The sequence below is a fragment of the Molothrus ater genome, chromosome 20 (assembly GCF_012460135.2).
Source record: "Molothrus ater isolate BHLD 08-10-18 breed brown headed cowbird chromosome 20, BPBGC_Mater_1.1, whole genome shotgun sequence".
NCBI classification, from domain to species: Eukaryota; Metazoa; Chordata; class Aves; order Passeriformes; family Icteridae; genus Molothrus; species Molothrus ater.
The window spans coordinates 65,961-207,205 of NC_050497.2; the positions used below are offsets into that span (position 1 = coordinate 65,961).

The 141,245-nt window shown below is 46.0% G+C and overlaps 5 protein-coding genes and 1 long non-coding RNA gene across 10 annotated transcripts; 3 read left to right on the forward strand and 3 right to left on the reverse strand.

Annotated features, from left to right (window-relative positions):
- Positions 1-6,602: 6,602 nt before the first annotated feature.
- On the reverse strand, positions 6,603-22,185 carry LOC118693568 (uncharacterized). Of its 2 annotated transcripts, none has more exons than XR_004981269.2 (2): positions 22,123-22,185; positions 6,603-14,104 (listed from the first exon to the last, which is right to left on the reverse strand). It is a non-coding gene; the product is annotated as an uncharacterized LOC118693568 (long non-coding RNA). The 2 variants fall into 2 exon arrangements; XR_004981268.2 differs by having other exon boundaries at positions 22,118-22,173.
- Positions 22,186-22,296: 111 nt separating this feature from the next.
- Positions 22,297-47,440, forward strand: LOC118693567 (ficolin-2-like). Of its 2 annotated transcripts, XM_036394241.2 has the most exons (9): positions 22,297-22,456; positions 36,316-36,429; positions 37,166-37,219; positions 39,080-39,115; positions 40,475-40,510; positions 42,322-42,449; positions 42,849-42,978; positions 43,513-43,647; positions 44,515-47,440. In XM_036394241.2, the coding sequence occupies exons 1-9, from the start codon at positions 22,375-22,377 to the stop codon at positions 44,760-44,762; spliced, it is 963 nt and encodes a 320-aa protein (XP_036250134.1). In that variant the 5' UTR covers positions 22,297-22,374; the 3' UTR covers positions 44,763-47,440. The 2 variants fall into 2 exon arrangements, with proteins under 2 accessions (XP_036250134.1, XP_036250133.1); XM_036394240.2 differs by lacking the exon at positions 22,297-22,456 and having other exon boundaries at positions 36,006-36,429.
- A 1,352-nt stretch (positions 47,441-48,792) lies between these two features.
- Positions 48,793-77,007, forward strand: DPP7 (dipeptidyl peptidase 7). 3 transcript variants are annotated; one of them, XM_036394237.2, is made up of 13 exons: positions 48,793-49,137; positions 49,835-49,948; positions 53,986-54,125; positions 54,843-55,006; positions 61,104-61,239; positions 64,570-64,651; positions 70,294-70,460; positions 71,605-71,665; positions 73,475-73,593; positions 73,677-73,833; positions 74,149-74,213; positions 75,047-75,117; positions 76,195-77,007. In XM_036394237.2, exons 1-13 carry the CDS (start codon positions 49,125-49,127, stop codon positions 76,334-76,336), a joined length of 1,431 nt encoding a protein of 476 aa, XP_036250130.1. In that variant the 5' UTR covers positions 48,793-49,124; the 3' UTR covers positions 76,337-77,007. The 3 variants fall into 3 exon arrangements, with proteins under 3 accessions (XP_036250130.1, XP_036250131.1, XP_036250129.1); XM_036394238.2 differs by lacking the exon at positions 48,793-49,137 and adding an exon at positions 49,392-49,525 and having other exon boundaries at positions 74,085-74,213; positions 76,195-76,308; XM_036394236.2 differs by lacking the exon at positions 48,793-49,137 and adding an exon at positions 49,393-49,525.
- On the reverse strand, positions 76,965-99,546 carry MAN1B1 (mannosidase alpha class 1B member 1). The gene is made up of 13 exons (XM_036394233.2): positions 99,369-99,546; positions 97,057-97,165; positions 95,833-95,969; positions 94,706-94,866; positions 92,595-92,704; positions 91,098-91,283; positions 88,927-89,075; positions 88,136-88,324; positions 87,104-87,294; positions 85,403-85,523; positions 83,556-83,753; positions 83,122-83,253; positions 76,965-82,340 (listed from the first exon to the last, which is right to left on the reverse strand). Exons 1-13 carry the CDS (start codon positions 99,498-99,500, stop codon positions 82,137-82,139), a joined length of 2,019 nt encoding a protein of 672 aa, XP_036250126.1. The 5' UTR covers positions 99,501-99,546; the 3' UTR covers positions 76,965-82,136.
- Positions 99,547-101,569: 2,023 nt separating this feature from the next.
- UAP1L1 (UDP-N-acetylglucosamine pyrophosphorylase 1 like 1) lies at positions 101,570-118,778 on the reverse strand. Its single transcript, XM_036394234.1, has 9 exons — positions 118,460-118,778; positions 112,222-112,426; positions 110,421-110,596; positions 109,197-109,369; positions 108,187-108,380; positions 107,223-107,363; positions 105,495-105,680; positions 104,665-104,731; positions 101,570-103,769 (listed from the first exon to the last, which is right to left on the reverse strand). The coding sequence occupies exons 1-9, from the start codon at positions 118,734-118,736 to the stop codon at positions 103,683-103,685; spliced, it is 1,506 nt and encodes a 501-aa protein (XP_036250127.1). The 5' UTR covers positions 118,737-118,778; the 3' UTR covers positions 101,570-103,682.
- An 8,019-nt stretch (positions 118,779-126,797) lies between these two features.
- SAPCD2 (suppressor APC domain containing 2) lies at positions 126,798-138,709 on the forward strand. Its single transcript, XM_036394239.1, is given in 7 exon segments — positions 126,798-126,881; positions 126,884-127,313; positions 131,816-131,949; positions 135,049-135,195; positions 135,313-135,411; positions 135,915-136,028; positions 136,913-138,709. Coding segments are annotated over 7 exon segments (1,137 nt in total). The 3' UTR covers positions 137,042-138,709.
- The last annotated feature ends 2,536 nt before the right edge of the window (positions 138,710-141,245 follow it).

Below are 141,245 nucleotides of genomic sequence, written 5' to 3' on the forward strand. Positions count from 1 at the left end.
CCCAAATAATGAGGATAAAGTGCATTTTCATTTTTTCTTTAGAAAGTGAGCAAAAAGGGGATGTTTTAATGAAAAATAAGAAGATTCTAAAAGGCTATTGGATTAAAACAAATTATTTTAAAAGGACACTTTTTGGTTAAAACCAATAAATATGAGGCTGAGAGGCTGTTGGGGAAGACACAAAATTAGGGGAAAAGGGAATTTTCAGGAAAAAAAACACCCCAGGCATTCAGAATTTCCTTTACTTATTTCAAGCAAATAAGTCCAAATTCAAAAAATTTGGGAATTTTGTGTGCAAAATGGGGATGTTGCTTACCACAGAAGGGAAGGAGGAGCCACCAGGACCAACCTGTGCTACTCCTGTGAAAAACACCCAAAAATACTAAAAATTGCTATTTCATGGGAAAAATCCCTGTGAGGCCAGAGATGTCTCCAGAACCCTTAAATTACCCCCAAAATGCCTTTTTTTTCCCAATGGAATCCCTTGGGGCTTATTTTGGCCCCTGTTGCCACCAAATCCACCCAAAAACCTTCCAAACACTATGAATTTTGCCTCAAATCCAACAAAATTGGGTAAAAATGCTTATTTTTCCCTCAAAATTTCCTGAAGTTTGGGTCAAAATGGAGGTAAACAAATGAGCCAATCCTCCCTCCCCCTGATATCCCCCCTCCAAGGCCCCGCATGCTGCTGGCTGCATTTGCTGAGGGCTCCCAGGTGCCTCTGGATGGGGCTCCTCTGGAGCTGCTGTGGGGCTGCGGCGCTGCTGCCGGGCAGCTTGGCCGGGCTGGGGCAGCCCCTGAGGGGCTGGGGCGCTGGCAAGCCCTGAGCAATGGGGCTGGCAGAGGCCACAAGCAGCCCCCTGGCAGCCGCCTTCTTCCTGCCAGAGTTGACTTGCAAGAGGGATCCTGGGCACTCTGGAACTAACAGCATCAGTGTTGTTGGAAAGCCAAACGCAGGGAAATCTCAGACCTTTGGTCTTGTCAGCAAAGCTTAGAATTAAACACAGCATTTGATCGGACACCTTGGAAAGGGCTTCCAAACTTAGGTGCTAGAAGCCACCATGCGGATTTCTAGTTTATTAGAGCAGAGACACGGGGAGGAAAGTTGAAGTGGTGGAAGGTTGAGAGTTTTAGGGCTGAAGATCTAGAAAAAATCAAAGTAGTTACAATGGTAAACAAGAAGCTTAGGATGCAGTGCTGTAGGTTTGTGTGTCCTAACATGATTGGCTAAGGAAGCTCACACTGTAGCGCGAGTCCAGAAGAGGAAATATTGAAGGATTGGCTCCAAAACATCAATATCCTTGTTGGCAGTGTCTTCTTGGCCAAGAAATCCTTCAAAGCTCTTGTAACTACAAGTCTTGCGGCCTTGTGAGCCATGCAGTGGAGATGTGAGCCAAACTCACCCTTCCTGGCTATGTAGAAGAGAAGAAAAAGCAATGGCATCATCTAAAAACCTCAGAGGTCCGCTCTCTAGCTCGTTCCAAACTCCTTCAAGTCCCCCAAAGTGGCATTTAGCTACAAATAGATGACAAGGACTCTTAGTGCTGGCTCTTTGACTCCAGAGCAGCTGCTTTAGGATCTTTCCCATTGGCCTGTGTAGTTGTGTGCCAGAAATGTATCATTTGAAGAAACTTTCCCAACTGACTTGGAGGTTTGTTTGAAGGGTGTTTGAGGAGAAAGGCTCCCAGCAGAGGTCTGGGCTTTGGCCTAGCTGTGTCCCCTGCTGATTGTGAAGTGTGCCATCAGCTGCAGGGCTTTCTGGGCTGAAAATATCATCAAGTCACTTGGACTCGCTCTTTGTGGCCTCTAAGAGCTGGACCGAATTTTGGGGCAAATTTGGAGACCTCATCTACGGGTGGATGGACCAGCTAGGATTTTCCCAATTGCTGGGAATGGTTCTCCAGGTCCCTGGTGTAAAATGGGGCTCCCCAGCAACTGCGGATCTGCAAGATGATAAACAATTGTCTTGCTTTGAAGAGAGAGGTGTCTGCTAATGAAGGCAGAAGGCTTCTCTGAAATGGAAAATGTAAATCCTCTCCCTTCAAATGATTCTAATTTAGAAATTCAAATGCTCTCAGGGAAAGATATGGGGATAGGACTGAGCCCGCAGAGCCGGGCAGCACTTGCTGATGCTCTGAGCCCTTCCTAAAGATCCTGTGCGGGCTGTCTTAGACACCTGGGGCCAGGGATTCCTTCCAAGCTGGGCCACTTTGCCTGGGTTGGGGGCGGCCCCAGGGCAGAAGGCAGTGTGTGCAAGGGCCCTGGTGGCACGCTGCAGCACAGTCACTGTGCCATGGAACGGAACCCGGTGACCAAGGCCCCTTTGTGACACGTGGGAAATAGAAGCTTGCCCGGCTGCTGGGAGCACGCAACGGGGCAGAACGGGACAGAGCGGTGCCGTGAGGAGCCCCCGCACAGCGCACTCGTTCCTGTCCGACCCACAGCCTTTCCGAGGCGTTATTCCTGCAGCTGAGCTCGAGGCCAGACCACGGGACTTGGTGACCCGTGGCCTTCCCGAGGCTTCTCTTCTGCAGGTGCTCTCGAGGGCAGAGCGTGGGACTTGGTGCCCCAGAGGCATCTCCCATCCCTGCCACCAGTGCCCTCGAGGCCCGAGCACAATCCTTGACAGGAATCTCCTGTCCTTGTGGCAGGAGCCCTCGAGACCAGAGTGCAGGACTTGCTGTCCTGTAGCCTTCCCAAGGCTTCTGTCTTGAAGGTGCCTTCCAGGCACAACTGCAGGACTTGCTGACTTGGAGCTTTTCCGAGGCATCTCTCCTGCAAGTAGCCACAAATCCAGTCACTAACATGGAGCAGAGAGCCCTGAGAGCGCCCAAGGTGGCCTGGGGGGAAGAGGAGCAAGAAGGCCCTGCAGCTGCCCCAGCACAGGAAACCAAAGAGGTGGTGCCATTTGAGCTGCCGCAGGAGGGTGAGTGGCAGAGCTGGGCCACAGGCTTGGTGCCTGCGGCCAGCTTGGCGCCATCCCATCCCATCGCATCCCATCGCATCCCATCGCATCCCATCGCATCCCATCCCCTGGGCCATGCCCATGGACAGGATGGAAGAGGGGCCGGGCAGACATCCCGCAGGGGCTGTGCTCCATCCCCTGGGGCATCCCGGGGCTCTCCCTGCCTGGGGAGCGCAGGGCTGGGCCGTGTTCTCTGGCCTCTCCCCTCAGCTCTGGCTGCGCTCGCTCTTTGCCAGGTGCAGCCCTGGAGCGCACACAAGAGCAGGAGCCCGCCCGTGGCCTCTTCCGCAGAACAGTGCAGGTACCTGCAGCCATCCCCACCTGGGCTGGGCCTGCTGGCACCACGCTTGGAGCATTCCCTGCAACATCCTGGCTTCTTGCCCTTCTCCTACAGCTGGTTTGCAAATTCATCAAGAAAATCAACGTGTCTGTGCTGGTAGCTGGCCAAAGGAGGTAGGAAGAGTAATCATCATCCACAACAGTAGGTCTAAGGAAATTTCCACAGAAAATTACCTGCCTTATTACTTGTTCATGTGTTGGGTTGAATGTTCTGAATCTGTTTCCATTTTTCCCATCCCTCGAATGTTCTATTTCACAGATTTCGAGCCCCTCAAACATCAGTCCTGCCAGAACATCCCGCCATGTGCTGTCATAGGGGATCTGCTGATGCCCACTGACTCTTACCAATCTAGTGCTTGTCACTGTTGCAGATCAAGAACTTCTGAATAATTTTGATTAATGCTCTTAGAGTGGTTGAAAACAAGGAAAGAATGACTAGACATTTGTATGATCGAATCCCCTGATGGAATAAAAATAGAAGCATAATAAATGTATTCATTGTCATAAGAAGGGAGATGAAGGGTCCAAAAGATTATTTGCATACTTGCTGTTCTAAATCCCTTGTTATCTGGCAAATTGCAAAAGATGCCAGGCTTTCCCCAAAATGCAAATCAGATTAAAATGTGAAGCCTTACATTTTGCTGGATATAAAACTTCATCATCCATTTTTAAATCTTAGAGATTGTGACTTATTTCCTATTAACACCCCAAGGTTTAGAGCTGCAATTCAGAGAGAAAAGAAAGCTGTTTTGAATTCATTCTATTCAATCATCTTGTCTGCACTCTCTCCTCTTGCTTTTCACTTCTAAAACTCTGTATGAAAGGCACAGAGTTCTGGATTAATTCTTTTCAACAGTTTCCCTGGTAATTCTTCTTTTAAGGCAAACCTGTAAAAATCCACACTTTCTTACCCCACCACTTCTAAAATTCTATTGAGAAGCAAAAGAAACTCCATCGAACAACTAAATCTCTGCTCCCATTTGCAGAAAAAATCCCCATGCCATTAACTGCTTTCTTAACATATTCTTTATCTTGTATTAATATGGCAACCTTTTCTTGCTTTTATAGATTAGAACCAAATTCTTAAAGCTATAAGGAAACACAGGTTTACTGTAGCTGATTCTGAGATACAGAAGTCCAGCAAGGAGTTCAGACCTCAAAAGAAGAGTCTGTACAACAAGATTCAGCACAACGTTGAGACATATTAGCTATTTTTCAAGAAAAACCACCAAAATGAACTTTTTTAGACTTCTGTTCTATCATGGGTGCCTGCTTCCAGAACCTGACCCAAGTTGCTGGAAACTAGCTGCAATATTACTGTAAACAATGCTGTGAATGTAGGACATTGTAATTCTTCTCTTCCATTGAAAACCACAAGTGGAGTCGCGTCATTGTCTTCAAAGTTCTGTATTTCCTTGCAAACTGGTAAAAAAAAGATAAATAAAGTGTTCTGTTCATACAGTTTAAATCTAATAATGTTCAAAATGGAAAAAAAATCCATTCAGATATGGTCTGCAATAATACAGCAGAGAGAAGATGAACCAGTCTGGCCTACAAAATAAAGTGAAGCAGAATTTGGGAATTTGGAACACCTTACAATGTAATATTTAAAGAAAAAAAAAGAAATAAAATGTAACCTACCCAAACTCAATCAGTCATGTACAGACAAAGAACTAATTACTACTATAATTTCTTTCATTCTCAGACAAGAAATTAAATTATTCTCTCAAATGCACAGAAGATTGTGGGGAAAGACAGCAGCCTTCTTCTTTACAACATATTCTTTAGAACTCCAGGAGACAAATCATTAGAGCTATGAGGATCTTTCTCTCTATAAAACTCCCAGAGCCAATATTATATTCCTTTAGAGATCCTCACCGCCCTGGGCGACTGGTGGATAGTCTACAGCTCCAGTACATCAGCCAGACGCTCTGCCTTATTTTGCATGGCTACTGCAGCAAGGACATCATCTCTACTGGCTTTCTATCCAAAATATATGCAAACACAACAAAGAATATACCCAACACACTGAGCACAGCTTATGGCCTTCAAAACAAAAATCTCACCATGGCAATACTGGATCTTCTGATCCAAACCACCAGGAAACATTTCTTTAGAGGCGAAAAAAGCTCCTGTTGATTGTACAAAACATAGTGATGTAAACCAGAGTTGCATGACCCAATATTTCTATTGAACTGGAACTATTTTGATCAATATTATGCATCCATTTATTTTCAGTGCATTTGGTAAAAAATGTAAAGTATCATTTAAAAAGAATTATTGGACTCGTACTAAGTACTATGGATTAGTTAAGGTGTTAGTTTTGCATGGCTTGGTTTTTGGTGGGGAGGGAAGAAGCCAGCCACAGAAGTGAATCTTTTGTGAAAAGCTCCTAGAAGCTTCCTCCATGCCTGGCAAAGTGAATCCCTGCTTGGCACTAAGAACAGACATGCTGCTAAGCCAATTAGACAAGCTGGTAGCCCCTCGGTGATATATTTAAGAAGGAAATTAAAACTATAGCCAGTTAACTCTTAAGTTTGCAAATTTTTCGGTTGGCACCTCTTCTGGTTTGAAAGCAAACCAGCAAGAGGCGCTGTCGCTGTTGCAGTGTGTGTTTTTGATTGTAATGCAGTTCTAGTAGTCAGTTTTATAATACTTCCTGTTTTGTGCTGTTGTAGCATATTTTATTATTAATGGATTGTTCCTTTCCCCCCGTGGTGTTAGTTTTTGCCCTAGTTGTCCATCTCCCCAAAGACCTGCCCTTTTGTTCCCTGTTCCTCCTCCCACTGAATGTCAATCCCTCCCCAAGCCTGCCCCTTTCTCTAGAAACTTCCCTATCAATTTTATATCCTTTAAAACCCCATTGGTTTAAGTTATTCTCCTCCCCTGTAGTCCCCTATTGGTTTAAACATTGTATTCCCCGCTTTGTGGTCCACCCCCAGTTTCTTCCAGTGTGTTAAAGATTGTATCCTCCTCTGGGCCCTCTCCCCATTTCTAAGTTGATGTGTGCATTTGAGTCAGTGTCTTTCTGTCCCTTTTCTGTCCCTGTCCAGTGTCTTTCTGTCCCATACCCTTGGAGTATGTTTCCAAACTCCTTTGGAAAACATACAGAAGACCTCTCCCTGTTCCTTGTCCCTGCCCTCGGCGCAGTCCTATCCCCAATGCAGTCCACCTGTGCCATAGAGCAGCTGTGCCCTACAGCTGCACCCTGGATTCGACAGCTTTCTGAGGGCAGCCCACTCTGGCTGTTGGTGTCAGGAGCTAGTCGGTCTGAAGAAATCCAGCATGGCAGCAAGACTCCAAGTCAGAAATACAATTTATTAGGAAAAGGGGAAAAACCAAATACATGCAATAATACAAAAGAAAAACCACTGACAGAATACGACCTGTCACCCTGCTAGTTAGGGTGGTGGCAGCAGTCTGGATTAAGTGGTCTTGTTGAAGTGGTGATCCTGTAGAAACCATCTGGTAGCTCTTGTCCTCTGGAAAACCAGTGGGTAAGGGTGGCCATTCCTCTGGGAATCCAGCGGAAAGACTGCTTGTGGTGTCCCAAAACCCAGACTATATCCAGCTGAGGATGCTTAGCTTCTCCCCCCGGGGCAGAGCATCTTGCAATGGGCTGAAATCATTCTGAGTCATGCAGTGGGTCCTTGATTACCCGTTGAACCGAAATGACTGGAGGGAGTCATCTCTGAATCATGTGGCAAGACATGGATGGCCCCATTAACAGGAGACAAGGAAAAAAAAATGCCCCTCCTGGTTTCAGCAGCTCTTGAGGATGGGAACAGAATACATTTTTATATTGTAACCTAGGACAATACAGGATGAATGCTTTTGCATTTGCAGGAAGTTTGTATGGATTTGAAAAGCATCCTTATAGCAGAGGCGCAAAAGTATTCTCATACCCTTTTTAATCATCTTCAAACCAAGCAATTCTCACAATAACATAGTGCATTAATGACTTGCAAGTGAGTTGAAGAAACACGGCAAAGATAAGTAGTGTTCAACTGCAGAGAATTGTTTAGGGACACCATACCTTTATATGCCTTTATATTTTAAATCAGGAAGCATGGATGGACCGTTTTTTTCCCCTTAGTTGATTTCAGAACCAGCGGTCCCTTGCGGGAGGGTGTTTGGATTCAAGATGACACTGGCAACTAAGAGCATGGCTACACAGAAGGTGCTACTTTTAGACCAGAACATTCAACTACTTACAGGCAGATAGGAAAACAGCTGACTAGTGACAGCTCTGACTGGAAGAGTCTGTGGCTTACCCCATGGGAACAATAGTAAGACATTTCAATTTTAAAAAAACATTCATTTCAGGGGACCAAGCTTCAGTAAAAATAAAAGGTCAAGTAAAGACATCCTAGTGCTCTTCTTATCAGAAGCATTTTCCTCCATATGAGAGTATTTAGGAAAGGACAGTCCATTCATAAGGAAAGGTGTGCCAGTTAGAAAACCTGTAGAACAACACAAGACAAACTTACACAATATACATCCTCAAACGCAAAATGAAGAAATAATCATTTTAATCTTCCATGGAATTAATCACATTTTATTAGTTCTTTTCATTTCAGCTGCTAAAAAGTTATTTTTTAAGACTGAATTTTATGAATTCAGCAAAGCTATCTTTTTGAATGTCTGCATACCCCTATAAAACACGGAGGTGACAAAGAGAACAGCAGTGAAAGGAAACCTGGTCCATCTCCCCCTCCTTGAAGCTTTAGGCCAGTGAGTGATTAGAATTTAGTCACTTCATTTGAGGTAAATAGCTTTACCAAGAGAGAATATTTTCCAGCCTTTATCTTTCCTTTTGGAGCTGATCCACTTTGTACTCATAAATTCTTGACTCAGTTGGTGAGAAACAATGGGATTACAGCCATGGATGCTGAAGTGCACTGATGGGAAATGAAGTTTTCATCTTCAGGTCCTTGCTTCAGTAAATCTTCCAAATTCATCAGAAAGAAAGTTCCCAGACCAGTAATCCCCACTCAAATGACCTAATTCAAATAGTCTGTAGGCATAAGAGGCATCAAGCAGGTGCTGTCATCTGTTAGGGGAATGCCCAGCCAGTACATTATTCGCTAGCTAGGCGGCAACAATTTTGGAATAATTTAATTTTTTGTATTGCAAGTGAATGGTCAATACATTTTATTAGTGGATACGGGTAAAAGAATGTCTTCTGCATCCTCTCAGAGGGGAAGCTTCCCTAGATCTAAAGCTGCTCAGCTCCACGATAGGATGCTTTGTCTGAAAAGGGAACTCTAGTCTTTGTCCTTCTTTGTCCTTTTGGATTGCTTCCATAGTTTTTCACTCACTCTTCAGGTACCTGTTAATATGCTCTGTTATCCCATGCAAACTTTTATGGGCATAGTCACTGAATTGGTACGTATTCCATGAAGTCCACAGGCCCTGTTGAGATGCAGCCGCAGGTCTCAAGGGTGTTAGCAGATGTTATTCTGAGGCCACTCCTAATCATGTTTGATGGATTACAGAGACTGAGGAAAGTGCCTAAACACTGGATGAAAGCAAATGTCACCCATCTTCAAAAAAGGCAGCTAGGAGGACTTGGAAAAGTACAAGCCAGTCAGCCATTTATATCCCCAGGAAGTTGATGGAGCAGCTATTGCTGGAAAGCGTTGTCAGGCACATGAAGGAGGACAAAATAACATAGTCAGCATGGATTTACCAGGGGAACTTCATGCTTGACAACTTTTTAAACTCCTCTGATGAATCAACTTGCCTGGTAGGTGAAGGGAATATTGTCTGCCTGGGCTTCAGGGAGGTTTTTGACATTTCTCTAGGTGGCAGCACACATACATCCCAGAAGGAATAGTGCAAAGAGGAGGGAACCAGTGTCTTTTCAGTGATGCTCAGTGAAAAGACAAGAGGCAGTGGGCACACACTGAAATACAGGAGATTGCCTCTGAACATCACAAAATGATTTTTTACTGTGAGGGTGACTGAACCATGGCACAGACTGCCCAGAAAGATTGTGGAGCCTGGATCTTTGAAGACATTAAAAGTTATTAAGATATAATCCTGGGCAGGAGGCTCTAGGTATCCTGGTTTAAGCAGGGGTGTTGGGCCTGGTGAGCCCCACTGACCCCTTCCACTCTCATTCATTCTGTGCGAGTGAATTCTCTTAGAGATGCATTTCAAGCACTGGCATGACAAGGTTCTGTGCAGAGAGAGATCCAAATGGACATGGGCTCTAAGTTCCTTAAGTAGTGTTCAAGAAGAACAAAAACTCTGGGATAAGTTTCTCTTCCATAACTGAATCCCTTTCATGGGAAAATTCCCCAGCTATAGAAAGATCTTCTGATATGCATGCTTAAGACTGACACTGGCTGAGCAAATTTCTCCCTATGTGTGTCTAAGACCAGTTAGGATCTTCATCAAAAGTGTTGTCAACATAGTCACAGAAGGTATATTGTTAAGAAGAACTTACATCAGAATGGCAAATATTGGTCCACAAAATGTATTAATGTATGGGAATTATCTCCTTGGGTTCAAAATAAATTTAAAAAAAAAAAGTTGGTCTTTATTTATCAATTTCATTGCAATATTGATAAGGTAAGAAAAACACCTAAGTCCTTTACTTTCTTAACTCTAACAAAGATTTTAAAAATTCCTTGTAAAAAATGTATCATAATTATCAGACTATGAAATAATTTTAGTTGGGAAAGGGTGTCCAGCAATTGAAAACCTTGCCTGGACTGTCTGAGAATCTGGACTTCTGAAGGGAGAAAAGCAACAATACCAATTGTCACGTCCACAGTGCATCGTCAACAGTATAGAAACACTCGAGATGTTTTGATTCCCATCCACAAAATGATCCGAGAGCTGGAGAGCCAAGGGGTGGTCAGCAAAACCCACTAACCCTTCAACAGCCCCATTTGGCCTGTGCGTAAATATGAAGAAGAATGGAGATTGACTGTGGACTGTGGACTGTGCATTGAATGGAGATTGACTGTGTACTCTGCATTGAATGAAGTGACTCCACCACTGAGCGCTGCCATGCCAGACATATTAGAACTCCAGTATGAGCTTTAGTCCAAGGCAGCGAAGTGGTACACCGCTATTGATATTGTCAATGCATTTTTCTCCATTCCTCTGGCAGCAGAATGCAGGCCTCAGTTTGCTTTCACCTGGAGGGGAGTGCAGTATACCTGGAACCGACTGCCCCAGGGGTGGAAGCACAGTCCTACCATCTGCCATGGACTGATCCAGACTGCACTGGAAAAGGGTGAGGCTCCAGAACACCTACAGTATATTGATGAAATCATTGTGTGGGGGAACACAGCTTTGGAAGTGTTTGAAAAAGGAAAGAAAATCATCCAAATCTTCCTGGGAGCTGGTTTCACCATTAAAAAGAGCAAAGTAAAGGGACCAGCTCGTGAGATTCAGATCCTAGGAGTGAAGTGGCAAGATAGACAGTGTCAGATTCCTACAGATGTTATCAAGAAGACCACAGCTATGTCTCTGCCAACCAATAAGACGGAGACACAAGCTTTCCTAGGTGCCATAGGTTTTTGGAGAATGCACATTCCTGAGTACAGTCAGATCGTGAGCCCTCTTTACCTGGTCACCCATAAGAAGAAGACTTTCCACTGGGGCCCTGAGCAGCAACAAGCCTTTATCCAGATCAAGCAGGAGATTGCTCATACCGTAGCCCTTGGCTCAGTCAGGACAGGACCAGAGGTGATGAACATGCTCTACTCTGCAGCCAGGAACCATGGTTTGTCCTGGAGCCTTTGGCAGAAGGTGCCTGGGGAGACTCAGGGTCAACCATTAGGATTTTGGAGTCGAAGCTACAGAGGCTCTGAAGCCAACTACACTCCAACAGAGAAAGAAATCTTGGCTGCCTATGAAGGAGTCAAAGCCACCTCAGATGTGATTGATACAGAAGCACAACTCCTCCTGACACCCCGACTACCAGTACTGGGGTGGATGTTCAAAGGCAAGGTTCCTTCCACCCACCATGCCACCCGTGCTACATGGAGCAAGTGGATTGCTCTTATCACACAGCATGCCCGTATAGGTAAACTGAATAGCCCTGGGATTTTGGAGGTAATTACAAATTGGTCCGAAGGTGAAAATTTTGGTGTCACAGATGAAGAACATGAACCAGTGACACAGGCTGAAGAAGCGCCTCCATATAACCAACTGCCACCATAGGAAACACACTACACTCTTTTCACTGATGGTTCTTGTCGCATGGTAGGGATGAATCAGAAGTGGAAAGCAGCCATATGGAGCCCCACATGGCAGGTGGCAGAGGCCACTGAAGGACAAGGTGGATCAAGCCAACTTGCTGAACTCAAAGCTGTTCAACTGGCCCTGGACATTGCAGAAAAAGAGAACTGGCCAAAGCTCTACCTCTACACTGATTCATGGATGGCACCAATGCACTGTGGGGATGACTGGAGAGGTGAAAAGAGTCCAACTGGCAGCATAGAGGAAAACCAATTTGGGCTGCTGATGAGTGGAAAGACATTGCTACCGGGGTAGGGAAGGTGCCTGTGAAGGTCTGCCATGTAGATGCCCATGTCCCCAAGACTAGAGCCAATGAGAAGCACCAAAACAATGAGCAGGTAGACCAGGCAGCAAAGATAGGGCTGTCCAAGATAGACCTAGATTGGGAACACAAGGGAGAGTTATTCCTAGCTCAATGGGCCCATGATGCCTCAGGCCATCAGGGCAGGGATGCCACCTAGAAGTGGGCATGAGAGCAAGGGGTGGATTTAACCATAGACAGTATTTCACAGGTTATCCACGACTGTGAGACGTGTGCTGCCATCAAGCAGGCCAAGGGAGTGAAGCCCCTATGGTATGGTGGGCGGCGGTCCAAGTACAAGTATGGGGAGGCCTGGCAGATTGACGAGACTACACTGCCTCAGACACGCCAAGGCAAGTGCTATGTGTTGAGCAGGGTAGAAGCCACCACAGGATGGTTGGAAACCTACCCTGTGTCTCATGCTACTGCCTGTAACACCATCGTGGGCATTGAAAAGCAGGTCCTTTGGAGATATGGTACCCCTGAGAGGATTGAGTCAGTCAACGGGACTGATTTCAAGAACAGCCTTATCAACACCTGGGCTAGGGAGCATGGCATTGAGTGCGTGTACCATATCCCCTACCATGCACCAGCTGCAGGCAAAGTGGAGACGTACAATGGACTGTTAAAAACCACATTGAAAGCATTAGGTGGGGGATCTTTCAAAAACTGGGAGCAGCATCTGGCAAAAGCCACCTGGTTAGTTAACACCTGAGGCTCTACTAACCGAGTGGGCCCTGCCCAATCTGATCCTTTGCACAGAGTAGATGGAGACAAAGTCCCAGTGGTGCATGTCAGAGGTTTGTCTTAGGGAAGACAGTTTGGATTAATTCTGCCTCGAGTACAGACAAACCCATTTGTGGGATTGTTTTTGCTCAGGGACCAGGTTGCACATGGTGGGTAACGCAAAAAGATGGAAGAACACAATATGTACCTCAGGGAGATCTGATTGTTGGGTGAGACCTATGTGTAAATATCACTGTTTGCTGAATGTTATGACCATTATCTGTGTATAGCTGTATATTGGATGTATAATGTATGTGTTTGTAGAGTTAGAATTTATATTAGTTTTAGTAGTAAGCTGACAATATGGGTATAAGGGGTGCAATGTCCTGGGTTGACTATATGATGCTTTTATCCCTAATCGTCTTGGTTCTGTTTATGCTGCATAATAAGTTTTGCACCTTTAAGACTTGTTCCAGAGAGTGAAGGGGGGAGAGAAGAAGTATGCAGGTTGTTTTCAGACACTGCACTCGCTCCTCCTCATTCCTGCTCCTGGACTGTGTTGTCTGCGGATGGACAGACAGTGGGACAGAGCTCTCCTTTGCTTTTAGTTAGTTTTAGCTAGCTGAAGCAAAGAAGTTCCCTGGACTGGTTTTTTTTTTTCCCTTTTCTTTGGACCTGTTTAACCCTGCTCTGGACTGAACACCAGAAGAGCACCGGCAGCTCCACCTGTGGCCCACCAGGCCAGGCCTGGCCTGTGACATTTCCAGCACCGGAGGGAATGAGAAGAGACTGAGTGAGCTCAGCTGCAACCCGGGGAGGGGACTTTCTCAGTTTGTCATCTCTTTTGGAGCGGCAAGGGGTTTTATTGTTTAATAAACAGGTTTTTTCCACTTTTCTCCAAGGAGGTAGTTTCTCCTGGACTGGTTGGTGGAAGGGGCCGATTGAATCTGCTCTCCTAGAGGGGTCCCTTTGGGGGTTTTCTCCCAAATTGCTCTGAACCAGGATATTCAGTCAGGCCAGCACCCCTGCATCAGAATTACAGGGGTCTCAGTCTCAGTCCTTGGCAGGGGGCTTCAATCTCCATCCCTCACGGTGGTAGTGGAGCAGATGAAGGTTTTTCCATGGGGAAGCCACCAAAGTTTTCCCAGCAAGTTCATCTGGCCAAGAGGTGGGAAAATTCCTGGCCTATTGTCGTGAAGCAGGTGCAAGCATACAGGACATGTCACCCTTTGCCAGGCCCTGCTAGAAGCAGTCACTGTAGACACAGCTGTGAACAATCACTTGGCCGGCCAGAATTCTGCTCAGGGGCCTCAGGATTTTTGGCGTTCATCCACCACGGGCAGGCCAGAAATCCCATCGGTGTTCTCAGGGTCCCATGTCTGCCCTGTGGATGGTCATGAGGCAAATGAGGGGAACCTCCGACCATCTTTCACAGCACCCGGTGACTCACGACAGGCTTCAAAGGGTCTTCATCGGCAGGGTTCTGTAGTATCGCTGGGAAGTCTCTAGGACTTGTCGTACATTGGTAGCATATACAGGAAAGCAGAGACAATACGTCAGACAGAGAGAGAGAAGGGAAGGAAAAGAAAAGACAGAGAAAGGGGGGGGAAGGAAACAATAAACAAATATAATTAATATTAATAATAATATTGATAATAATTCATATTAATTTAAACAATATTATTTTAAAACAATTCTTTCAATTGTTCAAAACTAATCATATAATCAAAGGCAATAAAGCAATAAACAAATCAAGAAATGTTAATTTAAAATAATTTTTTTCCAAACCATTCACCAAAAATCAAAAGTAATTTTCATATAATCACAAAAGAAAATTGAAGACGATTTCAAAACACATCCTCTCATTTATATTGTGTCAATAGTCTTGGAGATGTCCACAGTAAAAAGGACATCAGCCAAGTTGTGTGCATTAATTACAGACGTCAATTTTGTTAACTGTTTCATCATTCTCCTATTCATAATGAGAAAGATTGTAGATAAAAAAACCCCAATCAAAACTAAACTCAAAAGGACAGTGATGGAATGACACATATTGTTCAGGACACTTGTGGCAGTAGGTGACCACCCAAAAAGAGTATCCCACCACCTGTGTTCAGCATCTTTTCTTTCTCTCTCTATGACACGGTGTATTTCTTTCACCTTGTGGTGAACAGTTACCAGGGCTTTCTGTCCATTCTTCTTGATCTTCTCCAATATTTTGATGAAGTCCTGATGAAGCAACAATTGCTTTACCAAAGTAATGTTCAGCCCAATGGGAGTAGGTAAATGTCCTGGTTTAGGGCAAATTTGGGAGAAAACCTCCATAAAGGGGCCCCTCCAGAAAAGCAAACCCACACGGCCCCTGCCCCCAACTGGGTCGCGAAGGATTCCTTGGAGACAAGTGGAAAGAACCTGTTTCTGTAACAGGCAAAGCACCCCCCAGCACACAAAAGGAACAATACCGGATGACACCACTCTTTCACCGCTCTGAAAAAGATGACCAATTAAGAAAGTCTCTCTTGGGAGTGGTCACTCTGTTGTCAGTCCCTATGGTGCTGGGGCAGCTGCTGCAGGCCACAAGGTGCAAACTCTCGGTGTTTCCCAGGTCCCAGTCTGGAGCATGTTTGAGTAGGTCCAAAAAGGGAAAGGAGAAACAGTCCAGGGAAAATTTGGACTGCTTAGCTAAACTAACTAACGAGAAGAAGCAAAAAGCAAGAGCAAAGAGGAACCAAAGCAGAAGCAAGAGCAAAGTGAAAAGCAAAGCAAAAAGCAAAAGCAGCACCCATGTACTGCCCTGTCTCTGTGTCGCGCCAGCTGTGGGGGAGCAGCTGATAGCAAAACCAAAACAAAACATTCGCTCTTCACAGCCAGTCTTGAAGGCACAGAACATGATATCCAGCATAAACAGAACACACGGATGGGGATACAAGCATCATAACATCACCCTAGGACAGTAGTAGTTTGTGAATTGGTATTTAATTAGATTGTAAAAGGTAATGGGAGGTAACTGGAGCTTCTGAAGAAAAATCACATCCTGCAATTTTGTAAAGTTACAAGCACAAAAATTTGAATGATTTTTACTATCCACTACTACATTTTCTATGAATACCATATCACAAGCAGTTCTAAAGCACCCACACCCATTGCCTATATATTTAAGGACTGTTTCGGAAGTCTCGTTAGGATGAATTTCAAAATGACAGATATTTTGCTCTGTGTCCAAACAAACGTCTTGAGCTATAATTGCATTACTTTCACAGATGAAGCCTTGTTCTCGGACAATAGAAGATTCCAAATTAACATTTTGCCATTTTTCACCAGTTTGACGGGCCCATTCTCTATGTTCAGAAAGATAGGGAATAGCTCCATCATGATTTAGCCCTAATGCAATAACAGGAAATCTCAAATGCACTGAGGCATTGCTTATGGTTAACACAAGAGCTGTGGCTGTGTTTGTAATGGGGTCATAAGTAAAATTCATCAAGTTCCACCAGGATTGGAATTCTCTTTCAAAATCTGTGTCACTTGCCCAAATTCTTTTCCGAATTTCAGTACGAAAAGTGTCTTCTTCACCTTCTCTTATCATTGAGGCAGCAACTGACTGCATCGACAATTGTGCCTGGATAGAGCTAAGAGCCAAAGAAAGGTTGTTTTGTGCAGCACCAAGTGCATCAGTATACCAATTTGTGATCACTTACATTTACCTTTTCCCAAGCTGGTAATATGTTTGATAGCAAGCACTGCTGTGTTCCCAAAGCCAATAAGGATGATTGCAGTGGTTGTTTTAATTTGGTCAAATCTCTAACCATTTTGTGGCAGCCAATTTATCCATTAGTGTACTTCAGACTCAATACTATTTAGAATTCCAAAACCTGTTCCCAAAACACTGGTTATGTCTCTTAGTGTCCGTTTTTAAAGAAAAAACGGACTTTCTGTTTTTGCAGCCAGGTGGTCCAAACCTCAAAGGAAGTCTGCAAAAAAGGCAAACAGGCTGGCTGAATTTCTGAGACATTGTTTTGCATCATCAGCAATTTGACATGTTTTAGAGACCATGCCGGACTGAACAATATTTGTTGTTGACCAGTTTTCCTGATTATATATGGTCTTGGGCTAAGCATAAGCGGTGGTTGGGCTGGAGTGGTGGTAGTAGAAGGTTGGGTCATACCATTTATTATCAACTTAAAAGAAAGGCCTTCAGTATTTTTGGACCAAAGACAAACTACTTCTGCAGTTTGTGTTAATGTAAAATTGTGCCAACAGTCTTGTACGCTTAGGGGCGTACAAACCTGTTCACGCTTATTTGTCTGATCTGTCAAAACACTGATTGAGACTGCTTTGCTATAAGCAGTTCTGTGAATCATTCAGCATCCTATGCTAATTTTTTCTCCCACTACCCCTTGAATAAGGGGAAGGATGTTTATCAAAAAGGATGCAGGATGCAAGTGTGAAAAACGCCAATCACTTGTTTTTAGAATTTTAAGTTTAATAGTAGTAAAATTGTTATAAAAATAGTAATATAATTAGAGTAATAAAAATTCGGACAATTAGGATTTAGGACAATACGAGACAATAAAAACAAAGAGTTACGGACAGTCCAGGTACCTCTTTCTGGGCAAAATAAGCCCGAAAAAGGGAACGCATTAACAGAGGATTAACCCTTAAAAGCAACAGCCTGTTGCATATTCATACACTTCATACATGATGCATAAATTCCATTCAAACAAAGGATTCTATCTGGTCAGTGTCAGCTTCTTCCCCTGAATCCTAATGGCATCATCAGGGCTGAGTGAGGCAGGAAGACATTAGTCTCTTCTGATAAGAGAGCAATAAATTCTTTTTCTCTGAAAGATTCAGGTGTCCTGGGCTGTTATCTCAGTGCGAGTCCTCTCTTTTAAAAAGTATCTTACATAGCATAGTTGCTATTTTAACATTATGTTATAACCTAAAACTATATTTAACACACTACTTAAGAAAATTAGTACAGCATGACTTTCTAACATAACACATATAATATTCATTTTAATATTTGCAAAAAGCCAGTCATGAAATACGCATTTTTCACACAAGGATACTGAGATAATGAGTCTCCTTGGGCCCCTGAAACCAGATGAATCTAGACTCCTGGCTTGGACAGTGGCCAAAAGATCAATAAGCATGCACAAGGAGTAGGGTCAAAAAGTCAACCCTGAGGAAGACAACTTTACTTCATCCCCTCTGACCCCCGACGACCACCTGAGACAACTGTGCAGGTGCAAAGGACTGATAAAAAGATTAGCATACAACGCAGAGAGGGAGGGGAGCAGGAAATTATCTATTCTGAAACTTGATGTAAATGTAACATTATAGGGGATATAAGGAAACGTGAGTGTATGGGGGGGGGGCGGGGGGGTGGTACGCATGTTTTTGTGGCGATATCTTCGTGCATCCGGCCAAATAAAAGCATACCTACTTTAAAACTCATTTTGTCTTTGAGTTTCAGAGTCTCTCTCCACGTGTCACTATGTATACCAGCAGTATTATTTAGCTAAAATTAAATGACCGAGACACTTGTGCCAGCTGTTTAACACCAAAATGGCTGCTTTAGAAACTTTCACATAACCACGTGTAGTTATCTGCAAGAAATAAAGAAATGTATCATTTTAAAAAACTTTCCCAATTTACATGAGTAGAGGCTTGTCTGTATGATATTTTAGGGGAAAACTTTCTAGCCAAAGCCTGGGCTCTGGCCAAGCGCTGGCCCTAGCTGGTCGGGAAGTGTGCCATCAGACCGAGGCATTCCTGAGCTAAAAATACAATCAAGTCACTTTGACTTGCTGATTTGGACCTATAAAAACTGGACTCCCTTTACGGGCAAATTCAGAAACCTCAGCTATGGGTGGACACACCACATAGGATTTTCCCAGTTGCCGGGAAGGGTTGTCCAGATCCTCTCTGTGAAACAGGGCTCCCCAGCGATTGCAGACTTTGGGTGATTAAAGTATTTAGGCAATTGGTGATGTATCTTTGTAAATCACTATTCTCTCTCTTTCTTGTATAATAATGATTAGGTGTGTCACCTTGCTAATTTTTGTTTGTCATTAAAACCAAGCACATAGTAAGCTGATTGTTTGATTAAATGTATCATTTTACTGCTGTGGTGCCTTATTATTCCTAGTAAAATAAGACCATTCTCTCTGTTGGTGTCTCTGTCCTTTAAGTCACCCCCATCAGCTGGCAGAATGCGGGATCCAGCTAGTACTGTCCCCAGCTGCCTGGGAAACTCCCATTACCTCTGAGTAGCAAAAAGAGAGGAGAATCATCTTGTGCCAAGGGACAATGACACGAGAGCTGTGGGGAGAGAGTGGCAGAGATGGGAGAGGAACAGCAACATCAGAGGTTTCCAAAAGGAACACCTGCCAAATCAATCTCCAGGACCTCCAGAAAACATCTTCCAACTGATCTGTGAGTTAATATATTCCTTTCTTCCACTCACAGACCTTTCAGCAACAGCAAGGAACTGCTCCGTATGGAAGGTCCCCTCCCTGTGGATGTACACAGCTTTTCCCTCACCGCCATTGCAGTCAAAGGGGAACAAAAGAAGGAAAGGAATGAAAATGTACTACAGTATCCATAATATAACAGGCATTCCCACATGCCCTCACTGAATTCATACAGTAAATAACATCCCAGGTTATTGAGACAAAAAGTCCCATTTAGCTGGGCAAAGAAAGAGGAAAGACTCCTGGTCCCAATCTCTGACACCTTTTTGTAGTACCTGTCACCCTGGAGTGTCAGGAATAGGGGGAATGGCTTCCTGCTGACAGAGGGCAGAGATAGATGGGATATTGGGAAGAAATTCTTCCCTGTGAGGGTGCTGCAGCTGTTGCACAGGTTGCCCAGAGAAGCTGTGGCTGCCCCATTCCTGGAAACATTCAAAGCCAGGTTGGATGGAGCTTGGAGCAACCTAGGATAGTGGAAAGTGTCCCTGCCCATGGAACTGGATGGCCTTAAAGCTCCCTTCCCACCCAAACCATTCCAGAATTCCATGATTCTACACAAGATGACAAGTGCTCAAATTTGAGCTGGTAATTTTAGGTAGTCAACTAAATGATCAAATGAAGTCCAGTCTAATATTTTATGGAACAGCAACTGCTAGAAAGTAATAAGCACTTAGAAAGTCAAGGAAAGTGCCCAAATTAGCAAATTTCCCAAGGCTGTGGTGTCTGAATATTGGATTTCAATGAGGTGAACCAGTCACTTGACAGGTGACTGCCACGCTGTGGCACAGCTGCATCTTCCCTGGATGGAATTCCCCAAATAACCTTGTTATGGATCCCACTTCTATTCCTTCTGAAGGGAAAATGACAATAACAACCAATAATAAAAATTAAAAGGTCACATGTTATGAACAGACAACATATAAAATATTACATTTATAGAGACTCAGTTAAACAACTTGGGTAAAATATTAGAAACTAATTAGGAAAACTGATTGTCATTCTGAGGTTTTTCATGTTGTGGATAAGAAGTTCAGGTGTGTTTTTGAAGATGCTGAAGAGCTGGATATTACTTGTTTTCTATATTTGGATTACCAGAGGACTAGGGAGATCATGACACCTGGTTGTTTTCCCTAAACACATCACAGACTTAAATAAACCAGAAACATCCATAAATAGACTGCTCTGGCTCTTGCATCATGACCATAAAAACTATTAATGCAGCTTTTAAAATAAAAGTAATTCTGTAAGAACAGTCCTAGAGGTCTTTCATTCGACCAGAACTTGTCTTACGTGGTTTTGTACAATGATCACATTCATGGGAAAACCCCACCCCAATAACTGAGGTTAAGCAGGTACAAAAAATAATAAAATTATGACCCTGAAGCAGTTTATATGGCTCTTTGGAGCCAGCAGTGATCTGGATGACCTCCAACCTTCACTGCAGCAATGCTGTAGCTGTGGTGAAAGCCATGGGAACCAGTTTGGCTTCCTCAGCCTAAGGGACAACCCAACTGAGCAGTGCCAGAAGAGTTCATGCTGCTTGTTAACCCCCCAGGAATTAATATTTCCTGCCTTGCGGAGAAGCATCTGTATCATTCCATGTACATTTTACTTTATAGACCTTACACTAGTTGGTACCCCAGAAAAAAAAACCTGAAATTCTGCTCCAAGAAAAAGCTCCAACACCCTTTTTGTGTGTTTTATGGAAACACTCTGCCCTTGTTCCCCACCTTTTCAGTTCGGTCCTCTCCTGGTGTATTTTGCCCCTTTCCTGTCACAAGTCATGTCACACCTTCACTGTACTCTGGAAATCTTCCCAATTCACTAACACTCTTTAACCCAGTGGAAATAAACTTGTGGAATATTTTGGGGTAAAATTTCAGAACAGAATCCTTTTCAGGATTTTGTCAGCTTTGTTTTTACTTGTGCCTTTAATGTTCAGCAGCTCCTTCTCTGATGCATAAGCTACCATCACCATCATGTGAAATCCAGCTTTTTACAGCTTCTTCACATCATTGGCATTTATAACACATTGCTGGGAAGGAGGGGGACTGGTGGTTTTGTATTATTTTGGGTTTGGTTTTTTGGGGTTTTTTTGGGGTTTTTTTGACAGAACACAAGAAAGAATGTAGCAGGAGAGTTTTCAAATACATCTTGTTTTAAACGAAGAAGGTTGGATATTAGAAGGGAATGCTTTCCCTTGAGCATGGAGGGGCCTTGGCACAGGGTGCCCAGAGAAGCTGTGGCTGCTCCATCCCTTGGCAGTGTCCAAGGCCAGGTTGGAGGGGGCTTGGAACAACCCAGTCTAGTGAAATGTGTCTCTGGCCATGGCAGCTGGGTGGAAGAGGATGAGCTTTTAAGGTTCCTTCCAAGCCAAACCATTCAGGGACTCCATGGTTCCAACCAGAGGAGCCAGCAGCACCTCTACCCACGCAGCGGTCTGGAATTGCCTACGTTCTTCGCACAGAGTCCCCTCACTTTGCCCACTTCCAGCCCTTTGTTTAATGCCCCTCACGGCCCTTCCTTCCCCTCTCCTCGGGCTCCTGCAGCCGCTCCGCAGGCAGCGGCACGGGGCGGAGCTGCCCCACTCTCCCACACCCCGCACGAAGGACGAGCCGCGGGAGCCTCGAAGAGGGACACCCCGCGGCCCTGGGCCTGTCCAGCCCATCTCACCCCGGCCCGCTCCGGCCGCTCGGACGGTCCCGCTGCCGCCTCTCGTGACCCCACCAGGGTGCGCTCTTCTCCCGCCTTCGCTCGGGAGCGCGCGCGTGTGCGCGGGCAGGGCGGGAGTGCGGGGAGCACCGGGAATGGGCTCCGGGGGCTCGGCCCTCAGGCTGCCCGGGCCTTGGTTTTAATTCTCTTCTCCTTCTCCTCTCCTTCTCCTCTCCTCCTCTCCTTTGCTCTCCCCTCTCCTTCCCTTCCCTTCCCCCTCCCCCTCCCCCTTCCCTTCCCCTCCCCCTCCCCCTCCCCTCTCCCTTTCCCCAGTGCAGCAGGTGGGGTTCCAGCTGCCGTAAAAGCTGTGAGAAGCAGTGAAGAAACCCGGACCTTACAGATAAATCAGCGACACTCATTCAGCCCTCGCGGCGCCGGGGGATCCCCGCAGGAGCGGCGCGCCCGGGACGGAGCTGGCTCCGCTGCTGACTGGCGTCACCCGCACGCCTCCCACCTGCCCCCGGCGCCGCTGACCCCGCCACCCGTACCCCCACTTAGGCTCCTCTTTTCCTCTCTGCTGGGATGAACTCCCTAAGGAATGCCATTTCCAGCAGCCTGGTCTGCTGGAAAAAGGAGGAGAGGAAGAGGAAATGTGGTGCCAGAGCTGTGTCGTATCAGGTTGTGTTCCCCCCTGGAGACAGAGATCTGAATCTCTGGGCCGAGGTGGAATTGGTGAGTGCTTGGATGAGTGAGAAATACAAAGCTGTGTTTCGTGTCAGGTACATACAAGCAATGTGTGTATTTGTGATTGTGATATGTGTGGAAACCGACCATGGGACAGTTATAAAGACGAATTCTAATAAATAACTGAGGAAGTAGAGCATGGAAGAAGGCCTTTGAATCTATCTTTTGTTCACAATTAACCTTTATAAGTCTTAAGTTGATTTAGGAGCATTTGAGTTTAAGCGTTAAGGATGTTGCTTTTTGACAGGAACTTTCTGCTTGTAGTTAAGCCTTAAAGAGTTTTGCAATAATAACCTTTTGGAGTATAATTTTAGAATATCGCTTTAGTAAGGATCTTTGAAATTATAGATTTAGAATATATAAAAAGGAAACACGCTTATCTCACGCCTTAACAAAACAGTGAAAAGCAGCTTGAGAAAGGAAGATGAACATCAACTCAAGGATTAATAGTTTCGACCAAGGGAAGCTGGACATCACTGTTATGAGATTTATAGTCCTTGCAATCAAAAGGTGGACCCATACCTGGAGAGCTGGACCTCACCAGCTGGGAGACTTCTTCCTTCTTTCGGAAACCTGACCACCACCATCTGGGGATACTCCTTTCAGGGAAACATCCTGAGAAAAACTAAATCACAATAGTGTATAGAATTGCGACATAAAAATTGGGAATAGAAACTGCTGAGAAAGCTTATGAGTACCCCTCTAAATAGCTGTAAGCCTCAACTATCGGTGTGCAGTTGGAGGGAAAACTTCCCCCACGGTACCCAGCGCTGTATTGCTCATACTTTACCATATTAATTAATAAATTGATTGCTGCTTGAATATTGGCCTAGTCAAGCTTCTCATTTATAACATGAGCAATCCAGGGAACAGGGAACTCGGAATCACAGGTGCTGATGGAACCATTGCCTTAGCTTTGTTTAGTTTGTGTCTGTGAGAAGTGGGATTTGGGCTGGTGAGGTGCTGTTGGGAACAAAGAATGGAGTAAATCCACTTCGGGGATACGCAGTGAAGACTGAGTTGCAGGGAAGGATAGTGTTTATAAACTGTATCAATATTCCCCTGAAACTAGGGCTGCAGCAGGGTTTGGTCTGGGCCTTTGAGGATGAGCCACAAACAACCAAGATCCGGAACCCTATGGATGCTTGAAACACTTCCACAGAAAGGCAAACCAGTAATGATCCCAGAGGAAAAATTATAGGTGATTGCTTACGATCCATGGGGAATTTCCTTTGGAATTATCAATCAGAGAGTGTATTGAAGCAGAGCACATCTTTTGCCTCTTTTTCTGGTCTGTAATCTCCACTCTAACTTAAGAGTTTTGTGTGCTCCTGTGGGTGATTGGAGAGACAGGGACTCCATGGTTTGCATGCATAAAGCCAATTTATTCATTCCAAAAGCTCAGTATATATACTTTTTCAGCTATAGCTAAAAATAGCAGTAATCATAACATGTTTCTTAGTAACATTGCTTAATCATAGCTTTGCACAGACTCATACAGGGATGTACAGTCTTTCATGATTTCTCTCAAACAAAATATACCAAGCACACCATTATCTTTTGCTTTCCCCTTCGGGGGTTCTGTCGCAGACATCTTTTTATGAAAAATCCTTTCCTTAGGATTTTTCCTCCTGAGAAGCTGAGAGGCCTTAGGAACAAAATGTAAACAATGGTTATCTGCTGCTGGGGAATGCAACAGGTGGATCTTTGATTGGCCCATCTTGGATGTTTATAATTAATGGCCAATCACAGCCCAGCTGGCTCACACACAGAGTCTGAGACAGCTGCCTTTGTTATCATTCCTTTCTATTCTTAGCTTAGCTAGCCTTCTAATGAAACCTTTTCTTCTATTCTTTTAGTATAGTTTTAATGTAATATATATCATAAAATAATAAATCAAGCCTTCTGTAACATGGAGTCAGATCTCCGTCTCTTTCCTCATCCGAAAACCCCTGTGAACACTGTCACAGGGTTCTGCTTTGTGTTGCCAAGATTTGTGGCCTACCAGAGTGTCTTGGTTTGGGGTGAATTTGGGAGAAAACTTCTAAAGGAGTTCTTGTAGAAAATAGATTTAAGCGACCCCTTTCTTAATTGGTTTTGGAAAATATTTTTTTGGAGAAAAGTGGAAAAATTATTTCTTTAACAGGCAAAGCATTCACTAGCACAAAAAATTAACAAGTTTATTAAACAATAAAACCTCTTGCTGTTCTAAAAGAGATTACAAACTCAGAAAGTCTCTTTTATGGCCTGTAGCTTGGCTGATTCAGTCTCTTATCAGTCTTTTTGGTGCTGGAAATGCCACAGTCCAGACCTGGCCCAGTGGGCCACAGGTGTGAGCTGCCAGTGCTCTTCGGGTTGTTTAGTCCAGAGCAGATTTAAACAGTTCTAAGAAAAAGAGAAACCACAGTCCTGGTGTCCTGGGTTGACCATATGATGCTTTTATCCCCAATCACCTTGTTCTGTTTATGCTGAATAATAAGTTTTGCACCTTTAAGACTTGCTCCAGAGAGTGAAGGGGGGAGAGAAGAAGCGCGCAGTTTTTTTCAGACACTGCACTCACTCCTCCTCATTCCTGCTCCTGGACTGTGTTGTCTGCAGATGGACAGACAGTGGGACAGAGCTCTCCTTTGCTTTTAGTTAGTTTTAGCTTGCTGAGGCAAGGAAGTTCCCTGGAGTGTGATTTTTTTTTCTTTTTTCCTTTTTTTTTTGGACCTCCTGAAACCTGCTCTGGACTGAACACCCAAAAGTGCACCATCAGCTAGCATCTGTGGCCCACCAGGCCGGGCCTGGCCTGTGACATTTCCAGCACCAGAGGGACTGAGAAGAGACTGAGTGAGCTCAGCTGCAACCCGGGGAGGGGACTTTCTCAGTTTGTCATCTCTTTTGGAGCGGCAAGAGGTTTTATTGTTTAATATTGTTTAGGTTTTATTGTTTAATAAACAGGTTTGTTCCACTTTTCTCCAAGGAGGTAGTTTCTCCCGGACTGGTTGGGGGGAAGGGCCAATTGAATCTGTTCTCCTAGAGGAGCCCCTTTGGGGATTCTCTCCCAAATTTGCTCTGAACCACGACACCTGAGTACTTTTCTGCCTTAGCTAGCTAGGAACTAACTAAAAGCAACAAAGGAGAGCTCTGTCCCGCTGTCTGTCTGTCTGCAGACAACGCAGTCCAGGAGCCAGAATGTGGATGGATGAGTGCAGTTTCTGAAAACAAACTTCGTGCTTCTTCTCTCCCCCTCCCTTCGCTCTCAGAACCAGTGGTTCTTAAAGGTGCAAGACTTATTTTTGGGCTAAACAGACGAATGGAAATACAAGCATCATAAAGTCACCCTAGGACACAGGGTTAACATGTCTGTGTCAGTTACAAGCTGAGCAATACTTTCTAGCTGTATTGCCATATGCCCCCATTAAGGCAGCAGTGTGTTTCAGTTTGAAATTTGGGGTGGTTTTGTTTCTTTAGGGTTTGGGATTTTTTCCCAAGTGAATCAGGCCTCCCCTAAATACTCTGTGTTGTTCTATATGGCTGCTTTGGTTATGGGTCAGAGAGAAAGACGGGAAATGACTTTTTATTATCGTCAAATTTTTCCAGACAAAGTGGGATGTTGTCTTGCCTCTCCCCAAAGCACTGCAGGCACATGGAAATAGCTCAGTTCTGGCCCAATTCTCTGAGAAATAACACCATTTGGGAGGTTTAAGTGCTGATTACAACTCTCTTGTCTCCTGGTTGCAAAGGTTCGGTCCTACAGTCCCAGACTGATGAGGGAGAAAAGGAACTTGTGCTATTAATGGAAAAGCTTCTGTCATTCCTTGTGCAGTCTTTTGGTCCTGTGGTCTGTGTGACTGTCTGGTATCTTTCTGACAAGACTTGTTAGAGATTTAGATTTAGGAATTTAATTTGGGTCTGTTCACTACAAAATCTTGCCAAGCCTGAAGGCCTGGGGTGATGACTGCTCTCAGCAAAGGTACTTTATTAATCCTCCGTCAGATTTCCCTCAGTGCTGTGCAGGGAAAGGCAAGGGTTTGGATCAGGAATTCTGCAAGCAGGGCCTGTGTGACCCTTGGCTTCCTCTGTGTGTGTGTCAGTAAGCCAGGGCTGGGACAAGGAAGGATTCGTGGTGGAGGTGTTGCCCTTTGGTGTCATTTTAAAGGTCTGATCCTAGAACATTTTGGAGGGTCTTTCCAGAGATGCATTTGTAGCTAGATCTCATTCCAAGTGCAGCAGTCCAGGGGAGGGTTCTGACCTCTCCAGACTTCTGCTCAGCCAGGCTGCAGCTGTTGCTGGCTCATACTGGGACTGAGGCAGGTTTTCCAGGGAACTGGAAATCAATAAGGACTGGTGCTCTGGAAAGCAGGGGCCTGCAGGGATTGTTTTTTGTGAAGCTGAAATGAAATTTCTAAAAGTAACACAAAATTCAAATTCCTGTAGTTTTTGTGGAGGTCAGGAGAATCAGATCAGAACTGCCTTTTGTGGTAAGAGGGTCTGTGGAGCTGCATCCCTACATTTGGAGTGATCTGCGTGATTAAAATGAAGTCATAGTCCCAGAGGCTAGTTGTTTCTGTTCACTCCTATCCCCAGTTGTCCCCAGCATGTTGCCAATCCAGACTGGTTTCAGACTGTCAGTGCCCTGGTCAATGCAGTCCCCAGTGCCTGAACACAGATCTGGCCAAGTGGCCAATGCCACTTAAAGAGAAATGAGGTTTGCCAGACTTGCTGTGGACGGGAACTACTATGTGCTTGCTTAAGTTTTAAAATTTTGAGTAAATTTTGGATGCATAATCACTTAATTCTGCCTCCAGGGAGAGGGATTTTCTTCACCTCTGTTTACAGATTGTTCTATAGAAAAGCACATAACTTTATGAAGGAAAACAGGAAGTAAAGAGCAACACCCCGTGCTAAACGAGATTATTTTTTTCTTATGGCCATTTATTTTGTGTTAAACCTGTCTTTCCCAGTGTGCTTTGGTGTTTTAGCTATTTGGGAATCATTTCAGACGACTCTTTGCATGAAAACGAGAAGGTGGGGATGAGTGACCAACACCCTGGGAAGGGCTGTGAGTGTGCCTGGATCAGGAGCAAATGGTTAGGGCCTATCTTCTCCTGTTTGGAGCCAGATGTGGCAACACCACAACATAGCAGTGCAGGATCAGTGCCATGGGGAAGGGCTGCACAGCTGCCCTGAGCCCCAGCCTCTGCATCAGCAGGGGTGGGTGGGCAGAACTGCAGCCTCCTTTGCTTCCTTCTGTCTGAACAGCCAGGTTTTGTTTGCAGGGCAAGGTGTGTATCCTTCCTCTTCTCCCCAGTATTTTCTTAATAAGGCGGTACCTGGCTGGCAAGATCTCACATTCTCCCCTCCCCATGCCATCTGTATGAAGTTTCCCAGCCTAGACATCTTTGGTCTGCCACGCCGTACATCACAGCCTCTCCTCCCTCTTGAGCAAGCAGAGGGAAGCAAAAAAAAATCTATAGCTTTCCATCTTCCTCACCTGTCATCAACACTGGCAGCCCTCACTGTGGGGAAGTTTCTAGCAGAAAACATTTCTCCATGTTCATTTCTGAAGGAGAAAGACCAAAAACAAGATGGTGTTTGATGTGATGCTTGTCAGGTCCCCCAGGTTGAAGGCAGTTCAATAGTATTTGAATGGTTACTCTTAATGAAATTGAATAACCTTCCTGGCAGTCTTGGAAGAACAGATTCAATAGCAAGGTATGAATTAAGAGCAGATGGTGACCCAGTACTGGGAAAAAAAGGAAACATTTAAAAGCTGTTGCAGGAAATATTATTGCCTCAATAAAATGTGTAGCATGTCAGGCTGCAATACATCGGACAGTTTTGCCAAGGCTGTACGTGTGGGACAGGTTTGCCCAGGGAGATCAAATGCTGCATCCCAGCAGCAGATGATGCTAACACCAATTCAACAGGAGGGACTGCTCACACTGTGACTGACTCTCTCAATTTGAAAGAGATCATAATCAGAGGTCTTTTTCTTGCTAAAAGTGGCTAATTATAAAAATGTACTGACTCTTGGCTTTGTAGCAGATATGATGAATAATTTTGTTCATCAGATTTTTAAAATTTGTGTTGTTAACTCACTCCTACCCTCCAAGGAGAAAGGGTTTTAAAAGCCCATTTGTTCAGGGAATTGACAACGGTAGATTTTTTTTCTTGTGAGTTTTTAAATGACACCTGGACTTAATTACTCAGAATGAACCTTCAAAAAACAGATCTATCTGAAAGTTCAGATAAGGCAGCAGAAAAAGAGGCAGGATGGAGATTAAGAGATTTCTTTCGTCTATCCATTACAATTTTCTTTTTGTTCCACCAGGAAAAATAACATCCAGTTATTTCCCTGTTGTAGTGTTCTCTTACCTACCCAGATTTCCTACATTGGCTTATTAGTGGATGTACCTCATTATGTAGAGGACCTTCCTGACACCCTGAGAAGGGATCTGTGGAACCCATGCCTGCTAAGAGCTGTATGCTGACAAAGGCTGCATATAAAATATCCTCAATGCTGAAGCCAAATCAAGTAATTCCAAATGAGGCATTCAGAACCAGTGAGTACCTTTGACTGGTGTAGTCTCCCCGAGCCTCGGATTGACATACAGCCTACTGGTCTCACAGAGTTCTCATGAAGGTTAATTATTTAATCTGTCTGAAGCTCACAGTTTGTAATTAAGTCTTCAATTGAAAAGAAAGAAATCAATAATGCTGGATGCAGGGACTAATTTGCAGCTGGAATGTTCTAGTACTCCACACTAAACATAGGAGGTAAGACCAAATACTAAGGTCTGAGAGCTCTTTGTTTTGCACCCTCAGAGAGTCAAGAAAAAATATCAGATGAAATTAGAAGTAATACACTGTATAACTACCTGAGGGTCAAAGTAAGGCACTCCTGGAGCAGCTACTTACACGTAATATACACTTTTATTAGACTATCTTATGTGACTGATTCTAAGATCTTCCTTTTTTATTTTCAGAAAAATATTTTAACCTTTCAGTCACAAAGTTAAGGCAGATAGCTTGCAAACAATATCAGTTTGGATAATTATTTGAAATGGCACCGGTACAGCCCTAGTCCTGCAAATGCCTGTTGAAATACCAACAGAGGATTTGGTCTCTTTTTCTTTCTCTCCAACAGCATTTTCCATGCAAAGTGAATGCTATGGTCATATTTCTGTGTTGTTCAAGAGTTGCTATGTTAGTCTTTTAAAGGAAACAAAGCTGGGCACCAGCTTGCTTTCAGTGTTTCTGCTCTAGCCCTTGTCATTTTTCCTGTTTCCCCAGCCCTCAAGAATTAAAACTGGTGTGTGCAAATAGGAGATAGCCCGGAACAGCTTGCAGGGAAATCTTGTACCCTTGTATGTTCCAAAGACCAATGCTCTATCAGCACATGCTCCAAATAATGAACTACCTTATCAAGGGCTCTAAGCCAAATAAGTAGTAACCAGGAAAACAGGTAGAGGGCTTGAGAAGGTTGCTGTAGGAATGATGGAGGAGTTTGGGTATAAGGAGAATTAGAAACATAGCAAGGAATGTTGGAAACAGGAATGCAAGGAGACAGGAATGGTGGTAGGAAATTTTAGGGGCTTTAAGAAGAAGATTTTGGTAGCTGGGGAAAATATTCTGAGGAGAAATGGGAGAGATGCCAGTCAAAACTAAAAGCTGCTGCTTGCAAGTTTCCATTCAGGTACTGCAGGGAGGTTCTAGATGTTCTCATTTCATTGCATTAGGAAACTATACAAAGCCAAGACAAGCAAGAGCATGGTTCCTCTATAGCTGCACTGCCCTGCAGCCTAATGTGGACACACGTTTATCCTATATCTCTACCCAAGTCTTGTACCATTGAACTTAAAGATGGTCTCTATGAGACAAGCTAAATAAAGAATTTAAATCCTGTAAAATAGAGAGAGCTGGTGTCTCCAAAAGCCATGTTTACTCAGATAGTTACAATTACCATTTCTACAGAATGCTGAGTTACTACTTTAGGCTGCATTTGAACTGGGATAAGGCAGATAGCCTTCCTTTAGACCCATTAGAGTGCACATGGCTTGTGGGGTTAATTTTTGTAGCAGACAATCGCTATTTTGGTTTTAGGTCCCTGGCAATCTTTCAGAAAATACCCATGGACAAAGTTTTCTCCAGCAAGAGAAGTAACTTTATTTTTCACTCTACTTTTAAAAGAAAAAGCCAGGTGCTCCAAATGGAAAGCATATGGCCCCTAGCTAGGAAGCAGTATGTAATTTGTCGCACAGGAGCATAGCCTGGACTTTTGAGCCTGGAGCAAATGAAAGTTACATCTTACTGAAGCTCCCAAACTCTGACAACAGATGTTTCACTGGTGTTCCTCTGCCTAGCTGCAGCTTCCAGACAACTCTTCTGTGGTGAGTGGTCTTGTACTGTATTACTAAGGGATGCTGCCATACTCTTATTTAGACTGTCTAGGTAGGATTAGTTTCTCTCTTTGTTGTTGTTGTTATTCTCATTGCTGTAGACTACCTCCTTTGGCCATTTCTGAGCTCTGTAGTGGAACCAGAGAGCTGGAGACTGTCTGTTTAGGTTTGTGTTTCCATCACCAGTCCCGAGAGTGAGGACTTCAGCAGGGTGGCTGCTAAACAACAGCTTCCATAACAGAAAGTAGAGGAAAACCAAAACCTTACTCCAAAACATTACTGCATTCAGCAAACCTTGTCTTCAGTGTACTTCTCTCCAAAATCTAAAGGAGGCATGTCTTGCAGTTATCCTGGAAGTGAATGATTGTGGAAGTTACACCAATGTAAACCAATTAAATTAATTATAGTGAGCAGTTCTAGAAATAGTTTAATTTTCTATTTCCTGGCAAGTCACTCATTCCTGAAAGGATAAGTATGCATTTCTCCAGAGCAGCAGTGAGCCATACTGTAATATAAAGTAGCCTTTACTTTTCTAGAGCACGAAGGAGACATTTGAACACTATGTAACATTTTCTACAGTCTCTTTTATTTCATTTTGGAATAATTTTTGATTTTGTCTTGGAATTACTATAACTGAAATGCATAGAAAGCTTCACCAATGAGCTCAGAACATTCTCGTAGTGGATGAGGTCTGAGTAGGAAGAACAGGAGTAGACTTGCTTTGTTGGTCCTGTTAGAGGCTAGCCGAAGCATGCAGCATGGCATTAAGGATATTATTTGAACCTGTTTTATTTTAAGAAATGTTCACAGCTATTACTAATAAATACTGAGATGAGGTGTTCCCTGCTGAATGAAATCATCTTCGTATTGGCCACTTTTTCCATGAATATGACAACAGCACATACACAAACATGTGTCCTCACTTTTGATCACTGCAAACAGCCAAGGGGTGTAGATGGCATTCTTCTGGGAACCTTCAGACAGGAGCAGTTTGTTCCAGAGTAACAGCTCCTGTCCATCACACAAGCATGAATTTTACAAAGCTGAAAATGCTGTGTTTAGCAGGATGGCCTCCTTAGGTTTCAAGAGAAGCAAACTCTCAGTTTAAGGCTTCCCATGCTCATCTGTGCTGGCACATTGAATCCTTTCATGTCAGAAATTACCATTTCAGTGGGTGATTTTGTTATGGCACTTTTACTGTTAGGATTGCAAGGCCCTGAAACCCCAACAACATAACCACCAGCTTCCCAGAAAGAAGGCAGGATTTTTTTTTTTTCAGTAACAGCTTTTTTCATTGCTTTTTTATGTCTGTGAAATATGTTTGACATATCTTTCCTTAAATTGTATTTATACTGTGCTACATAATATTACTTCTTTATACATAATCTGTCTTCTCAAATAAGCAGAAATTTAACAGCATCTAGGTTGGCAGTGATGATGTGACGCTTATGGGTAGAACTGGGCACTGAGAAAGGTATTAAAGCTGAAACAGAAATGTTCATTATGCATTTATGTAACTACAGGTTTGGTTGCTCTTTCAGAGACATTGCAATCAATTGAATGGTCTGTCTTTGCTCTTTCTGTCAAGAAATCAAGGTGGATTTGTAATTGAGAATACAGACTGTTAAAACATTGAAGGTAGGAGATTATGGTTTTTTTGCAGTTGTTTTTTATAGGTTTCTTCTGTACAAAAAAGAAATAAGAAGGTGCTCTCCTCATTCTAGAAGAAATTCAGAAAGTGGCTCTGGAGATCTGAAGTCCACATCTTAGCTGGCAAAGTAGGTATCATTGTCTCTGAGCTGCCTAAGCTAAATCAAGGGTGAGGTATGATAGCAGTGGGATAGCAAGGGATCAGGCAAGGATCATCAAAAAAGGGACTTGGGAGTAGATTAAAATCCCACATCCTAAGATTAAAGCAGAGGCTGAATGGACCCAGTTTGTTACACTGCAAGGCCTTTGGGCGAGTTGGGGCTACACTGAAGTTGAGGGAAATGCTGGTTTAGAAAAGACATGACTACATGCACATGGCTTGCTAGTAAAATTGCATGTTAGAGCTCTGGAACCTTATGCACGAGAGGGAGAAACCCAGCACATGAGAATCATAGGTGAGTTTGTGGTTTTGAAAAGGTGTATGTCTTGGTTCATAGCATGCCAGTGGTATAGAGCTATCATCAGGCCACATGTTACATATCACAATGCAGCTGGATGTTGCTTTTGTGAGGGGTGGGTAGGTTTAGGAAAGAAGCTGAGAGTTACCTTATTTTGAGCTATCTTCTCTACCTTGAAGCATCTGGGAAACTGAATTTCAATAATTTGTATTTTGAAACTTATGTGTTCTGGAGTTTCCTACAAAATAGCAACACCGAGGGAAAAAAATTTAAATGTTTTGGAAATAGAACATTGTATTTTCAAAATCACGTTTGTTCTTTGGTAGTGTTGCAAAATGTGGAATATGTCAAGATTATCTGAAGTCAGGATGTTCTTTGATGTAAGATCTTTGTATACTTTCAAGCCTAATCAGCCCTCTGCAACCTTCACTGGGTACTGGCATGAGGAAAAGCAATTAAGGACACATTGATCTCTGCGCCAATTTCAAAATCTACCCCCAGGAGTCTGACCTACTTTGGACTAAGCTTGTTCATTGGCAGTCTCCTCCCTGCTCCCAAAAGTAGCTGCACCAACAAGGACACTGCTGCTTTCCCAGATGAAAGTGGGGAGATATTGATGTCCCCCAGGTTGGATGGAGCTCACAGCTGGTAACACTTAGGGGGATGCATCAGTGCTGGGCAGATACATCACAGCTGCCTTCATAACATACGTTCTCAGCCCAACCCAGACCTGGAACCTGCTAATAGAGTACCTGGAAAAAGCAGGGCAAACATTTTTTATTTATTTTTAGATCTGTCAAGACAGATCTAGCCTGAAGTCCTAGAGAGACTGTAATTATGGGGTAATCTGCAAGGCCTTTGCTTTTTGGAGTAATTTACAAAAGGGAAACAGATGAAGGCAGCAGCTTTTGCCTTCAAGTTGAAACAAGGTATTGCAGATGTTTCCACAAAGAGAGCAGAGGCACTGGGCAGGAGAAGGCTTCTCAGTGCAGGGAGCTAGCTCTACATCACTTCCACCTGCCCCCTAGTCCAGACACCAGTCCACTGCAGATGGACAGCACAGGCTGTACAGATGAGAAAAGAGAGGTGTATAGCTCCCAGTCACCCTAGACAGTCCTGCAGGGATCTCTCCCTCCCTAGCACCTGCCAATCCTTTTTCTCTTTCCTTCTGGGAGGCTTCCTCCTGAACGAAGAAAGGATCTGATCTCATTTTGCCCCAAGAACTGCAACACACCAGTTGCCACAATTGAGATGCTTTTTCTCATGTAAAGCAAAACCCAAACTTGAATGCAGACCATCTTGTCACAATACCTCTGATTTTCCTGCAATTTTTCCATATGGGAGAAGGAAAGTAAGGGGTGCATTTCCCTGCCAGAATTGCTTCTTAGGAATTAAAATTACTGCAACATCTACTGGATTATTATTTTATATTATTACATATATGAATAAGAGTATGCGTATGAGTATATATCTGGGCTATATGGGGGATGCTGAATTTAAGTGGCAATCAAATACTTACCTCTCCCTCACCTTCTTCCATTTGCCTAGCATTAAACTGTCATGTATCATTGGAAGTTGGGCTGTTAGAGACACCTTATGACAGAAGTGCTTGAGGGGGAGCTGTGTTCTGCCTCTGATATCCTGGGAAAAATCTCCAATAAATCAGTCTCCTCTGAACTGAGATGTAACAATAAGGAGGACAATTGCCCTCTACTAAAATTCATAAACTTTACAGACTCTGGGTCTGAAAATAATATGATGAAGCAGATTGGATGTCTAGTAACACTGCCAGAAATGAGCAAAGAACAGGGTGAAAGAAACCAGAAATCCTGCTCACTAATACAATGGACAGTTGGGGGCGGAGGGGGAATCAAACATGCTCTGTCTACCTACCCTTGCCTGAGTTTGAACTCTGTCATTCATGAATCATGTACAAATGGAAGCTTGAAGGGCAAGAAGTGGTGCTGGGCTGACAGGCAGGAAGAGTGCTGGAATGCGATCCAGGCTGTGTAGCCTCTCTCTGCCACTGGCCTCAGCTGACCTTGGGCTTTTGACTCCCAGTGCCTCAGTTTCCCCATCAACACAGTAAATTCTGCTCTTCATAAAGGGCTACTAGCAGGGAGGATGAGGGGAGCTGTCTACACTTAGGTAAATTTGGTTTTGCTGGTTCATTTTATCTAAAATAGAAATACAATATGATAAGGGAAAGGCATCCAAAATTTACTGAGGACAGAGGTGAGGCAGGCCGGGGCAGTGAGGCAAGAACGTTCCCATCAGACTTTTGGAAAGTAGCTTATCTGCAAAATAACTTGAGACTTAGCCAGGCCCCAGACCTGAGAGCAGCCAGTGGGCAAGTACAGAGGTGGAGCTTGCACTGAGGCTGTTTGTTAGATATAAAATGCTTGGATGGGTCAGTGCTGACCATAGCACCCGGGAAGTGGCTGAGGGGAGCTGTGCAGAGCAGCACTGGCCATGGGGACAGCAGCCCCAGCCCTTTTGGTACTGCTCAGCCTAAGAGTGACTATTTGTGATGCTGAGGACACCTGCTCAGGTGAGTAAAACACAAACCTTACTGCCATCTCATTGAGAAAGCCTGTTTCATCTCCCCTGATAAGAGAAGGAGGTTGGGAAGGGAGGGGGGAGAGGGGAGAAGTAGCATATGGGTTTTTTTCCTTCTATGCTTTTTTAAATTCAGCTGCCAGTGGGAGGAGAGTAAGGGGAGGCTGAAGTCTCAGCAGCTGTTTAAGAAAGCTACTGGCTCCAGTTAGTGATGTAACATCGTTCCCTGACCAGTGGGGTGTCTAGGAACAGACAGTCTTCAGTGAAGTTTTCCCCCCCCATTTGGTATGTTTTTAGTAGGGCCTCCGTGCAGTTACCAAACGATACAGAACAATACAAAGGATCAGTCTGGGGATGCTGCACAGCACAGCATTCTGACTGTATCCCCAAGAAGGCCTGGGGCAATTTCAAACAGGCCTGCCATCAGGAAATTTAGAAGAACTCTTACCCTTACTGTCCACAGATCCACCAGTGTCACTTACTCTGCTATCAATACCCCACTGGGGCACCTCTCAGCTTATGTTTTATTAACTACAGTATATTTGTCATGCATGCAATGTCATATATATCAGCCTCCTCTCCTACTGAACTCCCCTGAAGCCAGAGAGATGCAGAGTCTGGCTCCTCTAATATGTGAGATCCTCACTGCCATCTGTCAATCCATTCAACACCCTGATACTTCCATACTCAATGCTTTTGATTACACTGTTCCTCAACTTCAAAGGATTTGGTTTCCTCTCCAAGACATTTCAGAGCCTTAATAATCTTCACAAAGACTGTCTTCATTTCTCAGAGGTGAGAATAGTGGGACTGCGTGATGCTGACCGACTTGCCATTCTTCAAGGATGTCCAGGGATCCCAGGTGTCTCTGGCCCAAAAGGAGAAGCAGGTCTCCCAGGAACAAAAGGTGAGGCCCCCAAAACCAGTGATCAACACTGTGAGATGAGATGGTTTTGTTCCTTTGCATAGGAGAAGCAAGCTGAGGCTGGAGCAGTAGCTGGCCTGGCACTGGCTGCTGTGAGGAACTGGAGAACTGGAGTGAAAAACACCCCAATTAAACATATGCTGGTAGACATGGAGTGACCTGTTTCTTCCTTAAGTCCTGTCACAAATCTGATGTGATCTTGGGGTGTGAAGTATCTCATTCGTTTCTTCTACAGAAAATCATCCATTTATTTTTTGGGTCTGTATTCAAGAGTCTGGGTGGGAGGGAGGCTAAAATGCTCCTGCCTGTTTTTTGGGGAACAGTGTGGGAAATGTACTGGCAACCCCTATTCCGGGGAGTAAGGGAGATGGGGTTCCTTCAGAGTTTTCATAGCCAACTCACAGAGAAGGTCAATCATGTCAGCTGAGCGAGATGATCCACCATAGCAAAATCCATGGACTGGCTCCACGATGTATCAAAGCTCATAAGAATTCATATGTGAACTGCAAATTTAGACTTTGAATGGCAATACCAGTGTAGTAAGGCTTCAATAGAAAAAAAGGAGTAAGGTAAAAGAGTAAAACTAAGTTACAAGACTGAATCTGATTACCTCAGCTCCCCCATTTCTGTGAAAGCCAAGGCCCAGTTGCCCAGGCTTCTTTGACTCCCCGCTCTGGTCAGTTTGTAACATGCACATAAAAAATTAATCTCTTTGCAGGAGAAATGGGAGACCAGGGATTCCCCGGGAAAGCAGGACCACCTGGTGCAAAAGGTAATGTGTAACATATGCAGCTCTAATCTGTAAATGCCCCCAAGCTCGGGACATGCATTAGGAGACTGGGTCTACAGAGGTGAACTGCAGGACTGGCCATAGGCTAAGAAATGGTGCTGAAGTAGCATAGGAAAAGCCTGATTTGGGGTATGGCTCTTGCATGGAGTGAACACTAGAAACAGTGTCCTTGAGTGTCTGGGACCACAACACAGAAGAAGATACCACTCTTCTCAGAATTTCTCACTGACCCTAAAATCAGACCTCTTCCCATTCCCTATTCCTACCCTAACTTTCCCCCAGCACAACAAGCCTGCCCAAATGCCCCCAGCCCTGAGGAGCTTTGGAGCTCTCCATGGAGCTTCAGCCCAGAGGCCTGATGCAGAGGCACTATGCTGAGTGCTTGTTCTGCCAATTGACAGGGGCAATTTAAAGAACATACCAATGGAAAGAATGGTCTTATTTTACTATGAATATAGAAGTAATACATAAGTTAAATAATACATTCAATAAAACTATATGCTTGGCTTTGGCAACAAGCAAAAAATTAGCAAGGTAATGCACCTGATCATTACTTTACAAGAGGCAGGATAGTGATTTAGAAGGATACATCACTAATTTCCTAAGTACTTTAACATCATCCAGTTGCTGGGGAGCCCTGTTTCACAGAGAGGACCTGGACAACCCTTCCTGGCAATTGGGGAAATCCTGCATGGTGTAGGAGATCCCATAGGTGAGGTCTCTGGATTTCCCCTGAAAGGGAGTCCAGTGTTTATAGGCCCAAATCAGCAAGTCAAAGTGACTCGATTTTATTTTTAGCTCAGGAATGCCTGAATCTGATGGCATGCTTTCTGCTTAGCCAGGGCCAGCGCTCAGCCAGAGCCCAGGTCTTGGCTGGGAGGGTTTTCCCCTAAAATACCTTACAAACAAGCCTCTCAGTTGGAAAAGTTTCTTAAAATTATACATTTCTTGCAGATAGCTACAGAAGGTTATAAACAGTTAGCATAAGCATCTTTGTCATCTATTTTTAGGTAAATAATACTGATGGTGTTAGTCACACAATATTCACGATCCATCTTGTAAGTCTACTCTGGCTCAGCCCTGCTGCTCAGGCCTAGGCATATCATTGCTTTCAGCAGCTCAGCCTTCCACTCGGTGTGCAGTGCCCACTTGACCACAAGAACGAGATCAAACATTGGCACAGAATGAGGTTTCCTTTGTAATGGGATGAACCCCTGAAGAGGACGATGTTTATTGAGAAACTGGCTTTCACTGCCCAGGCTTGCTTAGGACCTTCAGCAGGAACGTGCTGCAAATACTGGAAAAGTGTCTCTACTAAAGAATCCAGCTGCCAGCACAAGGGAACTTGTGTAGGGACTGAGCAGCACTGACTAACTAAAGGGAAGACACCCCTTTTTACGTGCTGAATATGAAGCTATTTCCTGGCCAAAAGTACCCAAGACTTGAACTGAAATGCCAGCAGGAGATGGACAAAACCACTGAAAAACCCTATTGATCAAAATCTCCTAAGTGCCTGACTGTAAAGAGAAAGCCCCCACAAAAAGTCACTGAAATGGAACTGTGAAGCCCCATACATTCCAAGAGAGGGAGAAGCAGCTCTCTCTCCTCTATATCATGCTCTTCTTGCTGTTCCTGAGAGATACTGCTGATCAAGAGAACAGCCAGGCTGAGGCAGCAGCACCACCTGGGACACTCAGCCAAGCACTGTAGCTTTGCTCCTCTTGACAGCCTCTCTTGTACATTTGAGACATATTGAGGGGCTGGAGCAGCCATTTGTAGAGGCACAGTAATTCATTTGCATTGGATAGTCTGTGATGAGCATTTTCCTCTTGTATTTTGTAGGAGCAGCTGGAGAGCCTGGCTTCCCAGGACTGAAAGGTAAATCACACTGTGCTGAATTTATCATGTGAGCTACTTTGTAAACTTCTACCCTGTGCTGTTCTCCTACATCAGATGAGAGCAGTCACAGAGACTGGATGGGGCTGTTTGCTGACAGTTATACCTCATCATAGGCTCTGCCCTGGTGCAGGTGCTGTGGGTAGTCCTGCTCCCAAACCAGATGTTCAGCAGCAGGTGCTGTCCTCAACTCAGGCAGCTGGTGCTGCCACCTGGCACCATCAGCTGCAGAAGCCACAGGGCTGAGGGACCAGCCAGATTTGGGCAGATCTCTTAATATTCTCATGCTATGGCAAAATGCAGAAGCTCAAATGAAATTCAGTTGCTGCTAGTGCCAGAGGAACGTGTCTCTACCAGCACTAGCAATAAGGTATTAGGGAAACATGGGTTTTTTTCCCTTATGCCATCATCCTGCATGTGAAGGCCAGAGGCACCCACCACTGAGCACCAGTCTGCACTGTGGCTTCCCTCTCTGGAATTTGGCTGGCAATCACTGGGTCCAACACCACTGGTCTGGCAGATGGTTCTAGTGCTCCAGTTGTCACTGCTGCTCCCAAACCACTGGCTGAAGCCCTGTACCAGCAGCAGCCATTTCCCTGATGGGACTTGTAACTCTGCCTTTCCAAGGTGCATTGCTTCCTCCTTCCCACACTCGCCCACTCCTATCCCACGTGTCCTAGCCCAGTGGGACTCACTGGCACAAACTGCTGGTAGACAGCTCCATGGGCTGCACAGCAGCAAGCAGAGCAGCTGGGTCCAACAGAGACATGTCCTGTGTCAGTCTCACCATTTGGACCTCTAAGCCCTAAAACAGATGCCAGCATGAATTAGATCACGCCAGGGCCAACAGGCCAAGAGAGGCATGGCTGCCACTCCTTGTGCATAAATAGATATTTTTTATATATATATATATATATATATATATATATATAAAATTTATATTTATAGTGTACCCCCCAGTGGCCGCCCCATGATGTACCTTCTGGTCAACCTGGAGAGCTCTTCCAAGTGTCTGAAGCAGCTGGGTGTCATTGCTGTAGTTACAGGGGTTTGTGACTTGGCTTCCCACCTGCCTCTCTGTGCTTTCCTAGGTCTGTGCAGATAGGCTGGTGGGCCTCCTCTGGTGGGCCTGGTAGCAGCCAGGACAGCTTATACTGAGCAACCCTTCCTACCTGCTTTCTCTATGCCTTTCATTTGCTTGGTGCAGATGAGCCAAGCACTTCCTCTAACATAACAGCTCTCCAGTGCAGCAGGATTTGTCTTGGCAAATCTCAAGTACTGGGAAGGGGAGTGCTGGGTATGGAAGGTGAAGAGCAATTGATGGTGTTGTTTGTCCAACAGGAACAAAAGGAGAGCCTGGATTTCCAGAAATATGGGGTAAGTTTCATCCTAGGTCTTCACAACACTGGTTAGCTTTGCAGAGTGGATGGTGGTGGACTACCTGCACCAGAAGTCAGGACAGGATAGGAATAGAAACAAGTTCAGAGTGACATTGAAGAATGGAGTAAGGAAATATCACTGTTATCTTTGCGTCTCACAGACACATGCAGCTTCTGTGGGTCTACTCTGTACTCCAGCCATGCTGAGAAAGTCAGGTCCTCTGAGCACTACTTAAATGTCCTGTTCTCCATGTGTCCTGGAGGAGATCGATTTGAATTTTTCAGAGACTTGGTGTCCTGATTTCTAAGATGAAACCACTGCAAACACCTGTATGGACATGTGGCTACTTCAAAGGCAATTATACTCCTGCACTTGCAGTGACACCTTTAGTATTTGCGGAGTTCATACGTGTGATAGTGCTCAGACTAACTTATTCACTGGAAGAAAAAAAGAAAAATAAAAGAAACAATTTTCAGTCGCCCCATCTGTCTCCATGAACTAAGGACAGCTACAAACTGCTCTGGCTACAGCTGGGTGCTGTAGGGCCACAATAAAGGCTCAGACAGATCAAAGCTGCTGTAACACCTGACAGATTGGGATGCCACTGAACTGGTTCCTTGCTGCCCCAGACACTTCTCTGGGCATGTAAAAGATTTGACTAATAGGAAGGAAAAGGAAAAGGCCAAGCCCAGGACCATCTCCCTCCTAGGAGAGCAGGATACCCTGCCTGGTACAGCTGTGTATGCATGTATCACACACAGCACACTGGGACACATGCACCACCAGCGCCACCATCTCTGATCATCCTCCCAGGCTTTCCCTAAAACAACTACTGATGCAGCTGTAGGTTGGGATGTCTGATAGGGACAATTCAGTCTCCTGTGAATCTGAACTTCTGTCAGCAGGTATGGTTTTGGGGAGGGAAAAAAGTATACATAAGATGCATATATATGCACACACACACACACACATATATATATACAGGTACATATTCAAAAGCACTTTGTTTCTTGGGGAGACCTTAGTGTGGCCTTCCAGTACTTAGGGGGTGCTTATAAAAAAGCTGGAGAGTGATTTTTTTGCATGGGCAGTGACAGGACACTGTCACTGTGTGATTTACAGAACAATTTACAGCTAAAAGAGGAGAGATTGAGATTAGATATTAGGAGATGATTCTTTACTCAGAAGGTGGTAAGACCCTGGCACAGGTTGGCCAGAGAAGCTGCGGCTGCCCATCCCTGGAAGTGTCCAAGGCCAGGTTTGGATGAGACTTGGAGCAACCTGATCTAGTGGAAGATGTCCCTGCCCATGGCAGGGCGTGCAATGAGATGAGCTTTAACGTTCCTTCCAACCCAAACCGTGGGTGATTCTATGATTCAATCCATAAAGGATGAGCTGAACACTGTTCACTGCCTCACAGGGAGCTGTCCTGTGTCACTAACTCCTTTGCTGTCAACTGCACACCCACTCTCTGTGCCCTGCATACATTCTGGAGCTGGGACAAATTTCTGGATCATGAGTTTGTCATCTTTTTCAGAGCAGCTCCATCATCCAGATCCCCAAAAGTCATTGCAGATGAGAGGAGTCTCAGCACCTTAGACTATCTTTCTTAGAAGGTGCCCATCTCCCCTGCAACATATGGGCCCAGAAGCCAGGGCAGAGTTTGGCTCCCAGCAGCTCTACACTAAGATCCTGCATTACAAAGAGCCACCTGGTTGCTGAAGGGATCAAAGGCTCAAGGCTAACGTGCTCCTGTGATCAGTAAACACATTATAACTCTTTCCACTTGATCTCTTTGATTTGTACAGAACCGGGGAACTGCCAAGAACTGTTGGCCAAAGGGAAGATTTTGAGTGGCTGGTACACAATCTACCCCCAAGACTGCAATGCCACCACTGTCTTCTGTGACATGGACACGGATGGTGGGGGATGGATTGTGAGTAGGATGAGGAGAGGGAGGTTTACATGTTCCTACAGAGATTCTTGTTAAGGCTGCAAAGGATGGCTCAAAAATAGAAACACACAGCTGAAGTTCACACCTGCAAGCCAGAGTGAATCCCTCTGGACACAGGGGATTCCCCCAAGACTTGTCTCTGGAAGCAGGCTGAGTGCCACAGACCCACTCCCTGCTTAAATCAGCAAATAATTTCCTTTTCATTTCCAAGGGCATATGGAAGAGATCATTGAGCAAGGGATTCTTGTGGGATTTGCTCCCCAGACACCTACAAGAGTGTCCTGATGCAGGGGAAGCATTCACCATGGTGGGCATGTCCCCCAGGAGCTGTGGGTGCTTTTGAGTGAGGGATGGGCTGGTAGGGCTGAGGGTCTCTTTCAGGTTTTTCAGAGGCGCTGGGATGGGTCAGTGAACTTCTTGCGAGATTGGGATTCATACAAACGAGGCTTTGGCAACCAGCTGACGGAGTTCTGGATGGGGAATGAGAACATCCACTTCCTCACCTCTCTGGGTAAGGTCTGCCTCTGTCCCAGGCTGGGGCCATGAGAGTCCAACCCCTATACGACATTGGGTCATTGCAGACCTCTGAGTTTCTCATATTCATCTGAGGCCCCCACTGTTAATCCCAAACATGATGCAGGCTCTTGCAGCCTACTGCACACTGGAAACTGAACTCTAAAAAAAGCAAAACTAGAAGTCAGGGAAGAGAATGAACTAGCTGCATGATCTACCCTGGAGACAGGCCAACACATCTTCCTACTTGGACTGTTTGTGATGGCATCATCTGGTCCATACACAGCCTTGGAGTTACAGCTGTGTGCAGGACTCCTGCCCATGACCACCCAATATCATATCTGAAAAGGTGCTTCCCTAGAAAACCATCAAAGGTATAGGAGGCTCTGCAGGAATTTTAAGGAAATCAAAATCTCTCAAGTAGTGGCAGCTCCTCTCAAGTTAGCTCACAGCACCTTAAACCCTCCACTCTGAAATCCAGTGGCATACTCACCATCTGCCCTGCACCACTGCTGTCCATCTTCTCTTCTAGGACCCTGTGAACTCCGTGTTGACCTCAGAGACTTTGAGAACAACTACTATTTTGCCAAGTATGCTTCATTCAGAGTTTTAGGAGAGTCAGAGAAATACAGACTGATTCTAGGAGACTTCCTTGGTGGAAACGCTGGTAAGTTTGAGGCAGCTCACTGGGAAAGTCTGTTTCCTAGAGCATTTCAGAAGTGTTCAGCTTCTATGCAGAGATGTATCACGCACACTCCTTGTATCAGCTACATTTTGGGTCAGTTTTTTAAAACTGGCCATGGTACCTCAGGTACTGAGTGACCTCTGGGTACAGGGATGGAGGGGGACATGCATCACCCGAAGAAATGTGATTCAGAGCATTACCTTCAAGCCCAGCCCTATGGTTTAGCAGCAAATGAGCCCGGTCCTGGGCAGCACCCCATCCAATTGACCTTCCCAACAGCTCTGCATCAGCCAGGTCAAGGTCTGCTTTTGGTTACATTGGCAGGAGACATTTGCCCAGGAGGTCTAGCATTTCTAGGGCTGGGGTGCTGTTCAATACCTGCAGCATCAGCACTCCATCCTCTTAATACCCTATTTTTAATATATTTTTTTAAGTAAACAAATCTTCTTCAAAATTCAATATCCATCATTCAGGAATGAGTGAAACCAACACCTGAGAGAGCAGTGCTCTAGGTTTCTGTGGGTTTGCACACTGCAACCTTGTCTGGTAATTCAGACCTGTATATCTGCAGAGAACCTGAGCATTCCAAGAGAAGTGACATCTGTGTACCTGTGAAAAGAATCTGGCCCACTTGATTCACAGGCATAGATAAATTCTCCATTTGTTTTAGCAGAGCTAAGAATACTTTTGTCCAAGACAAGGAGGAAACCTGGGCAAGAGAGCAGCAGGATTTATACAACCTGCCTTGCACCTGGGAAGGGCCACTGGTGCCCAGCAGGGGTGCACAGACACATCAGTGTCCTGTTTGTGATCCCTACTGCATTAACTGTGAACGTGTGCTCTCTGCAGGGGATTCTTTATCGTACCACAGGGACATGCCATTTTCAACAACAGATCACGACAATGACATGAGTTCCTTTAACTGTGCCACAGAATATAAGGGAGCGTGGTGGTACAATGACTGCCATTACTCCAACCTGAATGGGATGTACTGGATGGGTGCGCATGGGAGCTATGCTGATGGCATCAACTGGAAGACAGGCAAAGAATACCACTACTCCTATAAGCAAACGGAAATGAAGTTCAGGCCAGTTTAACATGGTGACAGGGTGCCTGACTAGGTCCAAGAGGTGCCACTCACCCACCAACAGAAGACACAAAACAAAGTTGCTTGGGGACAAAAATGGACCAGAAAGGGTACTACAGGTTGTCCTTTCTGCCTAGAGCAGGATTTTTGAAGCCAGAAGATATCGGTACTGGTTTGAGCTTCTGTAAGCACCAGATCCTGACCCTCTCTCACCCTGACTACCTTCAGCAGCCCCACTGATGCAGACTGAGCCCAAGCACCTTCTTCTGAAAAGTGTGTTATCTTGATTTAAAGACCAGGTGATGAGTGGGGCCAGCGCACCTCAGTAAAGCTCTCTGATATTACGACCCTAAATGGTAATTACTGCTAATCTCCAGTACAATCCATGTATATGAAGACTCCAATATGCATGCAGCCTCTTTCTATTGGACCCAAGAGCCATCCAAAAGGCACTGAATTCCTGACCTGTCCCACTCTCCCTGCAGGCTGTGATGGAGCCACAACATAGAACAGTATGGAAAAGACTGAGCTTCCAGCACAGTATGTAGGAATCCACAAAATCTGAGGGTTTTGGGAAAGCTGCAAAAGGCAGGCCTCAGAGACAGCAGAACTGTGATTAGAGCTAAGCAGTAGCCATGAGATAGGTAAGCAGAAAAATTATTTAAAAAGTAGAAAAGCAAGGACAAATAGAACAATGGTCTGTGTATTAACGTTTGTCTAGAATAACTCCCTAAGCTACAGAAAAGTTTATCTAGCAAGATATTAGGAAGTTTGAAGTTAATAATGTGCATTGTGTTTTAAGGCTTACAAGTAGGTATTGTATTCGAAATAAGCAAGCATTGTTTTAACCAAAGGTACATGTGCTTATAGTGGTTGGATAGAACTACTGTCAATATGCTTTTGCTTTGTGTGATTGGTCAAAAAACTCATAAAGTTGTAACATTGAGTTCTTGGTCTGCTGCCTGGGATGTGAGCTGATGGCATCTTCCTATTGTCATAACCATGTAATGAGACTGATGCTGGAAAATAAAACAGCTCAAGGCACGGTCCACAACAGTCCCGTCCTGTTTGGGATTTGTACACATACCCCTGGCCAGCAATACAGTGCTATCAGTATCAGCACTACCAGTTTCCCATTTCTTTCCCCACATGTTCCAGGACCTCAGGTGGGACCCCAGCTCCTGGAACCACAGCAGAGTTGCTCAGCACTTCCCACCAGGACACAGCTGCAGCTGGGCCCAGAGCCAACTTTAGCCATTCTTCCAGGGCATGTTTCTAGATCTCATTAGTTGCTGTGGACCAAGAGCTGTATGCAAAACAGTCTGTTCAGCATCATGTGTCGTACCAAGACACTATAGCAGTTCCAAGTCAAGCCTTGCATATGTGGTCATCGTTTACAGTGCCAGTACCTTCCACTTCATCTCGTTTCCAGCAGCGTTTGAGGGTGGCCTATCTGCTGGTGGGTGGACACAGTTCACCTGCTTCATGTATTGTATTTGACTATTAGCAGAACTGGGTCTCTTCTTCTTGCAGTTATGCTGCTGGACTCCTCGCCATAGCTGACAGAGGAGAGCCAAGTGCTAACTCTTCACTGCAGGGATAAACAGAGACAGCAGAAATAGAGTATTTCTTTGTGTTATGTTTCTAATGGTCCCAGGTTTATTTCACTGTATATTGCACAGATATGTAGGAAGGGCAGCTCCAGCCCTACAAGACAGAATCCAAACCCTGTGGGTGAGAAAAGTGAGAAGGTCGCTCAGCCTGCCACAGCAGGTCAACAGTGCGCTAAGAAATAAACCTGAAGGTTTGCATCTCCCCACTCACTCCTGTCTCAGTTTACTTCTTTTCAGTTACACAAGAAAGAGTGTGTCTGAGCAGAGAAGTGCACACTGAAAGCCTCATAGTTACTTCTCCCTCTCCAGGAGCTCTGTCTTGTTTTTCTGCTACTCCCAATAAGATTCACATGCCCTCACCAGTACCAAGGTCCCAGAATATTCCGCTGTATCTCACCCATCTGCTGCTGATGCTGTCTTCCAGGAGTAGCTTCTCAGAGGTGCAAGGTACTACCAGAAACTTCTTTGCAGAGATGTATAAGCAGGTGCTGATATAGTCCGCTATAAACTAGCTAAAAGTGCTAAATCCCCTTTCTCTGCTCACCTCTAGCTTCTCCTCTTACTACACAGAAACCTTCAATGCTTAAATTTTGCTTGTAAAGGACACTGATGAGACTTTAAACAGACAACTTACTACACAGAAATAAAAGAACTACTAGTAGGTAAAATACAGTGCATGATAAAGGTACCTATATTATATCTAGTGAAGAAATAGTATACATTAAGATTCAGTGTAATTTACCACTAAATGGATGAGGGAGTGTTGAGGGTTTCTTGCAGGACAAAGGACATATATGCACAATCCAGTCTTCGTAGAAACTGAATAAAGTCACAATGCCCTTGAAGAACACAAAAGAAGAAGAACATGCTCAGCGGCAGACAGTTCAGGATGTAAAGGCAGACAAGAAAACCGCAGTGAGACGCATGAAGATGAAATACTAACTAAAATTAACTGAAAGCTTAAAACGCATGCACAGAAGGATTTAACCAATCATGTATTAGCTTGAGGCATGAACAATAGAACACAGTATAAATATAGCTTGCTTTTTCAATAAATTGGCTTCACTCGATCACATTGATCATGGTGTGATGTCCCATTCCTGATCCTCCGCAATAATGGAGTACACATCAAATTCTTCCTCTCAATTCCCAGGAAAGTAAACATGGAATTTGCATCCAAACTCCAGAGAGAAGTTCCTGCATGTTTCCAGGGAGTATGTAAGAAGTTTCTACCTCCACAAAAATTTGTGTAGCTTTTATAGTTGTAAAAGTAGTGTCTTTCAGTCAAGAATTTCTAGCTTATCTCCCCACATCTGTTCTCACATCCAGTTGTTTATTGGGAGTTCTACTCCTGGTGCCAGAGAGAGAAATAACACTGCTCTGTGCAGTGTAGCCCCAGCTTCCTGCTAAGCAGCACAGTCACATCACTCCTCAGTGAACTGCCACATCACTGTTACAGTGCCTTCAAACCTGACCTCCTGAATAATCTTTTCGGGAGGCTGGTGCTGTAACACCACTTTGTGCAGTTTTTGACAAGTCTGCACATGAGTTTATGTTACCACTTGGTCACATGGCTGGCACAAACCTGCATGCCTCCCAAACACAAGGCTCAGCACTGTGCCACTACCAGCTCCCTGCACTCCACAGGAACGTGGCTTCTCTCTCCCTCCAGTGCCATCATGCTGAGCTCTGGCTCAAGGCAGCAGCTAGCATGGCCCCAGAAACATCCACCCAGCACTTTACAGGAACAGCAACAGCAAAAGACAAGGTCAAACTTTTCTCCTGATGTCCACCATGCCAAACCAAAGTTTCTCTCAGTCAGACATTGCAGCCTTTCTCATCATAATCTCACTGAAAGTCAAAGAAGTTGATCAATAGGTAACTCATGTAAGCATGAGTTAACTATTAAGAGTTAGCAAATATTAATCACAAGCCTAAGAAGCAGGACACACCTTAGCCTTGTCAAGATAAGAGACACAGAATGCACCTTGTCAAGGTAAGAGGAACAAAACCTATTAACAGCAGAAAATGCTGAACCAGCCAGCAGAGGATGTGCATGCTTCAGAAAGAAAGTTTAAAAGTGCAAAGTGAGGAAGACTACCAGCCTTCATCAGAACGACCGCTGAGGAAGACTTGGACCCTTCTGTGCGACCAACAGAGCACACTGTGCTTGCGCATCACATATGCTAATGATATTAATGATTTCCGAGAAGTAATTTGTATCACCACTCCAATCCCAAGGAATGTAATGAATATGCATGAAATTTAGCCATATATTGTGCTGTGTAAAAGCGCTGAGTGCTGAGGAGCACTCCCCCACGTACCCAGCACCAAATAAAGCAAACACCCACCTCACTGAGTCAGTGTCTGAGGGGACTCTTAGCTCAGCACTGGAGTGAATCAAAACAAGAAAACTGTTCCATAGTGTTCTCCTGGGCTACACGAATTCTGCAACCCTGAAGAAATCCAGCTGTTGCTTGAAGGCATGGCCTCACCTTCCTCTGCTTCAGCTGCCCCTGCCTTCCCTCCTGGGCTGGCACAGGCCTCTGCACGGACTCTCTTGTGAGCCAGACCCGAAGACCAATCCCTCATTAAATTAATTCAACAGAAGAAAAGCAGACCTCCTTCTCAGCTGGCTCAGCTTCCTGGTCCTGCTTTTTAAGCAACGGCACGAACCTGTGCTTGGGAGGGACCACAACAAACACCTGATCGGGGAGGAGAGGTCCCCTTCTCCTTGTTCTAACCTGAGTGTACACGGGATGGACTGGCCAGGTAATCTTTGCCGGAGGTGCAAACTACAGAACTAACTTCCTCTATCTGCTGCCTTTTTAGGCTCTGCAGTACACAGTGGCGCGGCCCCCTCCACCCCCAGGAGAGTAAGGAGGCGATGGCCCGGCCCGGCCCGGCCCGGCCCGGCCCGGCCCGTTGAGCAGTGAAGCAGCCGGGTCGAGCCGCCATAACAGGCCCGTGGCGCTCGCGTGGTCACGTGAAGGGACGCTGAGTCACCACATGATCCAGAAGCGGGGGGTCACTTGACCGGTGCCTGCGGGGCGGCGCTCGCTGCGCGGGGCAGGCGGAGCGGCTGCTATGGAGTTGCTGCTGCTGCTGCTCTCGGCCCTGCTGCTGCTTCTGCCGCTGCCGTTCGCCCGCGCTGCTCCCGGTGCGTGTTTCGGGTTGGACCCTTCTGCCTGTCACCCCTTCTCCTCCGGCCGGACCCTGCTGCCTGACTTCCTCTTTCCTCGGCCAGAGCCCCGGCTCTCTCATGGACGGGACCCTCTATTAGCTTTTCCAGGCCCTGGGTAGGACTCCGAACTAGCCTCGCTGGGCCGGAGCCCTCAGCCAGCCTGGGGTGCACCGAGAGGGCGCTCCGAGCTCCCCGGGTCCCAGTTCCCAGGCTGGGTTGTGCCGTACCGGGTGAACCTCTTCTGTTGTCGGTTTCCCCTGTGCTGATTGATGATGCCCCCTCCAGCTGCCCGGGTCGTGTGGCCCGGCCTGGAGGAGCGGCTCTTTCCGCAGGTACGGGACCACTTCAGCTTCGAGACCTGCGGCAACGAGACCTTCCCGCAGCGGTACCTGGTGTCGGGTAGGTCCCGTGGGTGCTGTGGCTTTGGGCTGGATTCCTTTCTGCTCAAGTTTTAACTGCCTCTGTTCCAATGTAAAGTAGGAGCTAGAGCACTGGGCAGCCAAGAATCAGTGTTAGCCACGGGCCAGCCCTGTACGAGCCAGGCATTCCCCAGCATTGTCTATATTCTCCTTTCCTTTTTAATCCACTTTGGAAAAAGGCATGTACTTATAGAACAAGGGGGCCTGGCTTTAAATTGAGAGTAGGCTTAGACTGTATATTAGAAAGGAATTCTTCCTGTGAGGGTGGGGGAGGCCCTGGCACAGGTTATGTAGAGGAGCTGTGGCTACTCCATCCCTAGAAGTGTCTAAGGCCAGGTTGGACAGGGTTTGGAGCACCCTGGGGTAGTGGAAGGTGTCCTTGCCCGTGACAGAGGGGTGGAACTGGATGAGCTTTAAGGTCCTTTCCAGCACAAACCGGTCTGGAATTCACTCCTTGCCTTCTGTTCTGGCTGTGTGGTGCAAAGGGGATTGTGGGGACTGACCTCTCTGGAGCAAGAGTAGACTAGAAGCAAGGGACTGTGTTAAGCTTGCACTGGCGCTGGCTCTGTGTGTGTGTCTTCAGTTGGCGCCAGCATCTCTTACAAATGTATGTAATCGAGTGTTCTGAATGTGTCAGGAAAAACAAATAGTGACTGAAATGTTGCACTCTGTACTGATCATTTTTAGGAGTAGAGGAGTAAAATGCAAATCACTAACTCAACCCTCTTGGGTTAGTGGTTTGCATTATTTAAACTTGTGCAACTATAGATAGCTTAATCCATGTGAAAGAATGAGCACTGCCAACAAGGAGCCAGCCGTGTCTCATTTTTGGATCACTGACAGTAAAAGAGAAAAGGTCTTTTTAAATAGCATGTAGCTAAAAATACAGCAATTTCCATAACCAGTGTCACATGTTTTTCAACCCTGCCTATGCAGAAGAATTGGGGAGCAAATTGTAGGGAGGAAGAAAAGGTGGACTTGGGAATAGCAACAGATGTGAGCACTGCCCAGCTTCGTGCCCACCTGCTGCTGCCTCCCAGCTGCATTGGGGTCTTAAGATGCTCCAGCTGCTCTGCAGCTTGTTCAGCGCCTGTGCCAAGTTGTGTGTTTCACCAGGCATGAATTCATGGATCAGTTCAACCCAAAGATATGAATATGCCACTAATTTTGAGAGCATACCCAAGGCTGCGATTTCACTAATTAGGTGGCCCTTTTTGAACAGAATGTTGGAATTACATGGTTTAAAGCATTGTGCAACTTCTATTTGTTTTCTTTTAAAGCGTTATGTTTTATCTGTGAGTCCTGGGCAGAGCTGAATAAGATTTGTGAGGAGTAAAATATCAGTGCCGTTCTGCTGGTTTATAGAGAGTTCCTTACTCAAAATTCCTGTGATTCCATTTCCCTGTACTGTTTTTTTTTTTTTGTTCAATATGAGACTTTCAGATTATCAGCAAGAAAACAAAAACTAATTTCACAACAGGGAATCTGATACTCTTGAGTTTAGCTAGCAATTCCCCAGGATTTCAATAAAAAAATAGGTACCTTTCTAAGGAGCCCATCTGGTTTGGTTTTGGCTTCTGTGAAGGTTGTTTACTCCAGCAGCCATGAAGCACATGAGGAGAAGAGCCAGAGGAAAGAGAACAGAGCACTCCAGTTACCTACCCAGTATCCAAAGCAAATGCATCATAGTCAGTTGACCTCTTTGTTAATGAAGAGGAGCAGTTTCACTAATGAGAGGTTTCAAATCCCATTTCAAGCCAAATCTGGCTTTGTCAGTTCTGTGCTGAGAATGCCAAGAATTAAATTTGGGCCTCTCTGTTCATGGAAACAGCCTCATGTGACAGCAACATCCGTGGGACAACTGTTGTTCAGGGGCTCTTTGGATGATATGTTGAAATCAACACTTAACTGACGGTCTGAGGTTCGTCATTGAAAAAAACTATTTATTATCCCTCCTAATTCCTGTGCAGTTTATCACTAAGCTAAAATCAAATGTTTGTTAAAAGTCAGCAAGCATTAGAGCAACTGTTTGTTAGATAAGCCAGTATTAGCATCACAGCTCAGCTTGTCCTGCCAGTATCAATTTGCATTCAGTTATAAAGTGATCTGAGGATGAAGCACATTATCTTCATATATCATCATATATATACACACACACATATGCGTGTGTGTTACATATATAACATATATCAGCATATCCTGGGCTCCTCCCCACAGTGTGGGCAGCAGGTGTGTGGGGGAATTCGGTCCCTCTGCTCAGGTAGAGGGAGGCAGTTCTACCGGGACCCCACTGGTAGAACTGCCTCCAGGCCCAGGGACCTCAGCACAAGAAGGATGTGGAGCTGCTGGAGTGAGTCCAGAGGAAGCCCCAGTGATTATCTGAGAGCTTGTGTAGCAGAGCATCTCATCCTCTCCCAAGAGCTTATCTGTTGTTTGTTAGCCAGTCAGATAATTCAAACAGGAAAAGCCATGTTATTCTGAGTGTTTTGGGCCCATAGGTTCACACTGGTCTGGTACTTCCCAACTGCCAATAGATACCTTACTGTTGACATGAGATCTGACAAGATAAGCTGGATTTTGACTGACTGATAGCTGTTCACTTTATAACTATAAAAGTCTCCCCTAACTTTCACAAAGCAGAAATCTGCTATAGATTCTGCTTCACAAAGCAGAAATCTGCAAATATATATATATATATATTTTCTGGAAATATGTGGAGTTTCTCCTATGAGCAGGGACATCTGCTTCTTGGTTACTCCCCAGGGGTTGAGTGAAGGAATCTCTACATTATCACCATTTCGGTGGTAAATTACATTTGACTCCTAATCAATACTGTTACTTTTGCCTGTTTTAATACAGATACTTTGATATAGTGCACTGTTCTCTGGTTTACTGTTCTTTAGTTTTATTGTGTAGTGAGTAGTTGTGGTTAAGATCTTTTGTCTGTTATCTCTTGTCTGTTTAATAAATAATTCATTTTTATAAGTAGATCTTATTTGCTGTCGTTAGAACTGTGAGCCAGAGTGATTCCTTAAATTTAAAATGTTGCGAAAATTTGAGGCTAAGGCAGGGCTTGTCTGAAGCTTTCCCTTGTCTCATGGCATCTGGGGCCCCTCTGCTCTGGAGACAGGTTGGGAGAGTGCGTTTGTTCAGCCTGGAGAAGAAAAGGCTCTGGGCAAACCTTATTGCAGCCTTCCAATACTTACAGAACGTTTGTGAAAAAATGGGGGGGGGGAGCTTTTTGCCAAAGCCAGTAGTGATAGGGCAAGGGGCAATGGTTTGCAGTTGACAGATGGTGAATTTGGATTGGACATAAGGAAGACATTCTTCCCTGTGGGAGTGGGGAGGCCCTGGCACAGGCTGCCCAGAGAAGCTGTGGCTTCCCCATCCCTGGAAATGTTCAAGGCGAGATTGCACAGGACTTGTAGCAGCTTGGTCCAGTTGGAGGTGTCTTTGCCCGTGGCAGGGGGCTTGAACTGGATGGTCTTTGATGGTTCACCCCCAGCTCAAACCATCCTATGATATGTAATTTACAACTTTATACCTTAGAGGAGGAGTATCAGAAAGATGCAGGCAATTCCCTAATGTCAGTTTTGTGTGAAGATTTAGCTGTGCAAATGTTTTGGAGTGAGTTGGGCTAAAAAGGGTCTATAAATGGGAAATCACTCTTTTGGGGGGCAGCTGTCTGCAAAGGACTTGCAGAACTTGAGATTTTAGGTATTTTTCAGGCAGAAGTGAAATTTTCAGGCCATGTAGTGATCTTATGGAAGCTCTTATTTACCCCCACCCAAATGAGAGATTTCTGGAGCCTAACACTTTGTGTTCCCAGATCAGGTCTCAGGAATCAGCCTGTTCACGGAGTTCTTCCTTGTTAACCTCCTGCCCAAAATCAAAAATTGACTCATTTCATGCACATATTCTTTGTTGTGTTTTGGGGGGTATTATGTGGTTTTTTTGTGGGTTTTGTTTTTTTTTTTTTAATTTTAATTTTTAATTTCTTTCTTTCAATTGCCTCAGTAAAGTTCTGGAAGAAAGGATTTGGACCCATCTTTTTCTATACTGGCAATGAAGGTGACATCTGGACTTTTGCTCAGAACTCTGACTTCATATTTGAATTAGCAGAGGAACAGCAAGCACTTGTCATTTTTGCTGAACATGTGAGTATTTTAGTCATGCATTCTTTAGAGTCCTCTTCTGTTCAGTGTTACCAAATTCAGCTTTCTGAAGGTCTGGAATAGTCGTACCATTTCTTCCTGTGGAGCTGAGTCAGACCTGGTATAATCTTTCTCCCCATAACAGCAGATCTTCCTTTTGTAATCACGGCTTTTGAGTAATTTTTTACTATACCTCCCAGCACTCCAGGATACAGACTGCTGTTTCAGTACAGCCTATGCCATGAATGAATTGTTTTTGTAAGTAGTTTCTACAGGCCTTAAACTCCATTTTGGAGTAGAGAGATACTTTGTTTGGATAATATTTAATCTCTCTACCCTGAGAAAAGTCCCAAGTCTCTACTTGGGAAAAGTCCCAAGCCAACCTTTTCCACACTATTAAATCTACTATCTGTCATCTTAGGCATGAAGAGATTATCCTGTTCCCTTTTGTAGCTGGGAATTTCAGGAGAGATACATGTGCTGAGAACCCACTTGACACCCACTGAAGCCGCTGTAATGTCCTGGCCATTCACTCCATGATCTGTCCTGAAAGTGTCTGTATCAGGTGCAGAAGACAAGGCACTTCCTCAGTTATGGACAAGTTAGAGGATGTCTCATACTCTGTTACCTCTTCATATTAGTGCACAATTAGCCCAGCTCTATGGTGAAAGTAGAGAAGACCCATAGGAGCATTGCCATAGTGTATCTCTTTCATTTCAGAGGTACTATGGGAAGTCTCTTCCCTTTGGAATTGAGTCAACACAGTTGAAGAAGACTGCTCTGCTCACCGTGGAACAAGCCCTTGCTGACTATGCAGTGCTCATTACTGAGCTTAAGCAGCAGTTTGGTGCTGCAGACTGCCCTGTCATCGCTTTCGGAGGCAGGTAAGTATTGTGTGGACTCCTTCCCTTCTCTGCATCCTTTTCCAGCCAAAGTTATGCTGCTGTAGATCTCTTTTGTTCTCAAGGTAGAGCTTTAAGCTATCCTTTTGAGAGTAGATGTGCCTGTGCCTCGGCTCCCATGAGCTCATAACCAGGTCCCACTCTTCTTTCCCATCAGGAATTAGTCTCCATTTGTGGTTGCTTTGGAGAAGCACCCCTGACTGGATGTTTCTAAGCTTCTTCGATGTCTGAATCATCCAAAGCTGCAGAAAAAAATAGCTTGGAAAGGGTAAAGAGAAAATAGCAGCCTTGCTAGTCATAAGCAATGTGATGGTGTGCCAAAACCTGAGAAAACAAGCACTAATGGGGTCCCTCAATCTGCTTTCACGAGGTGTTGGCTACAATGAACCTCACCTGAAATGTTTCTACACTAATGCATACAGCATAAGGAACAAACAAGAGACAAGAGGAGTTCAAAGCTTAGGCCCAAGCCCAGAAATTTGGCACCGATAGCAAAAGTGAAGTCTGGTAGGACAAGTCCTATGACTGGAGTGCCCTGTTGGATGGTTACAGGCTCTTCAGGAGGGATAGGGCAGAAGAGGCGAGGCAATGTCATTGTAGTGGAAGGGATAGAATGTCTGGAGCTCGTAGTTGGCAATGGCACAGTTGAAAGCCCCTGGGTAAGAATCAAAGGACAAATAAATAATGCAGATGTCACTGCGGGAGTCTACTTTGGCTCTCCCGGAGAGGATGATGATGCAAACAAATGATTCTTCAAGAAACTAAGGATGCTTTCAATTCAACTTCCCTTGTCCTTATGGGGGACTTCAGCTTGCCAGAAATCAGCTGGGAGAATCACACAGTACAATCTAGGCCAGGAGATGCCCTGAAAAAACCCTGATGACAACTTTATGGCACAGTTCTTTAAGGAGCAGAATTGGAAAGATACCCTTCTTGATCTACTGCTTGTCAACAGAGAGGATTTTGTGAGCAAAGTGGGGGTTGGCAGCTGTTCTGACCACTGCAACCATGAAGCCATCGAGTTTAAAATCTCTTTTGACAGGAGGAAAAGTGCCAGCAAAACCTCAACTCTGGCCATGAGGAGAGACTTCAGCAGACTTCAGGCTGCTCAGGGAATTATTGAGTAAAGTCCCCTAGGGAAATGTTTTTGTAGGTGATGGGGTCCATCTGTGTTGGTTACTTTTTAAATATCACCTCTTAAGGGCAAAGGAGTAGCAATTCCCAAATGTTGAAAGTCAGGCAGGTGAGGCAGAAGACCAGCTTGGCTGAACAGGGATCTTCTCTTGGAAATAAGATGAAAAAGGAGGTTGTATGCCCAGTGGAAGGAAGATCAGGTGACATGAGAAGAATACAGAGACACTGCTCCCCCTCTATAGGGAGAAAATTCATGTGATTAAAGCTTAATTTGAGTTGAAATTGCCAAAACTGGAGAACGATAAAAAGAGTTTTTTAAGTATATTAATTGTGAAAGGCAATGTAGAAATAACATTGGCCTGTTCCAGGATGAGGATGGTCACCTCACAAACAGGGACAGAAAGGTCCCTGCCACAAGGCAGAGGTGTTTATTGCATTCTTTGCCTGTCTTCACCATGGTTGACAGACCAAAAGGGCCCCAGTGTCTTGAGCTGGAGGACCATGAATGTAAGAATAATCAGCTCCCTGTTGACCCTGAATATGTGCAGGATCTGCTGCTCCATCTGGATCCCTACAAATCTATGAGGTCAGGCTGGATTCATCCAAGAATCCTCAAAGACCTGCTGATGTCATTGCAAAACCTGTCTTGATGATTTTTGAGCAAGTTTGGGAATCCAGAGACTGGAAGCTGGCAAATATTGTCCCAATTTTCAAGAAGGGCAGGAAGGAGGACCCTGCAAACTACAGGCCTGTCAGTTTCACTTCAGTGCTGGTAGAATCTGAGAAGATCATGGTAAATATTATTCTGGGAACACCTGGACAGCAATGCAGTCATTGGTCGCAGCTAGCTTCAGGAGGGCAAAGTCCTGCATGTTGAACCTGATTTCTTTCTATGATGGGGTAACCCACCTGCTTAATCTAGGAGAGCCAGTGAATGTCATTATTTTGGACTTCAGCAAACCTTTTGATGCTATCTCTTCCAAAGATTTTTCTGGGCAAAATGTCCAGCATATGATGGGTGAGCAACTGTCCACTGGTTGGCACAAAGAGTTACAGTGTCTGGGGTAACACCAGGCTGGTGTCCAGTCACTAGTGGGATTCTGCAGGGCTCCATCCTCAGCCCTCTTCTCTTCTACATCTTTATTAACGACCTGGATGCAGGACTTGAAGGAATACTAAGTCAGTTTGCCAACAGCACTAAACTGGGAAGAGCCGTTGACTCCCTTGAAGGCATGGAGGCCCTGCAGAGAGACCTCATGTGGTGGTTTGACCGGAAATATGTTTTCTGGGATGCTGTGGTCAGGCCAATGGGTGCTCAGATTTTAATACTGGCACCTAATGTGGCCATTGGGACATTGGATGCGCCTCTGAGAACACGGGGTTAAAAGCAGGGCTCTCCCCTGGGAGGCTCTCTTGGGTTCCGGTCAGGGAAAGGTTCAGATCTCCCCTGCCTGGCTGCGGGCTGGGCGGGGCAGGGGAAGCCACCCAGCCCGGTGAGGTAGGCTGGGTCCCTGGCCAGAAGGGAGGTGAAGGCCCCTGCAGGATGGAAGGGTGGAGGAGCACTGAGAGGCATTGGGCAGCCACCCCACCCCACCCCCCCCCCCCCCCAACTCCTCTAGGAGAGACAGAGAGAGAGAGACTGGTGCCTGTGGCTTGTGCCACCTTGAAATTTAATAGTGGCTGGCCAAGAAGGAGAAGGGTGGGTGTGGTGAGAAGGTGCCCGGCTGGGCAGCCGTGGGAGTTCTGGACAGACAGATCCTCAGATTTTTAACCCTTTTCTTGGATGATGGAAACCTTACAAATGCTAATCCTCCTGGAGCTAAATGAGAAGAGAGATAGAGATGAGATAAGAGGAAATGGGCCATGAGAGAAATAGAGAAGAATCAGGTGGAAGAGATGATGGAGTAGCTTATGCTGGACTCTTTGTGTGTAGCCATGGACAGAGCCATGTTTCCTTGTGATACAGGGACTGCATTCTAGGGGGAGGCAATGCCTCAGGACCAAGAGGGTTCGGTGTGGGTACCCCTCGGCCCCAGGGGGTGAAAAATATGGGGGGGACAGATGTCCCAAAATTGAGACTGTGCCTTTTTGCAGTGGGATGAAGCATCCTTAAAAGTCGACCCTAGAAGCAGCTCTGGTCCATGTTCAGTGGTGAGAGCACTGGACATGAAAGGAAGAGGTCACCATTGGCACAAGGAGGACTCCTTCTCCTCTTGATGAACTGAGGATTGAGTATTCTGAAGGGTGGTGCCGGAGTGAGAGTCAATGATTTGGGGGATGTATTGTATTGGGAATTTGGTGGAGGAGGAGGAGATGTATTTGTGAAGTTTTCATTTTCCTTGTGTTTTATTTTTTTTTTCCCTTGTAGTTTAGTTAATAATTTTTTTTTCCTAAGTGGAAAAAAAAATAAGCAAAGCAGGAAGTAGCCTGCTTTGCTTATTCCTGGTCACATCTCACAGCAGAAACCAGGGAGAGAGTAGTCTCATGGAGGCACTGGCATTGTGCCAGCGTCAAACCAGTAAGTCAGACAGATGGACAATCACCAACTGTATGAAGTTTCCAAACGGCAAGAGCTTGGTTTTTCACCTAGGATGGGGCAGCACTGGCTGTGTGTATGGAGTGGGGAATGAGAGGCTGGAGAGCAGCTGTGGGAAGCGACCTGGGAGTCCAATGGTATACTGGATGTGAGTCAGTAGTGCCCTGGCAGCCAGGAGGGCCAACCATGTCCTAGGGGGCATCATTGCTGGCTGAGTCAGGGTGGCAGTTATCCCACTGTGCTGCTCTGCACTGAGGTGGCGTCACCTTGTTTAGGGTACCACAATGTAAATATGTAAATACATTAAGCTATTAGAGAGTGTCCAAAGGAGGGCCATGAAGATAGGGAAGGGTCTGAAGGGGAGGCCTTATGAGGAGTGACTAAGATGGCTTGGTTTATTCAGTCTGAAGGAAACTGAGGGAAAACCTCACCTCACTGCCCTCTTCAGTATCCTGTGATGGGATAGTACTGATCTCTTCACTCATGACCAGTGATAGGACTCAAGGAAACAGCATGAATCTGTGTCAAGGGAGGTTTAGATCGGATATCAAGAAAATGTTTACACCCAGAGAGTGTTTGAACACTGGAACAGGATCCCCAGGGAAGTGGTCATACACCAAGCCTGTTTGAATTTGAAAAGAGTGTGAACAACGCTCCCAGGCACAGGGTGGGATACTTGGAGTGTCCTGCATAGGGCCAGGAGTTAGGCTTAGTGATCATGATGGGTCTCTTTCAGCTCAGCATATTCTATAACTATGAAAATGAGAAATTCATCCTGCAGGATCAAAACATTTTACATTGGAAACACGGGAAACTAATAATTGATAAAATATTCTTTCAAGGGGCCACACAGCTTTTTATTAAACACAACCTCTAACAGCATCCAGCCATTTTCATTGTAGGCCTTTTCATAATTCTGCTCTGCTTCTCTTTGGTTCCTTGCAGCAGTCCTGTCCCAGAGTGCTCACTGTGCTGCAGCTGGGTGGATGTGATGTCCTTGTTTCTTGATGCATCCCCTCTCTCGTAGTAGAGGGGTGCTTCCCTCCAAAAGTCTTCCAGAAGTGCAGGGCTTTGAATTCAATTGCAGTGCACTAAAAAGCATTTGGCATGATAGTTATCATTAAGCCTGCAGCTCGTTGCGGTGTGGTGACGGAACTGTTGATCTCACGGAGATTTTTACTGTGATTATCAGGACAGTAGCTAGAGTAGGAAGGCCCAGAAGCTGTCCTGGGATAGGAAGATGGGAGAGGGATTCATCAAAACCTCCTAGCTGGCTGCATGTTAGACTGCAGCTCTCTGTGTGTAATTGAGGGCTCAGTGTGCAGCAGCCCTGAACACACTAAACCCAAATGAAGAACACTGAAATATGGCAGTGCTGGAGAAGCACAGCATTTCCTGGGAGAGAAAAAACAGACCACTTCTGGTGCTTATAACTGTGCCAAATTAACCTGAAATTACTTGCAGGAGATTTCAGGTAATGCCAGTCTCCAGGGCTAGAGAAATGCAAATTGCTTTACACATGGGTGTTGTGGGAACAGTATTTACTGAATCACTTGAGGTGGTACAGAGGGAGATTGAGTGCTTTTAAACTTGGAGTTAGACCAGGTTTAATCTGTGTTTTGGGGATGTCATTTGCCACCCCCAGTGGCCTCAGAGGAACTCTGCAACCATCAGCAAATTAATGACTTCTGTCATCCTGGGTCTGTCTAGTACCTTTTGATCCATGTGTAGATTCTCGCCCTGGCATTGAAGCTACCAAGGTAGCTTTGACTTTTCTTGTTGCATTTGTTAACTTTTCCCCTTCCCTGTATCTGTGCTGATCAACTACACAGCTGTTATTTGGGGTGCCCAGGGAGAATAGCCTTCACTTTCCAGGAGTCGAGCCTGTTCTGCCACGTTCATGGACACCTTTTGCCAAAACCCTGGCAAAGTTCTGACTAGTTCTAACTAGTTCTTGTCATTTTGTATGCAAAATGTACAGTGTGTCTTCTCTCCCTGAACAGTGAGTGCTTCACTCAAACCCTGCTTTGCTCTGCTGTGAAGCTATTGGGACATGCTCAGGCTGGTGCAAATTTAAATACTGAGGCAGGATTTACATTTGTGTACAGAAGCAAACTGAGCTGCTATGTTCCCACCAGAGCTGGTGTGAGCATTTGGGGAAAGGCCAGTAAGAGCACTGTGTGCTGGTCATTGGCCATAACTGGATCAACATGAGGATGAGGCACAAAGCATCACATGTATCCATTAACATCATGCATATCACGGAGCATGTGTGAAAACATGAGGCATCACAGATATTCATGAGCTTATTGTTACCTTGCTTTAGGTGAGCCTGTAAATGTTGGCCTGAACTTCTGAGTTATTACAAATTGTCTGTTAAAGGAAATAACTGTTGTCTCTCTTTGGTAGCTATGGAGGAATGCTGAGTGCTTACCTGAGGATGAAATACCCAAATGTCGTGGCTGGAGCATTAGCTGCCAGTGCTCCTCTGCTGTCTGTGGCTGGGCTTGGAGACCCCACCCAATTCTTCAGGGATGTCACAGCAGTAAGTAGCATCTCTTTTCAGGAGCAATATTTTCTTCCTTTAGGAATGCTGTTTCTTTTTTCTTTTCTAGGTGTTTAAATAGATATCTGTCCTCACGGCATCACTGCTAAACAGGGAGTGCAATTAAATGGTAACCTGAAAGGAAAAGCAGTAGCTGCAGCATGGTTGAGCACTGCCTCCGCTTGGGCAGCTCAGGGTTCAAAGGTGCTGCTTCAAGAAGCACAACTCCATGCCAGTACCTTTAGTACCACTGAGAATTGACTTTCCCTTTTCTAGTGGCTTGACTGTATTACAGCCTGAAATTTTTCCCTTGTGCCAGGCTGAATGCCTTTTGGATAATTTATTTTTCAAATCCTCTCCCAAAATGCTGTATTGGTACCAATGATTCACAGCATCTCCTTAGTCCAAGGTGATTGCATTTCAGTGAAGAACTGGAAGTCTTCATTTTGTAACTAAAAATGTGCAAGGTGTCTCAGGATCACTTAAACTAAAATTTAAATGTGGCTTTTGCAGTTTAAGGCCATGAAAAGTTGGTGTTAGAACTGACTTTGATTTATCTTATAAGGAAAGAAATGTACTAGCTAGTTGTTCTGAAATCTTGTGATGGTGTCTGTTCTGCCTCTTTTTTGATATCAATTTCTAGATCTGGGTGACACAGATGGCTAGCCTGAGCTATCTTTGTTGTCCCTCAGTTGGAGCTGAGGTCTGTGCCTGGTGCAGGAGCCAGTGAGCACACAGAGCTGAGACCTTTCATGCTTTTCTGCCCAGAATTATTGCTAGGCTATAGTTCATTAAGCTGGCGCCTCTCTTGGGGCCTTTGAAGGCTTTTATACAAGTTACAACAAAGAAGTTGCACAGAACTTGTTCACTAGTCACCTTAACTAATGCTTTTCTGCATGTTCTCCAGTCAGTGTCAGTTCACTATACCAGGGTGGTCTGACATTAGCATGTGAGATGTCTCGGGTGATTTTTACCTTGCGGCTTAGTCTTAGGTTACCTTTGGGCCACCTTAGCATTCTTCTCCCCATCCCTCTGGTCTGGAGGTGATTCATCTTTGTTGACACATTCTTGTCATTCTTGTGTTACTTTGCTGTTGTTCTCCACTTTAAGGACCACACCTGTGTATGTAACTTGTGGTCTCTTTGTTCTTATTTATATACACGAACAACTTGCTTCAATGCAGAGACTTACAAAACAGATAGCTTTACCAGTAAGTATAAAGAAGAGACTATTATATTAAAATAAACACATTTGAAACTACCTAAATGCATTAAAGAATAATAGACATCTTGTCTTAGAGTTATACATTTTCAAACAAAAAATGTAATACCATTTTGTGTGGAAAAATTCATAGCGCCAGAGGTTTATGTCCAAAAAGGAGACAGAGGAGTCCTGTAATTTTATTTGAATAAAGGCAGAGGCCATGAGGCATTTCCCATGGGGTCTTTCAAATGGTTTGGGAATGCAGCCCCCTTTCTATCCTAATTTCCTGGATGCATCACTCTCTTCCTTCCCCCATTGGCTGAGGTACTTGGAAGGTACAGACTTCCTGAATCAGCTACTCTATGTCCCCCTTTTCTGTGCATCCCTCCTTTTTTTTTTCTTTTATATAGCAAAACACTGTTCATAATTCTATTAAGCCTTTGTTCTTTTTATCAAAGTTCAGGAATTTAACATGGCCTTGGCTGAGCAATGGCCCATGTCAATTAGTAACATTTCCTAGAACTGGGTAGTTTCTTCTGTTTCTTCACTATCTATAAGTCCCTGGCCCTATCTACAAGCAGATTAACAGTCTGTTTTTTGTAAAGACACATTCATCTTATTCCTTTCAATTTAGTCAGCTAACAGGCCCTGCAGTGGGAATTTCCTTTCAGCATCCTTGTCTTGCTTCAGCTGTAAATATGCTGGGAGTCATTACACACCCTCAAACTTAGGGTATGAAAAAAATCTTTCCAACTAATTTAAAAATCTTTTCATGTGAAAAAACTATCCGACTAATTTAAAAATCTATTTTCTCTGCAGTAGTAAGTCAAGCTCTGGGCTGAGCTCTTAAGCAAGCACTATGTGGTTTCAAAGTACTCCCATCTTCAGTGTGGAGGTTGCTCTGATTTGCAATTTATGCATCTGAAATCTGATTGTTCTTCTTGCCGAGAACACCCATGAGAGCTGTTAATCCCAATGAAGGCACATGGAATGACTGCAATTCCTCCTGCCTCTGCTAAGCTGAACTGTTTCTGGTCTGTAGGGGTCCTCATGCCAGGCAGTGCTTGGCAGCAGCCCAGCAGTGCCTAGAGGAGAGCTCAGCCATCACAGCAGCCAGAGCAGACCTGCTCCTCTGTCCCAGACTAAACTATTCCCACACTCCAGTTAGAGCCATTAGCAGGTGAAGATAATAAGCACATCCAGAAGGATTTTTGGAACTCCTAAAGGGATGCCCAGGTAAACAGTGAAAAACTCTAAAATTATTTATTTAAACATAATTATCCGACAAAGGCAGAATTACGAAGAAAAGAAAGGCGCCAAATCTGTTTTTTAATTGAGGGTGGGTCTTTATAAGAAAAATGCCTAGCTAGTGACTTGTGGTTACTTACCTTGCTCTAGCCAGGTAAAGAGACCTCAGAAGAACCCTAATAATTCTTCTTGTTACAAAACACTGGTTGCCAGCAGACCTAATCTGCCTTACAGCTTGAGAGAGGAGAAAGAGCTTGAGTTCTTTGGGCCTTCAATCACAGAAACAACTTCATCCACCATAACCAGTCACAGCTCTTCAAACCTAACTTAAAGTGCTTTTTCAGGATCAGTAATGGTTTTCCTAAGAAAAAGGACATGGTCATTTGGCAGGCCACTAGCAGGCGTAAGAAGAAAAGCAGATCTTGGTCTTGTACTTCCAATGCATAACTGACTTCTCCTATGGCTCCTTCTCACAGGCAAAGTGCAGTTTCAAGGACTCTGCTCTGTGTTTAAAACCAACAAAATCCTTATGACCTTTGCAGCCCGCCTCTCTCTGTGAGGCATGCTGCATGTTCTCTTGCTGCTTTATGTTCAGTCTGATGCTCCATGAAGGGTAGAGTGTTCTGTCTGACAGGTCATCCCAGCCAGACCTGGTGACACAGCTGCTGCTTGGCTTGAGCTGTCCAGAGTGTGGCTTCTGCAGAAACATGCTGACTCTTTGAAAGACAAGGCAGAAGCACTGGTGTCACTGCTCATGGAAATGCAAATGAGGCCAATAACCCCTGTCATCTTCTGGTCTTTCTGGCAGTTCTTTGTGTTGCAGCCTCTTAAGTATCTCCTGTGGGAAACTGTCATCTCATATCTTTTCTGTCCCTTCAGGATTTTCAGAAGTCCAGCCTAGGCTGTGTCACAGCTGTCCGTAAAGCCTTCCAGCAGATCAAGGACCTGTGCCTGAGTGGAGGTAAGAAGGGAGCCCTGCAGATAGCTCCCAAGGGCGGCCAGCATTCCCAGACATGGGGGGAAAATGTTGATACTGCTTTACCTCAGCTAGTTGTTCAGATAAGTCAGTGCAGATGCCCATATGGCTTCCTCTTTCTGCTTGTACAGTTTATATTTTTCTTTTATTAACAGTTTCAGTTAGCATTAAAATTGGTAACCAATACTGAAACATAAGTGTGGTGTTACATTTTATTTAAATGGTATACTCTGTCTCACCCCTCAAAAATGTACCATTTATTCCAAGCCTGTCATCCTCCCCTGAAGTATCATGTATCTGTAATCCCATTGGCCAAAGTTTTATTCTGCGCCCACCTTGAATCTCCCTGTTAAGCTGTGCGAGGGAGACCAGGCTCTCTTTTGGCTCTTTTCTCCCTAGGCCCTTCCCTTCCCGAACCTTCCCTTCCTGGAACCTTCCCTTCCCTATGCGTGTGGTGCCCGTACCTTGAGCGCCCACTGGTCCTTCTTGCCCTGCCCCCCTCCCACCACCCCACTGCCCTGTCTCTCCTTGGAGTAGACCAGCCATCACTTGTGCTGTTGTCCTTGTCCCTAGAGTGGATGTAGGTTGCTAAACACCACCCAGTGCAGCAGCAGCAGTGGCAAGAGACCTTAAATCACTGAAAAAAATATATACTTGAAGTGTTTAGTTTTTTAAAAATCTCTCTCTGTAGTCCTGCCTTGATGTGTGTTGGAGTCAGCATAGGAGGTTCCTGCGTGCTGTTGGGACTCCTCTTTCCTAAAGACTGTCCTCAGAGTGTGAAATGCCCCTTTCCCTGGCCCTGGTGTGGGGTTTTGGGGAAGGGGAGAGGCAATGTGTGGTCAACGCTTCTGCTGGACTCCTTGCTCGAGGCAAGCTGCTACTCCCCCCTCCTGTAATAGCTACACGCCTGTCCAGACCCAATCCAAGGCAGATCCAGCCTTTCTCAGCTGGCTGTTTCGGGAGTGGGGGCAACGGAAGGATGTTGGCTCCATGCACAGAGCTTCCCATACTCCCCTTGCAGTGTTGTCTCCTGTGTTAGTCATGTCCCCCCACCACCCCAGAGCCTCGCCCTCACCCAGCACTCTGATGGGCCCTGGGCTGGGAGAGCACAACTGTCCATCAATAAAGGGAAGCTGAAGCATTTGAAGGGAAAAAAAACCAAAACAAAACAAAAACAAACAAACAAACAAAAAAAACAAAAAAAAAAACCCCACAAAACTAGGGAGAAAAGAGCCAAAGAGAGCCTGGTCTCCCTTGCACAGCTTAACAGGGAGATTCAAGGTGGGTGTGGAATAAGACTTTGGCCAATGGGATTACAGATACATGATACTTCAGGGGAGGATGACAGGCTTGGAATAAACGGTACATTTTTGAGGGGTGAGACAGAGCATACCATTTGAATAAAGTGTAACACCACAGTTCACCCTTTTTTTGTTAGAAAGAAAAGATGAAGATAAATATGACAATTAACAACTTTAAAATAAGCAGTAATTAGACCATTTTGCAGCATAAAAATAAATACAATTGCAGTGAGGATTATGTTTTAAACAGTCCATTTGACTTGATGTTTGCCTTTGGTGGTAGGTATTGTTCAGTTCTGAAAGGGTGCTAAATAGTTTGGTGGGAAGTAACCTTTTTTATTTTTCTGGAATAGTTAGGGGATTGGTAAAAGGCAAGGTACAGTTATTTTAACACAGCACAAAGATAAAATGAGCATTTAGTTGTAATAAACAGGTTATGTGGGTCCATACGGGTGAGCGCTTAAAGGGCTTCAGCCTTTGGCACTAAGCTCATATGAGAGTTTTGGGATTGGCCTTTTCAGCGTGACTGGCCCAATGGTGTCACTTTTTCCAATTGGCTTTTTGGACCACCACAGCCACCCCTTTTAGGCTGAGGTGCCAACTTCTGCTCCCCCTCTCAGGGACAGGGAATCACCTGGAGCCCCCCTGGACTCCAGGCAGGTTTGCGGCCTCAGCTTCTCACCCTTTGATCTGAGCTTTACTGATTCTTTCACCTTCCAACTGGTTTAACCCAGAAGACCCCCCAGTTTTAGGTCTTTAAAAGAAAAACAAAAAGAAAAAAAGGAAATTTGGCTTCAGCTACTACCTATACTCAGGGAGCAATCACCACAAAAACCATCAAAATACTTTCCCAGACACCATTTTAGGTTATCAGTCACCCTCAGAACCTACTGAGGACAGCATAAACCCAACAACGATTTTGATTCAGCAGTCTAATACTATCTGAACACTCACTATTAAAGAAACAATCGAAAACTGCTTCTCATTGGATCTACCCTTGTGACCTGACAGGCCTCTGTTTTCTAAAACTGAAAACAGGACAACCTGCAATATGAACACACATTTAAACTAGAAAAGCATAATTGTAAAAACTACTTCATGGGGACGAGAGGGAAATGGAGAGAAGACAGGTATTGGATAAGAATGATAAAAAGGTTAGAGGGTTTTAGGATAAAAAGTTCTAGCTGACAAGCTCTTTTCAGCTCAAGTGGATAGGGATTGGGAATTGGGGAGGTTACGGGGAGCCAGAGACTCTGCGAAAGAAAAACCTTTTCAGGGTACCCTGCGCCTTCGAGCAGTTTGCTCCCAGTGAACTACCCAAAATAAGAAAAAAAGGGGTATGGATTGCAGAGAAGGATATTATCCTGCTCTTGGAGTAGTAGGGGAAGGAGATCATAAAGTAGAATTTTCAATTCAGTGAAATATACAAGGCTGTTAAAACTGGTATTACAAAATTACTTAAGCTTTGGGTTTTGGTTTCTTAGCTTCTTCTCCTTCCAGCTCCTACCCTGTGGGATTTGGAAGGCGGAAGGTGGCAACTAGGAGTTGGAGGGGAGAGACAGGGAAGGGGCGGAGTACGGGGGAGAAAAAGCGGGAAGAAAGGGATTTTGGGGAGGAGAAGTAGAAGATGGTGCCGTGCCATGTGGCTGGAGCAATCTTGGCTGACACATGGTCATGGCTGTGTTGGATCTTTAGGCCATGCAGCCACAGCACACATGGTGGTAGCCATGTTGAGGCTTAGCCGTGTGGTTGCTGTGCCGGGCTTAGCAGGATGGAGTGGATTCCCAGGGATTTGTTTAGGGGAAGGTGGGTTAGGGATGGAATTAGGAAGAAGGAACAGTGACGGGGGGAGAGAGTAAGACTGAGGAAGGAGGTCACAGAACTGACGAAAGCAGTTTTGGGGAATATGGGACTCAGGCAAAGCTGAAATCTGCTTCCTCACCTGGTGGCTCCCCTGCGGAAACTGGTGGGCTTTGATGCCTTCTTTCACTGCTGCTGTGGTCCAGGGCTCAGGCTTGGCGGTCTGCACAGCCCATCCACTCTGGGCAGGGGGCGGCAGGCTTGGCCCTGCTGCCACAGCAACGGTGCTGTGAGTGGCAGGCAGGGTGCACTCCATGTGGCTTCTCTGGGTGCCGGGGCGTGTGGCAGGCCTGGGCCGCGCTGACTGGTGGTGGTGGGATGGTGGCATGGTGTCTCATGGGGCCTCTGCACGGTGGTGGTGGGGCCGCGACTGCAGCCTGGCGTAGCCACCCACTGTGGCAAAGGCGGTGCTGAAGTGGTGTTCTGCGGGGTTCTGCGCTATGCCCGTGGGGTGATGGAGGTCCATTTTCATCTTAGGGTTGTTGGTGCTCAAGCCTAGTGTTGGGCGCCATTGTTGCTGTTTGTTTGTGGTCCCTGGGAAGTCCCTGGGGGACCCCTAAACCGTATGTTCACTGGTAACAGCAGGCAGGCAAGGAGACTCCACGCAGCTTCTGAGGGTCCTAATTTGATGAGGTTTTATTGGAGGTCCCACCCCCGGGAGCAGCATGGTTTCTGAAGGGGGGAAGGGGGAGAGAGGGAGAGCCTAGGGAGAAAAGAGCCAAAGAGAGCCTGGTCTCCCTTGCACAGCTTAACAGGGAGATTCAAGGTGGGTGTGGAATAAGACTTTGGCCAATGGGATTACAGATACATGATACTTCAGGGGAGGATGACAGGCTTGGAATAAATGGTACATTTTTGAGGGGTGAGACAGAGCATACCATTTAAATAAAATGTAACACCACACGTAAGTAGTTCTGTGGAGCTTTGCACAGTGTTAATGAAATCATTTTTTTGCACCAAATTGCAAAACCACTTGCAGGTAAAAACCACTTGCATAGTATTTACAGTTAGTAAAGCCATATGTTTCACCAGATACTTGTCCTTAATATCCACACCATGAAGAGCTGTTCTGGTGGGTATGACAGCTGTGTGACTCAGCTCTCTGGACAGATCTGAGAAATATGTGGAGGGCAGTCTAGGTCCTGAAGCAATCATCCAAGTCCCTTTCATCTCCAGTCTTGGACAGTTAGGATAGACTGGTGAAGACCTCTGCAATGGCTCCTAAGTAGGCTGGACCAGATGCCACGGGGTGATGCAGCATCTCCTGGAAGCCATATGTGGTGTTGGGACAGATGTAGTGGCTTCTGGGTCTGTCTTGAGCCTTGGTCTGTCATGCTGTGTGTCAGGAGCTGGGTGCCTCCCAGCTGCTGCTGGTCCTGGAACTGCCAGAGGAGCCCAAGGGATCCTTTTAGCTTTGGGTAACAGCAAGAAGAATGTTACTATTAACCAGTCAAGCTCTTTGAGCTCTGCCTGGGGCAATGCTTCCTGCAGCTGGGTGTAAGGTGGTCATATTTAAGGCTTCAGCCCTCAAGTATGTATCCAGAGTCAGGTCCCAGGCCATGGTTTCCAAGCAAAAGCAGCCATGTTCTAGTGGTCAGCTGTAGAACAGGATGGGGACAGGATCTGTGACTCCAAAATGTGGAGGATGAAAATCAAGGGAGCAGCTTTCTGCAGCAGAAAAGCAAAGGTGTATGGGTACACCTTGAAGGAATGTTTTTAAAGATGTATTTCCTGACTCCAGCTGACCTCTGCATCCCACTGATGTTTGAAGGCATGTCTTGAGATCTTGAGAATCTTGAGAATCCTTTGTGAGGACTGTTCTCATCTGGTAGTTCTTACTGTAGATGCACCCTCCTCCCAGGAAGCTGCACTTTTTTTTTTTTTCCCCTAGGGGTGGTGGTGGTGTTTATTTTTTTGGGATTGGGCTTTTTGTTTTCTTTAAAAAAAAAAAAAAAAGTAGTTGTTTTTTTTCTTCCCTCTGCCAGTTTTTCCAGCTTTTGAATCTCATTGGTTCCTAAATGTTGTACCTTGCTCTCCTGCACGAGAGCTTGCCTGGGGTGCCTGCCTTGTGGGACACAGCAGCCCGGCCAGGGAAAGGGCCTGCAGGCATGAGCAGGAGCAGCCATCAGGGCACGGGAGAGGACAGGCTGTACCAAGCTGCTCTACTCAGTGTTTCAGCTGGGATCAGTTCTGTCCTGGCAGGTGCTGATTCCTCCAGGCTCCTCCGGGAGCTCCATGAGGGGCAGAGCTTGGGCTCTGGGCCACACAAGGTTGTGACACTGCTCAGGGAAGCTATGCCTGAATGTTCCGTTAATGTGTGTAAATTTAGATGCAATGTGTCCTTTCCACTAAAAACATCATCTTATGTTACAGCATCTTCTTACTCCTGAGTGAAATGAGATGCTGAAGCTTGGTATTACTTTCCTCTGTTGAAGTTTGTGTCTTTTATTTTCCTTTCTTTTGCAGCCTATGATGAGATCAGCAGCAAAATGGCCACATGCAATAAGATCTCTAACAAGGAGGATGTTTACCAGCTGTTTGGTTTTGCTAGAAATGCCTTCACCATGATGGCCATGATGGACTATCCATACAAAACCGACTTCATGGGTGACCTCCCTGCCAATCCAGTGAAGGTGAGGACATTGGTGTAAGTGGGTGACTGGAGCTTAGGACACTGTCAGGCAGACACCATTGGTGTTGGTCACAGAGTGACAGGGTGTTGGTCACAGGGTGACCAGTAGTGGTGGATGTTGCAGCCCTTCCAGTCTGACAGTAAATCTACACAATTGAAGCTTCTCTGTGATGGTGACTGCTGAGAGGTTTGCTGGAGTCACTCCTATTCTGCTCTGCCTTTACCTTGGACACAAACACCTGTGCAAGCTTGTTGGCTTCAGCTTTTAAATACTAAAAACTTGCAGCTTTAAAAAAAGAAAAGTAGTTTTGTTGTAGCCCATCTCAACATGCTTTCAGAGATGTATTTTTCTTGGTGGGTAAGGATGAAGATGTGAAAATCAGGCTCTTTTGAAAGTATTACCCAGGAAAGCTGACATACCTCAGGTATAATGCAGAAAAATACCTGCTGCTATGGGGGCTGGGAAACGGGTGAACTTTCAAGAGAATCACAGATGGCAAAGTGTGGGAAAAGGGCCAAGTCCTCAAGGGTTTACAAAGACCTCTAAGACACCAGCTGCTTTTGAAAAGTACCAGCTTTGATCCCAGATCACCAGAGGCTGTTGCAATTCTCGGTGTCTTCTGGTGTGTTGTCAGGCCCATGGGACTTCCTTTGCCTCTGGCCTTGTGGCATTTAGGGTTCTTGTCCTACCTGGAGCACACTGTGCAAGAGGTCTCATAGACTCTGCTGCACTGGAACTCTGGACATGCTGCCTCTGGCTCCACTAGGCATCCAGTTTCCTTCTAGGGTCTGTTTAATGACCTCTAAAATGGAAATAATTAGTCTGCACGTTCCCCCCAATCCTTGAAAAGGCCATTAAAATAGTGATTGTAGGAGGAAATGTTGTGTATCACTGTGGCTCCTCCACAGCTCCCTAACTTGGTGAAGGAACTGTCTGCCTTTGTCCTGTCTCCTTGCTTCTATGTATTTTGTTGCTACAGGGGGAGAAGCTAAAAACTTCCAGACCTGTTGCATTAGGCCTTTGGAAAACTTCTGAACCATAAAATATGTAAATAATAATTTTAATGAATCTTCCAGCTTAGCCCTTCCACAAAGCAACTGGTAACTGTTCTGTCTGCCATTTGCCTGTAATGTGTCTTACCCAGGTTGGCTGTGAACAAATTATTGCCCATAAAGACCCAATTGAAGGCTTGTCTGCTCTTGTTGGTAAGTTAATATTATCAGTTTGATCTTTTATGTACCAACACGTGTTCTAGAAGCACCTATCAGTAGACCTGTCACATTGCTGTGTCAGGGGAGCTAGTATGACTCTGATCTCTCTCTGGGACATTTTGCCTCCTGTTGATTTTGTCTGTTGGGATGTCTCACAGTGGCCCATAGGCTCATTCTCTCACCTTTCCCAACTTATTCTTGTCATGTTTCTCAGGCATTGAAGCCCCATAGCCTGTTGTCTGTCCATGAGATGTGGACTTCTGAGATACTTAGTTCTTTCCTAGAAGTTTACCCATACTCTGGCTCCAGCAGTCATGGGCTCAGTGCACATTCACTGAAGGAAGTTTTCTGGTCTCCTTGTTGAGAACAAGTCCTGTGGTCTTAATCCAGGGGCAAGGCAATCTTAAATACATCTTGTGTACACACATATACATTTATCTCTGTGAGCACTTATTTTGTCAGCCAGCAGTGTTTGTAAGGAAATTATTAATAGAGATAGAATTCAAAGAACTTTAGAAGAGTTCCTCATAAAATCTCTCAAGTTGCTTATTAAAAATGAGTTCTACCTTGGTCATTACACAGAAAAACAGGTTCTGAGTGGCACCAAAAAAAAAAAAAATTAAGGAATTCTAACAAATTTAATGCAATTTAGTATGACTGGGAGCCAATTTTTTTTTCCAAATGATGTATGTGCTTCAAGTCAGAAATATACCAATCCTTAATCACTGCTAAAGATATTTGGCTGGCAGCTAGAAGGTTTCTTAAAACACTAATATCTTGACAAACACTGTCAGATCTACTGAATGTATTCACATGCTACTTCTTCTGTGAGGAAGAGTGGTAGTCTTGTTTCTTTGAGATGAATAAGCCAAGGGTGGATTTCTTCCTCCCAGTTCTTGGTGTGCACCTCATGCCTCTCCCTGTCTCCCCAGCTGCATTCACTTGGTGGAGTTTAATCATACAAGAGGAATGATCCGCCATAACTTTAGGCAGGGGACTGGCTTTCCTCCATACTTGACCCTCTGTGTCATACAGGAAAACACTTTTTTCTACATGTGCTTCATCAGCCCACCTCCTGCCTGGCAGAGTGTAGTGCCATGGGCTGTGATGCAGAACTGGCAACAGGTAAATGGGGACAATGCGAATGGAGATACTGATTGCTTCCAAGGCAATAATACTCCATCTCCTTAATGTGAATCCATTCCTCTACCTGCAGAGAACCAGACTAGCACTTATCCATCACATCATGTCTCAAGTGGTTTTGCTGTCACATCAGGTTTGCTTGGTTCATGATAAGGGAAACTAGTGTCCCAACATCTGTTTGAACATCACAGGGCTCAGGGTGCCAGAGTTTTGATCCACATTTAGCAATCAGAGCCTCAAAAGAAATTGAATAAAATACCAGAATGGCACGGCTTGGAAGGAGTTTTCTTCTTGGGAAATCAGAGGAGTAAGCTGAGCAAGATGCCGGAGGGACCTGCTCTACTGGGCATAGCTGAAGCCCTGCCTGCTATCCAGGCTTTTAACCCATTACAAAAGAAATTGTCTAAACAGGACAATATTGCATTGAACTGGGGACAATAACCAAGTTTGTGTCATCTGAAGGAATTTGTCAGCCCCGTGTAAAAGCTTTGCCATAAAGCTGGATTTTAACCTTGCACAGTTCCAGGCTCTGTGAGTTCTGTCCCATCCTTGCACACTCACGCAACCATTAGCTTGGTTTTGGCCATGTAGTTTCATGTGGGAGATGATGGGTGAGACAGCAGTTACTGACTGGTTTTGTGCTGTGTTCCCACCTGGCAGGGGTGTTCTACAACTCCTCTGGCTTGGCACAGTGTTATGACATATACCAGCTGTACCAGTCCTGTGCTGATCCCACGGGCTGTGGCATCGGTTCAGATGCAGAGGCTTGGGACTACCAGGTAAGAGGTTAGAGACCCCAGCAGGTTTCAGCTGCTGTCCTGTCTATGCCCCTGCCCCATGGCAGCTCTTGCACTTCTCTTAGGTTTGCACCGAGATCAACTTAACATTTAACAGTAACAATGTGACGGACATGTTCCCTGAGATGCCCTTCACAGAAGCTATGCGTGAGCAGTACTGTTGGAACAAGTGGCGTGTGAGGCCGCGAGCACACTGGCTGCGGACAAACTTTTGGGGGGAAGGTGAGTTGTGCTGATTGCTTGTCCCTTTGTGTTACCCTGTAGCTGTCTCCCTGTTTCCTCTGTCCAGCTGAGCCCCATGAGGACAGGCACAGCACACTAATGAGTCCTGGCAGAAAGTCACAGCCTTGTGCTGACTTGAGCCAAACAGACCTTTCTGTATCTCTTTGGTAGAGAAGAGGATAACATAAAAACTACCAGTAATTTGTTCAATTTTTTGATGTTTTCTGTTATTGGCATGTTTGCTGCCGTAGCCAAACACATTTGGATAACTGGGCAGGAAGGAGACCTCTCAATTATGAACTCTCTGAATTTCAGACCTGAAAAGTGCAAGCAACATCATTTTTTCAAACGGAGACTTGGACCCGTGGGCTGGAGGTGGGGTAAGCATGTGCATTCCTGTACCCTGAGCACAGAGCAGCCTTTGCAGGTGACATACTGCCCTCCCTCCCTTTCAGGGCAGCACTGGTAATTCAGTTTTAACCTGAGTTTCTGTGAGCAGCTGTTTCATGATGAACCACTGAACCACTGAGGGCTCTCGGGACACTACACTGAGTAGTGTCCATCAGCCAGGAATACTGATGGAACAAATGTGGCTTCACTGGTGCAGACACGGCGGGACCTTCCTTACCCCACACCCAGGGTCTGAACCACAACCTGGTGTGTTTCTGTGTTCGCACGCAGTTTCAGTGATGCCGGCCACGTGCTCCTAGCTCTCTCTAGTCTAAGCACACTTGGTGAGACCAGGTGGATGCTATGAGCAGTGATGCAAACTAGATGTTTTGTCTTAGATTCAACAAAACTTTAGAGTGCTGTCAGTGTCCAGTCTAAAATTTAAAAACCCAGGACTGGATTTTGTGTTAGTTGAGCTCCTGATTGAATACAGAAGCTCAGTGTTTAAGGCTGGCTTGGAATCCCACGAGGAACAGGCTGCTTAGGGTGCATGGGTCCAAAGGAGACCTAACTTCCTGTACTGTACAGTACACTACCTGTACTAGAATCAGCTGAAAGTTCCCACTTTGTGGAAAACATTCCCTTCATTTGGGACAGGTGATCTGCTTCATTCAGACTGTTAGCTGTGGATACCAGCTGTACCAAGGATGTCTTCCCATGCTTTTCCTCAGTCTTGCCCAGATCATGTTCCAGTTTTCAGAACTCAAGTCCAGTTCTTCCCAGTAACTTGGTGAGAACTGATCTTTGCTCCTTCTCCTCCCAGATAAACAGCAGTCTCAGCCCTTCACTGATTGCACTTACCATTAAAGGAGGTGCCCATCACCTTGATCTCCGGTAAGTACCAAACTTTCCTTTGCCTAGCAAAATCCTGATTCCCTGGGTATTTGATCTCAGCAAGCCACAGCCCAAACAACCAGGAGATATTTTAGAATCACAGAATCATAGAATTGTTGAGGTTGGAAAAGATCTCTGAGATGAACCCAACATCACCACCATGTTCACCACTAAACCATGTCCTCAAGTGTCACATCTTCAAGTTTCTGAATGCTTCCAGGGATGGTGAATTCAACACTTCCCTGGGCAGTCTGTTCCATTACTTTGCAACCCTTTCCAAGAAAAAAAATTCCCTATTCTCCAATCTAAAGATCTCCTGGTTCAACTTGAGGCTGTTTCCTCTTGTCCTGTCCCTTGTTACCTGAGAGCAGAGCCTGACCCCCACTGGGCTACAATCTCCTGTCAGGGAGTTGTAAAGAGCAAGATGGTCCCCCCTGAGCCTCCTTTTCTCCAGACTGAGACCCCCAGCTCCCTCAGCCATTCCCAGTGCTCCAGACCTTTCGCCAGCTCCATTCCCTTCCCTGGACATGCTCCCTCCCTTCCATGTCCTATTTGTCAAGGGGGACCTAAAACTGACCTCAGGATTTGAAGTGTGGCCTCACCAGCGCCTAGCACAGGGCAAGTACCTAAAGAGGATGGGTACAAGGCTATTGCAGCCCCAATGCAGAAGAGTGATCTTCTTCCCCAGCACAGGCCCCTTTCAGCCTCCAGGGATGCTGAGCTGTGCAGAACTTGGCACTCAGCTCACCTACTGTCATTAGATCATGTTCTTGCACAGGGGTTGGCACAAGTGTGAGACAGCCTGCAGCAATCAGTCACGTGAAGTAGTCCAGTGCCATCTGGCATTAGCTATCTGCCTTCAGGCCTGGAGCAGAGGGAGCAGCAGCCAGCAAGGGCAAGCTTGGGCCTGCTGCCCACCCGTACTGGAGATCAGACACTGCAACTTGGTTTCCAGGGCACAAATGTGAAGCACAAACCAGTCAATCTCTGTCCTTAAAATCGCAGACTCTGCCTGTACAGGAGGCAAGTACCAACTGTCCAGTAACTGACACCGCTCTACTTTCCTCTCCTTTTTAGGGGACACAATCCAGCTGACCCCCCATCCGTCACAGAGGTGCGCAAGCTTGAAGCCAGGATCATCAGCAGCTGGGTGAAATCTGCAGGCATGGAGCAGGTGCAGGAGCAGCACACAGGAGCTGCAGCAGGCAGCCAGCCCTGAGCCCTTCCATCCCTGCAGCCCCTATGTGCAGCTACCACAGGACACAGCAGCCTGCTGCACTGGTTCTACTGTACTGGCTGGGACACTGTTCTCTTCTCTGCCATGATGGTGGGAACTCCCTTTTCCAAAGTGTCCCACTTACACCTCATCGAGCATGAAAAGAAACACAAAAGGCCAAATCACTGACAAAAGCCAAAAATACATTTTCTGGTCTCCATACTTGCCTGCTCAGAGTGAGCGCTGTTACAAAGGGCAGCAAAAAGCATGCCTGGAAGGTCCATGAACCATCACAGCCCTGAACAGGATGGTTGCATGAAGCACCTTAAGGTTGAAAATAAACTATTTTTAGAGAAAAAGGAAATACTAGAGGGTTAGTAGAAAAGCAGAGGAATAATTAGGACTGACACAGGGTCACGGTGAGCTCCACTAGTGACCAGTTATCTAAATCAGACTCAGTCTTAGCCAGAGCTGTGGAGTGGGGCTGTTTTAGTTTTAGCTTGTCAAAGAGATTCCAGTTGCTGAGATGAAGATTTACACTGTTGTCACTCAAGGGCTGTGTACTGGTGACCAGTAAAGCACTCTTCCACTGAGACATCTTCAGAGCTTTTTAAAATCAATTACAAGTATATTAAAGTCTGTGATATAAATGTTTATTAAAGGGTGTGATATAATTTCATGGCTTGGAAGTATAACCAAAGATAAAAAAGGTTCCTTCTCACCTTCCCACCCAGGTGAATCTTTGCCCATGAACAGGTGCTACTAGACTGACTAAGCACCAATAATTAATAGCATAACTGCCAAAATACTAATTCCTGGTAACTGGCTCCTCAGTTGGTTTTACTTTACAGTGATTTTACGAGTTAGTGGAGAGGTTTCCTGAGTTCCCAGAGGTTTTCACTGTTTGTGCAGCTCAGTCACAGTAGTGCTTGGTGTCATTTTCTGCACTGCTGGGCCCTCCCTGGTCACAGCAGGACTGGTTCTCAGAGCCACTGCTAGTGTTTCACAATATTTGGGTGCTGAGATCTGTTTCAACCACCTCTGCCCTGTTCTTAACAAAAGACCAAAGCTTCTGGTCCTTCCAGCCAGGGATGCTGAGGAGAGCAGGAACAGATGGATCCGCTGATCAGCTTTCTCAGATACGTGTAAATGAAGGACAACTTGGAAGATTGGATTAGTCAAACTCCAGTCCCTACAAAAGTCGCTCTAAGACTACCAGTGGCACTACATCCTCAGCTCAGCCTGAATCCTCTCTGTTCATGCTGATGAAAACCTCCATGGGTCCTGCTTAGAGCTTCCCCTGTTCTTTTTGCTCCTGCTCAAGTCAGGCTTTGGCTTTGTTGCTGCTATATAAAGTATGCCTTACTGAAGTGGTCATCCTCTCTATGGCTCAGAGCTGCAACTTTTCTGAATTTAGATTTGCTATGCCCCAGCCATTATTCAGGATTAACACATTAGGGAAAAAAAAGGAGAGAGCAAGGATTGCATCCTGCTTTTGTTTCCCTTCAAACAGCACCTTTCACACCCTTAAGCAGGTACCCAGTGATCATCAGCCCAGCAATGTATGAACACAGCCAAGTTCAGGGTCAAGTGTTTCAGGAAGTCACTGCAAGTCATCCCAGTCACCAGGGCTGGGTTTGTGCTTTGAAGAGAAAGGAGGCCTGGGTGTCTGCTGACCTTCTAGAAGGACAAGTTTTTTATCCCCTTCTCTTGGACTATACTGAGGTCTTATTTTCCTCTTACAGACAGTTCTTATTCCAAAAGAATACACATAGTTTGATTGATATGGAAGGATAAACTAAAGGCTTTCAGATACCACGGCAAAGCGATAATACACATGGACATCCAAGGACAGATGAGCAGCACCATAAAAGAAATGATGGCAGAAGTCTGAAGTCAGTGCCACCAACATCCATGATGTTTTGAATCCTTTGGCAAGCAAGCATGGGAGGTAAAAAGAAAACCCTGCTGTGTGGTACTGTCTGAGCTGAAGGGAAGAGCCCCAAAGCACCACTCCTGAGCATCATGGGAATGCTGCTCCTGGTTGAACTTCAGGGCCACACAAGGATAAACGGCATATAAGCAGTGAGTGACCCAGACCAGACCATAGGTGCAGACCCTGTGCTTAAGGCCTGCACCAATGAGGTTGTTGAACAAAGGCCCAATTTGTTCTATCATCATTTACTGACACAAAGAGTGCAGCCAAGGTGGGAACATTGTACAGAACCGGAACTCAGGGTTGGGCTCCAGTGGACACAGAGGCTTCCTGCTTTGGACAGCAATCTCCAGCAGTATTTCAGAGAACAAAAGAACCCAAGTCTTCCTTCCCAAATCCAAAATCAGAAAAATCTTAACCCTCTCTCTTGAAGCAACAAGCTTCATGGAGCTACCCCATCAATGTCAGTTTTACTGATCCTGTTAAATATACTGAGTGTGACACTGGCACTCAGGAGCTGAATTCCCTTGCAGGGCTATTTCTAAGAGGAAAGTCCTGAGGTGCAGGAAAAATTCACAAAACTGTAAATGTGTTATTACAAAAACCTTTCTTGTCTTCATCCGTCATCACTGCCAACATCATGCTGGCATGGTACAGGAAACAAGGTGTATTTGTAGGAGTAAACAGCTGTACCTGAGCTTGGTATGGAATGCTGAAAATCCTGTTAAATGGAAGTCCTGCAAAACTGCCAGCTTTTACAGACCTGTAATGAGAATTCAGCTTTCAAAAGTTCAGGGATTAGATGGTAACTGTGCCCAATCCATCTGCTGATTTTATTTTTTTTTTTGAGCATACAGGTCAGTATTTCCTAAATTGTGGCTCAAAGCCCCAAGTGTGAGACTCCCAAGTCCACAGCTCTCCAGTTCTCTGCAGCTCTGTCCATGCCCGGCTCTGTTTCTCAGTGAAAGCCCAAGGCTTTCCACTGTGAAGGACAGAATCCCTGGCTCAGTGGTAGCCTTCCCACAACACTCCACTTAAGCCAAAAGTGTCCCAGTATGTAGAAACACCAAAGTGGATTACAGACACAGCAGTTCAAGCTTTGGAACAAGGAACCACAAATTGAGTTTGAGTTGCGCTGGAGGAGCACACTATGGAACAGAAATAGGCTGTGGAGCTCAGAGACTGATCTGACTCAACAGTTTGCTAAGGAAGTAAAAACAAACAAGCAATTAAAATGACCTCTGCAGAAGAACAGGAAGAATAGATGAGCTTTGTTGAGATTATTTTGTTTGTGCCATTTCACAAGTGACATAGGGGTCTGAAACAAGCATTTGTTCTCAAAGGGAGTGAGAGCTAACAACCCGAACCTCAGGTTTAAAGGCTGAGGACAGCAAAGCCACATTTTGAGGAGACTGCATGTCCCAAGAGGAACTAGATAGAAATCAGCTGGACCAACAGGCTCAGCTAAAAGACAAGACATGTTTGGGGAAGTGACAGTTTATTCTTCTCTCCTTCAACTCATTAGGAAATTAATTACTACTCTCAAGCCAATCATAAAACAAAAAAAGTATCACACAGACTCCCATAGTCCCATTTGTAGACTCGACTGCATTAAGACTTGTGTACAACTTCAAAACCAGAAGATTTTTGGTAAGCATTTATATGTATTCCATTTTCTAAGAAATCTTTCTTGCTTCAGTCAGGCAGCTCTCCGGTGAAACACCAAATTCTGGAAGTTTTACAATCCATAGCACAGTCAAAATTAAAGGATCAAAATTCACTTTGTTCAAAGGCACAAGGCCAAAGCAACACAGGTCAGCAGGACCTGGGTAGAGTCACTGAATAATTTTTTTTTTTCCTTTAGTCTCCAATTTTAAGCCTTTAGCTTGTAGCCCAAAGTCAGCTCCTCAGCAGCACAAACTGGCTTAATGACCAAAAAAACTGAAGGTGCTTCCTTCCACATTTCCACTGCACTATCCTTATTTATTGTTGTGCCAAAGAAAACGGAAGCCTTGGCAGCAAATCAGTTGTGTAGCCAAAGGCCATAGTGACTGGATTCCACTGCACTTGTAAGTGAGAAGCTTGTTCTCAGAGTTACTGCTGGCATGTGAACAAGAGGAGCATTAACATTCTGCACTGACTAGTTATGTCCTGTCAATCCCAGGACAGGGTCCCTCTGATGACAGAAGAATGTGCATTTAAATAATTCCTAAAATTTCTCCATTTCCATTAGTACATGGAATGATAAATATTATATAAAACACTTAAATAGTGGTCCCAAGAGTAACTTATGACTCCAGCAAACAGAATGGATCAGCATAAAACAAAGATAGATCTTACTTTACAAATCAAAGATTACAATTACTATAAAATACCTCCCTCATCCACTGGAAAATGAACCATTAGAGTCAAATTCAGTCAGCTCCATTAACAGCCAGTGACCTCTGGATTTAGTGGGGATTGCAGCTCCTGGTCCTGCCCATCACACCCCTGCCATGGGGGAAAGAGACTTTCAGTGAGACCAACTGGAAATATGAACAATCATATTTCTGAGATCTTATCCATGAATACGGGACTGTCCAAGTCCAAATCCAAAAGGAAAAGCACTCTAGAAAGCTCATTTCCAAATTCATGGCTAAAAATCTGTACATGTGCACATATAAAAATGAAAGATCCCAGGGGTCCTGTAAGATTCTTTAAAAACCTGGGTCTACTTTGTCTTCAAGTAACTGAAATTAATTTCTCCAATTCTACTGGGGCCTAGAACTGCTGTAGACTGTCTGCTTTTAACACTACTGCTGAAAATACGCACTGTACTCCTAAGGAAAAAAATAACTTACAATTTCTCGATGGTCCAAGAAATTATGAATAACAAGAACTTTGCTGTACAGCTGTACACTTGTTTTGAGTCAACAAAAGCCATTATGTGATATCTGAACAGGAAGGGGCACAAGGAAGCTGATACTTAATATGCTCACAAGCTTTCCCAGTGCCCAACCTCTGAAAAGCTGAAAGCAGCTTTCAGTCAGAATACCTGAGTCTAACTGATGCAAATAAGATATAAAATACACATGTAGTTTTACTTGCATTTCACATTATCTTCTGCTTTCCTGCAGGGAAGTTAAAAAACTTAATACTTCTACAAAATTATATACCACTTTGAGCTAAACCAGCAGCAAATTCTCTTTCACCATTCATTTCAGCCACAACTTGAATACTGTTCCAAGTACTCTACAAAACTAAAACACTATACAACAGATGCTCTGCTGCCTCTTTCTTCTCCTAACATGATGCAGCATATCTCAGGAGTTTGGAATGAGATCAGAGTACCAGCAGCAATACTGACAGCTTCTCCCTGGGACAGCACTACAGCTCTTTGTTTATTCCACTTTGCACCTGAACCACTGTCACAGTCTGACAAAGGAATGGCTCTGTAATCCAGTGTTTCAGTGTATCCAGAATAAACCAGAAAACTGGAGGCTTATTCCTGCTCTCCAGGAACAACACTGTGCCCTAAGCCAATTCGCTGCATTCTCAGCATTTAATGAGCATTTAGTAACACTGACATAAGTGAGTCATCAGTTAAGTGGGCCATCAGAGCCCCAAGAATGTCATGGTCCACACTACAATTACCTTCTGAACCTCAGCACCAGGGAAATCAGCTTCATATGGCACAGCTTTGCCCATCCCAGAACCAGAGATTAGATTTAAGACTGATGTGATTTCTTCAAACCAGAGATGCTTTTCCCAAGCTTCTGTCTGTTGTCTGAAGTCAAAAAAGGTGCATTATAGCATCTCTCCTCAAACCCTGAAAAGTAAAGTGACTTGAAGATAATGCCACCACTGGAAGATCCACTGATGTAGAGTCTATGCTGGTACCCAGATAGGGAGTGGATGAGCCTCTGTGTTAAAGACATATTTGTCAAGGTTGATTAAGTCTATGTCATCTGAGAATAGCAGAAACATGTATTTGAGTGTTTCCCCAAGGAAGAAGCTCTCCATTTTATCCCGTGGCTCTGGATTACTGGGATTCTGAACATTGTTAATAGAAGTATAACCACCCGTAGGAACCTGTGCAAAAAAAAAAAAAAAAAGTATCTTTGCATAACCTAAAATAATTTTTTACTTCCTAACATCCAGATGCACTTGGAGAAGATAAGTGCTATGAAAAGATCATGTTTTCATGCTTTTCATTTCATATTTGGTTTTCATTTACGTATAAAGCTTCAGTAATGAAAAAAAAAATTTCATTGCATTTTAAAAGAAACCACAACAATAAATGAAGCAAAATATCCATTTGTGCTCAGGGTAGAGTGGTATCACAAAGAACATCCCTTTGAAGTTTCTGGACAAATATACAGAAAGGAACCAGCGATTTCTACATTAGAGCTGACCCAAGAACAGACCATTAATATTTGGTGCCACACTTTCAGAGCATATCAGTGACATCTCCACGAGCACTGTGTTCGGAATGAACACAAATACTGTTAATGCCATTAATGCCATTTTGTGCTATTTCTTTTTTCTTTGGCAACTTTAATTGAAGAGTTCTTTCAATCCAGCCATGCCCTTCTCAGCTTCCAAAGTCTAGAAAATACAGATTCTAACTTTGGTAGTCTTGCCTACAGCTTCTGCATTTCACTTTTTCATCAATGTAATACAACTTCTTTCATTATATAGACTAAGGAGGGTATCTCCATCTGTAAGAAAACAATTTCTCTGTATATACCTACAAATTCCCCCACAGTTTTCTGATGAATCCTGAAACATCGTATGTTTTCAAAGTTGTTGTTAAAAAGCAAGTGAGCAAATACAGTCCTGACAGAACAAGGTTATTATAAACTGGCCTTACCCTGGTGTATCTGTTGAAATTCTGCAAGATTTCCCAGCCCCAGTCTTGGTATTTCTTATCACCAGTGAATCTGTACATGTAAAAAAGGCTTTCCACAGTTTCTGGTCGCAATAAATTGTGCCTGTCTGCAGGCTGCGAGAGAAAAAAAGGCAAGAGTATTAGACAGGGAATTTCCTCAAGGATGCATGCAGGGAGAAAAATAATTATTCACATCTCCATCTGCTCCCAAGAGTTTGCTATGCATAAATCAGCTTCTAAATATACTGCTGGGGTAACTAAAACCAAAGCCTAGGATACAGCTAGAAGGCAAGGCAGAGAAAGAATTAGCTGCTCCACAACAAACCCCATCACTAGTATCTGGCCAGGAGTTCAACAGCAGAAACAACAACAGGAGCTACAGAGAAACCTGGAGTTCAGGCCAGCTATCTGCTCACCTTGATTTCTACATCCTTGTGGCCCTTCTGTGCATGGAGGTTGAAGTGTACGATCTCTGGGCTCAGGCCTGTCTCTACTTGAGCATACATCTGGTAGCAGGTTTCTATAAGAGTTTCAGCCAATTTCATATGATCAGCAGCCAGTCCATTGTGAGCTCCCAGTGCTAAAGTACCCGGCAAGAAGCAAACCAAGTGATCCTGCAAGACAAGGCAACTCTTACTGAGAAGTTACACATCAAACAGCAGGGGAAGTAAGGGGGCACCGTCTTTTTAATTTTTTTCTTTTTTATTCTTCTTCAAAACACATTTCTGGTGCCAACAACTTGAGGATAAGTTTTAAACAATCTCATGTAATGCAACATGAGGCAGGCAGCATTATTACAGAAATCGTTAATTTCAAAAATGTACAAGAATGTGTTTTTATGACAAGTTTCTGGAAAAAAGGTCTCAGGTCATGTTGAGGGGAAGGAGAGTGTCTTTTGGTTTACCAGAAGCATACATTTCATATCAGCTCATGCAGGGCATCAACAGAACCACCTAAAGGCTTCGTGTCCTCATTCTAACCTAATGGTAGCTTAGGAGCTAACCTACCACTGATGTAAGAAAATAAGCACCACAGATTAATGTCACATATGGAATCTCAAATGATTTTAAACATTCAGAATCAAAGCTCAGGTCTCATCACTCAAAAACATAGTAAAACCACTCTGATGTCCCTGTATGGACCTTTAAAAGCTTTGTCCGGTCCTTAAAAAAAAGTGGAGGGTTGTAAAGGTCAGCATAGACATAGGAGCCAAACATCCCCCACTGTTCCAGCTGGACAGGGTAAGAGACCTGTCCAACCTTTCACCCCAATAATAATGGATTGAAACGAAAATTCTGACTCCCTGAAACAGAAGGAAGTGTTCTGACATGTACAGACACCAAAGCCAAATCTATCTATCTCAATTTGAACTCTGTCTTGTCTTGGAATGGGGCAGCCCCCTCCACCCAAAACCCAGACTCTGGTCTTACTCACAGCAGGTTTTTTGGAGAGCTTTTGGGAAATTCAGATCCAAGAAGCACATGATGAAAACCAGAACTGAAGATCTCAAAAATACTACATCAGAAAAGGCTATACATACATTAATAATACATCACTCATCTTTCAGACAAGCTATGCACATATACAATACCTGCACGGCATGGGATTTTTAACTGGAAGATCTTAAAATACACAAATTGGGAACAGAGGGTTAAGATCAATCAATTTTCCCTAAAGCAAACAGCATACTGTTACACCCAAGAATCTTCCAGGTAGGAAAATAAAGATGTCATGAAATGACAGAAACCTCCAAAATTATTAATTTCTTTTTAAACCCCATAATACAGTATTAGATGGCATGCTTCTTTTGAAGGCAAATCTGAAAACACAGGTGTGCAAGTGCCTACATTTATTTTTGAATTTTTGAAAACTAGTAATACGTAAAAACGTATTATTGCAACAATTTAGGACACTGGAATTTTATGACTAAAACAGGGGGGAAAAAGAAAGAAATTTTAATTCCAGCACCAAAATGTTCAGTCTTGAAGGAACAAAATGTGTTTACTAGAGTGACTCAGAGAAGGCCCTCAGTTTGCACTTGTAGTTAGTATCTACAAGGCAGTTACTCATTACTGTCATCACACTGGACAGATGTGTATGTATATATCATCTTGTGTTTTGGGTTTTTTTTTTCATTTGTTTCTTTTTGTTGGGGTTTGGTTTTGTTTTTTGAGAGGGAAAAGCTTTGCATTTGCCTCTGTGTTGGGTTTTATTTAAATTTTGTAATAGTTTTTCTGTTTTCTATTGCAGTTATATTTCTTACCATCTTGGCACTGAAATGGCCATGAGCAAGCTCTCCTACAAAAGTAAGCTTCTTGGGCTCTGATCTCTGAAGAAGATGCTTTTTCACTCCTTCTATGGCTCTCATATAGTCTTCCAACAGCCTATGAAAAAAATCATCCCCAGTTGGCTCACATGCACACAATTAGAACATATTTGGTCATAGCTGATGTTCAGCACAATCTTTTAGACAACTGTTACTTCAGTCTACAGAGTAATATTTAACTAAATGTGATAACTCAAAAAACTCCCTCAGTAACCATCAACACAACATTAATCAGCTGTCACTACCATGTAGCAATACTGGATTTACTTGAAAAGTAAATAAAACTTTAATACTTATTCAAATATTAAAGAAAACACCTGCAACTGTTTCTAGGCAACAACCAGATTTTATTTCAAAAGTCTTTGGAAGCAGAGTTATTGAAATCACAGAAAATCTAGGCTGGGAAGGACCTCTTGGAGGTCTCTATTTCAATCCTCTTCTCCGAGGCAGATTCAATTTCATCAGGTTATCCAAGCAATTTTTCTTACCCCCATCCAAAGATGGAGATCCAAAGAGTTTAAGCAATCTTTTCCAATTGGCCTGTCTCACTGTGAAACACTGTTTCACAGCATTTAATTTCATTTTTCCTTGCTTTCATGTACTTTCAATATGGAAAACAACCTGTTGATTGTGTGGCTCACAAAATGCCATTGTGGTCCCAAAGACACCAGTTCTCCATTTACAGTAAAGTAAGCCTCAGAAAGAGCAGTGATGAAAGCTTTCTTTGCAGACGGGCATCTGCTCTGACACACAGAAATGCCTCCAAGAACCACATATTTGCTCTGTCTGCATTAAACTCCTTGAAATTAACAGGGAGTCTAACAGTCTAACAGAATTTGCTTATATGCAGACTTGTCTTGAAGGAAAGCTTCTTTTCCAAGCTCTTAAACTCCTCCTTGTAAACACTCTTCCACTAATGCAGTACAGATAAAAGAAACATATGAGACTTGAAGAGGGACTTTTTACAAGGACATGCAGTGATAGAACAAGGGTCTTTAAAGTGAAAGTAAGTAGACAGGTACTGAATATTAGGAAGAAATTCTTCCCTGTGAGGGTGGGGAGGCCCTGGCACAGTTTGCGCAGAGGAACTGTGGCTGCCCTATCCCTGGAAGTGTCCCAGGCCAGGCTGGATGGGGCTTGGAGCAACCTGGTCTAGTGGAAGGTATCCCTGCCCATAGCAGGGGTGGCACAGAATGAGCTTTAAGATCCATTCCAACCCCAACCAGTCTGGGATTCTGGAATTAAAGAGAAGATAACACAAATATCAAACTCCTGTCTCCCTTCACCTTTCACTAACAAACCCAGAGCAAACACAGACATCACTGTCAAAAGGAGATGCCCACAGTATTTCAGAAGTGTTATTATTATTCTCATCTCCTTTCTGTGACACTCCTCACATTTGAGGAAGAAAAGGCTTTTGTGGAGAGGGGAGTTTTAAGATTTAAGACTAACTCTCCTCGTGTTCTTTCATCATGTTACCAAAGGTCTCTCTTTCTTCTTAGCTTGCTTTTAAAAACAGTACTAAGTTCAGCTGACTCTTGAGCACATGCATTGTTTTTCTTTAAGCAGCAAACTACAACAGAGGGTTTTACAGCTCACCTGATTATCACACCAATATGAGAAGTGTAAAGAACTTACTCATTTTCTTTCTTTCCACCTTGAATCCACTGCTTAAGTAGATACTCATAGTAGCTGTCAGCTCTGGCTCCCAGAGTGTAGACCCCCAGGTGGGTGAACTGCCCGCTGTTGGTGTTGATGAACATAGGCACGAGGCCATCGTTTTTCCCTGAGAGGATGTGAACATGCTTCATCACCTCATCTACAGCTTTCTACAAGAAAATGGAAAACATAAATTATAGGTATAAATGAGGTACAGAACTGTGTCTAGTCACTATAGTCCAGTAACAAACCTGTAACTTTGCTTCCCCAAATTAGCATCAGGGACATCAAGTTCAGCTAGAGCAATATACTAAATTCAAGATTTCAGACTTTCGGACTTTCAAAATATGATGTTCTGGTTATGTTCAAGTACTCTGAAGCAATTATAACTGTTTCCTTTCCTTGAAGGCAAGCTCACTCAAAAGCCAGTACTACAGCACTCAGATTTACTCAGACTTGCAAAGTAGAAGTCCAGCAAAAAAACCAACTACATGAATCTATTTAGCAATAGTAACGCTCTTTAAATGACTGCATTCTTCAACACTGAGCTGTGGATACAAAATATCAAAATAATAACATCAGCAAACAAAAAGAAAAATGGAAAATATTATTTTCTCTGAAATTCTTTTTATTTCAACTAACTTTTCCCTATATGGTGACCTGCTCTCAGACTCTTAACTATTGAATGACATTGTAGTTCCTCGGATGGTAACATTTCAGTTTTGTTCTCTGCACATAGAAAACAGTATCAAGAAACCACACTCAGGAATTTTTATTTTTCTACTTAAAAGCTGTTTCTGAGGAAGAAAAACAATTACTCATCTCCACTACTATTTCTGGTATTCAATAAAATAACGGAATATTTTGTTTCTTTTTCTTCCCTTGTCTAGAGTTTCACAACTTATTTATCGTAACTTATAGACTCCTGAGACCGTGAGTACTGATGAAGAGTCAGTGGTAGAGCTGCAGAGAAATGGACAAAGCGAGCAATATCAACTGATTCTTCCATACCCGGAATTTCTCATCTCCAGTCAGACGAGAGAGCTCCCTGAACTCCAGCTGAATGCTGGTCACCTCTGCCACAGTGCTATCAGATGTCCAGCGAGGGGGATGTGCAGTGCCCCGACCAATGTTGACATCAGAATAAGGTATCTTGGACGGCGTCTTGAATGCTGGCATAAGCCTGTTTCCAATGTCTTTCTAAAGAAAGCACAGGGTCAAAACAAGTCAAACTAGAAATACATATATATAAATGGGACATCCCATTAGATTTTCTTCACAAAGCAGATGGAAAAAGAACTGCAGCTTAGTTTTAGATGATGCAAGCAATTAAAGAAATTTAAAAAGTCATTAACTTATTCATAGTAATGAGCAGAGTTTCCACCTTGTCCTTAGCACTGCAGGCCTCATCTGAGGCTGCAATCCCTATCATGCAGTCACAGGCTGATCTAGCTAATCTGCTGAAGCAGCTGATGCTGTTAAGACACACAGAAAGGGCAGCAAAAAACAACTATTACCCTTTGCCAATCATTTGTTTCTTCTTTTGTTTCATGAACTTCATGATGGTCAGCCATTCATCAGCAGAAGACCAGACATACAAGAAAAGGTGACAAACACAGCAAGGCTTTGAGGTTGTACAGAGAGCAGAAGTGCAGGCTTCAAAGCTTAATGGTAAATGCCTTTCCCACCACTTTATGAAACTGTTAAAAACCAGCAACATTGAACTTTCTGAGGAACCTTCTCTCAACTTTGTCCAATATGGAATACATAACCCAATTTCATTTGTAAGGCCAGACACTCACAGCTTTTTCCAGGAAAAGGCTATCTCCAGAGAGGTGATAGGTGCTCAGCAAGCCACCCAGGATACGGATAGTGCTCTCAAACAGGTTCACATCCACATTTTTATCAAAGACTAAATCATTTGCTACCCATTTTCTTGCTTCTTCAAACTCTGCAAAGTGTAAAAGGTAGTTCAGTTCAGAACTTCTGGCATGTTCCAATAACTAAAGACATGAGTACTCCATATATCGATGACAGTTACTTGTATTTGTCTATAGAGATTAATATTTTAGGTGGAAAATTAAAATGAAGAGCACATGCTGGAAGAAGTTTCATTACCATTGGCTTAATTCTTATTGAGCACACACCATAGAAGCATACAGACAGAAATATCCACTAAAACAGAAAATCCTTAATAGTTTAAAAAAGAAGATTTTTTTTATTAAAATAGTCCCGAAATTAAAATCGTTCAAATCCATCCATTTGACTTGTCAGATAATTAGTTACACTTCCACAAAGCCTGCTACTTTTAATTAAATGTTTTTCAACCAAACCCATTATCCAGCGAGATAACAGGTAACATTTTCAGTTAATAGCTTTAGCCTAGCAATGTCCTCAGGAGCCTGCTTCCTGCAAGACGGTGCAATCTTTTTCTCTAGAAACAAAAATGGTTGTTTATCACATTACTTATTCAAAAGAAAGGTTAAAAGAAAAGCCATATTAGGTTCATGAATCAGCTTAGCAGCAGCATCACTCAGTAACTGCTTTGGCACAGGGTCTCCACAGTGCATGTGAGTCAACTTAGCCCTCACAATTGGAGGCTGAGCTATTTCAGTGATCTCACAGCTTCTGGAAACTCCTGCTTGTGAGAAGCAGAACAACCAATTTACCAGAAATGGAATGCATTCCTTAGAAGATAAACTCTGGAACAAATGGATGCCTCTGCGCCCTCCAGTCCTGGATGCTGGGCAAATACAGGATGTTGGGCACATTGAGAAGAATTACTAAAATTCTTCAGTCAGTGTTGTCAGAAGTACAACAGCAAAGGCAGAGTTCTCTGCCACAGAGGCTTTTGCATTCATCAGCTGATAAGAAAGACTCTGCATTCATCAGCTGATAAGCAGCCTCAAACAGAACTTGGATTTACATAGCACTTGTTATTCAGAAGAAACCCCAGGAGCTCTCTAAGGCAGTCAGCAGAACTGATAAAAAACAGAAAGAAGTCTTCACCAAGAACCTATTTTCAACACATCTCTAACACTAATAATTTATTTTAAAAACTCTACTCAGTTCAAAATTAATTAGGAAAAAAAAGAGCAACATATGTTCAACTTGATTAAACTTCAAGACAGCCTGCGCAGGCTTAGAGCTGCACACACACAACATATTATTTTGCAAAAACTTCAAAGGTAGAAGAGACAGAACCATGAAATACTTTGAGTATTTATTGTACCCTCACTGGCAGCTCTGTTCTTCCTATCATGACTGAAAAATCTGTAAGTTTAATAAAAGTTTACAAAGGTGGCTATTGACCATGGTTAAACAGATACAGTTCTAGAAATTTTTAAATACCATTAAAAAAACCTCTGCATCACCAAAATAAATCCCAACCAACCAACAACAAAAAAAATGGTCATAAATACTAATTAAGCATTTAAGTTTTTTGCAACAGAATTGTAAAATTTTGGGCTTAGTTTTTAAAATCTGTTTGAAAGTTCTCTAGCATGCTCATTTCCAGAATAACTCTCAAAAATACAGACAACAAAACAATTCAGGAAAGAGGTACTGAGCACTCCCTTTCTCGATCCATGGATTCCTTACAGAAACAGCCTTCTTAAATCTATATATGAAATATTGGTATAAGGTATGGTAAAACACAAGCAAGGAACATCGAGACAAACTACTCAAGAGTAATGGGCAGAAAGCCTCCACTGGCTATATGATGGCACAGAGGTTTTAGTACAGAAACAAACACCAGGAAATTTATTAAAACATCCCTCAAATTCTACCAGATACATACACTGTGTACACATACATATGTATGTATGTATTTACCCTCACAGGGAAGCTAAATTTATAGGCCACGTGTAATAAATATTCCCCTCAAAGAACTGTGAACAGGCACTTCCTGAAAAGAAAAAGAAATAAAAGAATTCTTTTAGGGGAAAAAAACTGGAAGAGGAAAAAAAAATACCTTCTTTTAAGCCTAAAATCCACATGGTATCCAAGGCATCAATTAAGGTAAGCCCAAGTCCAAACCACTCGCTGTAGGACTTGGACAAAGGCTTCAGCTCATCATGGCCCCAGGCAAAATCCTTGTACCCTTTCCAGGCATGGCGGAAGGCTTCAATCACAGCCAGCTGGCGCTCATTGATGGGCACTGCAAAGGAGAAACAGCACCTTGCTCAGGACTTCTGCAGGGCACTGATGGAACTCTACTACGCACCACTTTACTGCATTGCACCGAAAATAAAATTTCTTTCATTGATCACTGCAATGGAAAAACCACCCTCATATTATTCGTTTCAGAACAGCCTTTCCTCTGCAGAATAACCACTCAGTGTTTCCAGTCAGCAATTCAGTCAAATTCTCTGGAAGAAAGAAATCTCTCTGGAAGAGAGAGATCTCTCTGGAAATAGAGATTTCTCCCTGGCAACAAAACTGTCACTTCTGCAAATAAGCCATTAAAATAATCACATGCACAGCTATAGATGACTATCACTAAAGCTCAAAAAGATGAAAGTCAGGAAATACCAGATTAAGATCCATGGTAATCCAGGTGCTGAATACATATGCTTAAGAATAAAATCCTCAGCTAATTCAACACATAACATCTTTTCTTCATCTTCCCTCTCTTACCAACTGCTTTCTGTTAAATTTAAAATCACTTCTTCAAAATTATTTCTATTGAACTTTCTATTTAATATCAAAATAGAAAGAAAATTTACATTTTCCATCTTGGCTAAACCAAGTCTTTTTCCTTAGTTGTACTGATATTTTTGCTTCCAATCTGCCATGAAGTGGAGCTTACGTTACACATTGAACATGAAAAATTTCAAGCCATTAGCTGAAATTCTGAAAAATTATGAACAAAGACTTCTAGAGTGGGAAACACCAAGCAGCACAGCTAATCCCATAAATATTAAGCTTGCAGAAATGCAAATACATTACACTGAAATATGCCATGTTCATCACACCAGAACTTCCCGGTTTATTTTCTGAACTCAGAAAAAGGAAGAACAGGTTCTTAACTACACAAGTGCAGCAACTTGAAAAACAACTTCTGCAGCTTTCTGGTGAGCCTTAAAAATAGTTCCACTTAGTTCAGGGAGGAAGTCACTTCCCTGTATTTTCAGAACAAAAGGAAAGGCACAGCTGAAAAGGAAGCTGTCTCTTTCATGCCCTCCTTCTTTAGGTTATCCTGCCTCTTCCCAGAGGCTACATTTCAAAGATTTGTCTCTAAAATTTATTTTCAAATTCTGAAGGCTAACAAGCATGAAGGCTGGCATAGTGAATAAGAACACTGAAAAACTAGGATGTTCTAGGTAAGCAATCTCTCCTATACTTTTTGTTTCCTTTAATCTAAATAAACAAATAAAATAATGTGTATGGGGAGAAACTGCACAACTGAAACCATAAAAGCAAACAAACAAACAAAAAAAAAAGAGGTATCATTAGCTATCCTATTTACCTGGTTCTTTCTGTTCTTCAGGTTCCACAGGTGAAGGTTTTTCTAGTTCCATTATTTTACTGGATGGAGGTTCAGTGCTTTGGTCAGGTTCTATCACTGCTCCCCTCCAGCTGCAAATACAAGGGACTTATTTTGGTCACAGAAAATCATGCAAATGAATGGGACTTATCTCTGTATTTCCTTTATCACACAATATTTTGATAAAACAGAAGTTAGATTTTGTATCAAGGCTCAAAATGATTATGTGGCCCACTAAGTAAGTTTTCTGTTCAAAGAAATTTTCTTTGCAGAGAAATTTTACTTGATTAAGAAATGTGTGTTACAAGCTCTTGGAATTTCAATATATATCTTGGCAATGGAATTGAATAAAAAACTTCTTAAAAGAAACACCTGAAAATGTTGTATTACAAACAATTTATTATCTACCAGCTCTGAAATTACCACACTAGCTACTAATGCTAAATAGTACCATGTTGAATCCTCTCAATCCTTCCCCCTGCGGGAAATCCCCAGGGCCTTGTCTTGGAATAATATATCATAGAGTTTGCCCACCTAGGCTGATAGAGAGGACGCAGCCCATGGTGCTCTGCAGCACTATTGCCAATCTGCATTAGACTGCTTCCCCCATTGGCCAGTTGACATTGCCCACCCCAACTATACATCCCTCATTGCCCCTACAGGTTGCTGCCCTTTGTCCTGTTCTCGTGGCCTTACTCTGAGCAGCTTCTGAAAGAGACACTTCGAAGAAGGTTGCAGCATTTCTACCATCCTGCCATGCTGCAACAGTAACACATAAACGATGTGATTAAACGATCATCATCATGATTAAGTACAAAGGATGAGATGCTCAAAGTACTAACTCTGCTATCAAGGGATCACAAGCCTTCTCTTCTACCACAGATGTGTAAAGCAGTTTTCACAGGTTTTCATGAAGAATCTCCTAAAGGAGAAGTCTTTCAGAGCGGACTTCAAGTCAGGCCAAATTCAACTCAAGATCCAACAATCTCAACTATACCATTTAATATATAGGTATGGTGTCTTTGAGCCCATTATATGCTTCCTAAGGGAACCAGGCTTACAGGATCTTTAAAGTCTATATTGTTTAACAGTCTGACTGTTTCCAGTCAGCATATCTTCTGACTTAGATAAATGCCATATTTCATTTCTTACTTTCATTCTTTAAATTTGTAGCTAGTCTTCACTATGTTTTCATTGCTCTTGTAAGTTCGCTTACCACCTGTTTAAATCTGTGAGTTACAGCACAAGCCAAAGCAAAACAATAAAACATTTTCAGACAATACTGACAGCCAAAATTCTGAGCCAGGCACAGTTCTAATGCTATGATCTGCTCATCTGAGCCAGTGCTAAAGAGAACATAAAACACCTAAAACTCTCAAGCCTCCTGTTCCAAGTCTGAAGAACCTCTGTTGAACTTTTGGTAGTCCTTTCTATATCCACGTTACTTTCCTTCACTTATTTCCAAATCAAAACACTTCCATAACCATAGAAGCACAGACCTTCTGTTAAAGATACTACCAGATGTGTACAAGGAATGAAATGTCTTGTAAGAAAGAAGTAAGCACATCATGTTACACTCACACAGCTATGTACACATCCATTGGTTCTGCCTGGTTGGCCTGGGCCCAATTTCTTTAGCGGCACCAACCCACAAGAAGCACTGACAATGCTATCACTTTCCAAACCTGCCCCAGGACAAAAACACTTGTAGCAGCACTATTACATTGATACTGTTAGATTAACATTTATTACAACGAACAGCAGAAACCTCTGGACACTGAGAATCTTGCTGAACATTAAGAGTGTCTAAGTGCATTAGAAACACAGCCAGCCTCGCAGGGCCCCAAACCCTCTGCAGCTGTGTGATGCAAACAGTAAAATCAGAGAAACTGCACATTCATCAAAATTAAATCTATCAGCCTAGTAATATCAGCAGCTATCAGGCCAGGCCTGAGAACAAACCCACACAAAGAAACAAAATAACCTCAGACACATACAACAAAAAGCCCATGAAATTTTCACTCCAACACTCAATGGATCTTGGCAGAGGCAAGGGGGAAGGAAGCACTGTACCTTGCCTGAAAGGTTTCTACCTGATAATGGATTTCTCCGTTTTCTCTACTTTATCCACTTCGACCAGCTCTTCTACAGCCCTCATGGTATCATGTCGGGTCTTCAGTCTTGTGTCTCTCCGTGGTGCTTTGATCTGAAGATTGGAAGGACCACGACGAACGTGAGGTGATTTCAGTGGCTTCTGAGAATAGGAAAAAAAAATGTGCTTGGTAAGTTGCAGAGATGGTAAAATTTCAAACCATAAATCAATATCATTCCAGTATTAAACATAAATCCATATAAATCTTATTTTGTTTGTTTTGCAGCAGGCAAATTCTGACCTGAATGGAACCTATGCTAAAGATCTTGTGGGTTTGTTTGCTTTAAATTTTTGGTAAAATCATCCCATTCTTAAGTTTACACTGATAAATTACTTCTAAACTACCTTTACTGCTCCCAAGTATTCATTTAACACAAGGTAGTGACAAAGGATTGTAAAGATATTTGATTCCATTCTACTAGGCACAGTAAATTTATGAGAATTAGCAAAAGAATGCAAAAGCAAGTTTCCACAATGCCACTGTAAAAACCAAGAATTACTATACAGTAATACATGTACATTTTTGCATGATGAAGAAAAGATTTCACACAAAATTTTGTATTCATTAACTGAACATCCCTGAATTTGTGAGATAAATTCGTGACAACACAGTAACCAGTATTCCTCTGCTCCACTAATTCACACAGTCAGTTGATGTTCCTTTCCCACTGCATTTCCCACAAACATAACCCTTCAAAATCTATCATCTACTCTTTCTGAAGCTATCTCTCAAGCTCCCAGATAAACCATGACTCCAGGCTTCTCACAGGAGTGGAGACTGATTCACACAGCACAAGTGAAGCCTCAAGTAAGAGGTCAGTGTGACATAAAGTCCTGGCACTCCTGGGCAGAGCAGTGAGTAAAAAACAGCATACAGAACATGTAAATAAAAAGGAGAAAGCCAAGAAATACAATACCAAAACCCTCCCTGAGAGGACAGCATTCCACCAAGAGCACATGTTTACTGCAAGTTCTAACTCCTTCCTCCACAACAACTGTTGGAACCAAGCACTATTTGCCTTCACAAACTCTTTGTGGCATTAGAAAACTAATTTATTCTCACGTTACCTGCAGTGAAAGCTCAGGGTAGTCTCCATGGTTGGCATCTGCTTTCTGGGGTGCTGGTAGAACAGCTGGATTTGCCAGCTTCAATCTAGGGATTTCCTGTTCTGTTCTCTGATCATCCAATGATTTGTTTGTTATACCTAGACACACAAAACTACTCAGCACAAGGAATCAACAGTCAAGGCTGTAGTTAGAAATTTATAACAGTTTGCTGTATACAAGTAGTAGATGCACCTCCAAAAACTGTTTGCATTCACAAAGCATTGATAAACACACACTAATTGTTCGATACAAAGCGTATTCTGGTATTAATCCTCTCCCTAATATAAAAGGAAGCTGCTAAAAGGCACATGGGGATTTTTAAAATTGCTACTATTTCAGTTTTTTAATACAATTAATAAGATAATATCAGAGGTAATGTGCATTAGTATTATCCAAATGCTTAGACTTTCTAAAATGATTAGGTTTGAGCTACCCTTATCTACATACAAACACAATAAAAAAAACCACACTCAAAACCTTCAGATCTTAATCAACTGTCATAGTTTTGGAAGGGTAGTTCCCAATTCAGTGCTCCCTGAAACCACAAAAACCACAACACTGCTATTGTCTTTCCCTTTTCTGTTCTTCCCTCCCCCTTCCCCTTCCCTCTGGGGTGGATGAGTTGAAAATTGGAGGCACAGAAGGCAAAGATCACAGGCTGAGATAAGAACAATTTTGGGGAAACAGCAATGAAATAAAAAAACAAACAGTAAGGACAACAATATTAATAACAAAAGGTATAGGAAAAGGAAACTATTTACATGAAGGCATGAATAAAGATGGCTGCTCCTGCTATGTTTTCTCTACCAGGAAGAGCTCCTTCTGCCCAGCACAAAGAGCCCCTTTCTCCCCTCTCCCACGCCCAGCAACGACTGAGGGGGTACAGAATAACATCCAGACCTTAGCCACACCCCCTCCCAGCTACTTCAACAAATTAACTATCCTGGCTGAAACCAGGACATCAACTAAAACAAAACGTTACTCTAGTCAACATAAAGAAAGAAATGGAATACAAAAATATTTTTTGAGTAAGCACTGCATCATTCAAACACCACATAAAATCATCTCAGAACTGAATTTTAATGAATACACCCAGTCATTACCAATGGAAATTAAAACTGGTTAGAAGACCCACAATCATCTCCTAATCTCTCATCGCAATTGTGAGCTGTACAGAGCACATACTTTTCCATGTTTCCCCCATGCTTGTGTACGAAATTACTCCACACACTGCCAAGAACGCAAACAGGAAGAGAATGACACTCCGCTGGAGTCGGGACAGCTGCTTCCATTTCTTTAGGAGAGAAAAGAAGTGAAAGAAAGAATATTTAGCATGACATTAAGAACCTACTTGGTTAAAAATAAACTCTTATTGGTTCATTCAGATTAAAACCCCAAAATTGACTAGGTTTAATTTTACCCTGCTTCCAGCTGCATATATCCATTGCTTATTTTCTTTGATAACAGAGAAAACAGAAATCCAACCAGCTGGCACAAGAAGCTCACAAAAAACAACATAAGAGCCACCTGCTCAAAGAACCTCAGAAGCTGCCAAATGCCAAGACTCCCAGCAAGCTTCAGCTACAGCTGACTTCAATCACAACCTCCATTGGTTGACCTGAGCACCTGCTAAGCTATCAACTGGGAAATCAGCCAAAAGCCTCTTTCCTCCTGGCTGGCAAGGGACTGCAGAATGCACATGCAAAATTAGAAACTCAAGAAAATGGTAGGAAAACTAAAAATGTTACTGCAGCAAAGAAGAAAAGCTCAAAATAAGGTGAGCACCAATCACTGGCAGGTCATGGATTTGATCCTTGTATGGGCTGTTGGCTTAAAGAGTGGGTCCCTTCCAACTCGGAATATTCATTCAATCTGTAAAAGAGAAGTCAGGTATCCTGGCTCTGACAAGCATGGGAACTGTCACACAGAACAAATTCTGCACCACAAAAAAAGAGGCACCAACCTGCAGCAATGTGAAAATTAAGTAAAACACCACAACAGCAAACAAAATAAACCCACAATCTTTTCAACTTTAGTCCTGGGCAAAAATGTATTGTTAACACTAGATTATACACAACAATCACTGAAAAACTGACAGCAAATTACGTTAACCTCAACGAGGCCAAGGTACATTAGCCTCAATTTACAGAGAGAGAAGCTGGAGTTAAACATCAAGGGTTAAATTGCCACCATTACTTTTCCAACAGTCCTCCTGAAATTCACTAATTCTGGTTTGGATATACAGAGGGAACTTCATTGCCAATGCTACACTTGGGAAGGACCTTTGCCACAAACCACACAGTACTTCCCACATCCTCATCCAGAGGCTGGGAATGTCTCCTTGCAGAACTGTCGATGGGCTCACACTGTGAGTCCCACAGAAAAATTTCCTGCCTTCCAGCTGCACTGTTGACTGTACAGGAATACTGTACACCCTTCTCTGGACACACTGCAAAATGCTAGTCCCACTGTGTCATCTTCAGTTCTACCTGCTTAGCAAACTCTATGACCCTCTTCCCATTGCAAAAAGACGCTTGAAATCCAGCAGCCCTGTGGTTCATCAGGGTAGGATGGGAAAAGAAGCTTTAATTGTGGTGTCTCGCAACAGGTAGGAGTAAGGCACAAGAACATGTGAGGGCATTCACCACCATCTTACTGCCTTACTGGTTTTTTGCTCATGAAGAATAAGTGTAAAATGAAGGGTGATGACTCGGGCCCATATCTCTCTAGCTGGTAATAAAAAGAGAACTGTGGGACTGTGTGCCTAAACAAGCTCTTCATACACACTTCATCTGATGACCTGTAAAGCCTCTGAAGGTGATTATACATCATCTCCTATCTGTAACAAAGGTTGTCTTGGCCCTCTGACTCACTCTTTCCCACAGAAGACTCTCCAGCCCAAGACTCCCATCCCACACGAAGCTGTCTGCCCATTCTACCCACAAGCAGACAAGAAGGTCACTTCCCAGAGCTCTGCCAGAGGACCCCTCTTCTCACACTGTTCCCTTTCATATCCATGGGCAGAAGACAGGACCCTTCCCTTAAGCCTTAACACAGGGAACAAAGGCACAGAGACCAAATCTTACTCCCCTCATTCCTGTCCAAAGAGCTCAGCGTTGCCCCTCAAATGTGCACGAGCAGAGGGCAGGATTTTACCGTATGCCCCCGCTCCCAGCTTTATTCGTGAAAATTAAGACATGACGTGGAGACACCTCAGCCAGCCCGCGCCTTACACCCCCCTATCCCGCGGAGAGCAGCCCTGCGAGCACTCCGAAAGCAGAGCCCAGAGCGAGGCCGCCCCAGCACCCAGGGCCCACAGCCATGGCCTCTGCCCGACTCGGAACTGGGGGACGACGCCAGGTCCCCCACGACACTCCAGGTGCACCTAAACCTAGGGACATTCCTGACCGCCCAACAGCCCTCCCCCATCACCAGGTGCACCCCGCACCCAGGCCGGGGATACCCCGGTACCGCACAGCTCCCCGCGTGGCCCTCACCCGCCAGCAGGAGCGCCGCCGCCAAGCCTTGCTGTTGTTATAGCCACCGACCCCGGCCGCCTCCTCCGGGCCGAGAGTGACGGAGATAAAGTCCCGGCGCGGCGATCCCGCGGCGGCGGCACCCGAATACATGGCGGCGCCTCAGGGGCCGCCTGCCGCCATGGCCCCGCGGGACGGAGCGGCCGCTTCCGGCAACCCCTTCCGGTGCCGCTCTGGCGCCGGCGCGTCCGCGCTCGATGGCACCAGGCGAGGCGGGACTCAGCGCGTCTGGCGGCGCCGCGGAGGCACCGGCCCTGAGGAAGCGCAGTCGGGACGGGCCCTCTCCGCGGGCGGGCAGGAGGAGGTCTCAGCCCGCGCTGCCCACTCGCCGAGCCGCCCCGAGGCCGCAGCCCTCGGCGTGGGTACGGCCCGAGCCCCCCACCTACTTCACGGGTTCGGGCTTCAAGCCCTGGGCAGGGGTGCTCGGGGCTGCTTTGATTTTTGCCCTTGCCGCTCGCTGTCCCGGCGCATCTCGCCGAACCGCGCCCTGCCCAGCGAGGACAGCAGCTGCCGGGGTGGGCAGTGAGGCAAAGGAGAGGCTGGGAATCCTCGCTGTTCTTCGGTGTCGTGAGACTACAACATAGAGACCAGTCACAGAGTCATTGGCATGGAAGAACTGTAAACGAAGACATGCATGTGGCAGATAATAAGGAAAATAAACTCAGTAAATGGCCTGCAAGTCCCCATGGAACGGGGAGTGGGCCGCTGTGGTGAGGCGCAGCCCCGGCACAGAGCACTGTGCCTGGACCCGTGCCGCCCACCTGCAGAATGAGCATGGCCGGGAGAAACCCCCGAAGTCCTGCTGCCTCCGCGAGGACAGGAAGTACTGTCTGATGGCATTATCACCTGCCACGGAAACACCGAGACACAACAGTTTTCCAGCAGGCAGTGCAGGAACACGGGCCTGAGAGCAGACAACTGGAATCTGTGAGAGGATGTGAGTGGGTGAAAAGCAACTTAACTAGTTGTGTAAATAGACCCTTCCATAAGACCTGGCACTGAATTTTGGTATGCAGCAGGAAGCACTCATCCCACACAATTCCTTCCTTCAGCTGCTCCTCCACAGCCCCCCAGCCCTGTGTCACTTCCTCTGCAATTAAAAATTTCCCTGCGGAGAAGGAGGGATATACTCAGCTGGAGTAGGGAAGAGCATCGTTTAGTGATATACACATTCAGAGCCATAGCATAGCAAATAATAACTTCTAGCGCAGGTTCATAATCCAAGAGGAAGAGGGCAGCATTGAAGCAGCTGCTTTAAGACTGCTGCTCTAAGTGCTGGCAGTGAATTCACCTCCAGCCGTGCCTAAGTGGCAGGTTAGTGTTCATCATTTGAGCCTTTATATTTGGAATCCACCTCACTGTAGATTTCAAGAAAATTTGGTGTTTTCTGATCATTTAAGGATTAAGAGAACTAATCAATCAAAAATCCTGGTAGATACGAAGAGCACATAAACAAGCAGAAGAACAATTTAAGATGCCTAAAGCATGCATTCATTTTTAGTATTAATTTTCCTATCACAGGAAACTACTGATTTGTGTAAACATATTTAAAAACATATTTAAATCCCCAGCAGCCTGCACATGGGTGTCAAGAGAGAAATGGGGGGAAAGAGGTAAAAAAGGAACATTTGCTTCTGACATTTGCTGGGTTCAGCCCTAAAGCCCCAAATGACAGCATTTGTGAGGTATTTCTGCCTTTCCCTACTGATTGTGCTATAAATAGAGCCGTGTTTAAGAAGTGCCTCTCATTGGAAAGCAAAGTTAAAGTTGCATTGCAGCGAGTGCTCATTACCTACACACCAGCTGTGAGACTGACTCAGAACCATATTACTCAAATCTACTTGAAATAAGACAACCACCACCTGCAATTAAACTCCCTTCCCGCAATAAATTAAGATGAAAGGCTTGGAAAAAATATACAGCATTGGAGACAAGAACACAATATTCTATTTTCTGATGAAAAAATAGATCTCACAATGTCAACTCCCTTCAGGAATCACCCTCTGCTCAGTTCCATATGCCCCTGTAATCTGAAGAGTGGACACTGCAGTCTCCAGATGCACCAACAGTGACACCATCCTGCAGCTGTAGTGACAACATTTACAGGGACAGAGACAAGAAGCGTGTCTTTTCTCACGTACAAGAAACACAACAAACACATATAAATCACAGTAACATCTTTATTGTTAAAAATGCTTAGATGTCCAGAAGTTTCTGAAGTAGTACAGGTGTTCCCTTTGTTTCAGGTACTTATTTCATTTTATAATGTGTACAAAGACATAAGGACAGATTTTTTTTGTTAAAGTTCTCTCGAAATTGTTTCTATGTTCCAGTTTAAAATGTGAAGAGTCATAGAAAATAAAAAACCCAAGAGACAAGAGATTTAGCATTCTAATTTAACTTCTTGAAAACCATGTAAGCAGCTCTGTTCTGTGTGCATGGAAACTGAAGCTTCAAAAGAGAAAGAACTTTAGAAAAAGCAAAAGAAATATTTCTTTATAGCACAGCACAGTATAAAAGAAGCATGTGCTTGAACTTCTGAGCAATACAAATATACAACACAATTTGTTCTCATATATAAAACTTGACTGACAGAAATGGAATGTGTCATAAAACACTGCAAAAAGACTACAGAATTGGGTGACAAGGACAAATGCTTCATTTATACTAAAAATGTGAATTACTGGCTGCACATGCCAACTGAGGTAATCAGAACCAGTCATTAGCTGGTCTGCGTGTGTGAAAGGATCATTACTCAAGTTCATGCAGAAACACTTTACAACCAAAAACTCTGATAATGACATTTAGATGCTTTCTTTGGAAAACTTGAGCATACTTACAAACTGTATTTACTCTCAAAGTAATCTTTATACTTCCCCATTCCCTTCTCTATTATTCTGAATAGAGCTTCACATCAGAAATTGCAGAAAGCCATGGAACTTAACTATGCTTAATGAAATAGCATAAGCAATTCCTCAGTAGAAGCGGATGCATGTAATAACATTTCAGATGAAATGTGTTTCTCGCTACCTTCCCTAACACCATGTTTAGGGGAAGAGTATGGAACACTTCTGATGCCAAGGCCAGCCACCAGAGAGTGCAGCTGACACATCCTCACCAAGGCTGAAACATACTGAGTCAGGTATGCTCAGCGCAGGTTCTGCATCAGATGAGCATGAGCTTTCGGGGGCAGTGTCCAAAAACTGAACATGAAGAATCACTGGTGGGTCAAGGGTCAGAGCTACCCTGAGATTCCTTGGCCAGAGCTGTGTTCACATGCTACATATGTTCTGACAATTAGTGTCCTTCATTAGCTGACACTTTACATTGTGGTTAGTAACATATCTAAAAGAAAGGAAGTAATTCCATAGATGCCTAAGTGAAAGAGTGCTGGAAAATCACCTGGAGAAAAACTGTAGAAGCGGAGGCTGGTGTTTTACTGTGTACCCTGTTGATGCTGAGTCTTTTTTTTGTTTTGTTTTGTTTTGGTTAGGCATTGAATTCTACCACTGGGATTTGTTTCTTTTACTACTTTCAGGTACCCCAAGAGAACCTTGTCTGAGGGATATGGTATATATTGGTTTGTATATATATACACAAAACAGGAAATGGAAAGGAAAACTGTTATAGTCAGGAAGGGCAGAGGGTTGTGAAAATATTCTTTTTATTTTTAATTTAAAAAGTCACTACAACTGTAAGGAGCAATCAGTCTAAGCATGGCAGTAGTGAGCCCAGATACAAAACTAGTCTGTTCTACTTTGGACTCCAAGCCTCAAGCAATGCTTAGGCACAGCAACATCCCTCCATACAGCAGACTCTATATGATCTGCTTAGAGGATGCAATTGCTGAATTGGATCTTCTAATCAGCACATGATTAGGAAAAAACTGACCACTGGAGAGAAAACCTCAGTATCCAAAGTCCTGCCATATTTTTCAGGATGGGACCTCAGTCTGACTCCAACTGTGCACATGATTTAGAAACAAAACCAAACCAAAAAAAAACAACCACACCAACACAACCAAGACAACTAACAAGGCACTGAAGAAACTGAATTTTCTTGAAGGCAAAGCTGATTTATCAGGCCTTGACTGGCTCTTTTCTGTATTCATATGCAACAGTGAATAAGAAATGTAGGATCTGTTTAGCACCCAGAAAGTGTTAATCCACAAAAGCAGTTTTTTATAATGCACTTCATAGTGCATTTTAGTACTGTCAGTTTTTAAAATGGATCTGACAAACATGGATCTGATTTGAGAAGGAAAGGCTTCCCACTTCAAGAATTTTCCAGCATTTCCACTTTGTTTTCGTCGAGTACAAAGGGAGAAGGGAATTCTTTGTTCTTCATGTACACCTCCAGACCCTGAGAAAGTGTGAGAACAGTATTGTTAGGCTGTAAATGCACTATTTTAAGTCCTCAAGTGACAGACAAAGGCCAGGGACAAGGCAAGAGTTACAGTCTCCCCAGTGACAGAAAGTGTTTCTGGGGTTCAAGAAGCAGAAGTGCTGAGGAACCATAAAACCTGATGTCAGAAACAAACTTCTTGGGAGAACAACATGGGAAAGTGTATCCTTAACTGACATTAGAATAATCCTGGCAAAGAAAAGTCTAATTTCCACCTTTTTCATTTTGTTCTGACAGCCTATTGATTGCAATGAGTTTGTCACCTGCACGTGTTGAGGAATACACCTACTGCAGGTAGCTGGCTTGCAAGTTAACACATGTGGAAACCTAGCAAACAGTGCCCACACATTCTCCTGCAATCTACTATTTCTCACCCTGCCCATCCAATAGGGAAGCTCCTATTCTTGTTATTAAATGGAAGGTTTCTCAGGATCAATTATTTTCAGAGGGACAAACTTGAGCAATGGCTTCTCTAAAGCCAACATACATACCATATTTCTCAGTCAGGATTCACTTACTGTGGGATATGAGCACAAATAAGCATAGAACCCATGGTTTTCCAAATTTGAATATTCTGCACTTCTTATTAAGATCTCAAAGTGCTCGTGAACCTTAATGAAACTGCAGCCTTGTTGCAAACCTCATTTTACAGATGGCTAAAACTGAGAGTGAACAAACTGCTGAAGAGTAAATCATAATGGAACCACATAATGATAACACAGAGCCCAAGTCACTGTTTCTTTGATCTTACCATTTCTCATCAAGCCCAGGCTAAAGAAATCACCTGTTTGGAAGGAAGTCAGATGCATACCTGCACACTCTTAAAAATGCCTCCATAGATAGCTATTCTCACCTCTCCAAAGTAAGACACTAACGGAGAAATCTCACAGACAGCCGGAGGATCTTCAGTTCCTGAGAGACTAAAGAAGAGAACACAGGATTAACTTCCTGCCATGGTTAAAAAACAGTGCTTCTTCTTCAAAAGTTTATCCAGAATAGGATATCCAGAAGGATAAGACATTTGTCAAAGTCACATGCACCAGACATTATGTGAAAACAAAGTGTGAAAATAAAAAGGAATTTACAGGTCCCAAATGTTACTCAGCAAAACCAAAACACCCCTTTTATAGAGATGCTTTTCAAGTAAAATGAACAACTTGTGGGTCTATTGAACTATGAGTTGATGAAGTAATGGCCCCACAGAGTAAAAGCAGCTTTCCATTACACCTGATACAGGAAGGTATCTGAACTGGTAATCACACTAACAATGAATCCTTAAGACCACCTGAGAATCCTGTTGGGGACACAGTCAAAAAAGCTGTCAGGGCTGACAAATTAAAACTCCTTGCATTGCTAAATCCAGAGTGATGGAAAAGACTGCCATCGTCTAACAAGGTGCTATAGGAAGGGCCAACTCATAACCCCAAGAGCAGGCATCTGCCAGATAGAATGCCCAGAGCCCCAAGCGCTAACTATGTGGAGCACCCACACTCATAAAGAGGAGCAGGAAGTGTAGATATCAACCTGCATATCCAGAGGGGACCTGCTGAACAAAAATCACACTAAGCCACCCTGTGACTACATTAATGCCCAATTTTGGAGAGCCCAGCATGTGCCATTGGCCAGCTGGCACCGCTGAGCTCTTCCATGAGAGAAGAGGCAGAGAAGGTCACAGATTTATACCTGAGTTTTTCCGGTATCCTGCAACCATTTTCATCCACAAATCTGGCTCCAGCCTTGAGAGCCCAGCGGTAATGCTGGGCCAGGAGGGCTTGCCGAGCAGTGGTAGGAGTATCTTTGTCAGCTGTGTCAGCATTTTTTAGTGGTGAGAATTCCTCTTCTCTCAGAACTTCAAATGCCACAAAATTCCTACCAGCAAAGGGAAGAAAACAATGATTATGAAAACCAGAGCTAATCATCAGCCCCACTAATGCAACAACAACATTCATGAGGAAAGGCTCATATATATTTTTGGGAGAAGCACTGTATGCAGCCTGAGGCAGTCAAGCCAAGGGAAGCCCAATACCATTCTGAAGACCCAGGGAGTACCAGGGCTGTCGAATGGAAAAAAAACAAGAAGCCTTCTCTCTTTGGGAACTTAACAGCAGTCTCCCAACCTACCAGAGCTGTGCTCAGGGGAGAGAAAAAGCAACAGTTCAGCAGATATGCCACAGAAACTTTTTTAGGCAGTGGGAGGTTCTTGGACAAGACAGCTCAGAACACAGCAGGACAGAGAGCACAGCACTGTCCAGAGCTTGGGCAGAGCATGAGCAGTGCACTCACTGCAGAGCACTCCACCATGCCCCGAGAAATACCCCCTTGCTTGGGAGTCTGTAGGTAAGGACCAACTAAGGACACCAGCTCCTAGGGACAAACAAGCAACAAGGGAGACCTCACAGGTGATTGTGAAGTACAGCTGTTTACCAGAAATGGGAGTGCAAATTAAAAAGCACCACCACAACATATGTGCATTTCTGCACTTCATGTGTGAAGCACAGCTGCCAAGGTGGTTTTGAGCTGTTAAAAAACCACAAGGAACCACTGCTTGCAAATGAGTTCTGTCACGGCTCAGAACTCAGCAGCGTTCCCATCACCCTGGGTTTTGGTTTTGTCTTTAGTTTGATACTACTTTATTTAACACATGTCAGGAAACAGAGACTGGTTCAAACCTTGAGCTCTCTATTCTAAAGGAAATAATATAAAAAGAGAAATAGTATCCCCAAACAAAGATAAATCAGTTTGCCTCAGGTCCCTCTTGGGCATTTATTAAAGCCTAAAACAGAATCTTCACTGCTGAATTTGAGACCTTGGAAAAATAGATTTTATAACAACACTTATGCTTAATTGCTAAAATCCTATATTCCCTAGACACAAGTATCCCATACTATGTATGTCACAGCACTCCCAGCTATGTTGCAGAATTTGGAAAGCGAACACTGACAGTTCCACTTGGCCCCAAGGTGCTTAAGTAAACAATTTTCCAAGCACAAAGGGTACAAGCTGAGCCCTGGCTTAACAGCACCCAAAAATGTAACCAGAGCTGTAGTTGTCACAGAAGCCACAATGCTGAAAGACCCAATTTTTGCAAGTCTGAATACAATATGTGCTTCATTGGCTTTGCACTCAATTTCCTTTTGTTTTTCCCAGGCTGGCAGAGGCCCGGGCAGCCAACACATCCTCAGGAGGATGACCAGTCTGGGAGCAGGGTTGGTGCAAGCACTGAGTGCCTTGTGAGCTCCCCTTAGAGCCCGCAGTGTTACTGTTGGATTGGAGCTGGGTGTAGATCCAACAACCTTCCTAACAAGCCACCCACAAACCACATGCTCCCTGGGATAGCTTGTTTCAACCTACAGTCATTCAAACAAACACTGAGAAGGGGAGGAGAAAAGTAAAATTATGTCTGCCACTAACTTAGAGAACTGGAACACATCAAACACAAACTTCTCCAGCTTTATCCCGTTCGGTTTTAGTGGTTTTACCAGATTTCCCTCCTTGTCAATGTAGGGCACCTTCTTTATAGCTACATGATGCTTCAGCTGTGACTCCCATTTCCTGCAAAAGGAGAAGAAACCAACCATTTTATTTAGTTCAAGCTCACTTAGAAAAAAAGCAATACACTTGAGGGAAGCAAATGGCTCATTACTGCTCTGGGTCAACTCTCAACTGTTTGTGGGTGTTGCTCCCTCCCAAGTGATCAAAGTCTCATCCAGGAAACACTTCCCTAAGCAGAGCAGCCTGGCCATGGGCTCTCTCTGTACCACTGGGACATGACAGTCAGAGGAGAGGGAGAAGTATGCATCAAGCTAAAATTGCAGGCAGAGGTTACAAAAAAAAAAGAGGCAACCCAAATTGTTACCTGATTGGGCTGAAAACGGAGCAGGGCAGATCCCTCACCCAAAGGTGGTTCAAGCTCTTCAGGAAGGTTGTACAGCTGCTCACTGAATGCCCAGCATCACATCCCCATTCCCCACACCGAGGTGCAGAGTCCACCCGCAACTTCACCCTCTCCCACAAACTCTGTTGTCCCAAGCATTGGCATGGCTGACATTCCCTGTAGCAATCCATGGTATGAGGCTGCATCACTGACCACACTGCAGCCTGCATAGCTGCTTACCCTTGAAGGCCCAGGAAGATTGTGCACTGGTATTTCTCAATTGATTTAGTTACAGTGAACCTGGGAACCTCTTCCTTGGGTAGGGCCTGGAGAGTATGCTGGGGCTGTCAGAAAGGGGATTCAGGTGTTTGGAAGAGATAGGAGGTGAAAGGCAACATAGTTAATAACCATAACTAAAATTCCAGAGTGCAAAACAGGAACACCCTGTCTTGGAGGTATTTCTGGGCTGCACAGCTACCTAGAAGGTCTGCTGGGACTTACTGGGCCACTATTTCCAGGAACTCAACAGTGAAGAAGTGGTTACAGATGTTGCCAGCACTGAACACCAGTCCCCCCTCAGGGCGCTGCTGCTGTGCAGTCTCCGGGCTGATCTCGCTGTACTCCACCACCTGGTACACGCCATCCACACAGCACACCACCCCAACAGGCTCCGTGGGGTAGGCCTTCTCCACTACCTACAGCCACAGGACATAGATTTATAACAAAGAGGAAGAAAATCCCAGGACTATTCCAACTCCCAAGTACAAACAATCCCACGGGACTGTTGCCTGCTGATCCTCCAGCTGTTGCCTGCTGATCCTCCAGCACCTCAGGGCTGTGTAAGGGGCACAGAGCAGTCTGGAGGCACATTTTCCCCAACAATACAACATAAACACCAGTACTCAACCACTTAATTTGACAGTTTCTCAGAAGACAGTTAAAAGCAATCTGCATAGTGGGAGGCACTTTTCTTATCAAGGACCAGGATCTGGCATTAAAAGGAAGCTGTTTGCAGCTATTAGCCTTCAACTTCCCATTTGCCTGAACAGAGCTAATGACTCAGATGACATAAATTTCTCTTCAGACACGTGCTGCTTTAGCTTAACAAAATCCAGGCTGTTAAGGCTTTCCCCATCTTCCACAGCAGAGCGCAAAAAATGCCTCAATTAGACTTAAAGGCGCATTTATAAAACACAACCCAGTCCAATATGGCTTCTAGACAGCCCAAGTGCCTTTGTAGCAAGGACTGGGCATAGGTGCAAAGCAATTCCAGTGTGCAGTTTCCTTTGCAGATATACTTCCTGCTCTACCTGAGGTTTATTTTCCACAGTACTCTGGGAAGAACAGAGGACACCCACGGGTAGGAATATGAAATGCAGTGCAGGCAGCAAGGAACTCTAAACCTGCTCAGAGTGAGCTGCTGATGGGCAAAGGGTAAGCTCCCTGCAACCAGCAGCTTCCAAGTGTCATCAGACCCAAACTCCCTGTGGGAAACCAGCCAAGTGCTTCACCTTTGCACCACAGTCTGCCCCTTTGGAAATACAGAAACCTATGAAGACTGGATCTGCCATTTTCACGAGGATGTTGTCCACACAATATACATGGACATACTGGATTCCACGCTGCTTCATATCATCCAAGATCTTATTATCCATCAAAGCACGGTATAAGCCACCATTGCCATCTATAATGCAAGAGAAAAGAGAAAGTCTTGGCTCATTTGTAACTTTGGGGTGGGTTTTTTATAGCTAACAGAGCAAAAGCAGAAAGTACTGAACAAACTTTCTTGAATGGAAGAGTATGGAATGCTTTCTAGCCAAGAGTCAAAGGTAACAGGTTTTATTTCCGGTTCTGCCACACAGTTCAGGGAAGCATGTTCTTCTTTTCACCCCAGTTCTCTCACTTGAAGAGTGGGACCACGGGGACCAGCCTCACTGAGCAGCATTATGAGACTTTATGAAGATTACTAAGATCCTCAGAGGGAGACTACGACAGGGCAAATCTATGCAGAGGGTGGGAAAAGTCTTTTACACTTCTCCTCCAGTATGGGGCAAAAGCATATTTATTCTCTTTCTTGGAGAAAGACTAAAATAAATCTTATTCTCTGTTTATCTTCCTCCCCCAACTCCTCAATGCCTTTTCAAAGGCTTGAACTGCAGCTGTACAAAAGACACATGCATGTTTATCACAGATCACCCATTTACAGTTCCTCCTGAGATGCCCCTGTCAGCTCAGGAGAACCACTCTGCAGCTGCAACACAGTCCCAGCTGGGCTGCCCTCACCAAGTCTCTTACCATGTCTAGGTTAAAAGAACATTACAAGGTGAGACATTGCTGTCATTTTGAAAAGAGCTCATCTTCTTGCTGCTTTTTTGCCTATTTCCAGCTATCAGCCTTGAGCTCCTGACCTTCACCACAGGAGGCAGCGCTCCAGAGACCTCATAGAGAGCTCTGGTAATGCACCTTTCTCCTACCCCGCAGCCACAGCACTTTTAATCCTGCCAACACTCCCAGACTTGGATAAAAAAACATGTGTTGTGGTCAAATGTCCAGCCAGAACTAAACAGATGTATACTCCTGATTACCAGCCTGAAACATTAGAGAACCTTTCCACATTAACTGGAAGCATTAGCCCTGACCCCCACAGCCTACTCTGTGTGCCCAGGCAGGCTGATGGCCCATAGCAAGTACCAACACATATGACAGTACCGCAGTATGGAAGAGCAAACAGGTACCTGGAGCCATGGCAATTTTCCCCTTCTCCTCCAAGATAGCCTTCCCATCAAAGGTGACAGCAGGCAGCATCCTCTGTTCAAACATGACAACATTGCATCTGTCCAAGTTGAAGTAGTTGTGTTGTACAAAAAACTCTTCTGTTGGCCCCAGTGTGAACTCACTTGTCATGATGTACCTAGGCAGGAATGGGGACTTGGCAATGAGAAAGAACAACACAAGCAAAAGGCAAAACTACAAACTGAAGAAAAAAGAGAGGAATCCCAGGAGTGTAAAATGAGAGACACGGCAGCATCCTGTCGTGAGCAACTGCACATGAGAGCTCTCCTCCAGAACTCATCCTGCAGTAAGGCTGCATGGGGTCCTATGACCATATCAGGGCATGATCCTACCCTGGCCTAGCTCCAGCCAGGACAGAAGAGCCTTGCCCTAAATGTGAACAACATCTGGATACCTGGATGAGCTGGAAAACAAGACAAAGGGCAGAAAACGCCCTCATTCACTCTAGATTCAAACTGATGTTAAATGTCTATAGAAACCCTGGCCAATTCATTCTGCCAGCACCTCTTCAGTGCCAAGGCAAACAGCAGTATTTCCATATGTTGGCTGCATGGTTTGTTTTTGTTGTAAGTATTTCTATTTCCTCCTTTCCTTTCAGCTCCACATTGCTTCTATCTCTTCCTCCACTACTGTCTAAAAACCACCTTCATCATCTACCTGTCAAACTCTTCAACTATCGGCAAAGGAATACAGGGTCCTCTGTGAGCATGAGAAAACAACATAGAAGAGCCTGGACCTCAATTCCCCATCCCCAATTTACATCTCTGTAGCACACCATAGCCTGGGCCCAGGTATACTGGAGCAGCAAAATGCTTCAACTGCCTCCTCACCCCCAGGATAGGAACTGGAAACAGATGTGGCATCTTGCAAATAATCCATCCTGGCTTCCAGCAGCACCAGGGATGATGCATTTGCAATTCAGGTCCTGTATACAAGGCTCCAGGAAGAAGCACAATATGGACTCACCTTCCATGAGGAAACAATGTATGAATCAAATTTGGCCTCCAATTTGTAAAACAATGTGGCACCCTGAAGCCCTCAGACACCTACTCTTTCACTGCCAAAACCCGGGCTCAGACCAGACACTGATTCCAAAAGGGTATTTCTACATAGTCCTCACGGTCTAACAGAGAGCATTTAGCAGAAAACATTTCCAGACACATCTGCAGTGCCTTCCTCTCACCCACCACACCCCATAGGGAATTCACATTTTGCGCTCTGCCCAGAGCTCATCTCTTTTGAATGCCAGGAGCAGCCAGCAGAATGGGCAACTGTGAACAGTGACAGCAGGAGGTGGCCTGAACACAAAGCAAGAGGTTTTTTGCATAATTATGGACAAGGGCAGGAAGAAGGGCTTGGAAGGCAAGCTCTAGGTTGTCCTCCATGCAGGAACCTGAGAAAGCAGAAATGGATTAAATTTCTTGTACAGCATCTGCAACAATCACTGAAAAGTGCTGTTTACAGTGTTGCGAGTAGCTGCTTGCAAAGCCAGCAAGGTACAGCAGTTAGTGTTGTGGTCAGTGATACAAAGGCAGTACTCAATCCCTCAGGTCTGCAGACATGGACCTGCCACCTCCCATCCCTCTGCACCCTCCTCCAGCCTCTGCCATCACAAATCCTGCCAACAAAAGGCTCCTCTCAACCTGTCTGTACAGCACCCAGCTTAGTGCTTCTTGAAGACAACACGGGCAAGACTGGAATACAAAGAGCCCTGCACAGCAGATCTGGCTTTAGGTCACCTACCAGGGAATGACACACTTGCAGTGGTGTCTCTTGCCAGCAAGCTGCTCCACTTTGCGGATTCTTTCTGCTTGGATCTGATACAAGTTCTTGCCACTGGGCAACCCCACGTTGTACATGCCCTTGGGATAGCTGACTCCCAGGCGGGTTCCTTGTCCTCCAGCCAGAAGTAGCACTGCCACCTTGTTCTGTGAAATCTGATGTAAACCTGTAGAAAAAGAAGCCCAAGGGAATATAAGAACCTCCAAAGCAATCAACACCCTACATTCTTCTCCTGAGCGTTTCTGCAGAGCTCAGGCAACAGCCAGAAGCTGCCAGTTCAGTGTTGGCAGCTCAGAGAGAAATATGCCACTGCACACAGAGGAGAAAATTCCTTTCAACTCCTGGATGCAGCAGTTTCTTTACCTAAAGCAGCAACTGGTGCAAAAACAGACAATAGCCATGAGCTGCAGCTTAGGAGATTCAAATTAGGATACAAAATCTTTACTAGGGAGGTAGTGCAGCACTAGAAAAGACACCCAGAGAGGAAGGAATGTCCCCTAAGGTTTTCAAGGTTAGTAAAGCTGTAGCTGACCTGCCCTGAGGCTGTTTACAGTTTTGTTCCAAATGGGAGTTGGACTAGAGACCTCCAGAGGTCCCTTATCATTCCTATATCCCAAAGAAGCAGAGTCTCATCATCTTGAGTAAAGCAGGAAGATTTCTGGAATCTGCCTTAATCAATAATCTGTACCTGTGCTCCAGCTTCAATAGAAGCTGAACACAGCTGCAGTCAGGGCTGGTAATACAGCCAAGCCTGCAGGAGCTACAACTTCCACAGCCTAATTGAAACCAGTGTCAGTGCTCCTGACAAATCAGGGAAGTCCAGAATCTGGGAAAGAACCAGAGCACATAATAAACACTCAGATCACTCTCCAACTCTGGTCCCTGCCTTCTCCAAAGTCAACATCAAAATAACGACTGACAACTGTGAGAAAGGTTTTTTATTAGGGAACACTTTTGAGTTTCTCTGGGAATGCAAGGAACATTAGGCTTGCCACGTCAGAAGCCACAGTTCTGCTGCAGGTAGCTATCAGGGCCTTCTGCCATCACACAGCACTGAACTGCCACTGCTCCTGCAGCCAAGGACAGCCTGTGGAGCACCCCAGCCTTCAGGAAACACCTCACATTAACCACAGCTGAGGCTAAAATATTCCTGATTTGGACTGAAAGATATGGGGACCAAAGAAATTAAATTAGAAAAGAACAGGATTGGGTTTATGCTAATCTTTAAATAATTGGCTGTTTAAATGCACAATAGAGCAAAAATGGTGCTTCTTGAAGACAACATGCTGTTTTAACAACCTGGCTCAGTTTTAATTCTGTTCAAAACTGCAGCTTCCAGCAATTTTGTAAGCAAAGATTGAAGCTGTCCATGACATTGCAGTAACACCATTCCCCTTCCCATGCTTACAAGTTTCAGTCTTACCACAGCAGTAACACAAGACTTTCTCCCTAAACACACCCCTTCCAAAAAGACTGATGGTGTCCTGGCACACAGGGGGCCAGTTCCACAGCCAAGGTTCTGCTATAGAGTAACCTCTGGGGTCACAGGGCCACAGGAGTGAGAGCTGGAAGCCACCTTGGGAGATCTTCAATCCTCCAAGTGGGATTAGGAGAGCTCCCTAAGAAGAAACCTGTGTGTAGAAATCTTGGGGTTTCTAAGTCTCAGGAGGTCCTTGGACAGCAGAGGAAGCTTGAATAGGTTTAAATTGGTAATGTAAAAGACATGGGAGGATCTGGGTGAGCTGCATGGTGATGCAACTAAGACATCCAGCATTTCACAAGAAACCACAAGCAATAAATGACTCCTTTGTGCTTCCATGACACAATGAGCTGCCCATGACACTCAAAGTACAGAGCAGAGGGTCTCAGCTAGTACTTACAACAAGTACTTGCCCCAGTCCCATCATGTGGTTTTCCTGCATGCTCAGCTGTTTGCTAGTGCAGGGCATCACTGCAGGAGAAGGGAAAGAGCTGAATGGAGAGGCACCAGAGCATGGCTCCAAATCTTCTCAGGCCCTGGCTTGGGTGGTGGCTGTTTCCCTACTGGGAGCCTGCACAGAAAGAATTTATGGAGGGGAAAAAAATTCCTAAAAAAGTTGCCCTGTGGGACACTTCCAAACTGTTCTGCCTTATCCCTGGAAGTACTCAACACCTGGTTGGACAAGGCCCTGAGCAATCTCATATAGTGGGTGGCATCCACACCCGTGGCAGGAGAGTTAGAAGAAGATAATCTTGTCCTTAACATCCCTTCCAATGCAAACCATTCTGTGATTCTGTGAAATGGGCAATTAAAACATTTTTTAAGAATTCCTTTTCTTTAAAATAATCTAGAACTGAAACTTGAGCTAAAGTATTTCACAGCAATTCAAACCAAAGCTGCTTGAGGTCTGAGCTCAGCATTTGCTGCTCTCAGTTGCTGCAGCATGAGGGATGCTGCTTTGGAATGCATTTCAAATTCACCCACCAGTGGAACAAGTCAGGCACTTGCCCTGCTGCATCTTCCCCCTGCACTGCCAGCCTCACACAAACATACACACTCACATTCTGATGCAACAGACCACATCCCACAGATCCCAAATTAGACGTTTCTGCAGAGCAACAGATTGTGACCAAGAGCACCATTTACATGAATGACACTCTGAAGTCAACACTGTATTGGGAAAGTCAAGGAGGTCTCCACTCTGCTCCACACTACCAAGGAGCTACAATTCTCAGCCACAGCTCACAGGTGCCACAGCTGGTGGTGTCACCCCACTGAAATGAAGATACCCCACAGGAGATAGCAAGTTCTCTGAAGTTTTCCACGCAATGACAAGGGGATGGGATCTGCCCAAGGAGGAGTTGCCATCTCACACCCATCTCCTGGAGGGGCCTCTCACTGCAGGGACTGAAACCTCAACATCAGTGGGATAAACTCAAGCCCAAAGCAATATCACTGATAACATTGATGATGTCACTTTTTTTACAGTCCTGCAGACTGACAGGGCCATATTCCAGGAGGGCTCACCAGGGTGCACAAGAACAACCCAGACAGGAGAGTGCATCCCATAATTTATGGCATTATCAGTATTTATGATACAACCCTACAACTCAGACAGTTTTCCAAGTTCTGGTCTTAGGTCACCACGAAAACAAATAACACCAAAAATTTGGGTAAGTAGCTCTGCTCTGATTTCCCAACTGTAAAATTACCAACACTCACAACTAAAGTTCCTAAGAACTGACTCATCTGGCTGCAATGGAAAGATCTATCCCCTTTTAAAAAATCCACCTTACTTTCTGCAGCATATGAAACACACACAGCTCAGTTAAAGAGAAAATGCTGAGATACCCACCAATGCTGCAGTTAGTCCTACTCTGGAGAAAAAGTAAAAAAACAAAAATAGATTTTGTAGGAGGAACAGATTGGTCTTGCAAGAACAGACTGAATTTTCTTACTGAACAGGCACATCAGTCCCATTACAACAGCAGTCAGTAAGAGAAAAAGACTCCACACTTTTCAATTCTGCAAAGCAGTCAGATAACCAGAATGGCTCATCAAACTCTCTAATGAGATGGGGTACACCTCAGCCCATGGCCATGACTTAGATTTCATTAATAAAACACTGACAGAATGAAAAAGTGTTGCATCTATGTTTGATTTATACCATCATTCCTAGGGCTGCCCAGAAAATGTGATTATTAAATGTCAGTGTTTAAGATCTGAAAGCAAATCTGACCAGGCAGTTTTTTTGTCTGAGACACAAAGCAACAGTATTTGTTTTTTAACTATTAAAAATATCTCAGGTGTTCCCAAAGCAAGTTTTCAGTTGTCTGGTTCTTATCCATAATTTTTTATCATAGAAAAAGAGGGAGGGGGAAGGAGGAGATATAATTTCAGCTGTTCAGTCTTTGGAGGGTGCAATGCAGGTGGCAGCTGTAGGGAGCTCAGATACCCACAGACAGAGCACAGAGCATCTCAGCTCAGTGTGATGATGACCCCACAGCCACAGGCTGTACCAGCCATGCAGTCTCAGGAACACTGGACAGCAGGCTGGGATGGCTCATCTGCTCCCAGCCTGCTCAACATACCACAAACAGAGGCCTTTCAGAGCTGCATCCCCTCAGAGACCCAAGATCCTGCAAAGCCTGTGCCCATGGTGCTGCTTCCACTGGGAAATGCCATGCAGGAATGCTGCCACATCTGCAGGGACACACAGCAATGCCCGGGTTCAGTGGTACAAAGTCTTTTGTCCTGATTGCCCTGTTCCAGGAAATAAAATTCCTCTTCAGCCTTAAACCAGATCATGAAAACCAACCAAATGAAACAGAACATCTGTGTGTAGGCCTTCTGGTAAAAATTCAGGCTGCCTGCAGGGCTGAGGTGGCCTGGAGCCATCAGACTTTAGGGCCAGATGATTTGGGCACAGCAGCAGGATCCCAAACATATTAGACCTGGGCTGCTGCAGGCAGTACTGGCAACCAGCAAAGCCAGTCCACACAGGTAGCCTGGCCTTCCTTTCCTTTCCATGCTGCAGCCAACGACACATGGCAGACACACCAGCTCCTCACTTGCCTAGCTGGCTGGGGGACAAGTGACCCAGTTTGCTAAAGCTGTTAGTTTAACTATGGAGCCCTGACCCAGCCCCATCTGCCTCTAGGGCTCAAAGGGTCCCTTCCTCCTCACTGTGACACCCTCAAATAGCCGTGCCAAGATGGACTTGGGGGTGTGGGTGGATGAGAAGCTCAACGTGCCCTGACCAAGCACACTAAAATCCAGAAAGTCCCTGTGCCCTCGGCTGATACCACAAGGGGCAGCAAGTGAGAAGGGGGAATTCTCTGCCCTGCTCAGGTGAGACCACACCTGCAGTGCTGCCTTCAGCTCTGAGGTTGTCAGCATGAGAAGGACACAGAGTTGCTGGAGAGAGTCCAGAGGAGGCCATGGAGCTGGGGGCATTTACCTGGAGATGAGAAAGATCCTGGGAGAGCTCAGATCCCCTTCCAGGGCCTAAAGGAGCTCCAGAAGAGCAGGAGAGGGACTGGGGACAAGGGATGGAGAGACAGAACACAGGGAATGGCTTCCCACTGCCAGAGGGCAGGGATAGATGCAATATGGGGAAGAAATTGTTCCCTGTGGGGGTGGGCAGGCCCTGGCACAGGTTATCCAGAGAAGCTGTGGCTGAGCCAGGATCCCAGGAAGTTTCCAAGGCCAGGCTGGACAGGGCGTGGAGCAACCTGGGACAGTGGAAGGTGACCCTGTCCATGGCAGGGGGTGGAATGAGATGGTCTTTCAGGTGCCTTCCAACCTAAACCATTCTGGGATTCTGTGATTCACTGTACCAGCTTATGTTGCCTCCATCACCACTCAGCCTCATGAGTGGAGTCTGACACAGCAGAAAAGCTTCTCTGCCCTGTGACCCCTGATGCTTCTATTTCTGTTTCTGCTTGGAAAATTTTACTCCCCTGCCCACACATCCTCACCTCCTTACTGGCAACGTTGGGCCAAGTTCCTCTCAAGCTCTCTTGGAGCCCCTTTAAATCCTCTAGTATAACATTTTTTTCATGACAGATACTGTAAAACAACCCCATGTCCTCTAAACATTATTGTGTCATATCCACTTGCTTTTTGAACACTTCCAGGGATGGTGACTCCACAACTGCCCTGGTCAGCCTGTGCCGATGCCCCATCACCCTTTCAGTGAAGAAATTTTCCTCAATATTCAACCTGAATCTCCTTTGACACAACTTGAGGCTCTTTCCTTTTATCCCATCGCTTGTTCTGTGGGAGGAGAGACTGAGCCCCAGCTAGCTATCACTGTTCATCACAGAGTTGTAGAGATCTTCTGATCCAGCCCGGCACGGCCGCGGGGCCTCGGCCGCTGCATTTCATAACGCAGTGAAAACTCGGTGTCTCAACCAAAGTTCCCCGGGCCGAGGACACCGGCTGCCGGGGCTAAGGGCCGGGGTGTAGCCGTGACCCTGCTCTCTTCCTCCTTGCCCGACCCGCCGTCCCTGCGGCTCCCAACCGCGGTGCCGGGGATGGACTGCCCAGCGCCCCGCGGTGCCACCGCAAGGGGCGGCTCCTGCCCCGGGGCCCCGCCGGGGGCAGCCCCTGTCCCGCACCGCTGGGGCTCGGCGGAACGCGGCTGGTCCCGAACCCCCGCGCCGGACCCCGGCAGCCCCAGAACGGAAGGGACAGGCGGCCTCGCGCCCCTCTCACCTTCCGCCTCCCAGCGCTGCAGCGCGGCGGGGCCGCTGCGGCGGGCGCTGCCCAGCAGCTCGGGGGGGAGCGGCTCCATCCGGCCGTCCAGGCGCTCGTGCGGGCCGCGCTGGCGGGCCCCGGCCGCCGCCGCTTGCCGGCAGTGCTCGCCCAGCCCCGGCGGCAGTGCCGCCAACAGCGCTCCGCGCTGCGCCGTGTCCAGCTCGGCCCAGAACCGCAGCAGATGGCCCTGTCCGCACCGCTCCAGCTGCGCCCGCACCTCCTCGGGAGGGTCCATGGCGTGGGGAGTCCGGGCTGAGCGGCGCGGGACGCGGCGGGACCGGGCGGGGCAGCACCGGGCCGGGGCGGAGCCAGAGGTGCCGTCCCGCCCCCCGGAGCCCCTCCCCGCAGCTCGCGGGTCACGCGGTCCCGGGGGTGCGGCGCCTTCTCGCTGTGAGGTTGCGGAAGGCGCTTGTCGGCTCGCCCCACTCCCAGCCCAGCAGGAACTGCGTCCCGCGCAGCGCTTCCCCCATGGAATCACAGAATAGTCTGAGTTGGAAGGGACTCTCAGGGATCATCGAGTCCAACTCCTGGCCCTGCCCAGCACCATCCCCAAGGTCACACCATGTGCCTGGGAGTGTTGTCCAGACACTCCTTGAGCTCTGTCAGCTTAGGGCTGTGATCAGTTCCCTGGGGAGCCTGTTCTGGTGCACAAACACCGTCTGGGAAAGAACCTTTTTCCAATATCCAAACTGAACCTCCCCTGACACAACTTCAGGCCATTCCCTCAGATCCTGTCCCTGGTCACTACAGAGAAGCGATCAATGTCTGTCCCTTCTCCTCAGAAGGAGGTTGTAGACTGACAGTGTGACCGTCAGTCTCTTTTCTCCAGGCTGAACAGACCAAGTCTCAGCCACTTCTCCTACAGCTTCCCCTCAAGGCCCTTCACCATCTTCGTTGCCCTCCTTTGGAAACTCTCTAATGGCCTAATGTCTTTCTTACTTTGTGGTGCCCAAAACTGCCATCAGGGCTCGAGGTGAGGCCACCCCAGCCCAGAGCAGAGTGGGACAATCCCCTCCCTTGACCAGCACATGATGCTGGGCCTGATGCCCCCAGGACACAAATGTCCCTCCTGGCTCCAGGGCACTGCTGACTCACATTCAACTTTCTGTCAGCCAGGACCCCCAGGTTCCCTCCTGTGATGCTGCTCTTTAGTATCTCATTCCCCAGTCTGTTTGTATATCCAGGGTTGCCCCATCCCAAGTGCAGAATGTGGTATTTTCCCTTGTTGAACTTCATATGGTTGGTAATTGCCAAGTCTCTAAATTGTCCAGGTCTCCCTGCAGAGCCTCCCTGCCTTCGAGGGAGTCAACAGCCCCTCCCACTTTTGTATCTGCAAAATTGCTCAGTTTCTCTTCCAGTCCTGGGTCCAAGTCATTAACAAACATGTTGAAGAGCACAGGGCCAATGATGGAGCCCTGCAGAACCCCATTAGTGACTGGTGCCAGCCTAATGTCACCCCAGTTACTGTCACCTTTTGTGCCTAACCCATGAGCCAGTTCCTCACCCATCACATGATGTGTTTACCCAGCTGAACGCTGGACATTTTATCTGGAAGGATACTAGGAGAGACTGTATCAAAATCTTTACTGAAATCTGAAGAGATTACGTCAATCGGTTTTCCTTGATCAACCAGGTGGGCTACCTTGCCAAATCAGGTTTGATAAGCAATTTCATGAAGCCATGCTGGCTGTGACCAGTGACTGTGTTGTCTTTCAGGTGTCTTTTTATAATTCCCAGAATAATCTTCTCCATAACTTTACCAGGCACTGAAGTGACACTGTCAGGCCTGTAGTTTCTGGGGTACTCCTTGCCCTTCTTGAAAATTGGGCCCTGTGGCCAAACCTCTGCTCTACAGTGGCCATTGAGAGGAATAGCGGATTTGTCTTTCCAAACAAGCTGTGGGTCTGCTGGTAGATAAAACTAGCACTGGGAGATAAAAGAAACAATGGGAAGGATTCCACTGATTGATGAATGGAAAAAGATATTTGCTTTTACAAATAAACTTTGGTTTTCTCATCAATGAAATTAGACATTGAAAGATGAGAGAAACAATGGGGAAGAAAAACCCCTAAATTCTATACTAATTAAAAATTAAAAGAGAGGATTATACATTAGAAGGAAATCTTCAGTATCAGGTGTATTGGGAAGTCTGTACCTCTCAAGTACCTCAGCCAATGGGGAAAGAGAGAAGGGAAATGCGGCTGGGAAATTGGGATAAAAAGGAGGCTGCGTCCTCCAAAAATTTGAGAGATCCCAGGGGAATGCCCCATAGCCTCTCCCTTTATTCAAATAAAGTAAAAGGACTCCTCTGTCTCCTTTTTAGACATAAACCTCTGATAGTTGTGGATTAGTTTTCCTAACACCATGGTCCTGTGGCTGGCATGAGGAGTGTCTGATGGGATCCCCAGGTCCTGGTGCAACCTGTGCCAGGAGGTCCCAATGTCCCGTCTTACACTCACACTGGGAAACATTGCAAGATCTCAGGGTTCCCTCAACACAACAGGAGCTGGGTAGGCCCAGCTGTACCCCAGACATAGTGCAGACTCAGGCCACCTGCTCAGAAATCCAGTTGCCCATTTTTTAAATAAAGGACCAATGAGAAGGATAAGAGTTAAAAATGCACGGAATCACTGAAGTAGTTCAGGACAAATTCAAGGACAAATAAATAAAATATATAAAAGAGGAAGGAATGATTAAGGAATAACCAAATCTGCAGGAACCAAGAGCCATGAACTGAGAAGTAAAGAGCAGGAGGACACTAAAAATCAATCTAAAATGCTAAAGAACAACTTTGTTTGAACTTTATGCTCATGGGCGTAGAAAAATCCTCACCCACAGGCTGTGATTGCCCCTTACTCGCAGTAGTCATCTTGTCTGCAGTCAGAGCCCAGCTGGGTAGGAGAACATGAGGAGACAGACAGCAGCTCAGACACAGCCACCTCCCTGCATGTGATTGGAGTCAGGGAAGCTAGACCTCATCCGGAAATGACCATCAGGTCAGGAAGAATCTCTGAGAGTTGTCAAAGCTTCTGTTTCACATTCTGTTTCTTATTTTATGTGACTTGACACAGCTCCTGCTCAGAAGAGCCTTGGAGTTTTGAAACCTCTTTGCTCTGCTCTCCTTTACATGACATCTCTCCCCGATGTGGTTGAATGCCCTGCCTGCAACCACAGTGTGCAAATGAATGTGCAAATGAGTGCAGGTGCACCACACACATGGTGCCTACATAATCACCAACCCTTATCCATCAGAAAAGGCTCTTTCAGATCCAACTTGTAAATCAAGCCCTGCCTTTTCCTGCAGAACTTGCTGCCTTACCTTGAGGGAATCCCACCTCAGAGCTGTGGGATCTCATGCCCATAGGATTCTAGAAGAACAAAAGCAAATCATGCTGCTTCTGGCAAATGTGCTCCCACTCCCCAATCCAGCCATCCACCAGAACACGTTAGTCTGGCTGCACAGCATCCCCTCAGCTGGTTCTACAGCCCATGGCACTCTGTGTGTAGGTCTTTCCTTCTGCAAAGCAATAAAAGTGGTGATGGGTTGGATTAGTTACACCAGGCAGAACAACCCCCGTGAACAGGAGGGAGGCATGCTTGGGCCAAACAAAACACAAACATGCAGGTAGAATAGGAAATTCAGCAAGAAAAAAGCTCCAGCTCACTGACAATCAGGGTGAGGTATCCCTCGAGGAGAGAGGCAGAGGTTGTTGTGTTTATGACCTTGCTCCAGGTTTAAACATGTAAGTACCCACTGATAGGAAAGACATGTGCTAATGTCTTTACAAATGAGTTGATTGGTGAGGGTCTTTAAGACAAATGGGTGTTAATATCTTTGAAATGGGTCTTAATCTACAAAGATCAAACCGCACAAATTTGTTACAGTGCCCAAACAGTTTGACTAGACAGTCTGAGCTTCTGAATTTCAGGGTAATAGGAGAAGTGGGTCTGCACAAAGTCTATTGCAGAACCCAGACAGTCTGAACTTCTGGCGGATCTGCAAAACAAAGCCTGAACTTCTTAACTTTGGGGGGAAATGTCAAGACATGTTCAAGTGTGGAATATGTGGTAGGCAGTTCCAGAAGACTGTACCTTCCTAGTAACTCAGCCAATAGGGAAAGGAAGAGGGCAAAATGTGGCCAGGAGTTTAAAGAGAAAAGGAAGCTGTGTCCTGTGAAACTTTGAGAGAGATCTCACAGTGGTATGGCCCAGTGGACTCTCTCCCTTTATTTGAATAAAGTTGAAGGACTCTTCTGTCTACTTTGTGGACACTGACTTTTCCACAGATCAGCAATATGCTCCCCAAAGAAATATGGTTTTACAGTCATTCCCTGAAAAAGATGACAGGCTGATGAATTTCTGGCCGTGGCACGACTGTGACTGCTGTTGCCCTTGGCCACTCCTGACCTTGTTGGCAGCAGGAGAGTGGAGTTTGTGATAGGAAAGAGTGATTGCTAGATGGATTGTGACTGGAAGCCTTATAGCATCTATTGGACTTCCATTTAAGCCCCAGGTGATTCCCTCTATTTAAACTTTCTGTGCTAAGACTGCAGAAGAGGTGGCATGGCGAGACAGGATGGAGTGACTGCCATAATACCAGTTCTTGCTCTGTGGACTGAGATGAACAAACAACCCACCACCCTCTGGAGAGCAGCTCACTAGCTTTCCTTCTTCCAGCCCTTGTGACAGCTTCTGAGCCACCAGGTATGTACCAAATTTCCTGCTTGCTGACCTTCCGGGGGAAAAAATAGTCTGGAAGAGAGAAAAGACACTTTATGGCAAGTGTCTGGCCCTCACCAAGGCAAATAGAGCAGAAAGACGGAAAACACAATGGCACTGCAGAGCTGGGAAGATCAAACAAGGTATCTCTTCCCAGAGGGAAAACTCTCCCACTATGCTCTCCTCACTATTTTTAGTCTCTGCTGAGAGGTCTCCTTGGAGACAGATGCATTTCTGGATTGACACTTTGGTACCCCAGTGGAAGTAATTCCCCGATAGCTTTGAGGCTGAACGAAGAGTTAACACCGGTTATGCTTAATTGTTCAGTGACAGGAAGTACCAGGACTTGGCACCTGGACTGTTGTTGGCACAGCTCCTGGTCTAGTTTTAACCAAGCTGCAACCAACCGTGCCAGGTGGTGAGCTGCACTGGCCAGAAACAAAACCTGGATGCAGTACTGCATGAGCCAGTGGCAGTGCCAGCTGTTCCATGTTCCAGGCAGCAGCATGCACACATTGAGTCCACAGACCTGTGGCTGTTTCCCCACCAGACCTTGCTCTCTCCTGGCAAGACATGGCAACAGGGGTTCATAGCATCTGTTTGGACATGGTCATCAGGAGACAACTTTGTGGCTGTAGGTCACCATGTGTCCTCTGCAGCATCAAGATTTACACGTAAATGCCTACCTGCTGCCGAAGCCAGCACAGGGCTCAATCAACTGCTACAATTACCTATCAGCACCCTTCGATGGTCAGTGTCATGTAGGAAGGTGCCCCAGTCTCCAACACCAGCATTTTTTTACCCCAGTGCTCTGCTGAGGTTTGGTGCAGCTGCTCTGGCCTCTCCTCACAGAGGTGGCACTGCTGGTTGGTGGGACACACTGGTGCCACAAGCCTCCAGCAGACGCCCTGTGCCCTCCCCAGAGAGTGGCAATGATATGATCCCTGTCACCACACCAGAGCCATGTATGTCATTGCCAGTACCCGTAGGCCAGCAGAGAGGGAGGGCTGGGTGGGGTCTGAATGGCAGCTGGTGCTTCCCAGTAGCTTGAAGGAAGGAGAGCTGAATAACCACATTGTTTATATTTAAAAAAACCAAAGACATCTCTGTTTATCAGAAGAGTCTGGGCTGGCCCCAAGACAAGCTATATAGTGACCAAAAATAAACCCTCCCCTAAAACAACAACAACAATAACAACAAAACAAACAACAAAACAAAAACCTCCAAGAAGTCTTTTCCAAGAATATCCAAAATCTCCCTAACCTCATCCACCAGACCACCCTGAGGATGGAAATGTCAACCTGTCTCAAAGCAGCTTTGTCAAAGGCACTTTGGTACAGAAAACACAGCAGAGCTGCCTTTGGCAGTTGTATCCCAGCTCCCTGTGCTGGAGCAGGAAGCTCCACATGGACAGCAGTGAGAGTATTTCAGCTGAACATGCAGACACAGTAAACACCAGGAATTGTATCTGGTATCTCTGGTTCACTTTCCTGGTGGGATAGACTGGCTAGGCACAAGACATTTAGGTTGTTCTGATTTCTCCCTGTTATTCCTAGTTGTTCCTGCAATGTCAGAGATGGGGGAGGAACCTAGAGGAAATCCCCTTTTTTTGCAGATCAAGCCTTTGCTGAGCAAAACAGCCCATGTGCTGATGCTGCCAGAGCTGAGCAGCACCATAGTGACTACCTTGTTTTTGGAGTAGGAAGTGAAGGGAAGCACTGGTTCCTTCTCCCCATATCCTGAGCAGGTGTGAACCTGTTCAGTCAAACAGAGCTAAGCAAAACAGCCCATGTGCTGATGCTGCCAGAGCTGAGCAGCACCATAGTGACTACCTTGTTTTTGGAGTAGGAAGTGAAGGGAAGCACTGGTTCCTTCTCCACATATCCTGAGCAGGTGTGAACCTGTTCAGTTCAAACACAGCTAAGCCAAGCAGACATCTCAAACAGGTAGGATGGGTCTAGGAAATTTATGAAAAGAAATGAGTTAAAGAAAAGCAGGCTGTGAACAGCTCAGCTGCAGCATGGAGAGCAGCTGGAGCAGGACCTTGGTAGAGAAAAAGCCCTCTGAGGGTCTCCAGAGGCTGCTGTGATTTACCTGGCAGCCTGGGGCTGGCAAGGCTGAGTCTCCATGAAGAAGTGGCAAGAATGGAATGAGAAACCAGAAGTAGGACCAAGGTGCTAAAGACACTTGGATGAAGTCTGACCTGGGCAGGGAATCAGATGGCAAAGGGAGCACAGCAAGGGCAAGGTGAGTGGGAGGGCTTGAGCCCCAAGTAGCTTCCTCCCTCTTCCTTCGAAGCCAACTCAGAGCTAAAGGGAATCACCCCTGGCTTGCATATGGCACAAGGAAGTATCTGTGGCACAGGAAGATGTCCATGACACAGGTAATCTCACAACCTGAGCCCTTGGACATTGGTTCATCACCTTTCCTGGCCATCACCCTTCTCCCACAGGCTTGCTCCCTGATGCTTCTCTCAGCATCATGAGCATCAGACCAGGGTGGGGGGGTCTGGAGGTGCTGGCATGTGGCTGCCCAGAGCCCCTAGAGCAAACTGAAGTGTCTGTGATATGGGAATCATGACACCAGGGCTTTGCAGTCTGCTGTGTGGCAATGGACTCTCTGATCGAGGGGGTTTGTAGAGGAGGCATCATCTTGCACTAGGATTAACATGCTGCTGTGTCTAACAGACACAGCAAATTTCCCTGTAAAGCAAAGAAACTCATTCTCTTACCAATGCCAGTGCATACTAAGTTTGTAAAACATAAGAGCCAAATCCTGTTTCTCTCACTTTTGTCAACACTGGTGGGTTTTTCCCTCGTTTTTTATGTCTACCCTATCTTGGGCTGGCTGCTGGCCACTGGTGCCTTACCAGCCAAGGCGCCGGGAGGATGGAATTATATTCCCTCTGTCAGCATTTATTTCCCCCATGGCACAAGATAAATACACCACACAGGACTCCTCCGTGCTGGTGCACTACATCCCCCTCCTGTAGACATGCTGCATTGACTGATGCTTCTTGGATATGTTTGCAAAGGTGGCAGTAAGAGTGAATACCAACGTCGGGATTTTCCTTGTCCCTCTTCACTAATCACATTTTCTCTGAAGTGTTTAGAAACTGTGCTTCTTTTGCATGGGTTAGTATTAATTATCTTCACAGTAGCTGGTATGGGGATAGGTTTTGAATTTATGCTGAAAATATGGAGACCAAAATATAGTGTTGACAATATGGAGATATTTTTCTTATTGCCGAGTGGTGCTTGTACAGACCCACGGTCTTTTTTTGCTTCTCACCCTACCCTACCAAGGAGGGGGATAGGGGTGCATTAGGTGTTGGGGGGATACGCAGCCAGGACAGCTGACCCAAACGAACCCAAGAGATATTCTGGACTTTACGACATCACGCCCAGTATATAAAGCGGGGGGAAGAAAGAGCAAGGATTGGGCGTTTATCGTGGTCCCTCGTCCACAGGGGAGGGTCGGGCTCCCCCCGCGAACGGAGCGGGACCCACGCGAGCCGCGGGCCCAGGGCGGGGCGGGCACCGCGTGCAACTCAAATTGCCGTGCGACCTCTCAGCCAATGGCCGGAGCACCTTCCCGCCGCAGGCCAATGGAAGCGCGGAACTCTCCGCCGTCAGCCAATAGGCGCGGGGGGCGGGGGAGCATGGAGTAACGCTCGGAGCGGCGGCGATGGCCCCGGAGCGCGGTGATCGCTCGCTCCCCGCCGGTACCGAGGGTCTTCCCCGGGTTTTCCTGCAGAGCCTGCGGACTCTTTTCGATATCCTGGATGACCGGCGGCGGGGCTACGTGCACCTACGGGAGATCGAGTCGCGCTGGCGGGGAGCGGAAGCCCAGGAGCTGCCCGCCGGGGTGATGGAGGGGTTGCGGCAGGCGGCGCCGGCCAGTGGGTACCTTACCTTCGAGAGGTTCGTACTGGGGCTGCGGGCGGCCCTGCCTGGGACTGAGCCGCCAGTGGAGGGTGGCAGCGGCGGACGGCGGAGCGCGGAGAAACCGCCAAGCCCTCGCTGTTCCGAGGAGCGGTGGGGGAAGAGCACCGGACAGCGGGAACCGGGGCCCGGCCAGCCCCGAGGCCGCGGTGAGTGGCGGGACTGGACTGGGGGCTTCGGGCTCGCGGGGATGATAACAGCGCCAGGGTCGGGGACTGGCGCTCGGAGGTCGGGATGGGATCCCGCGGTTCATCCCGTTCCCCTGTGCCCTCCTCTGGGCTCAGAGCCAGCGGTTCCCGCAGGGCGGGTGTAAAACTCCCCCAAAGTTACTGTTGGTATTGACTGGTTTGGCTTCGCTGAACTCCGATTCCGGTGCGAATATCCCAGCGCCGCCGCCCACCCAGGGCTGTGCTTCCCTCGCGATGCGCTGGGCTATTTGTAGCGCTGACAGGAGGAATTAAGGGCTTTGCCGTAATGTGTCCGTGGTTGTCCCCTGGCGTAGAGTCTGTCCTGACCTTCCCCGGGGATGGATGGCACAGCTGGGCGTCTCGGAGAATGGCTGGGTCCTGGAGACCCCCAAAGCAGAGCAGCTTCTCTGGGGTGAAGCTGTGGTCACGAAGCGGCCGTGTGCTTGGTGGGCTCTGCGCTGGGCTGGCTCTCAGGAATGACTCCTACACGATGTCATGCATGGTTTAGACAAAAAATGCAAAACCTGATCCAGCTTTTTGGTTTGGATCGTTCCACAGCACTATTCCCAATAAAAAATAATTAATCAATGAATAAATGGGAGAGAAGTTACCAGGGCAATATGCTCTGCTGTCCTAAGCTCTGTCCACAGGGCTCACCTGTGCATCCCTGTGGACTCTGCCCTTTCCACAGGATCTGCCAGAGCCCTCCAGGGTGGTACACCGACCCTAGCATAGGGGAGACTGTTTCACTGGCATCTTGATTTGTTGCTAGTAAGTAGAAGATGTTACAAGGAAACCGGTCTTCTGGGCTTATCTGGGTAGGTAATAATTCTTTATCTAGGTTTGTGAAGTGCTTTGAGATCAGAGGAGACAAAGTCTATGTGCAGAGCTGGTACATGTTATTGCACCACCTGAGTGCATTGACTTCCTCTACCTTGGGAAGGTCAGGCTGGTTTGCCTTTCCAACTCAGTCCCTTCTGCTGGGTAGAGAAGAAGCTTTTAAATGTGAATGAGGTTCTCTGCTTTCTATTTTTGCCTCCAGACTAAGCACTGGAGCTACATCTAAGGGAATATTATTAAGCAGACTAACTTTTCTATCATCAGGAGTGTAAATCTGGAAAAACTTGAAAAAAATCCTGCTTGGTGAATAGATAGCAGGTTGAAAGCTCTGCCCTGGGAAGGAGTGAGCAGATGACTGCAGCAGCTTTCTGTTTGCTGAGGATCTTTCCATTACAGGGTGATGTTCCATAACTGTCCAGAGCCTGTGGGCAGGGTTAGCACCTCAGCCCTTGCTGCCAGCATCCCACACTACAGGGCTATATTTTGGTAAGAGGCCTGAGTTTCAGGTTCATTCAGCAGCTTAGAAAATGGTACAACTCAGTTACTCCACCTCTTTTAGCTCTAGATCCTGCACAACTGCCCAGTGCGCCCCTCCACAGGTGGTTTCCTGGGGTGCAGTTGAACAGGTGGATGTTCTCAGCTGGCTGCAAGGGAGTTGAGCAGTGCTGTGGCAGGATATGGCTCCATCCCCACTGCCAAGATGTGTGGTGGGTGCTGGGAGCTGCCTGTGGCTCCAGGAAGACCTGTCTCCACTAAGCTGATGTCATTTGGGTGTGAGGCTACTCTGAGCCTCCAGCTGCATGTGGTGGCTTCTGTAAGACCCCAACCAAATGCGGTGAGATGATGTGTCAGTGCTCATAAGCTGCGGTGAGTGGGAGAAAATGCTCCCCGCCTGTGTTTTAGGGGAAGAGGGTGCTCACAGAGTGCCTCCCCAGCTCTGCTTTAGGTCTGAGGAGCATCTACGCATGTCAGAGGTGATTTGGATGTGACTCATGGCAAAATGGCAGAGGTTGGGGTCAGGTGGTTCTCCTGGCATGTCCAAGGGTGCAGTGAGCCAGTGGGACAACAATTCTGTTCTCTCTTCCACACTAACCTCTGTGGGCAGAAGTCCTTCTGAGGTCCCTGCTTAAGTCAGCTTCCAGCTTCTCCTCAGCCCAGCAGTGCTGGTGCAGTCTGCGAGCTGCTGCTTGGCACACCATGGTTCCTGGGGAGCCAACAGCACCCACTGGATGCAAGAATGGTGAGGTGGATATTGAAGAAGTCACAGGACAGGGAAGTCACCATAATGATGTCCCTATGTTATGCTGCCTGGTCTTGTCACAGCAGTGTCTGAACACATCGCTCTTGGGGGTCTTTACCCCACTAGTTCCCCTGTGAGCTGGGACCTGGAGAAGTCAAGGCACAGAGCAGAAAGAGCCCAGGCCCTAGGCACTGGCTCCTCCCCAGCACAGTGCTTTCCCTCGCTCCAGGGGTGGCTTGGCTCTAGCAGCTGGAGAGCTGTTTTTGGCACTAGCTGGAGGGAGGGGATGGTTTGTAGGGGCTTCTCTGGGCCATTGGGAAGGATACTTGTGGAGAAGTGTAAAACAACCGTGAAGTGTCTGCCCTGGGCAGAGCCTGTCCATTATCACATGGCAGGATCTCTTCCACCTCTGGTGATCTGATCCTGTTCTTTCCCTAAGAACAACTATCCTAGCTCATTAGCAGGTCCTGTTTTAGCCACTAGCTTGTCAGCTCAGGTGTGCAGAGCTCAGTTGGTTGACCAGGAGCTCCTGCTTATCACGGGTGCAGTTCAGCTCAACACAGCACTGGTCACTGCTGGGTGACTGCAGCAAAAACTGTTTTAACATGTGATTGTCCTGCAGCTCCTACCAGAAGTGCTCCTGGCTTTGCCTTGGGATTCTGACTGTTGAGAGTATCCTTGGTTTTGGGGCTATTCCTCAGCTTTTTGAGAAGGACATACTACAGGTCTGCTAGGGCAATGTGTGTGGTCACACCAGTCTTGCTGGATTCCTCTCAGATAGATGTGGGTGTATGAAACCAAAGGGAGCTGGCAAAGCAGATGGATGGGTGATATCAACGGCTTTGTGTTCACAAATGCTTTGTATTCACTGATGTACCAGAGTACTTGCTGGGAGGTGGAGTGAGATACTGTGATGGACCAGAAGGAGGACTTTGCCCGTGACATGGCAACCTCTTTCTCCAGTGACACAAAGTGACAAACTGAGGTGTCGCATTGCCTGCGCCCCTGAGCCTGTCTCCTATCCCTGAACCAGTGTGACTGTGACAGCAGAGGCAGCCCTGGTACAGGGCTCCCACACCTCGTACCTTCAAGATGAAGGGTGGCTCCTGTGGCCATGGTTGCCCTCACCTGCCTCATATCCTTCCTCTCTCATGTCCATGTGCTCAGCTGAGGAAACCTGTGCAGAGGAGCAGAGGAAAAGAATGTGCTGGCCCATGTGGTGCCCACACCCTGTCCTGACACAGCCCTTTATGTGCCTGCGCCACGGAATGTGCCAGACCTGTGCCAGGCAGCTCTGGTAGAAGGATGTGCGAGGGGTGGAGGTGCCTGGCAGACACGTGGGGAGCTGTCTTGGGAAGAGGGCGTTTTCCCCAGCTGCCTGCCATCACTTGCTGGCTCCCTGCTGCTCTTCTTGAAAAGCCACATTTTGAAAGGAACTCTTGAGGAAAGCTGTGTGCAGGGAGCAGGCAAGCTGTGGGACTGAGGGGGTGGCATGAGAGAGGATGTGCTGGGCACTTGCTGGGGACTGGGGCAGGAAGGGAGGAGCACCATGCTGCTATCCAGACTTGCCTGGGGATGTGCTGGCTGCACCCCTAGCTGCCCTGATGCTGCAGTTTGGGATGGTGGGGTGTCAGGGTTCTTCTGCTTTACCAGCTCACCTAGCAGTGGATCAGAGCTGGCTTGGCTGTGACTGCAGGGCTGGGTTTCTGGTGAGGTGAGCAGTATTGGGGCTTGTATGGCCTTCACTTCAGGTGCCCAGGGAATTCCTGCCCTGGCTGACAGGCAGGAGGTGCCTGATCCAGCCTGGAACCTGCCAGTATGAACTTAATCTTCAAAACCAGGTTATGCATAGATTTGCATCAGCACCATGTGTTTTTACTAGATTGGTCTTTTGCAGGATAGGATGTTGGGGTTTTAATAAGATTGTGGAAAATCTACAGTCTTATTTCCTTCATGGTTGCATCATAGACATAGTGTCTGGGCTGAATATCCACATGGCCAAGTCCATCACCAAGCAAGAACTGCCTTCAGGAGAAGTTGGTTTCCTGGCAGAGCTGATGCCACCTGAGTGGAAGCAAGGTGTCCCATGAGGACATGTGAGGGCAGGCAATATCACTAATGGTTTAGTTGCCCTGGCTGGGACTGAACCAGCTTTGCCTGGGAGCTGCTTGATGACTGAGATCTGTTGCCAGCCTGGCACAGCTGAGTCAGTCATTCCTGACATCTGTTCTGCCTGGACAAAAACAGGAGCAGACATTCAGGCTGGTGGTTTGCTCACTCTCTCCCTGTTTGCAAGACCACCTTGCAGATCATCTCACAGAAGAGGGCCTGGGGAGGATTTTGTTGAAAGTAGCTTGTGGCCTCATGCCTTCCTCTGTTCCAGGTGGTGATGCTAAGTCTGCTGGGCAGCCCCAGGGAGACACTGACTACCCAGGGGCTAGGGACACTCGGAGGCATCAGAGAGGCCGTGCAGAACACCGGAGACACACCATCACCAATGGCGTGGACTTCAGCACGGTAAGGGGGAGTGTTGTGGGCTCCCATGAAGGGGAAGGTGGGTTGCAGGGGTCCCTCACTGCTGATGCCATCTCTAGGCTTTGGCTTCTTTGCCCACCCTGCACAAGTGAGTTGTGGGACGTCAGGTAAATACTGATATTTGGATTTGAAGGTCTGTTGATGTATGTGGATGTATATTATTTCCAAGGTGCTTTCCTGAATCCTGCCAAACAGGGAGGAGGTGGATCCTTCCCCCAGAATGGGATCAGCCTATGAAGCCAGTGTACTGGCTGCCTTTCCCATGGGCAAGGTCTTGGGAAGAGGAAGACAAAAGGTGGAGGTGTGGGAACAGATGGATCTCTGGGCCTTAAGAGCGACCCAGCGAGGGTCAGGTATGCTTTGTACTGGCAAGCAGTGGGGCCAAGCTATGCCCCCTTGCAGATGTTCCATGTAGATCAGGGCTCAAATATGCAGGTCCTCTTGGCTTCCAACAGACTTTTTGCAGCAAAGCGGAGAAATCCGTACCGAATTTATAAAGGCAGCCCAGGATGGAGGAGTCTGTTCCCCTCTCTCCACCACTGAGTGGAGAGACTTGGATCAAATTGCCCGGGTGAAGGGATCTCATTTGTTCCCAGGTGGAATGGAGTAGCTGCCTGGGCACGTTGTCCACGGGCTCAAGCTAAATTGTACTGGGCAGAGAGCCAGGACCAAGCTTGCAGGATGAGTACTTGGTGGCACGGTCACCACTGTACTTTTACTCCTTGCACCCTGGTGTCACCCTGCTCCTGCAGCCCAACAGGCCTGACCAGCGTTGCCCAACCTGTCGCTGGCCTTGGGGGACACAACGTGCCCCAGTGCCAGCCTGGGGAGGGGATGTTTGTGCAGGTAGTTTGCTGGGCTTGCAGCCATGAGAGGGACCTCTGCTGGGAGGTGCTGATAAGAAGTGATAAATGTTGCTCTGTGTGTCTGGGATTGAGGGCTCTGCTTCTTGGGGTTTTGGGGGTTGGGGAGAGAGGAAGGTCTTTGCTTCCCTTCCCTGTGTGTGCAACTCTGGGCTGGAGTACATTTCAAGGTCCCAAGCTCAAGGTGCTCTGTGAGGGGAATGGTGGCCACCATGTCTTTCCCCAGTTCTGCCATAAGCATTCTTGCTCAGGGCTTGTGTTGTCTTGGTCTCTATTCTGCCAAGTTGTCATGTGGTCAGTGGGAGGCATGTCCCCTCCTTCCCTCTCTCCCTATATGTTGCCAAGTGCTGCACTACCTTTCTGTGCTTTTGACCCCAGAGAAATGGTGTCTCAGCCTTCCATGACACCCTGAGCACAGCCTTTAGGCACTGGTGCCATTTCCAAGCCTACAGAGAGAGCTGGAACAGGTTTGGGTCCAGCAAGGACTGAATCTTTGTACTGTCACCTTCCTTACCCCTCCCTGCCCAGATGCTGGGCTCCCAAGGGACAAGGAACTCTGTCATTAGACTAATTTGCCTGAAGCCCTTGGGGAATGGGAGCACTGGTGCCCATCCTACATCCTGAAGTGCTTCCTCCTGAGCAGGGAGCAGAGGTGTGGAGGCTGCGCTGCAACCCCAGGACTCTTTGCACTCTCATCTAGTGCTCACTCACTCAGCTGGCGTTTTTCCAGCCAGTACCTCATCTGTTGGCCCTATTTTCCCATGACCATGAGGGTGGCTGGGATGAGACCTTCCCTGAGAGGTGGAGCACTGTCATTTGTAAGCAGCCCAGGGCACAGCTCTGTCCCCTCCCCTTTACCAGCCACCGAGCATCAGCCAAGTCCAGCGCTTTGTCTGTCTCCTGCCCCAAGTGTCTCATCCTGGCGAGATGCTGCCTGTCCCCCCCGGGCTAGGCTGGCAGTGTCCCTCTGCTCTGTGGGATGCTCCCTCTTCCTCTGGTCTCTCTGCTGGCCAGCAAGCCCTGTGGGAGGAGGGCAGGACAGGCAGCAGTGGGCTGCACCTCCAGCTGGATGGGGGTCCTTGCCACATACAGCACCTTCTTCATGCCCCTCAGCAACAGCACCAAGGCTCTGCACTTCTTCCTCTGGATATGTCCCTTTGGGCCATTGGAGAAGGGTGTGAGGGTAGTTGTTTGTGTTGCAAAATATGTTTCCAGGAGCAGCAGGAGCAAGAGCAGCCCCAGTGTAATGGATGACAGGTATGGGATGCAGAAAGGCTTTGGGGCTGGCAGTGGGGACATGGAAATGCTGATGGCCTGAAGAAGGTCTTGGTATGGTCCTACTTGTCCACAGGGTTCTGTTCAGGGTCACTTCTGAGCTGCACCACTCCTGATGTTCTCCAAAGGAGGAGGTTCTGGTGCATCCAGCATTTTCTGGGTGACCAAAGTCTCTGGTGCCTGTGGATCCGAGGCTGTGCTGTGGGTGAAGGCCAAGCTGTGTTTTGGCAAAGAAAGCAGAGGCAGCAAGGCAGGAAGTTCCCCATGCCCTTGGGAGCTGGGGGAGCAGCCTTTTATTGAAAAGAGAAGGGCCATGGGGTCACAGGGTGAGGGTGATGAATGGGTCACTGCATCAGTTGCTCAGGCACCCTCATAGCAGCTCCCCGGGCACAGCAAGGCCCCCACTGCTCTTCAGGTGATGCTGGTGTTGGAACCTGAGCAACTGGCAGAGATCTTCTGCAATGAGGTGTGGTGTGCTATGCTCTGCTCAGTTTCATGTGCCTCGGGGAGTGAGGCAAACTGGGGAAACAGGGCTGCAGTTTTTCCCTGACTTCCAGCCTGCAGACTGAGCTAGACTCTTCAGTGCTCACCAAAATCCAAGTGTGTCTGTGCAGGGGCTGACACTCACACCCCAAAGGGAGCTGGGGGCAACTGCAGGCACTGCTCCTGCTGCCTCCCTGGGTAAATAGGTGAAGAAACCTGTACCTGCAATGGTGAGCAGGAGGGTAGAGGTGACTCAAGTGTCCTTTTCTTCCAAAAATCTTCCTCCAAAGCAGCATCAGGCAGCAGTCATTATCCTGCTCCTCTTCAGCTTTTCTTGGGGAAAGGGGCTGAGACCCTTACCTGTATCCACATCCCTCCACACCTCATGAAGAAACCAACTCCTGCGACTTGACAAAGCCTTGGTGGGGAGTGGGTGACACCCATGTGCTCTGTCTTGCAGCTGAAGTACATGAAGGAGCTGGAACAGGAGAAGGATTTCCTGTTGCAGGGCCTGGAGCTTATAGAACGGGCTCGAGAGTGGTACCACCAGCACATCCAGCTCATGCAGGAGCACCAGCGGTTCCTGGGGAAGGGGAGAACCAGTGCTGTGAGTCTGGGGCTTCTTCTGGCTAAGTTTGGGTTTGGAGAACAGGGCTGGGAGGGGGCCAGACCTGGAGCTGACCCCATGGTAACCTCCAGCCTCTTCTTCCTCCCCATCCTGCAGGATTTCCCTGAAGGTGGCCAGAGCCACCTGGGGCGCCTGGTCCCTAAGCTGCAGGAGGTGAACCGTTGTCTGGGTGATCTTCTTTCCACTGCCAGCAAGGTGAGAACAGGACATCAGCAGCTTGAGGTTGTTTGTGTGATCTTAGAATTCATCCTGTCCCTCCCACGTTGGTGGCTGGGCTGACATTGGAGCTTCTGCAGTCTCCCCCAGCTCTGGGAAGGTGATGGAGGACAGCCAAGAGGACAGCACAGCTGGTCCTGAGGTGGGCTGGAGGATGCTTTGGGAGGCCTAAAGGAGATCCCTAAAAAGGTACAGCCATTGTCAAGGTGCTGAGTCAGCCAATTCAGAGCAGACTGTCCTGCTGGGCAGAAGCTGGAGGTGCAGCCCACTGCTGCCTGTCCTGCCAGGCACACTGGCAGGAATGCTTCCCCGTTCTGCCCCATTCACAGGGCTGGAGACCCTGTGATGGCCTGTGTTGTGGTTTTAATCTTCTGCTGGGCTTCTCTCAGGTGTGTGCCATAGAAACATCTCACCTTGAAAAATGCCTGGGAAGGGCCACAGGCTTGAAGGCTCAGTGTCTCATGCCTTCATCTTCTCTACAGGCAGCAAACCCCTCCTCAGCACTGAGCAAGCTGGTCCCTGTGACATCCCCAGCCTCCACAGGCTCCCAGCAAGCCATCAACATACTGAAGGAGCAGAATCGGCTTCTCACCAAGGTCAGTGGAGGTGGGGGTGGAGGAGATGCCCTTGGGGGTGCTGAGAAAGGAAGGGGATGGGATAGGGCCAGGGAAGGAATGACAAGCAGTGTTCAGGAACAGGAACAGTGTTCCTTCAGCATGGCCAAACTTGGTCATCCCAGAGAAGGGGGTGTGGGCTGCATGTGGAGGCCCTCTGGCACACAGCTGTGCCCAGCTGTCTCCAGCTGCTTGCTGGGTGAGTCAGTGGCAGGGATAGGGCATTCCTGCCAGAGGGAAAAGACTGTGACAAATGGAGGTCACAAGAGAATGCAGAGGCTGCAGCTGGGGGCTGTCAGGGAAGGGATGGTCTGCCATCTCAGGCCAGGGCCAGTCTCACTGCTGGGGTTTTCTGTCCCAGCATGTGACCACAAAGATGCTCTGGGGCTGGAGTCCCTCTGCTCTGGAGCCAGGCCGGGACAGCTGGGGGTGTTCACCAGGGGAAAAGAAGAGCAAGGAGAGCTCAGAGCCCCTTCCAGGGCTTAAAGGGCTTCTATGAGAGCTGGAGAGGGACTTTGAGTAAGGGCCTGGAGGGACAGGACAAGGGGAAATGGCTTCCTACTGCCAGAGGGCAGGGTGAGATGGGATAGTGGGAAGAAATTGTTCCCTGTGAGAGTGGTGAGGCCCTGGCACAGGGTGCCTAGAGAAGCTGCCCCATCCCTGGAAGTGTTCAAGAACAGCCTTGGAGGAACTGGCTCTAGTGGAAGGTGTTTCTGCCCCTGGTTAGGGGCTGGGATGAGATGGGCTTTAATGTCCTCCTACCCAAAGCCTGTGATTCTGTGGTTCTATGAAATTTTACCAGCAACACAACCAGTTGCCAGCAGTTTCCTCCTCTAACTATCATTTTCCTCCCCTGTCTTGTGCAGGAGGTGACTGACAAGAGCGAGCGCATCACCCAGTTGGAGCAGGAGAAATCTGCCCTCATCAAGCAGCTCTTTGAGGCTCGTGCCCACAACAACCATGAGATGAGCCAGCTGGACTCCACCTTCATCTAGCACATGCCTCCCCTGCCCCATCCCCAAACTTACCTGGGGGTTTCAAGGGACTCTTGCCCTAAACTCATCACACCTGCTGCTCCAGGTGTTGTATCTCAAGGTCTGGGGCTGCTGGTGGCATCTCTGCGAGGGAGCCAGGACCCCTCTTGGGAAGCATCCCTGCCCTGCTGATGGCTTATCAGCCATGCTGCTCTCAGGCTGCTCCTTTTTTGTCTCTAAGTGGGCTGCAGGGATACTGTCCCCAGTCCTGTGACCCCCAGCAGTCAGGAGACATGGCTGCTGTCTGTGCTGCCTGTGTGGGGTGAGCTGTTGTTCCCTTGCTGACTTAGGCTGAATTTTGGATGCTCTTGGGAAAGTGATGTATCTTCAGCACTCTAGCAGCATCTCCAGACAAGCCTGGCCCTCAGAGGGTGCTGGCTCCTGCTTGTCTCACTGTTGGAAGACTAGATTGGAAATCCAAGGAGGCATGCCTGGCCCCTCTCTGCTGCCCATGTTCTGCCTGCCAGAGGCACTGTCCTGGCCCTGTAGTGCCCAAACTGGTGGTCCTCATGGCAACCACTCTGTCATGTTTGTGGTAAGGATACCATAGTTGCTGTTTACATGTCTGTAGGCTCCTACAGGAAATGAGCCATAGACCCAACCAAGACAGCTTACATCTCTGAGCTGCTGTTTTGGGCTGTTGACAAGTTGAGACAGACATCTCAGTCTTTACTTGGCTTGACCTGGCAAATACTTCCTGATGACTGCCAGGATTAGATTATTTTCATGATGACTGTGAAAGGAGAAGCGATGTTCATAGCCTGAGGATGCTCACATCAGCCTGACCTCACAGAGGGTCTTTAGAACCTGGTTTTGTATTTAACCTGGTGTGGGACAGAGCAGAGGCTGACAGGCTCTTCCCTGTGCACATCTCCACGGGAGAAATGGCAGCTCTGCCTCACATGGTTGTGGGGGATGACATCCTGACTGTGAGCTGCGCTCCTCTGCAGGTGTCTTGAGGGGTGGTGGTCGTTCAAGATGGGTCCTATTAGATGGCACATCTCAGGACTCCTCCTGCTTCCCACTCAGCTCGGTGATGGTGCTTGAGCTGAATGACATCTGACTGTGGCTTGGTACTTGGTATCCATGGTACTTTCACTGGAGATCCCATTTAGCGCAGCCTGGCCCTCTGTATCCCCAAGGCCAGGACCTTTCTCTCTGGTGTTGTTTCATGGTCTGACTCTCCAGGCATGATTCTGTGGCACTGAGCTGAGCTGGGCAGTGCTGGTTCTGCCCTGAGCTGACACATGCAGGCCAATTCTGTTCTCACTTCTGTTCTTATCTGTCAGGACTCTGTCCCATCCAGCTGTTCTCTTTGAGACTTATCCTGAGTTAAAGCTCACTGCAAGGCATGAATCCCTGCTCTGCCCTATGCCTGCAGCTGGAGTGGGGATCAGCAGAGTACCAGGGAGATGGTGGAGGAGGAGCAGCAAGGCCATGGCTAGTCATGTCCCCTGTCTGCAGGAGTTGGTTGTTAGTTGTCCCCTAGGTATCAGTGCCTGCCATCCTTTTTGTGATGCTTCCTCTAGTGTCCAGTGCCTATTTTGTCTGAGGTTAATTAGAACTGACCCTTTTTATGAGGGTTACCTGGATTTAGGGATAATAAAGTGGGGTGACTTATTTAATTTATCCTCCTGTCTCTCCCTAAATCACCCCATCTACTGCTGCCAGCCCTGAAGTCCCTGACTGTCCTGTCTCTCAGAATGCAGGGGGAGCTGAAGCTGCAATCTGGTTAACAAAGAGCCTGGGGGTCTCTGTACCTGAACATGTTTTCATGTCCTTTCCCATCACCTCTGGGCTTCTCAGGGTCTGGGGATACCCTGTCCCCTGCTGTGGGGCAGGGTCTTAAAGCCACCTACACCCCTTCCTCATCTGTTTACTCCCCCAGAAGCTGTGCTTGAGGCTCACACTGGTCAGGCAGTGCTGGTGCAATTCACAACCTCTTACTTGTTTTTAAGTACCCTTTCTCAGAGCTGCCCCACAGTGGTGGCAACAGTGGCTGGTGCTCCGCAGTGACTCCTTCCCACAGGGTCAGCCACAGGGAACCTCAGTGGCATGGCATATGTGGCACATGTCCCTCTGCCCTGTGCTGAGATGGCAACTCACATGGGGGAACCTGAGGCTCTGCCCTGATTGGGGTACCTTCCTTTCCCAGGCTGTGGGGTGAACCCTGCATCCTGCAGAGGCTGAGCCTCCCCTGTGGGGAGCAGAGCCAAGAGGGACACCCCAGTTCACTTATTGGCAGCTGGCAAAGGAGTGTCTGCCATGGCCTCTTCCGGGTGCTGCTTAGGGCAGCCACTAGTTCCAGCTGGGGCAGGAAGAGAGTTGGTAATTGCCCTTGGTTCCCATTTCATGCCTTTGCTTGAGTGTGAAGCCCGTGAGGGCTTCCAAAGAAAAAGAGTCGCAGTTCCCTTTCCCGACTGTTTCAGGGCAGCTCTCTCTGCTGCAGCTCAGAGGGGTTGTCCCAGTCCTGGCCAGCAGCACTGGCTCCCATCCCACCTTCTGTGAGACTGTGGTAGGTTGTGGGGTAGCCCTGGGAGTGCCGCAGCCCACTGGGACCAGGTTTCCCCTGGGAAGTGCAGAGTTCACATCAAGCTGTCACTCTGGCCTGGCCACACTCTTTTTAGGTCCCTGATGGGCTTGACCCTCCCCTGTGGGTCTGGGCTGTGTCCACTTTGGCACCCTTAACAGTGGGGGCTGGCTCAGGAGCCATGAGACCTGCGTTTGTGGCCAGGTCTGTAAGTGATGTGAATGCTGGGACATGTGTGTGAGCATGTTCCATTCTCTTCAGGCTTTTTCCTGTCGGAGCTGGGTTTGCATAGATCTGTGGCACCTCCCAGGCTCTTGTCTCTGTCTCTCTGGGAGCCTCTCAGGAACCCTCGGCCAGTCCCGAGTCGGCAGACACCGGGGGGGCAACCCCAACACAGCCGACAGCGGGGAGACACTCTCTGTGCCCCGAGGGTACTGAGGGCACCTGGCCTGGTCGCCTTTGCAGCACAAGAGACACCAGAGACATCAGTAGAAGATAAAGGGCCGACTCTTAGCAGGGGTTAATCCAAGGTTTTATTCAGGGGCTCTGGGGAGCTCCTGCACCTCAGGGGGCCTCCTGCTGAAAGCCCCGGGAGATGTGCCAAGGTTACATTTAAAGGGAGGTGGAAACCCAAAGTAGATAACATTTTACTAACCAAGAAGTGATCCTAAGGGATGGGTACTGGGGGATGGACATTTAGGACAGCGTATGGGGCAGGGCTTGGGGGGCTGACCCCTGGCCTCTGGCTAATCACTCGAGGACCTGGAGCGAAGCTTCTAGAGGGAGGGGATGGGATGCTGAGTGATTGGCAGAGAGCCAGGGTGGGGGTTTGGGGATGATCTCATCCAGGGAGAGGGATTACACAGGTAAAGGGAGTTGGGTACAGTCTGGGATAAACCATTTGGGAAAAATATGGGGATACAAAACAAAATTTCTTCAAAGTATTACAAAGTATAAAAACTTTGTAATAACACTACAACATCTCTGATAACTGTTGGATCCCATAGTGTGAAGCTGTGGTTACACTGGGAACAGCTGGAACAGGGCTTTGCTGTTCCCAGCCAGGACAGCTCCTGCCAACCTACCTCACCTCCCCACAACTCTCCATGCTGGAGGTTGTCACACACAGGTACAACACCATTGGGTCAACATGCCTGTCCCTGGGCATTTATGGTGGGTGCCAGGGTGACATTGCATGGGGGTCCCCACTGCCAGAGCCTGGAGCTGCTGTCTGAGCAGAGTGAGCCCTCTCCTGAGCTCAGTCTGGAGGTATACCTGGTCCCTGGGCTGCCCAGGGATAGAGGATGTCATCCTCTGTGTTCTCAGCTGTGCAGTTTGGGAAGGATCCAGTCACCCAGCTTTATCTATTCATACTTTCTCTCCTCTCCTGCCCAGCTACATGCCCTTTACATGTCCTCTGAGCCTGGGCTCCATGCCCAGCTGCCCCTTCAGACAAGGCCTGCTGTCCCAGCAGAGCGATTATCCTACATGTCAGCAGAAGCAGACGCATCTTGGGCCCCTGACCTGCACATTCTTTTTTGCTTTTCTTCCCTGCCATATGCTCAGCACTGCTGGGGCAGTCTCTGCTGCCCTGGCCCTGCAGCCGTCCTGCTCTGCACCTCCTGGCCTTGCTGT

What these genes read in the sequence shown, in the direction of transcription:
- LOC118693567 (XM_036394240.2), top strand. Translation starts at nt 36,213, where the DNA reads ATGCTTTTGATTACACTGTTCCTCAACTTCAAAGGATTTGGTTTCCTC. An exon ending in TGGATTTCCAGAAATATGGG is followed by an intron (nt 40,511 to 42,321) that starts GTAAGTTTCATC and finishes TGATTTGTACAG; the next exon opens with AACCGGGGAACTGCCAAGAA. An exon ending in CCACTTCCTCACCTCTCTGG is followed by an intron (nt 42,979 to 43,512) that starts GTAAGGTCTGCC and finishes CTTCTCTTCTAG; the next exon opens with GACCCTGTGAACTCCGTGTT.
- DPP7 (XM_036394236.2), top strand. Translation starts at nt 49,453, where the DNA reads ATGGAGTTGCTGCTGCTGCTGCTCTCGGCCCTGCTGCTGCTTCTGCCG. An exon ending in GCAGCGGTACCTGGTGTCGG is followed by an intron (nt 49,949 to 53,985) that starts GTAGGTCCCGTG and finishes CAATTGCCTCAG; the next exon opens with TAAAGTTCTGGAAGAAAGGA. An exon ending in TTGTCATTTTTGCTGAACAT is followed by an intron (nt 54,126 to 54,842) that starts GTGAGTATTTTA and finishes CTTTCATTTCAG; the next exon opens with AGGTACTATGGGAAGTCTCT.
- MAN1B1 (XM_036394233.2), bottom strand. Translation starts at nt 99,500, where the DNA reads ATGTATTCGGGTGCCGCCGCCGCGGGATCGCCGCGCCGGGACTTTATC. An exon ending in TGAAGAACAGAAAGAACCAG is followed by an intron (nt 91,284 to 92,594) that starts GTAAATAGGATA and finishes TCTCCTTTGCAG; the next exon opens with TGCCCATCAATGAGCGCCAG. An exon ending in ACAAGGATGTAGAAATCAAG is followed by an intron (nt 83,254 to 83,555) that starts GTGAGCAGATAG and finishes TTTCTCTCGCAG; the next exon opens with CCTGCAGACAGGCACAATTT.
- UAP1L1 (XM_036394234.1), bottom strand. Translation starts at nt 118,736, where the DNA reads ATGGACCCTCCCGAGGAGGTGCGGGCGCAGCTGGAGCGGTGCGGACAG. An exon ending in TGCAAGTGTGTCATTCCCTG is followed by an intron (nt 110,597 to 112,221) that starts GTAGGTGACCTA and finishes ATTCCTGCCTAG; the next exon opens with GTACATCATGACAAGTGAGT. An exon ending in AGGATACCGGAAAAACTCAG is followed by an intron (nt 104,732 to 105,494) that starts GTATAAATCTGT and finishes TCTCTTCTTTAG; the next exon opens with TCTCTCAGGAACTGAAGATC.